Source organism: Drosophila biarmipes, unplaced genomic scaffold (genome assembly GCF_025231255.1).
Source record: "Drosophila biarmipes strain raj3 unplaced genomic scaffold, RU_DBia_V1.1 ptg000004l, whole genome shotgun sequence".
NCBI classification, from domain to species: Eukaryota; Metazoa; Arthropoda; class Insecta; order Diptera; family Drosophilidae; genus Drosophila; species Drosophila biarmipes.
Window position 1 is genome coordinate 2,478,090 of NW_026114526.1, and position 144,179 is coordinate 2,622,268.

The window sequence follows — 144,179 nt, forward strand, 5'->3', positions numbered from 1 at the left end:
GTCGATTACGGTTAGTCGAACACGATCACGAGGAGAAGAGTCGAAGAGTTTAGACAAGCAGTCGATCAACTACCAAGCTTACAGAAAACCAACCAAGCAAACTACGAGGGAGCCACAACAAGGCTAGTCGTCGAAAGCAGCGCCGTGGGAGCCTACAAGGAGCAAGAATGTCACGTCGAGACGTATGGGATTGGAATTACAAGGAATCTCCGAACTAAGACAGAGGTGGCTGGGGTCTAAAGGGGCACCACACGGCTAAGTCAAGGCGATCTGTTAATTCCTGCCAATGAAGTCTTGGCGTTACGCCTGGAGGGTCTGCCAGAATTTGAGCAGTGAAGGCCGGCGACAAGAAATCGTGAGCTCGGGGGTAAACCTGCCCAAAGCACTACTTTGGCGTTTCCCGGCGTGAGCCCCGTGCGCCAAGTGGAGTTGGGCAGGTCCTGGCGCGATCAGCCAGAAGGGAGAGCGGTCGACCGGTACGGTCTCGAGTGGAATTTTTCAGGAGAGCCTACGGGGCGACAGAACCCCGAGAGTAACGAAGGGATCCAGAAGGGATCGGCGTATGCCCACGAACCCAACACAGAGGTCACGCTACGTATCGCCACCCAGTCAGGAGCAGTTCGCAGGACACCGCCATCAATAAGAGGACACCACACCGCAACAGCCACGCAAGGAGAATCGAGACCGGAGGAACGGCACGGACAGTAAGCGCACTGCTGACCCCATAGAGAGTCTGAATCGTGGCCGAGCAGTCATCGAGCCAACGCGCCAGGAACAAGCAGCGGACAAGGATTCTCAGGGAGCTACAAAACTGAAACACCGTGTCAACGAGGCGATCGAACATCGAGACAACCCGTACCGTCGGAGACAGCGAGAAGAGCAAATTATAAAGCCAACTGTACTTATACCCGCAATAAACCCACTACAAGCCCGTGATCGCACAAAGACTTAATGTCGCCTTGGACGGTAGATTAGAGGACATGAGGAAGACATTGTAGAAGTATTACTCGGAGACAGAGAGCGACAAACAAATTGCCGACATCTGGACTGAGCTAGAAGCTATGTTTTACGACAGAGCCGGTCCGGGCATCACGCTAACGAACGCTGAAGGGGATAACCTACTAGCAAGCTTGGGGATAACCTACTGACAACTTGCAAAGGGAGGCCCACAGGAGAGAGTCAAGCCAGGACAGGAAGACAACAGCGCTAACCTCTAGACCCAGCCAGTCGTCATTCAGGTTCGACGGGGCGGAGAAACCGTTCGAGTTCCTGGAACAAGTAGAATGGTCCGCCAACACTTACGCTTTAGACCTAGACATGATCCCCCGAGCGATGCCGGAGTTGCTTAAAGGAAGGGCGTTGAACTGGTTTATCGCCAACAATAAGCAATGGAAAACCTGGGAGAGTTCATTGAGAGCTTCCATCTTAACTTTCTGCCGAGAGGTTTCTTCTGAAGGCTGTCGGTTCAGGTCAGGCAACGAAAGCAGGGTTTCAGTGAATCATTTAAAGACTACATGGTCGACATGCAGACGATGACAAGGCCAATAAATTATTCTGCGAGAGACACTTTAAAGATCATTCAGGAAAACTGCACCCCAAGCTTAAGGATCTTCCTAAGGGCGTACAAAGTGCCGGACCTGGACACGTCGATGCTAGCTGATGAGTACGAAGAACTGGAAAAGGATCGGGAAGCGTTCACACAAGAAAACAAGTTCTCGAAGACCAAGTCGTCACCACGAACGCAGGTGATCTTCCTAAGCTTAAGGATCTTCCTAAGGGCGTACAAAGTGCCGGACCTGGACACGTCGATGCTAGCCGATGAGTACGAAGAACTGGAAAAGGATCGGGAAGCGATCGCACAAGAAAACAAGTTCTCGAAGGCCAAGTCGTCACCACGAACGCAGGTCACGTGCAGAAGATGCGAGGAGACAGATAACCAGGAGACACGGAGAAATGACCAATGTTCACCGCCACAACGAGTCCCGCGACAGCAGGCACCAGGAGCACCACGAGAAGGCCAATGGAAGCAACCAAAGCAGCAACAGATGCAACCAGCGAACACTGTGTGGAGACCGCTTAGCACAACAAAGAGGCCGCGGGGAACGACACACATTGCAGATCCCCATGAGGCTTGCTAAAGGTGCGGCGGCCACGGACACTGGGCACGAGGATGTCGACTCCAACGCCTGTTATTCTGCTGGGTGTGCGGCAGGGTAGGGGTCAGGAGCGTCGAGTGCTGCCAGCAGAGGGGCGAGCGGGGGTCGCAAGATGCTACCTCTACAAACTAACGGGCGAGCTAATCGAGGAGGAGCAGCAGTTGTCCGCAGCGGTGACGATTGGGGGAGGCACATACAAGGCCACGATCGACACCGGGGCAAGAGCGAGCTTTCTAAGCAAGGAACTGGCGACAAGTTAGGTTGGCAGACGGAAGGTGCGGCGGGATCGATGAACAGCTGGAGGTGGAAATCGCATTCGGGAACAGTCGACTGACCATGAGCCTGCTGATACTACCAGGGGTAGTGGATTCATTGGTGTTAGGATGTAACTTTCTAACTCAAGTCGGAACCGAGATAAGGTGTGCTGGACACAAGATGATAATACCGGCCAGGAATCGACACAATGGGTGGCTCGAGGAGAGGCTATCCAGTTTAAAAACCATGACAGGAACGTCGAACATGGCAGAGCATCAAATAACGATGAAGGACGTCAAACCAATAAAGCTGCGATACTACCCCAAGAACCCGAAAGTTCAAGGGGAGATCAATGCGAAGGTGGACGAGCTACTCCAAATGGGATGCATAGAGCACTCAACCAGCCCATACAGCTCTCCCATCGTGATGGTTAGGAAGAAGACGGGCAAGTGGAGACTGTGCGTCGACGTCAGGCAGATCAACGCCAAATTGATAAAGGGTGCCTACCCGATGCCTCCAATAAATTATATCCTCGACCAGCTGAGAGACACGATAAATAAGCAGTTTGGACCTGAAGGACGGTTACTGGCAAATCCCGCTGAAAGAAAGCAACAGGCAGTACACGGAGTTTACAGTGCCGGGAAAGGGCTTATTCCAGTGGAGAGTAATGCCGTTTGGACTTCATTCGGCATCTACGACCTTCCAGTGTGTGTTGGACAGTGTGAATGGTCCCAAGATGTCGCCTCACGCATTTGCGTACCAAGACGATATTATAGCGATCGGACGCACGCTAGAAGAGCACAAGTAAAACTTGAAAGAGGTATTCCGGTGGCTGAAAGACGTTAATCTGAGGTTGAACCCGGAAAAATGACAGTTTTTCAAGAAGGAGCTGCTATGCCTGGATAGGCACGGATCCAGAAAAGGTAGCGGCCGTCGCCGAACTAGAACCACCGTCAACAGTTAGAGAGCTCCGACAGTACCTGGGTATAGCATCATGGTACCGGCGATTTGAACCTGACTGATCTCAGCAAAGTTGGCCCCAAGATACGACGGACCTTACCACGTCACGGAGTAATCTGCACAATACTGCACGTGAACACGAAAACAGAGAGGACCATTCACGTGAGCGAGCTGAAACAACGACAATCCCAGGACACAAGCGAGCAGCTAAAAGCAGATACGTTAGACAAAAAGCAACAGTAAAATTTCAAAGAGTCTCAAATGATACTACAAAAGAAGTCCGAGGACAACTTCAAAAATTTTCAAAGGACACGGGGGGAAATAATTCGAGGAGGACTGCAAGGATGCTCAAAAGGGACACCGAAGAAAGGGTCCAAGGATGCCTAAAGGACACGAGGAGAAGCATACGAGGAAAAGAGCCCGGGGATAATTCCAAGGATGCTCAGGGATACGAGGAAAAATGTCCAAGGATAGCTCCTAGGATGCCCGAAGGATACGAGGAAAAGAGCCTGAGGATAACTCCAAGGAGGCTCAAGGATACGAAGGAAGAAACTCGAGGATAGCTAAAAGGAGTCTCAAAGGCCACCGAGGAAAGGGCCCAAGGATAGCTCCTAGGATGCCCAAAGGCCACCGGGGAAAGGGCCCAAGGAGAACTCCAAGAACACTCAAAAGTTACTGAGAAAAGGAGCCCGAGGAGAACTCCAAGGAAACTCAAAAGATACTGAGAAAAGAACCCAAGGTTAACTCGAAGGATCCCAAAGGATAGAGGGCACGACCTTAATCGGTCGATTACGGTTAGTCGAACACGATCAGTCGATCACGAGGAGAAGAGTCGAAGAGTTTAGACAAGCAGTCGATCAACTACCAAGCTTACAGAAAACCAACCAAGCAAACTACGAGGGAGCCACAACAAGGCTAGTCGTCGAAAGCAGCGCCGTGGGAGCCTACAAGGAGCAAGAATGTCACGTCGAGACGTATGGGATTGGAATTACAAGGAATCTCCGAACTACGACAGAGGTGGCTGGGGTCTAAAGGGGCACCACACGGCTAAGTCAAGGCGATCTGTTAATTCCTGCCAATGAAGTCTTGGCGTTACGCCTGGAGGGTCTGCCAGAATTTGAGCAGTGAAGGCCGGCGACAAGAAATCGTGAGCTCGGGGGTAAACCTGCCCAAAGCACTACTTTGGCGTTTCCCGGCGTGAGCCCCGTGCGCCAAGTGGAGTTGGGCAGGTCCTGGCGCGATCAGCCAGAAGGGAGAGCGGTCGACCGGTACGGTCTCGAGTGGAATTTTTCAGGAGAGCCTACGGGGCGACAGAACCCCGAGAGTAACGAAGGGATCCAGAAGGGATCGGCGTATGCCCACGAACCCAACACAGAGGTCACGCTACGTATCGCCACCCAGTCAGGAGCAGTTCACAGGACACCGCCAAGAGGACACCACACCGCAACAGCCACGCAAGGAGAATCGAGACCGGAGGAACGGCACGGACAGTAAGCGCACTGCTGACCCCATAGAGAGTCTGAATCGTGGCCGAGCAGTCATCGAGCCAACGCGCCAGGAACAAGCAGCGGACAAGGATTCTCAGGGAGCTACAAAACTGAAACACCGTGTCAACGAGGCGATCGAACATCGAGACAACCCGTACCGTCGGAGACAGCGAGAAGAGCAAATTATAAAGCCAACTGTACTTATACCCGCAATAAACCCACTACAAGCCCGTGATCGCACAAAGACTTAATGTCGCCTTGGACGGTAGATTAGAGGACATGAGGAAGACATTGTAGAAGTATTACTCGGAGACAGAGAGCGACAAACAAATTGCCGACATCTGGACTGAGCTAGAAGCTATGTTTTACGACAGAGCCGGTCCGGGCATCACGCTAACGAACGCTGAAGGGGATAACCTACTAGCAAGCTTGGGGATAACCTACTGACAACTTGCAAAGGGAGGCCCACAGGAGAGAGTCAAGCCAGGACAGGAAGACAACAGCGCTAACCTCTAGACCCAGCCAGTCGTCATTCAGGTTCGACGGGGCGGAGAAACCGTTCGAGTTCCTGGAACAAGTAGAATGGTCCGCCAACACTTACGCTTTAGACCTAGACATGATCCCCCGAGCGATGCCGGAGTTGCTTAAAGGAAGGGCGTTGAACTGGTTTATCGCCAACAATAAGCAATGGAAAACCTGGGAGAGTTCATTGAGAGCTTCCATCTTAACTTTCTGCCGAGAGGTTTCTTCTGAAGGCTGTCGGTTCAGGTCAGGCAACGAAAGCAGGGTTTCAGTGAATCATTTAAAGACTACATGGTCGACATGCAGACGATGACAAGGCCAATAAATTATTCTGCGAGAGACACTTTAAAGATCATTCAGGAAAACTGCACCCCAAGCTTAAGGATCTTCCTAAGGGCGTACAAAGTGCCGGACCTGGACACGTCGATGCTAGCTGATGAGTACGAAGAACTGGAAAAGGATCGGGAAGCGTTCACACAAGAAAACAAGTTCTCGAAGACCAAGTCGTCACCACGAACGCAGGTGATCTTCCTAAGCTTAAGGATCTTCCTAAGGGCGTACAAAGTGCCGGACCTGGACACGTCGATGCTAGCCGATGAGTACGAAGAACTGGAAAAGGATCGGGAAGCGATCGCACAAGAAAACAAGTTCTCGAAGGCCAAGTCGTCACCACGAACGCAGGTCACGTGCAGAAGATGCGAGGAGACAGATAACCAGGAGACACGGAGAAATGACCAATGTTCACCGCCACAACGAGTCCCGCGACAGCAGGCACCAGGAGCACCACGAGAAGGCCAATGGAAGCAACCAAAGCAGCAACAGATGCAACCAGCGAACACTGTGTGGAGACCGCTTAGCACAACAAAGAGGCCGCGGGGAACGACACACATTGCAGATCCCCATGAGGCTTGCTAAAGGTGCGGCGGCCACGGACACTGGGCACGAGGATGTCGACTCCAACGCCTGTTATTCTGCTGGGTGTGCGGGAGGGTAGGGGTCAGGAGCGTCGAGTGCTGCCAGCAGAGAGGCGAGCGGGAGTCGCAAGATGCTACCTCTACAAACTAACGGGCGAGCTAATCGAGGAGGAGCAGCAGCTGTCCGCAGCGGTGACGATTGGGGGAGGCACATACAAGGCCACGATCGACACTGTTAGGTTGGCAGACGGAAGGTGCGGCGGGATCGATGAACAGCTGAAGGTGGAAATCGCATTCGGGAACAGTCGACTGACCATGAGCCTGCTGATACTACCAGAGGTAGTGGATTCATTGGTGTTAGGATGTAACTTTCTAACTCAAGTCGGAACCGAGATAAGGTGTGCTGGACACAAGATGATAATACCGGCCAGGAATCGACACAATGGGTGGCTCGAGGAGAGGCTATCCAGTTTTAAAACCATGACAGGAACGTCGAACATGGCAGAGCATCAAATAACGATGAAGGACGTCAAACCAATAAAGCTGCGATACTACCCCAAGAACCCGAAAGTTCAAGGGGAGATCAATGCGAAGGTGGACGAGCTACTCCAAATGGGATGCATAGAGAACTCAACCAGCCCATACAGCTCTTCCATCGTAATGGTTAGAAAGAAGACGGGCAAGTGGAGAATGTGCGTCGCCGTCAGGCAGGTCAACGCCAAATTGATAAAGGGTGCCTACCCGATGCCTCCAATAAATTATATCCTCGACCAGCTGAGAGACACGATAAATAAGCAGTTTGGACCTGAAGGACGGTTACTGGCAAATCCCGCTGAAAGAAAGCAACAGGCAGTACACGGAGTTTACAGTGCCGGGAAAGGGCTTATTCCAGTGGAGAGTAATGCCGTTTGGACTTCATTCGGCATCTACGACCTTCCAGTGTGTGTTGGACAGTGTGAATGGTCCCGAGATGTCGCCTCACGCATTTGCGTACCAAGACGATATTATAGCGATCGGACGCACGCTAGAAGAGCACAAGTAAAACTTGAAAGGGGTATTCCGGTGGCTGAAAGACGTTAATCTGAGGTTGAACCCGGAAAAATGACAGTTTTTCAAGAAGGAGCTGCTATACCTGGATAGGCACGGATCCAGAAAAGGTAGCGGCCGTCGCCGAACTAGAACCACCGTCAACAGTTAGAGAGCTCCGACAGTACCTGGGTATAGCATCATGGTACCGGCGATTTGAACCTGACTGATCTCAGCAAAGTTGGCCCCAAGATACGACGGACCTTACCACGTCACGGAGTAATCTGCACAACACTGCACGTGAACACGAAAACAGAGAGGACCATTCACGTGAGCGAGCTGAAACAACGACAATCCCAGGACACAAGCGAGCAGCTATAAGCAGATACGTTAGACAAAAAGCAACAGTAAAATTTCAAAGAGTCTCAAATGATACTACAAAAGGAGTCCGAGGACAACTTCAAAAATTTTCAAAGGACACGGGGGGAAATAATTCGAGGAGGACTGCAAGGATGCTCAAAAGGGACACCGAAGAAAGGGTCCAAGGATGCCTAAAGGACACGAGGAGAAGCATACGAGGAAAAGAGCCCGGGGATAATTCCAAGGATGCTCAGGGATACGAGGAAAAATGTCCAAGGATAGCTCCTAGGATGCCCGAAGGATACGAGGAAAAGAGCCTGAGGATAACTCCAAGGAGGCTCAAGGATACGAAGGAAGAAACTCGAGGATAGCTAAAAGGAGTCTCAAAGGCCACCGAGGAAAGGGCCCAAGGATAGCTCCTAGGATGCCCAAAGGCCACCGGGGAAAGGGCCCAAGGAGAACTCCAAGAACACTCAAAAGTTACTGAGAAAAGGAGCCCGAGGAGAACTCCAAGGAAACTCAAAAGATACTGAGAAAAGAACCCAAGGTTAACTCGAAGGATCCCAAAGGATAGAGGGCACGACCTTAATCGGTCGATTACGGTTAGTCGAACACGATCAGTCGATCACGACGAGAAGAGTCGAAGAGTTTAGACAAGCAGTCGATCAACTACCAAGCTTACAGAAAACCAACCAAGCAAACTACGAGGGAGCCACAACAAGGTTAGTCGTCGAAAGCAGCGCCGTGGGAGCCTACAAGGAGCAAGAATGTCACGTCGAGACGTATGGGATTGGAATTACAAGGAATCTCCGAACTAAGACAGAGGTGGCTGGGGTCTAAAGGGGCACCACACGGCTAAGTCAAGGCGATCTGTTAATTCCTGCCAATGAAGTCTTGGCGTTACGCCTGGAGGGTCTGCCAGAATTTGAGCAGTGAAGGCCGGCGACAAGAAATCGTGAGCTCGGGGGTAAACCTGCCCAAAGCACTACTTTGGCGTTTCCCGGCGTGAGCCCCGTGCGCCAAGTGGAGTTGGGCAGGTCCTGGCGCGATCAGCCAGAAGGGAGAGCGGTCGACCGGTACGGTCTCGAGTGGAATTTTTCAGGAGAGCCTACGGGGCGACAGAACCCCGAGAGTAACGAAGGGATCCAGAAGGGATCGGCGTATGCCCACGAACCCAACACAGAGGTCACGCTACGTATCGCCACCCAGTCAGGAGCAGTTCGCAGGACACCGCCATCAATAAGAGGACACCACACCGCAACAGCCACGCAAGGAGAATCGAGACCGGAGGAACGTCACGGACAGTAAGCGCACTGCTGACCCCATAGAGAGTCTGAATCGTGGCCGAGCAGTCATCGAGCCAACGCGCCAGGAACAAGCAGCGGACAAGGATTCTCAGGGAGCTACAAAACTGAAACACCGTGTCAACGAGGCGATCGAACATCGAGACAACCCGTACCGTCGGAGACAGCGAGAAGAGCAAATTATAAAGCCAACTGTACTTATACCCGCAATAAACCCACTACAAGCCCGTGATCGCACAAAGACTTAATGTCGCCTTGGACGGTAGATTAGAGGACATGAGGAAGACATTGTAGAAGTATTACTCGGAGACAGAGAGCGACAAACAAATTGCCGACATCTGGACTGAGCTAGAAGCTATGTTTTACGACAGAGCCGGTCCGGGCATCACGCTAACGAACGCTGAAGGGGATAACCTACTAGCAAGCTTGGGGATAACCTACTGACAACTTGCAAAGGGAGGCCCACAGGAGAGAGTCAAGCCAGGACAGGAAGACAACAGCGCTAACCTCTAGACCCAGCCAGTCGTCATTCAGGTTCGACGGGGCGGAGAAACCGTTCGAGTTCCTGGAACAAGTAGAATGGTCCGCCAACACTTACGCTTTAGACCTAGACATGATCCCCCGAGCGATGCCGGAGTTGCTTAAAGGAAGGGCGTTGAACTGGTTTATCGCCAACAATAAGCAATGGAAAACCTGGGAGAGTTCATTGAGAGCTTCCATCTTAACTTTCTGCCGAGAGGTTTCTTCTGAAGGCTGTCGGTTCAGGTCAGGCAACGAAAGCAGGGTTTCAGTGAATCATTTAAAGACTACATGGTCGACATGCAGACGATGACAAGGCCAATAAATTATTCTGCGAGAGACACTTTAAAGATCATTCAGGAAAACTGCACCCCAAGCTTAAGGATCTTCCTAAGGGCGTACAAAGTGCCGGACCTGGACACGTCGATGCTAGCTGATGAGTACGAAGAACTGGAAAAGGATCGGGAAGCGTTCACACAAGAAAACAAGTTCTCGAAGACCAAGTCGTCACCACGAACGCAGGTGATCTTCCTAAGCTTAAGGATCTTCCTAAGGGCGTACAAAGTGCCGGACCTGGACACGTCGATGCTAGCCGATGAGTACGAAGAACTGGAAAAGGATCGGGAAGCGATCGCACAAGAAAACAAGTTCTCGAAGGCCAAGTCGTCACCACGAACGCAGGTCACGTGCAGAAGATGCGAGGAGACAGATAACCAGGAGACACGGAGAAATGACCAATGTTCACCGCCACAACGAGTCCCGCGACAGCAGGCACCAGGAGCACCACGAGAAGGCCAATGGAAGCAACCAAAGCAGCAACAGATGCAACCAGCGAACACTGTGTGGAGACCGCTTAGCACAACAAAGAGGCCGCGGGGAACGACACACATTGCAGATCCCCATGAGGCTTGCTAAAGGTGCGGCGGCCACGGACACTGGGCACGAGGATGTCGACTCCAACGCCTGTTATTCTGCTGGGTGTGCGGGAGGGTAGGGGTCAGGAGCGTCGAGTGCTGCCAGCAGAGGGGCGAGCGGGGGTCGCAAGATGCTATCTCTACAAACTAACGGGCGAGCTAATCGAGGAGGAGCAGCAGTTGTCCGCAGCGGTGACGATTGGGGGAGGCACATACAAGGCCACGATCGACACCGGGGCAACAGCGAGCTTTCTAAGCAAGGAACTGGCGACAAGTTAGGTTGGCAGACGGAAGGTGCGGCGGGATCGATGAACAGCTGGAGGTGGAAATCGCATTCGGGAACAGTCGACTGACCATGAGCCTGCTGATACTACCAGGGGTAGTGGATTCATTGGTGTTAGGATGTAACTTTCTAACTCAAGTCGGAACCGAGATAAGGTGTGCTGGACACAAGATGATAATACCGGCCAGGAATCGACACAATGGGTGGCTCGAGGAGAGGCTATCCAGTTTAAAAACCATGACAGGAACGTCGAACATGGCAGAGCATCAAATAACGATGAAGGACGTCAAACCAATAAAGCTGCGATACTACCCCAAGAACCCGAAAGTTCAAGGGGAGATCAATGCGAAGGTGGACGAGCTACTCCAAATGGGATGCATAGAGAACTCAACCAGCCCATACAGCTCTTCCATCGTAATGGTTAGAAAGAAGACGGGCAAGTGGAGACTGTGCGTCGCCGTCAGGCAGGTCAACGCCAAATTGATAAAGGGTGCCTACCCGATGCCTCCAATAAATTATATCCTCGACCAGCTGAGAGACACGATAAATAAGCAGTTTGGACCTGAAGGACGGTTACTGGCAAATCCCGCTGAAAGAAAGCAACAGGCAGTACACGGAGTTTACAGTGCCGGGAAAGGGCTTATTCCAGTGGAGAGTAATGCCGTTTGGACTTCATTCGGCATCTACGACCTTCCAGTGTGTGTTGGACAGTGTGAATGGTCCCGAGATGTCGCCTCACGCATTTGCGTACCAAGACGATATTATAGCGATCGGACGCACGCTAGAAGAGCACAAGTAAAACTTGAAAGAGGTATTCCGGTGGCTGAAAGACGTTAATCTGAGGTTGAACCCGGAAAAATGACAGTTTTTCAAGAAGGAGCTGCTATACCTGGATAGGCACGGATCCAGAAAAGGTAGCGGCCGTCGCCGAACTAGAACCACCGTCAACAGTTAGAGAGCTCCGACAGTACCTGGGTATAGCATCATGGTACCGGCGATTTGAACCTGACTGATCTCAGCAAAGTTGGCCCCAAGATACGACGGACTTTACCACGTCACGGAGTAATCTGCACAATACTGCACGTGAACACGAAAACAGAGAGGACCATTCACGTGAGCGAGCTGAAACAACGACAATCCCAGGACACAAGCGAGCAGCTAAAAGCAGATACGTTAGACAAAAAGCAACAGTAAAATTTCAAAGAGTCTCAAATGATACTACAAAAGGAGTCCGAGGACAACTTCAAAAATTTTCAAAGGACACGGGGGGAAATAATTCGAGGAGGACTGCAAGGATGCTCAAAAGGGACACCGAAGAAAGGGTCCAAGGATGCCTAAAGGACACGAGGAGAAGCATACGAGGAAAAGAGCCCGGGGATAATTCCAAGGATGCTCAGGGATACGAGGAAAAATGTCCAAGGATAGCTCCTAGGATGCCCGAAGGATACGAGGAAAAGAGCCTGAGGATAACTCCAAGGAGGCTCAAGGATACGAAGGAAGAAACTCGAGGATAGCTCCAAGGAGTCTCAAAGGCCACCGAGGAAAGGGCCCAAGGATAGCTCCTAGGATGCCCAAAGGCCACCGGGGAAAGGGCCCAAGGAGAACTCCAAGAACACTCAAAAGTTACTGAGAAAAGGAGCCCGAGGAGAACTCCAAGGAAACTCAAAAGATACTGAGAAAAGAACCCAAGGTTAACTCGAAGGATCCCAAAGGATAGAGGGCACGACCTTAATCGGTCGATTACGGTTAGTCGAACACGATCAGTCGATCACGAGGAGAAGAGTCGAAGAGTTTAGACAAGCAGTCGATCAACTACCAAGCTTACAGAAAACCAACCAAGCAAACTACGAGGGAGCCACAACAAGGCTAGTCGTCGAAAGCAGCGCCGTGGGAGCCTACAAGGAGCAAGAATGTCACGTCGAGACGTATGGGATTGGAATTACAAGGAATCTCCGAACTACGACAGAGGTGGCTGGGGTCTAAAGGGGCACCACACGGCTAAGTCAAGGCGATCTGTTAATTCCTGCCAATGAAGTCTTGGCGTTACGCCTGGAGGGTCTGCCAGAATTTGAGCAGTGAAGGCCGGCGACAAGAAATCGTGAGCTCGGGGGTAAACCTGCCCAAAGCACTACTTTGGCGTTTCCCGGCGTGAGCCCCGTGCGCCAAGTGGAGTTGGGCAGGTCCTGGCGCGATCAGCCAGAAGGGAGAGCGGTCGACCGGTACGGTCTCGAGTGGAATTTTTCAGGAGAGCCTACGGGGCGACAGAACCCCGAGAGTAACGAAGGGATCCAGAAGGGATCGGCGTATGCCCACGAACCCAACACAGAGGTCACGCTACGTATCGCCACCCAGTCAGGAGCAGTTCGCAGGACACCGCCATCAATAAGAGGACACCACACCGCAACAGCCACGCAAGGAGAATCGAGACCGGAGGAACGGCACGGACAGTAAGCGCACTGCTGACCCCATAGAGAGTCTGAATCGTGGCCGAGCAGTCATCGAGCCAACGCGCCAGGAACAAGCAGCGGACAAGGATTCTCAGGGAGCTACAAAACTGAAACACCGTGTCAACGAGGCGATCGAACATCGAGACAACCCGTACCGTCGGAGACAGCGAGAAGAGCAAATTATAAAGCCAACTGTACTTATACCCGCAATAAACCCACTACAAGCCCGTGATCGCACAAAGACTTAATGTCGCCTTGGACGGTAGATTAGAGGACATGAGGAAGACATTGTAGAAGTATTACTCGGAGACAGAGAGCGACAAACAAATTGCCGACATCTGGACTGAGCTAGAAGCTATGTTTTACGACAGAGCCGGTCCGGGCATCACGCTAACGAACGCTGAAGGGGATAACCTACTAGCAAGCTTGGGGATAACCTACTGACAACTTGCAAAGGGAGGCCCACAGGAGAGAGTCAAGCCAGGACAGGAAGACAACAGCGCTAACCTCTAGACCCAGCCAGTCGTCATTCAGGTTCGACGGGGCGGAGAAACCGTTCGAGTTCCTGGAACAAGTAGAATGGTCCGCCAACACTTACGCTTTAGACCTAGACATGATCCCCCGAGCGATGCCGGAGTTGCTTAAAGGAAGGGCGTTGAACTGGTTTATCGCCAACAATAAGCAATGGAAAACCTGGGAGAGTTCATTGAGAGCTTCCATCTTAACTTTCTGCCGAGAGGTTTCTTCTGAAGGCTGTCGGTTCAGGTCAGGCAACGAAAGCAGGGTTTCAGTGAATCATTTAAAGACTACATGGTCGACATGCAGACGATGACAAGGCCAATAAATTATTCTACGAGAGACACTTTAAAGATCATTCAGGAAAACTGCACCCCAAGCTTAAGGATCTTCCTAAGGGCGTACAAAGTGCCGGACCTGGACACGTCGATGCTAGCTGATGAGTACTCAGAACTGGAAAAGGATCGGGAAGCGTTCACACAAGAAAACAAGTTCTCGAAGACCAAGTCGTCACCACGAACGCAGGTGATCTTCCTAAGCTTAAGGATCTTCCTAAGGGCGTACAAAGTGCCGGACCTGGACACGTCGATGCTAGCCGATGAGTACGAAGAACTGGAAAAGGATCGGGAAGCGATCGCACAAGAAAACAAGTTCTCGAAGGCCAAGTCGTCACCACGAACGCAGGTCACGTGCAGAAGATGCGAGGAGACAGATAACCAGGAGACACGGAGAAATGACCAATGTTCACCGCCACAACGAGTCCCGCGACAGCAGGCACCAGGAGCACCACGAGAAGGCCAATGGAAGCAACCAAAGCAGCAACAGATGCAACCAGCGAACACTGTGTGGAGACCGCTTAGCACAACAAAGAGGCCGCGGGGAACGACACACATTGCAGATCCCCATGAGGCTTGCTAAAGGTGCGGCGGCCACGGACACTGGGCACGAGGATGTCGACTCCAACGCCTGTTATTCTGCTGGGTGTGCGGGAGGGTAGGGGTCAGGAGCGTCGAGTGCTGCCAGCAGAGAGGCGAGCGGGAGTCGCAAGATGCTACCTCTACAAACTAACGGGCGAGCTAATCGAGGAGGAGCAGCAGTTGTCTGCAGCGGTGACGATTGGGAGAGGCACATACAAGGCCACGATGGACACCGTTAGGTTGGCAGACGGAAGGTGCGGCGGGATCGATGAACAGCTGGAGATGGAAATCGCATTCGGGAACAGTCGACTGACCATGAGCCTGCTGATACTACCAGGGGTAGTGGATTCATTGGTGTTAGGATGTAACTTTCTTACTCAAGTCGGAACCGAGATAAGGTGTGCTGGACACAAGATGATAATACCGGCCAGGAATCGACACAATGGGTGGCTCGAGGAGAGGCTATCCAGTTTTCAAACCATGACAGGAACGTCGAACATGGCAGAGCATCAAATAATGATGAAGGACGACAAACCAATAAAGCAGCGATACTACCCCAAGAACCCGAAAGTTCAAGGGGAGATCAATGCGAAGGTGGACGAGCTACTCCAAATGGGATGCATAGAGCACTCAACCAGCCCATACAGCTCTCCCATCGTGATAGTTAGAAAGAAGACGGGCAAGTGGAGACTGTGCGTCGCCGTCAGGCAGATCAACGCCAAATTGATAAAGGGTGCCTACCCGATGCCTCCAATAAATTATATCCTCGACCAGCTGAGAGAGACACGATAAATAAGCAGTTTGGACCTGAAGGACGGTTACTGGCAAATCCCGCTGAAAGAAAGCAACAGGCAGTACACGGAGTTTACAGTGCCGGGAAAGGGCTTATTCCAGTGGAGAGTAATGCCGTTTGGACTCCATTCGGCATCTGCGACCTTCCAGCGTGTGTTGGACCGTGTGATTGGTCCCGAGATGTCGCCGCACGCATTTGCGTACCAAGACGATATTATAGTGATCGGACGCACGCTAGAAGAGCACAAGGAAAACTTGAAAGGGGTATTTCGGCGGCTGAAAGACGCTAATCTGAGGTTGAACCCGGAAAAATGCCAGTTTTTCAAGAAGGAGCGGCAATATCTGGGTCATGGAGTGACTAGCGACGGGATAGGCACGGATCCAGAAAAGGTAGCGGCCGTCGCCGAACTAGAACCACCGTCAACATTTAGAGAGCTCCGACAGTACCTGGGCATAGCATCATGGTACCGGCGATTTGATCCTGACTGATCTCAGCAAAGATACGACGGACCTTACCACGTCACGGAGTAATCTGCACAATACTGCACGTGAACACAAAAAAAGAGAGGACCATTCACGTGAGAGAGCTGGATCAAGAACAAATCCAGGACACAAGCGAGCGGCTAAAAGCAGATACGTTAGACAAAAAGCAACAGCAAAATTTCAAAGAGTCTGAAAGGATACTACGAAAGCAGTCCCAGGACAACTTCAAGGATTTTCAAAGGACACGGCGGGAAATAATTCGAGGAGGACTCCAAGGATGCTCAAAAGGGACACTGAAGAAAGGGTCCAAGGATGCCCAAAGGACACGAGGAGAAGAGCCTGAGGATAACTCCAAGGAGGCTCAAGGATACGAAGGAAGAAACTCGAGGATAGTTCCAAGGAGTCTCAAAGGCCACCGAGGAAAGGGCCCAAGGATAGCTCCTAGGATGCCCAAAGGATACGAGGAAAAGAGCCCGAGGAGAACTCCAAGGAAACTCAAAAGATACTGAGAAAAGAGCACAAGGTTAACTCGAAGGATCCCAAAGGATAGAGGGTACGACCCTAATCGGTCGATTACGGTTAGTCGAACACGATCAGTCGATCACGAGGAGAAGAGTCGAAGAGTTAAGACAAGCAGTCGATCAAATACCAAGTTTACAGAAAACCAACCAATCAAAGCCTTGACTGTTCGCACGATCTGAGCGGAATCCCCAGTGGGACCATGCGGGACAGAGAAAGTTACAGGCGGTCGTGTGTCGAAGGGAGTGATCCTGGAGAACTCGTTAGTCTGTTTACCCTAGTCTGAGAACAGTGACGCTTCCCTGAGCCCGCACGGCTAACCCCATAGCGAGTTTGAATCGTGGCCGAGCAGTCACTGAGCCAACGCGCCAGGAACAAGTAGCGGACAAAGATCTTCAGGGAGCTACAAAACTGGAACACCGTGTCAACGAGGCGAGCGAACATCGATACAACCCGTACCGTCGGAGACAGCCAGAAAAGCAAATTATAAAGCCGACTGTACTTATACCCGCAATAAACCCACTACGAACCCGTGAATTCTGTGCTTTCTCACTGAACTACTGGGCGGTCACGTTTATATAAATTTGGTGGGACGAACACGCACAATCTACTGAGCTAGCCGCACAAATCTCGTAGCGAGCAGAACGCTCGCTTTATTACATCTGGCGCACAAAACGTGATTGTCCAAGCGGTGAAAGCAAAATAAACAGAATGGGAAAGAAATGGATCTAATGCCTTAAGAAGGAGGACTTCGCCCAGGTCGCACAAAGACTTAATGTCACCCTGGACGGCAGAGTAGAGGACATGAGGAAGACATTGTAGAAGTCTTACTCGGAGACAGAGAGCGACAAACAAATTGCCGACATCTGGGCTGAGCTGGAAGCTATGTTTTACGACAGAGCCGGTCCGGGCATCACGCTAACGAACGCTGAAGGGGATAACCTACTAGCAAGCTTGATCGTCGACAACTTGCAAAGGGAGGCCCACAAGAGAGAGTCAAGCCAGGACAGGAAGACAACAGTGCTGACCTCTAGACGCAGCCAGTCGGAATATGCAAGGGTCGCTATACAAGTCCGCCAGTGTCATTCAGGTTCGACGGGGCGGAGAAACCGTTCGAGTTCCTGGAACAAGTAGAATGGTCCACCAACACTTACGGTTTAGACCTAGACATGATCCCCCGAGCGATGCCGGAGTTGCTTAAAGGAAGGGCGTTGAAGTGGTTTATCGCCAACAATAAGCAATGGAAAACCTGGGAGAGTTCATTGAGAGCTTCCATCTTAACTTTCTGCCGAGAGGTTTCTTCAGAAGGCTGTCGGTTCAGGTCAGGCAACGAAAGCAGGGTTTCAGTGAATCATTTAAAGACTACATGGTCGACATGCAGACGATGACAAGGCCAATAAATTATTCTGCGAGAGACACTTTAAAGATCATCAAGGAAAACTGCACCCAAAGCTTAAGGATCTTCCTAAGGGCGTACAAAGTGCCGGACCTGGACACGTCGATACTAGCCGATGAGTACAAAGAACTGGAAAAGGATCGGGAAGCTTTTGCACAAGAAAACAAGTTCTCGAAGGCCAAGTCGTCACCACGAACGCAGGTCACGTGCAGAAGATGCGAGGAGACAGATAACCAGGAGACACGGAGAAATGACCAATGTCCACCGCCACAACGAGTCCCGCGACAGCAGGCACCAGGAGCACCACGAGAAGGCCAAAGCAGCAACAGATGCAACCAGCGAACACTGTGTGGAGACCGCTAAGCACAACAAAGAGGCGGCGGGGAACGACACACATTGCAGATCCCCATGAGGCTTGCTAAAGGTGCGGCGGCCACGGACACTGGGCACGAGGATGTCGACTCCAACGCCTGTTATTCTGCTGGGTGTGCGGGAGGGTAGGGGTCAGGAGCGTCGAGTGCTGCCAGCAGAGGGGCGAGCGGGGGTCGCAAGATGCTACCTCTACAAACTAACGGGCGAGCTAATCGAGGAGGAGCAGCAGTTGTCCGCAGCGGTGACGATTGGGGGAGGCACATACAAGGCCACGATCGACACCGGGGCAAGAGCGAGCTTTCTAAGCAAGGAACTGGCGACAAGTTAGGTTGGCAGACGGAAGGTGCGGCGGGATCGATGAACAGCTGGAGGTGGAAATCGCATTCGGGAACAGTCGACTGACCATGAGCCTGCTGATACTACCAGGGGTAGTGGATTCATTGGTGTTAGGATGTAACTTTCTAACTCAAGTCGGAACCGAGATAAGGTGTGCTGGACACAAGATGATAATACCGGCCAGGAATCGACACAATGGGTGGCTCGAGGAGAGGCTATCCAGTTTCAAAACCATGACAGGAACGTCGAACATGGCAGAGCATCAAATAACGATGAAGGCCGTCAAACCAATAAAGCTGCGATACTTCCCCAAGAACCCGAAAGTTCAAGGGGAGATCAATGCGAAGGTGGACGAGCTACTCCAAATGGGATGCATAGAGAACTCAACCAGCCCATACAGCTCTTCCATCGTAATGGTTAGAAAGAAGACGGGCAAGTGGAGACTGTGCGTCGCCGTCAGGCAGGTCAACGCCAAATTGATAAAGGGTGCCTACCCGATGCCTCCAATAAATTATATCCTCGACCAGCTGAGAGACACGATAAATAAGCAGTTTGGACCTGAAGGACGGTTACTGGCAAATCCCGCTGAAAGAAAGCAACAGGCAGTACACGGAGTTTACAGTGCCGGGAAAGGGCTTATTCCAGTGGAGAGTAATGCCGTTTGGACTTCATTCGGCATCTACGACCTTCCAGTGTGTGTTGGACAGTGTGAATGGTCCCGAGATGTCGCCTCACGCATTTGCGTACCAAGACGATATTATAGCGATCGGACGCACGCTAGCAGAGCACAAGTAAAACTTGAAAGAGGTATTCCGGTGGCTGAAAGACGTTAATCTGAGGTTGAACCCGGAAAAATGACAGTTTTTCAAGAAGGAGCTGCTATACCTGGAAAGGCACGGATCCAGAAAAGGTAGCGGCCGTCGCCGAACTAGAACCACCGTCAACAGTTAGAGAGCTCCGACAGTACCTGGGTATAGCATCATGGTACCGGCGATTTGAACCTGACTGATCTCAGCAAAGTTGGCCCCAAGATACGACGGACCTTACCACGTCACGGAGTAATCTGCACAATACTGCACGTGACCACGAAAACAGAGAGGACCATTCACGTGAGCGAGCTGAAACAACGACAAGCAACAGTAAAATTTCAAAGAGTCTCAAATGATACTACAAAAGGAGTCCGAGGACAACTTCAAAAATTTTCAAAGGACACGGGGGGAAATAATTCGAGGAGGACTGCAAGGATGCTCAAAAGGGACACCGAAGAAAGGGTCCAAGGATGCCTAAAGGACACGAGGAGAAGCATTCGAAAGGGCCCAAGGAGAACTCCAAGAACACTCAAAAGTTACTGAGAAAAGGAGCCCGAGGAGAACTCCAAGGAAACTCAAAAGATACTGAGAAAAGAACCCAAGGTTAACTCGAAGGATCCCAAAGGATAGAGGGTACGACCTTAATTGGTCGATTACAGTTAGTCGAACGCGATCACTCGATCACGAGGAGAAGAGTCGAAGAGTTTAGACAAGCAGTCGATCAACTACCAAGCTTACAGAAAACCAACCAAGCAAACTACGAGGGAGCCACAACAAGGCTAGTCGTCGAAAGCAGCGCCGTGGGAGCCTACAAGGAGCAAGAATGTCACGTCGAGACGTATGGGATTGGGATTACAAGGAATCTCCGAACTAAGACAGAGGTGGCTGGGGTCTAAAGGGGCACCACACGGCTAAGTCAAGGCGATCTGTTAATTCCTGCCAATGAAGTCTTGGCGTTACGCCTGGAGGGTCTGCCAGAATTTGAGCAGTGAAGGCCGGCGACAAGAAATCGTGAGCTCGGGGGTAAACCTGCCCAAAGCACTACTTTGGCGTTTCCCGGCGTGAGCCCCGTGCGCCAAGTGGAGTTGGGCAGGTCCTGGCGCGATCAGCCAGAAGGGAGAGCGGTCGACCGGTACGGTCTCGAGTGGAATTTTCTAGGAGAGCCTACGGTCTCGACTTGTGAAGTCCCGTGAGAAACAAGCCAGAAGGGAGAGAAGTCCCGGAGCGGAGCGACAGAACCCCGAGAGTAACGATCCAGAAGGGATCGGCGTATGCCCACGAACCCAACACAGAGGTCACGCTACGTACCGCCACCCAGTCAGGAGCAGTTCGTGGGACACCGCCATCAATAAAAGGACACCACACCGCAACAGCCACGCAAGGAGAATCGAGACCGGAGGAACGGCACGGACAGTAAGCGCACTGCTGACCCCATAGAGAGTCTGAATCGTGGCCGAGCAGTCATCGAGCCAACGCGCCAGGAACAAGCAGCGGACAAGGATTCTCAGGGAGCTACAAAACTGAAACACCGTGTCAACGAGGCGATCGAACATCGAGACAACCCGTACCGTCGGAGACAGCGAGAAGAGCAAATTATAAAGCCAACTGTACTTATACCCGCAATAAACCCATTACAAGCCCGTGATCGCACAAAGACTTAATGTCGCCTTGGACGGTAGATTAGAGGACATGAGGAAGACATTGTAGAAGTATTACTCGGAGACAGAGAGCGACAAACAAATTGCCGACATCTGGGCTGAGTTGGAAGCTATGTTTTACGACAGAGCCGGTCCGGGCATCACGCTAACGAACGCTGAAGGGGATAACCTACTAGCAAGCTTGGGGATAACCTACTGACAACTTGCAAAGGGAGGCCCACAGGAGAGAGTCAAGCCAGGACAGGAAGACAACAGCGCTAACCTCTAGACCCAGCCAGTCGTCATTCAGGTTCGACGGGGCGGAGAAACCGTTCGAGTTCCTGGAACAAGTAGAATGGTCCGCCAACACTTACGCTTTAGACCTAGACATGATCCCCCGAGCGATGCCGGAGTTGCTTAAAGGAAGGGCGTTGAACTGGTTTATCGCCAACAATAAGCAATGGAAAACCTGGGAGAGTTCATTGAGAGCTTCCATCTCAACTTTCCGCCGAGAAGTTTCTTCTGAAGGCTGTCGGTTCAGGTCAGGCAACGAAAGCAGGGTTTCAGTGAATCATTTAAAGACTACATGGTCGACATGCAGACGATGACAAGGCCAATAAATTATTCTGCGAGAGACACTTTAAAGATCATTCAGGAAAACTGCACCCCAAGCTTAAGGATCTTCCTAAGGGCGTACAAAGTGCCGGACCTAGACACGTCGATGCTAGCCGATGAGTACGAAGAACTGGAAAAGAATCGGGAAGCGTTCGCACAAGAAAACAAGTTCTCGAAGGCCAAGGAGACACGGGGATGTCGACTCCAACGCCTGTTATTCTGCTGGGTGTGCGGGAGGGTAGGGGTCAGGAGCGTCGAGCGCTGCCAGCAGAGAGGCGAGTGGTGGTCGCAAGATGCTACCTCTACAAACTAACGGGCGAGCTAATCGAGGAGGAGCAGCAGTTGTCCGCAGCGGTAACGATTGGGGGAGGCACATACAAGGCCACGATCGACACTATTAGGTTGGCAGACGGAAGGTGCGGCGGGATCGATGAACAGCTGGAGGTAGAAATCGCATTCGGGAACAGTCGACTGACCATGAGCCTGCTGATACTACCAGGGGTAGTGGATTCATTGGTGTTAGGATGTAACTTTCTTACTCAAGTCGTAACTGAGATAAGGTGTGCTGGACACGAGGTGATAATACCGGCTAGGAATCGACACAATGGGTGGCTCGAGGAGAGGCTATCCAGTTTCAAAACCATGACTGGAACGTCGAACATGGCAGAGCATCAAATAACGATAAAGAACGACAAGCCAATAAAACAGCGATACTACCCGAAGAATCCCACAGTTCAAGGGGAGATCAATGCGAAGGTGGACGAGCTACTCCGATTGGGATGCATAGAGCACTCAACCAGCCCATACAGATCTCCCATCGTGTTGGTTAGGAAGAAGACGGGCAAGTGGAGACTGTGCGTCGACGTCAGGCAGATCAACGCCAAATTGATAAAGGGTGTCTACCCGATGCGTCCAATAAATTATATCCTCGACCAGCTGAGAGAGGCACGGTACATAAGCAGTTTGGACCTAAAGGACGGTTACTGGCAAATCCCGCTGAAAGAAAGCAACAGGCAGTACACTGAGTTTACAGTGCCGGGAAAGTGCTTATTCCAGTGGAGAGTAATGCCGTTTGGACTCCATTCGGCAACTGCGACTATCCAGCGGGTGTTGGACCGTGTGATTGGTCCCGAGATGTCGCCGCACGCATTTGCGTACCAAGACGATATTATAGCGATCGGACGCACGCTAGACGAGCACAGAGAAAAATTGAAAGAGGTATTCCGGCGGCTGAACGGAGTAATCTGCACAATACTGCACGTGAACACGAAAAAAAAGATGACCATTCACGTGAGAGAGCTGGAACAAGAACAAACCCAGAACACAAGCGAGCAGCTAAAAGCAGATACGTTAGACAAAAAGCCACAGCAAAATTTGAAAGAGTCTCAAAGGAAACTACGAAAGGAGTCCGAGGACAACTTCAAGGATTTTCAAAGGACACGGCGGGAAATAATTCGAGGAGAACTCCAAGGATGCTCAAAAGGGACACTGAAGAAAGGGTCCAAGGATGCCTAAAGGACACGAGGAGAAGCATACGAGGAAAAGAGCCCGAGGATAATTTCAAGGATGCTCAGGGATACGAGGAAAAATGTCCAAGGATAGTTCCTAGGATGCCCAAAGGATACGAGGAAAAGAGCCTGAGGATAACTCCAAGGAGGCTCGAGGATACGAAGGAAGAAACTCGAGGATAGTTCCAAGGAGTCTCAAAGGCCACCGAGGAAAGGGCCCAAGGATAGCTCCTAGGATGCCCAAAGGATACGAGGAAAAAAACCCGAGGAGAACTCCAAGAAAACTCAAAAGATACTGAGAAAAGAGCCCAAGGTTAACTCGAAGCATCCCAAAGGATAGAGGGTACGACCCTAATCGGTCGATTACGGTTAGTCGAACACGATCAGTCGATCACGAGGAGAAGAGTCGAAGAGTTAAGACAAGCAGTCGATCAACTACCAAGCTTACAGAAAACCAAACAAGCAAACTACGAGGGAGCCACAACAAGGCTAGTCGTCGAAAGCAGCGCCGTGGGAGCCTACAAGGAGCAAGAATGTCACGTCGAGACGTATGGGATTGGGATTACAAGGAATCTCCGAACTAAGACAGAGGTGGCCGGGGTCTAAAGGGGCACCACACGGCTAAGTCAAGGCGATCTGTTAATTCCTGCCAATGAAGTCTTGGCGTTACGCCTGGAGGGTCTGCCAGAATTTGAGCAGTGAAGGCCGGCGACAAGAAATCGTGAGCTCGGGGGTAAACCTGCCCAAAGCACTACTTTGGCGTTTCCCGGCGTGAGCCCCGTGCGCCAAGTGGAGTTGGGCAGGTCCTGGCGCGATCAGCCAGAAGGGAGAGCGGTCGACCGGTACGGTCTCGAGTGGAATTTTCTAGGAGAGCCTACGGTCTCGACTTGTGAAGTCCCGTGAGAAACAAGCCAGAAGGGAGAGAAGTCCCGGAGCGGAGCGACAGAACCCCGAGAGTAACGATCCAGAAGGGATCGGCGTATGCCCACGAACCCAACACAGAGGTCACGCTACGTACCGCCACCCAGTCAGGAGCAGTTCGTGGGACACCGCCATCAATAAAAGGACACCACACCGCAACAGCCACGCAAGGAGAATCGAGACCGGAGGAACGGCACGGACAGTAAGCGCACTGCTGACCCCATAGAGAGTCTGAATCGTGGCCGAGCAGTCATCGAGCCAACGCGCCAGGAACAAGCAGCGGACAAGGATTCTCAGGGAGCTACAAAACTGAAACACCGTGTCAACGAGGCGATCGAACATCGAGACAACCCGTACCGTCGGAGACAGCGAGAAGAGCAAATTATAAAGCCAACTGTACTTATACCCGCAATAAACCCATTACAAGCCCGTGATCGCACAAAGACTTAATGTCGCCTTGGACGGTAGATTAGAGGACATGAGGAAGACATTGTAGAAGTATTACTCGGAGACAGAGAGCGACAAACAAATTGCCGACATCTGGGCTGAGTTGGAAGCTATGTTTTACGACAGAGCCGGTCCGGGCATCACGCTAACGAACGCTGAAGGGGATAACCTACTAGCAAGCTTGGGGATAACCTACTGACAACTTGCAAAGGGAGGCCCACAGGAGAGAGTCAAGCCAGGACAGGAAGACAACAGCGCTAACCTCTAGACCCAGCCAGTCGTCATTCAGGTTCGACGGGGCGGAGAAACCGTTCGAGTTCCTGGAACAAGTAGAATGGTCCGCCAACACTTACGCTTTAGACCTAGACATGATCCCCCGAGCGATGCCGGAGTTGCTTAAAGGAAGGGCGTTGAACTGGTTTATCGCCAACAATAAGCAATGGAAAACCTGGGAGAGTTCATTGAGAGCTTCCATCTCAACTTTCCGCCGAGAAGTTTCTTCTGAAGGCTGTCGGTTCAGGTCAGGCAACGAAAGCAGGGTTTCAGTGAATCATTTAAAGACTACATGGTCGACATGCAGACGATGACAAGGCCAATAAATTATTCTGCGAGAGACACTTTAAAGATCATTCAGGAAAACTGCACCCCAAGCTTAAGGATCTTCCTAAGGGCGTACAAAGTGCCGGACCTAGACACGTCGATGCTAGCCGATGAGTACGAAGAACTGGAAAAGAATCGGGAAGCGTTCGCACAAGAAAACAAGTTCTCGAAGGCCAAGGAGACACGGGGATGTCGACTCCAACGCCTGTTATTCTGCTGGGTGTGCGGGAGGGTAGGGGTCAGGAGCGTCGAGCGCTGCCAGCAGAGAGGCGAGTGGTGGTCGCAAGATGCTACCTCTACAAACTAACGGGCGAGCTAATCGAGGAGGAGCAGCAGTTGTCCGCAGCGGTAACGATTGGGGGAGGCACATACAAGGCCACGATCGACACTATTAGGTTGGCAGACGGAAGGTGCGGCGGGATCGATGAACAGCTGGAGGTAGAAATCGCATTCGGGAACAGTCGACTGACCATGAGCCTGCTGATACTACCAGGGGTAGTGGATTCATTGGTGTTAGGATGTAACTTTCTTACTCAAGTCGTAACTGAGATAAGGTGTGCTGGACACGAGGTGATAATACCGGCTAGGAATCGACACAATGGGTGGCTCGAGGAGAGGCTATCCAGTTTCAAAACCATGACTGGAACGTCGAACATGGCAGAGCATCAAATAACGATAAAGAACGACAAGCCAATAAAACAGCGATACTACCCGAAGAATCCCACAGTTCAAGGGGAGATCAATGCGAAGGTGGACGAGCTACTCCGATTGGGATGCATAGAGCACTCAACCAGCCCATACAGATCTCCCATCGTGTTGGTTAGGAAGAAGACGGGCAAGTGGAGACTGTGCGTCGACGTCAGGCAGATCAACGCCAAATTGATAAAGGGTGTCTACCCGATGCGTCCAATAAATTATATCCTCGACCAGCTGAGAGAGGCACGGTACATAAGCAGTTTGGACCTAAAGGACGGTTACTGGCAAATCCCGCTGAAAGAAAGCAACAGGCAGTACACTGAGTTTACAGTGCCGGGAAAGTGCTTATTCCAGTGGAGAGTAATGCCGTTTGGACTCCATTCGGCAACTGCGACTATCCAGCGGGTGTTGGACCGTGTGATTGGTCCCGAGATGTCGCCGCACGCATTTGCGTACCAAGACGATATTATAGCGATCGGACGCACGCTAGACGAGCACAGAGAAAAATTGAAAGAGGTATTCCGGCGGCTGAACGGAGTAATCTGCACAATACTGCACGTGAACACGAAAAAAAAGATGACCATTCACGTGAGAGAGCTGGAACAAGAACAAACCCAGAACACAAGCGAGCAGCTAAAAGCAGATACGTTAGACAAAAAGCCACAGCAAAATTTGAAAGAGTCTCAAAGGAAACTACGAAAGGAGTCCGAGGACAACTTCAAGGATTTTCAAAGGACACGGCGGGAAATAATTCGAGGAGAACTCCAAGGATGCTCAAAAGGGACACTGAAGAAAGGGTCCAAGGATGCCTAAAGGACACGAGGAGAAGCATACGAGGAAAAGAGCCCGAGGATAATTTCAAGGATGCTCAGGGATACGAGGAAAAATGTCCAAGGATAGTTCCTAGGATGCCCAAAGGATACGAGGAAAAGAGCCTGAGGATAACTCCAAGGAGGCTCGAGGATACGAAGGAAGAAACTCGAGGATAGTTCCAAGGAGTCTCAAAGGCCACCGAGGAAAGGGCCCAAGGATAGCTCCTAGGATGCCCAAAGGATACGAGGAAAAGAGCCCGAGGAGAACTCCAAGAAAACTCAAAAGATACTGAGAAAAGAGCCCAAGGTTAACTCGAAGCATCCCAAAGGATAGAGGGTACGACCCTAATCGGTCGATTACGGTTAGTCGAACACGATCAGTCGATCACGAGGAGAAGAGTCGAAGAGTTAAGACAAGCAGTCGATCAAATACCAAGTGAACAGAAAACCAAGCAAGCAAACTACGAGGGAGCCACAACAAGGCTTGTCGTCGAAAGCTGCGCCGTGGGAGCCTACAAGGAGCAAGATTGTCACGTCGAGACGTTCGGGGTTGGGATTACAAGGAATCTCGGAACTGAGACAGAGGTGTCTGAGGTCTTAAGGGGCACCACACGGCTAAGTCAAGGCGATCTGTTAATTCCTGCCAATGAAGTCCTGGCGTTACGCCTTGAGGGTCTGCCAGAATTTGAGCAGTGAAGGCCGGCGACAAGAAATCGTGAGCTCGGGGGTAAACCTGCCCCAAGCACTTCTTTGGCGTTTCCCGGCGTGAGCCCCGTGCGCCAAGTGAAGTTGGGCAGGTCCTGGCGCGATCAGCCAGAAGGGAGAGCGGTCGACCGGTTCGGTCTCGAATGGAATTTTCTTGGAGAGCCTACGGTCTCGACTTGTGAAGTCCCGTGAGAAACGAGCCAGAAGGGAGAGAAGTCCCAGAGCGGAGCGACAGAACCCCGAGAGTAACGATCCAGAAGGGATCGGCGTATGCCCACGAACCCAACACAGAGGTCACGCTACGTACCGCCACCCAGTCAGGAGCAGTTCGCGGGACACCGCCATCAATAAGCAGGACACCACACCGCAACAGCCACGCAAGGAGAATCGAGACCAGAGGAAAGGCACGGACAGTAAGCGCACGGCTGACCCCATAGCGAGTCTGAATCGTGGCCGAGCAGTCACCGAGCCAACGCGCCAGGAACAAGCAGCGGACAAGGATTCTCAGGGAGCTACAAAACTGGAACACCGTGTCAACGAGGCGAGCGAACATCGAGACAACCCGTACCGTCGGAGACAGCGGGAAAAGCAATTATAAAGCCGACTGTACTTATACCCGCAATAAACCCACTACGAACCCGTGAACTCTGTGCTTTCTCACTGAACTACTGGGTGGTCACGTTTATATCAATTTGGTGGGACGAACACGCACAATCTACTGAGCTAGCCGCAAAAATCTCGTAGCGAGCAGAAAGCAAACAAAACGTGATTGTCCCAGCGGTGAAAGCAAAATAAACAGAATGGGAAAGAAATGGATCTACCGCCCTAAGAAGAAGGACTTCGCCCAGGTCGCACAAAGACTTAATGTCGCCCTGGACGGCAGATTAGAGGACATGAGGAAGACATTGTAGAAGTATTACTCGGAGACAGAGAGCGACAAACAAATTGCCGACATGTGGGCTGAGCTGGAAGCTATGTTTTACGACAGAGCCGGTCCGGGCATCACGCTAACGAACGCTGAAGGGGATAACCTACTAGCAAGCTTGATCGTCGACAACTTGCAAAGGGAGGCCCACAGGAGAGAGTCAAGCCAGGACAGGAAGACAACAGTGCTGATCTCTAGACCCAGCCAGTCGGATTATGCAAGGGTCGCTATACAAGTCCGCCAGTGTCATTCAGGTTCGACGGGGCGGAGAAACCGTTCGAGTTCCTGGAACAAGTAGAATGGTCCGCCAACACTTACGCTTTAGACCTAGACATGATCCCACGAGCGATGCCGGAGTTGCTTAAAGAAAGTGCGTTGAACTGGTTTATCGCCAACAATAAGCAATGGAAAACCTGGGAGAGTTCATTGAGAGCTTCCATCTTAACTTTCTGCCGAGAGGTTTCTTCTGAAGGCTGTCGGTTCAGGTCAGGCAACGAAAGCAGGGTTTCAGTGAATCATTTAAAGACTACATGGTCGACATGCAGACGATGACAAGGCCAATAAATTATTCTGCGAGAGACACTTTAAAGATCATTAAGGAAAACTGCACCCCAAGCTTAAGGATCTTCCTAAGGGCGTACAAAGTGCCGGACCTGGACACGTCGATGCTAGCTGATGAGTACTCAGAACTGGAAAAGGATCGGGAAGCGTTCACACAAGAAAACAAGTTCTCGAAGACCAAGTCGTCACCACGAACGCAGGTGATCTTCCTAAGCTTATGGATCTTCCTAAGGACGTACAAAGTGCCGGACCTAGACACGTCGATGCTAGCCGATGAGTACGAAGAACTGGAAAAGGATCGGGAAGCGATCGCACAAGAAAACAAGTTCTCGAAGGCCAAGTCGTCACCACGAACGCAGGTCACGTGCAGAAGATGCGAGGAGACAGATAACCAGGAGACACGGAGAAATGACCAATGTTCACCGCCACAACGAGTCCCGCGACAGCAGGCACCAGGAGCACCACGAGAAGGCCAATGGAAGCAACCAAAGCAGCAACAGATGCAACCAGCGAACACTGTGTGGAGACCGCTTAGCACAACAAAGAGGCCGCGGGGAACGACACACATTGCAGATCCCCATGAGGCTTGCTAAAGGTGCGGCGGCCACGGACACTGGGCACGAGGATGTCGACTCCAACGCCTGTTATTCTGCTGGGTGTGCGGGAGGGTAGGGGTCAGGAGCGTCGAGTGCTGCCAGCAGAGAGGCGAGCGGGAGTCGCAAGATGCTACCTCTACAAACTAACGGGCGAGCTAATCGAGGAGGAGCAGCAGTTGTCTGCAGCGGTGACGATTGGGGGAGGCACATACAAGGCCACGATCAACACCGGGGCAACAGCGAGCTTTCTAGGCAAGGAACTGGCGACAAGTTAGGTTGGCAGACGGAAGGTGCGGCGGGATCGATGAACAGCTGGAGGTGGAAATCGCATTCGGGAACAGTCGACTGACCATGAGCCTGCTGATACTACCAGGGGTAGTGGATTCATTGGTATTAGGATGTAACTTTCTTACTCAAGTCGGAACCGAGATAAGGTGTGCTGGACACAAGATGATAATACCGGCCAGGAATCGACACAATGGGTGGCTCGAGGAGAGGCTATCCAGTTTTAAAACCATGACAGGAACGTCGAACATGGCAGAGCATCAAATAATGATGAAGGACGACAAACCAATAAAGCAGCGATACTACCCCAAGAACCCGAAAGTTCAAGGGGAGATCAATGCGAAGGTGGACGAGCTACTCCAAATGGGATGCATAGAGCACTCAACCAGCCCATACAGCTCTCCCATCGTGATAGTTAGAAAGAAGACGGGCAAGTGGAGACTGTGCGTCGACGTCAGACAGATCAACGCCAAATTGATAAAGGGTGCCTACCCGATGCCTCCAATAAATTATATCCTCGACCAGCTGAGAGAGACACGATAAATAAGCAGTTTGGACCTGAAGGACGGTTACTGGCAAATCCCGCTGAAAGAAAGCAACCTGAGTTTACAGTGCCGGGAAAGGGCTTATTCCAGTGGAGAGTAATGCCGTTTGGACTCCATTCGGCATCTGCGACCTTCCAGCGTGTGTTGGACCGTGTGATTGGTCCCGAGATGTCGCCGCACGCATTTGCGTACCAAGACGATATTATAGCGATCGGACGCACGCTAGAAGAGCACAAGTAAAACTTGAAAGAGGTATTCCGGCGGCTGAAAGACGCTGCCAGTCAACATTTAGAGAGCTCCGACAGTACCTGGGCATAGCATCATGGTACCGGCGATTTGAACCTGACTGATATCAGCAAAGTTGGCCCCAAGATACGACGGACCTTACCACGTCACGGAGTAATCTGCACAATACTGCACGTGAACACGAAGAAAGAGAGGACCATTCACGTGAGCGAGCTGAAACAACAACAAACCCAGGACACAAGCGAGCAGCTTAAACCAGATACGTTAGACAAAAAGCAACAGTAAAATTTCAAAGAGTCTCAAAGCATACTACAAAAGGAGACCGAGGACAACTTCAAGGATTTTCAAAGGACACGGGGGGAAATAATTCGAGGAGGACTCCAAGGATGCTCAAAAGGGACACTGAAGAAAGGGTCCAAGGATGCCCAAAGGACACGAGGAGAAGCATACGAGGAAAAGAGCCCGAGGATAATTCCAAGGATGCTCAGGGATACGAGGAAAAATGTCCTAGGTTAGCTCCTAGGATGCCCAAAGGATACGAGGAAAAGAGCCTGAGGATAACTCCAAGGAGGCTCAAGGATACGAAGGAAGAAACTCGAGGATAGTTCCAAGGAGTCTCAAAGGCCACCGAGGAAAGGGCCCAAGGATAGCTCCTAGGATGCCAAAGGATACGAGGAAAAGAGCCCGAGGAGAACTCCAAGGAAACTCAAAAGATACTGAGAAAAGAGCCCAAGGTTAACTCGAAGGATCCCAAAGGATAGAGGGTACGACCCTAATCGGTCGATTACGGTTGGTCGAACACGATCAGTCGATCACGAGGAGAAGAGTCGAAGAGTTAAGACAAGCAGTCGATCAAATACCAAGTTTACAGAAAACCAACCAAGCAAACTACGAGGGAGCCACAACAAGGCTAGTCGTCGAAAGCAGCGCCGTGGGAGCCTACAAGGAGCAAGATTGTCACGTCGAGACGTTCGGGAATCTCGGAACTGAGACAGAGGTGTCTGAGGTCTTAAGGGGCACCACACGGCTAAGTCAAGGCGATCTGTTAATTCCTGCCAATGAAGTCCTGGCGTTACACCTGGAGGGTCTGCCAGAATTTGAGCAGTGAAGGCCGGCGACAAGAAATCGTGAGCTCGGGGGTAAACCTGCCCCACGCACTACTTTGACGTTTCCCGGCGTGAGCCCCGTGCGCCAAGTGGAGTTGAGTAGGTCCTGGCGCGATCAGCCAGAAGGGAGAGCGGTCGACCGGTACGGTCTCGAGTGGAATTTTCCAGGAGAGCCTACGGTCTCGACTTATGGAGACCCGTGAGAAACGAGCCAGAAGGGAGAGAAGTCCCGGAGCGGGGCGACAGAACCCCGAGAGTAACGACCCAAAAGGGATCAGCGTATGCCCACGAACCCAACACAGAGGTCACGCTACGTACCGCCACCCAGTCAGGAGCAGTTCGCAGGACACCGCCATCAACAATCAGGACACCACAACAGCCACGCAAGGAGAATCGAGACCGGAGGAACGGAACGACCGGAGTGAAAAGCGAGGCAGCTTCCTGGCGTTTCGCCTTGACTGTCCGCACGATCTGAGCGGAATCCCCAGTGGGACCATCCGGGACACAGAAAGTTACAGGTGGTCGCCTGTCGAAAGGAGTGATCCTGGGGAACTCTTTAGTCTGTTCACCCTAGTCTGAGAACAGTGACGCTTCCCTGAGCCCGCACGGCTGACCCCATAGCGAGTCTGAATCGTGGCCGAGCAGTCACCGAGCCAACGCGCCAGGAACAAGCAGCGGACAAGGATCTTCAGGGAGCTACAAAACTGGAACACCGTGTCAACGAGGCGAGCGAACATCGATACAACCCGTACCGTCGGAGACAGCGAGAAAAGCAAATTATAAAGCCGACTGTACTTATACCCGCAATAAACCCACTACGAACCCGTGAATTCTGTGCTTTCTCACTGAACTACTGGGCGGTCACGTTTATATAAATTTGGTGGGACGAACACACATAATCTACTGAGCTAGCCGCACAAATCTCGTAGCGAGCAGAAAGCTCGCTTCATTACATCTGGCGCACAAAACGTGATTGTCCCAGCGGTGAAAGCAAAATAAACAGAATGGGAAAGAAATGGATCTACCGCCCTAAGAAGAAGGACTTCGCCCAGGTCGCACAAAGACTTAATGTCGCCCTGGACGGCAGATTAGAGGACATGAGGAAGACATTGTAGAAGTATTACTCGGAGACAGAGAGCGACAAACAAATTGCCGACATCTGGGCTGAGCTGGAAGCTATGTTTTACGACAGAGCCGGTCCGGGCATCACGCTAACGAACGCTAAAGGGGATAACCTACTAGCAAGCAGGAGGCCTACAGGAGAGAGTCAAGCCAGGACAGGAAGACAACAGTGCTGACCTCTAGACGCAGCCAGTCGGAATATGCAAGGGTCGCTATACAAGTCCGCGAGTATCATTCAGGTTCGACGGAGCGGAGAAACCGAGAAAGATGATTGGGGGAGGCACATACAAGGCCACGATCGACACCGGGGCAACAGCGGGGTTTCTAAGCAAGGAACTGGCGGATAACCTGGCTGCCTTCGGGAGGATTACGAGGATACGGCGACAAGTTAGGTTGGCAGACGGAAGGTGCGGCGGGATCGATGAACAGCTGAAGGTGGAAATCGCATTCGGGAACAGTCGACTGACCATGAGCCTGCTGATACTACCAGGGGTAGTGGATTCATTGGTGTTAGGATGTAACTTTCTAACTCAAGTCGGAACCGAGATAAGGTGTGCTGGACACAAGATGATAATACCGGCCAGGAATCGACACAATGGGTGGCTCGAGGAGAGGCTATCCAGTTTTAAAACCATGACAGGAACGTCGAACATGGCAGAGCATCAAATAACGATGAAGGACGACAAACCAATAAAGCAGCGATACTACCCCAAGAACCCAAAAGTTCAAGGGGAGATCAATGCGAAGGTGGACGAGCTACTCCAAATGGGATGCATAGAGCACTCAACCAGCCCATACAGCTCTCCCATCGTGATAGTTAGAAAGAAGACGGGCAAGTGGAGACTGTGCGTCGCCGTCAGGCAGATCAACGCCAAATTGATAAAGGGTGCCTACCCGATGCCACCAATAAATTATATCCTCGACCAGCTGAGAGAGGCACGGTACATAAGCAGTTTGGACCTGAAGGACGGTTACTGGCAAATCCCGCTGAAAGAAAACAACAGGCAGTACACCGAGTTTACAGTGCCGGGCTTATTCCAGTGGAGAGCAATGCCGTTTGGACTCCATTCGGCATCTGCGACCTTCCATCGTGTGTTGGACCGTGTGATTGGTCCCGAGATGTCGCCGCACGCATTTGCGTACCAAGACGATATTATAGCGATCGGACGCACGCTAGAAGAGCACAAGGAAAACTTGAAAGGGGTATTTCGGCGGCTGAATGACGCTAATCTGAGGTTGAACCTGGAAAAATGCCAGTTTTTCAAGAAGGAGCGGCAATATCTGGGTCATGGAGTGACTAGCGACGGGATAGGCACGGATCCAGAAAAGGTAGCGGCCATCGCCGAACTAGAACCGCCGTCAATAATTAGAGAGCTCCGACAGTACCTGGGCATAGCATCATGGTACCGGCGATTAGAACCTGACTGATCTCAGGAAAGATGGCCCCAAGATACGACGGACCTTACCACGTCACGGAGTAATCTGCACATACTGCACGTGAACACGAAAAAAGAGAGGACCATTCACGTGAGCGAGCTGAAACAACAACAAACCCAGGACACAAGAGAGCAGCTAAAACCAGATACGTTAGACAAAAAGCAACAGTAAAATTTCAAAGAGTCTCAAAGGATACTACGAAAGGAGTCCGAGGACAACTTCAAGGATTTTCAAAGGACACGGCGGGAAATAATTCGAGGAGGACTCCAAGGATGCTCAAAAGGGACACTGAAGAAAGGGTCCAAGGATGCCAAAAGGACGCGAGGAGAAGCATACGAGGATAAGAGCCCGAGGATAATTCCAAGGATGCTCAGGGATACGAGGAAAAATGTTCAAGGATAGCTCCTAGGATGCCAAAAGAATACGAGGAAAAGAGCCCGAGGAGAACTCCAAGGAGGCTCAAGGAAATGAAGGAAGAAACTCGAGGATAGCTCCAAGGAGTCTCAGAGGCCACCGAGGAAAGGGCCCAAGGATAGCTCCAAGGATTTCCAAAGGACACGGCGAAATCGAGCCCGAGGAGAACTCCAAGGAAACTCAAAAGATACTGAGGAAAGAGCCCAAGGCTAACTCGAACGATCCCAAAGGATAGAGGGTACGACCCTAATCGGTCGATTACAACAAGGCTAGTCGTCGAAAGCTGCGCCGTGGGAGCCTACAAGGAGCAAGATTGTCACGTCGAGACGTTCGGGATTGGGATTACAAGGAATCTCGGAACTGAGACAGAGGTGTCTGAGGTCTTAAGGGGCTAAGTCAAGGCGATCTGTTAATTCCTGCCAATGAAGTCCTGGCGTTACGCCTTGAGGGTCTGCCAGAATTTGAGCAGTGAAGGCCGGCGACAAGAAATCGTGAGCTCGGGGGTAAACCTGCCCCAAGCACTTCTTTGGCGTTTCCCGGCGTGAGCCCCGTGCGCCAAGTGAAGTTGGGCAGGTCCTGGCGCGATCAGCCAGAAGGGAGAGCGGTCGACCGGTACGGTCTCGAGTGGAATTTTCTAGGAGAGCCTACGGTCTCGACTTGTGAAGTCCCGTGAGAAACAAGCCAGAAGGGAGAGAAGTCCCGGAGCGGAGCGACAGAACCCCGAGAGTAACGATCCAGAAGGGATTGGCGTATGCCCACGAACCCAACACAGAGGTCACGCTACGTACCGCCACCCAGTCAGGAGCAGTTCGTGGGACACCGCCATCAATAAGCAGGACACCACTCCGCAACAGCCACGCAAGGAGAATCGAGACCAGAGGAAAGGCACGGACAGTAAGCGCACGGCTGACCCCATAGCGAGTCTGAATCGTGGCCGAGCAGTCACCGAGCCAACGCGCCAGGAACAAGCAGCGGACAAGGATTCTCAGGGAGCTACAAAACTGGAACACCGTGTCAACGAGGCGAGCGAACATCGAGACAACCCGTACCGTCGGAGACAGCGAGAAAAACAAATAATAAAGCCGACTGTACTTATACCCGCAATAAACCCACTACGAACCCGTGAACTCTGTGCTTTCTCACTGAACTACTGGGTGGTCAAGTTTATATAAATTTGGTGGGACGAACACGCACAATCTACTGAGCTAGCCGCACAAATCTCGTAGCGAGCAGAAAGCTCGCTTCATTACATCTGGCGCCCAAAACGTGATTGTCCCAGCGGTGAAAGCAAAATAAACAGAATGGGAAAGAAATGGATCTACCGCCTTAAGAAGGAGGACTTCGCCCAGGTCGCACAAAGACTTTATGTCGCCCTGGACGGCAGATTAGAGGACATGAGGAAGACATTGTAGAAGTATTACTCGGAGACAGAGAGCGACAAACAAATTGCCGACATCTGGGCTGAGTTGGAAGCTATGTTTTACGACAGAGCCGGTCCGGGCATCACGCTAACGAACGCTGAAGGGGATAACCTACTAGCAAGCTTGAGCGTCGACAACTTGCAAAGGGAGGCCCACAGGAGAGAGTCAAGCCAGGACACGAAGACAACAGTGCTGATCTCTTGACCCAGCCAGTCGGATTATGCAAGGGTCGCTATACAAGTCCGCGAGTGTCATTCAGGTTCGACGGGGCGGAGAAACCGTTCGAGTTCCTGGAACAAGTAGAATGGTCCACCAACACTTACGCTTTAGACCTAGACATGATCCCCCGAGCGATGCCGGAGTTGCTTAAAGGAAGGGCGTTGAAGTGGTTTATCGCCAACAATAAGCAATTTAAAACCTGGGAGAGGTCATTGAGAGGTTCCATCTTTACTTTCTGCCAAGAGGTTTCTTCAGAAGGCTGTCGGTTCAGGTCAGGCAACGAAAGTAGGGTTTTAGTGAATCATTTAAACACTACATGGTCGACATGCAGACGATGTCACTAAGGCTACTAAATTATTCTGCGAGAGACACTTTAAAGATCATTAAGGAAAACTGCACCCCAAGCTTAAGGATCTGCCCATGAGGCTTGCTAAAGGTGCGGCGGCTACGGACACTGGGCACGAGGATGTCGACTCCAACGCCTGTTATTCTGCTGGGTGTGCGGGAGGGTTGGGGTCAGGAGCGTCGAGTGCTGCCAGCAGAGGGGCGAGCGGGGGTCGCAAGATGCTACCTCTACAAACTAACAGGCGAGCTAATCGAGGAGGAGCAGCAGTTGTCCGCAGCGGTGACGATTGGGGGAGGCACATACAAGGCCACGATCAACACCGGGGCAACAGCGAGCTTTCTAAGCAAGAAACTGGCGACAAGTTAGGTTGGCAGACGGAAGGTGCGGCGGGATCGATGAACAGCTGGAGGTGGAAATCGCATTCGGGAAAAGTTGACTGACCATGAGCCTGCTGATACTACCAGGGGTAGTGGATTCATTGATGTTAGGATGTAACTTTCTTGCTCAAGTCTGAACCGAGATAAGGTGTACTGGACACGAGGTGATAATACCGGCCAGGAATCGACACAATAGGTGGCTCGAGGAGAGGCTATCCAGTTTTAAAACCATGACAGGAACGTCGAACATGGCAGAGCATCAAATAACGATGAAGGACGACAAACCAATAAAGCAGCGATACTAACCCAAGAACCCGAAAGTTCAAGGGGAGATCAATGCGAAGGTGGACGAGCTACTCCGATTGGGATGCATAGAGCTCTCAACCAGCCCATACAGCTCTCCCATCGTGACGGGCAAGTGGAGACTGTGCGTCGCCGTCAGGCAGATCAACGCCAAATTGATAAAGGGTGCCTACCCGATGCCTCCAATAAATTATATCCTCGACCAGCTGAGAGAGACACGATAAATAAGCAGTTTGGACCTGAAGGACGGTTACTGGCAAATCCCGCTGAAAGAAAACAACAGGCAGTACACCGAGTTTACAGTGCCGGGCTTATTCCAGTGGAGAGCAATGCCGTTTGGACTCCATTCGGCATCTGCGACCTTCCAGCGTGTGTTGGACCGTGTGATTGGTCCCGAGATGTCGCCGCACGCATTTGCGTACCAAGACGATATTATAGCGATCGGACGCACGCTAGAAGAGCACAAGGAAAACTTGAAAGGGGTATTTCGGCGGCTGAATGACGCTAATCTGAGGTTGAACCTGGAAAAATGCCAGTTTTTCAAGAAGGAGCGGCAATATCTGGGTCATGGAGTGACTAGCGACGGGATAGGCACTGATCCAGAAAAGGTAGCGGCCATCGCCGAACTAGAACCGCCGTCAATAATTAGAGAGCTCCGACAGTACCTGGGCATAGCATCATGGTACCGGCGATTAGAACCTGACTGATCTCAGGAAAGATGGCCCCAAGATACGACGGACCTTACCACGTCACGGAGTAATCTGCACATACTGCACGTGAACACGAAAAAAGAGAGGACCATTCACGTGAGCGAGCTGAAACAACAACAAACCCAGGACACAAGAGAGCAGCTAAAACCAGATACGTTAGACAAAAAGCAACAGTAAAATTTCAAAGAGTCTCAAAGGATACTACGAAAGGAGTCCGAGGACAACTTCAAGGATTTTCAAAGGACACGGCGGGAAATAATTCGAGGAGGACTCCAAGGATGCTCAAAAGGGACACTGAAGAAAGGGTCCAAGGATGCCAAAAGGACACGAGGAGAAGCATACGAGGATAAGAGCCCGAGGATAATTCCAAGGATGCTCAGGGATACGAGGAAAAATGTTCAAGGATAGCTCCTAGGATGCCCAAAGATACGAGGAAAAGAGCCCGAGGAGAACTCCAAGGAGGCTCAAGGAAACGAAGGAAGAAACTCGAGGATAGCTCCAAGGAGTCTCAGAGGCCACCGAGGAAAGGGCCCAAGGATAGCTCCAAGGATTTCCAAAGGACACGGCGAAATCGAGCCCGAGGAGAACTCCAAGGAAACTCAAAAGATACTGAGGAAAGAGCCCAAGGCTAACTCGAACGATCCCAAAGGATAGAGGGTACGACCCTAATCGGTCGATTACAACAAGGCTAGTCGTCGAAAGCTGCGCCGTGGGAGCCTACAAGGAGCAAGATTGTCATGTCGAGACGTTCGGGATTGGGATTACAAGGAATCTCGGAACTGAGACAGAGGTGTCTGAGGTCTTAAGGGGCTAAGTCAAGGCGATCTGTTAATTCCTGCCAATGAAGTCCTGGCGTTACGCCTTGAGGGTCTGCCAGAATTTGAGCAGTGAAGGCCGGCGACAAGAAATCGTGAGCTCGGGGGTAAACCTGCCCCAAGCACTACTTTGGCGTTTCCCGGCATGAGCCCCGTGCGCCAAGTGAAGTTGGGCAGGTCCTGGCGCGATCAGCCAGAAGGGAGAGCGGTCGACCGGTACGGTCTCGAGTGGAATTTTCTAGGAGAGCCTACGGTCTCGACTTGTGAAGTCCCGTGAGAAACAAGCCAGAAGGGAGAGAAGTCCCGGAGCGGAGCGACAGAACCCCGAGAGTAACGATCCAGAAGGGATTGGCGTATGCCCACGAACCCAACACAGAGGTCACGCTACGTACCGCCACCCAGTCAGGAGCAGTTCGTGGGACACCGCCATCAATAAGCAGGACACCACTCCGCAACAGCCACGCAAGGAGAATCGAGACCAGAGGAAAGGCACGGACAGTAAGCGCACGGCTGACCCCATAGCGAGTCTGAATCGTGGCCGAGCAGTCACCGAGCCAACGCGCCAGGAACAAGCAGCGGACAAGGATTCTCAGGGAGCTACAAAACTGGAACACCGTGTCAACGAGGCGAGCGAACATCGAGACAACCCGTACCGTCGGAGACAGCGGGAAAAGCATTTATAAAGCCGACTGTACTTATACCCGCAATAAACCCACTACGAACCCGTGAACTCTGTGCTTTCTCACTGAACTACTGGGTGGTCACGTTTATATCAATTTGGTGGGACGAACACACATAATCTACTGAGCTAGCCGCACAAATCTCGTAGCGAGCAGAAAGCTCGCTTCATTACATCTGGCGCACAAAACGTGATTGTCCCAGCGGTGAAAGCAAAATAAACAGAATGGGAAAGAAATGGATCTACCGCCCTAAGAAGAAGGACTTCGCCCAGGTCGCACAAAGACTTAATGTCGCCCTGGACGGCAGATTAGAGGACATGAGGAAGACATTGTAGAAGTATTACTCGGAGACAGAGAGCGACAAACAAATTGCCGACATCTGGGCTGAGCTGGAAGCTATGTTTTACGACAGAGCCGGTCCGGGCATCACGCTAACGAACGCTGAAGGGGATAACCTACTAGCAAGCTTGAGCGTCGACAACTTGCAAAGGGAGGCCCACAGGAGAGAGTCAAGCCAGGACACGAAGACAACAGTGCTGATCTCTTGACCCAGCCAGTCGGATTATGCAAGGGTCGCTATACAAGTCCGCGAGTGTCATTCAGGTTCGACGGGGCGGAGAAACCGTTCGAGTTCCTGGAACAAGTAGAATGGTCCACCAACACTTACGCTTTAGACCTAGACATGATCCCCCGAGCGATGCCGGAGTTGCTTAAAGGAAGGGCGTTGAAGTGGCTTATCGCCAACAATAAGCAATGGAAAACATGGGAGAGGTCATTGAGAGTTTCCATCTTTACTTTCTGCCGAGAGGTTTCTTCAGAAGGCTGTCGGTTCCGGTCAGGCAACAAAAGTAGGGTTTTAGTGAACACTACATGGTCGACATGCAGACGATGTCACTACGGCTACTAAATTATTCTGCGAGAGACACTTTAAAGATCATTAAGGAAAACTGCACCACAAGCTTAAGGATATGCCTAAGGGCGTACAAAGTGCCGGACCTGGACACGTCGATGCTAGCCGATAAGTATGAAGAACTGGAAAAGAATCGGGATGCGTTCGCACAACAAAACAAGTTCTCGAAGGCCAAGTCGTTACCACGAACGCAGGTCACGTGCAGAAGATGCGAGGAGACAGATAACCAGGAGACACGGAGAAATGACCAATGTTCACCGCCACAACGAGTTCCGCGACAGCAGGCACCAGGAGCACCACGAGAGGACCAATGGAAGCCACCAAAGCAGCAGATGCAACCAGCGAACACTGTGTGGGGACCGCCAAGAACAACAAAGAGGCCGCGGGGAACGACACACATTGCAGATCCCAATGAGGCTTGCTAAAGGTGCGGCGGCTACGGACACTGGGCACGAGGATGTCGACTCCTATGCCTGTTATTCTGCTGGGTGTGCGTGAGGGTAGGGGTCAGGAGCGTCGAGTGCTGCCAGCAGAGGGGCGAGCGGGAGTCGCAAGATGCTACCTCTACAAACTAACGGGCGAGCTAATCGAGGAGGAGCAGCAGTTGTCTGCAGCGGTGACGATTGGGGGAGGCACATACAAGGCCACGATCAACACCGGGGCAACAGCGAGCTTTCTAAGCAAGAAACTGGCGACAAGTTAGGTTGGCAGACGGAAGGTGCGGCGGGATCGATGAACAGCTGGAGGTGGAAATCGCATTCGGGAAAAGTTGACTGACCATGAGCCTGCTGATACTACCAGGGGTAGTGGATTCATTGATGTTAGGATGTAACTTTCTTGCTCAAGTCTGAACCGAGATAAGGTGTACTGTACACGAGGTGATAATACCGGCCAGGAATCGACACAATAGGTGGCTCGAGGAGAGGCTATCCAGTTTTAAAACCATGACAGGAACGTCGAACATGGCAGAGCATCAAATAACGATGAAGGACGACAAACCAATAAAGCAGCGATACTAACCCAAGAACCCGAAAGTTCAAGGGGAGATCAATGCGAAGGTGGACGAGCTACTCCGATTGGGATGCATAGAGCTCTCAACCAGCCCATACAGCTCTCCCATCGTGACGGGCAAGTGGAGACTGTGCGTCGCCGTCAGGCAGATCAACGCCAAATTGATAAAGGGTGCCTACCCGATGCCTCCAATAAATTATATCCTCGACCAGCTGAGAGAGACACGATAAATAAGCAGTTTGGACCTGAAGGACGGTTACTGGCAAATCCCGCTGAAAGAAAGCAACAGGCAGTACACGGAGTTTACAGTGCCGGGAAAGGGCTTATTCCAGTGGAGAGTAATGCCGTTTGGACTCCATTCGGCATCTGCGACCTTCCAGCGTGTGTTGGACCGTGTGATTGGTCCCGAGATGTCGCCGCACGCATTTGCGTACCAAGACGATTTTATAGCGATCGGACGCACGCTAGAAGAGCACAAGGAAAACTTGAAAGGGGTATTTCGGCGGCTGAAAGACGCTAATCTGAGGTTGAACACGGAAAAATGCCAGTTTTTCAAGAAGGAGCGGCAATATCTGGGTCATGGAGTGACTAGCGACGGGATAGGCACGGATCCAGAAAAGGTAGCGGCCGTCGCCGAACTAGAACCACCGTCAACATTTAGAGAGCTCCGACAGTACCTGGGCATAGCATCATGGTACCGGCGATTTGATCCTGACTGATCTCAGCAAAGTTGGCTCCAAGTTGGCACCACACGGCTAAGTCAAGGCGATCTGTTAGTTCCTGCCAATGAAGTCTTGGCGTTACGTCTGGAGGGTCTGCCAGAATTTGAGCAGTGAAGGCCGGCGACTCGGGGGTAAACCTGCCCCACGCACTACTTTGACCTTTCCCGGCGTGAGCCCCGTTCGCCAAGTGGAGTTGAGCAGGTCCTGGCGCGATCAGCCAGAAGGGAGAGCGGTCGACCGGTACGGTCTCGAGTGGAATTTTCCAGGAGAGCCTACGGTCTCGACTTGTGAAGTCCCGTGAGAAACGAGCCAGAAGGGACAGAAGTCCCGGAGCGGGGCGACTGAACCCCGAGAGTAACGAACCAAAAGGGATCGGCGTATGCCCACGAACCCAACACAGAGGTCACGCTACGTACCGCCACCCAGTCAGGAACAGTTCGCAGGACACCGCCATCAACAATCAGGACACCACACCGCAACAGCCACGCAAGGAGAATCGAGACCGGAGGAACGGAACGACCGGAGTGAAAAGCGAGGCAGCTTCCTGGCGTTTCGCCTTGACTGTCCGCACGATCTGAGCGGAATCCCCAGTGGGACCATGCGGGACAGAGAAAGTTACAGGCGGTCGTGTGTCGAAGGGAGTGATCCTGGAGAACTCGTTAGTCTGTTTACCCTAGTCTGAGAACAGTGACGCTTCCCTGAGCCCGCACGGCTGACCCCATAGCGAGTCTGAATCGTGGCCGAGCAGTCACCGAGCCAACGCGCCAGGAACAAGCAGCGGACAAGGATCTTCAGGGAGCTACAAAACTGGAACACCGTGTCAACGAGGCGAGCGAACATCGATACAACCCGTACCGTCGGAGACAGCGAGAAAATCAAATTATAAAGCCGACTGTACTTATACCCGCAATAAACCCACTACGAACCCGTGAATTCTGTGCTTTCTCACTGAACTACTGGGCGGTCACGTTTATATAAATTTGGTGGGACGAAAACGCACAATCTACTGACCTAGCCGCACAAATCTCGTAGCGAGCAGAACGCTCGCTTTATTACATCTGGCGCACAAAACGTGATTGTCCCAGCGGTGAAAGCAAAATAAACAGAATGGGAAAGAAATGGATCTACCGCCTTAAGAAGGAGGACTTCGCCCAGGTCGCACAAAGACTTAATGTCACCCTAGACGGCAGATTAGAGGACATGAGGAAGACATTGTAGAAGTATTACTCGGAGACAGAGAGCGACAAACAAATTGCCGACATGTGGGCTGAGCTGGAAGCTATGTTTTACGACAGAGCCGGTCGGGGCATCACGCTAACGAACGCTGAAGGGGATAACCTACTAGCAAGCTTGATCGTCGACAACTTGCAAAGGGAGGCCCACAGGAGAGAGTCAAGCCAGGACAGGAAGACAACAGTGCTGATCTCTAGACCCAGCCAGTCGGATTATGCAAGGGTCGCTATACAAGTCCGCCAGTGTCATTCAGGTTCGACGGGGCGGAGAAACCGTTCGAGTTCCTGGAACAAGTAGAATGGTCCACCAACACTTACGGTTTAGACCTAGACATGATCCCCCGAGCGATGCCGGAGTTGCTTAAAGGAAGGGCTTTGAAGTGGCTTATCGCCAACAATAAGCAATGGAAAACATGGGAGAGGTCATTGAGAGTTTCCATCTTTACTTTCTGCCGAGAGGTTTCTTCAGAAGGCTGTCGGTTCAGGTCAGGCAACAAAAGTAGGGTTTTAGTGAATCATTTGAACACTACATGGTCGACATGCAGACGATGTCACTACGGCTACTAAATTATTCTGCGAGAGACACTTTAAAGATCATTAAGGAAAACTGCACCACAAGCTTAAGGATATGCCTAAAGGCGTACAAAGTGCCGGACCTGGACACGTCGATGCTAGCCGATAAGTATGAAGAACTGGAAAAGAATCGGGATGCGTTCGCACAACAAAACAAGTTCTCGAAGGCCAAGTCGTTACCACGAACGCAGGTCACGTGCAGAAGATGCGAGGAGACAGATAACCAGGAGACACGGAGAAATGACCAATGTTCACCGCCACAACGAGTTCCGCGACAGCAGGCACCAGGAGCACCACGAGAGGACCAATGGAAGCCACCAAAGCAGCAGATGCAACCAGCGAACACTGTGTGGGGACCGCCAAGAACAACAAAGAGGCCGCGGGGAACGACACACATTGCAGATCCCAATGAGGCTTGCTAAAGGTGCGGCGGCTACGGACACTGGGCACGAGGATGTCGACTCCTATGCCTGTTATTCTGCTGGGTGTGCGTGAGGGTAGGGGTCAGGAGCGTCGAGTGCTGCCAGCAGAGGGGCGAGCGGGAGTCGCAAGATGCTACCTCTACAAACTAACGGGCGAGCTAATCGAGGACGAGCAGCAGTTGTCTGCAGCGGTGACGATTGGGGGAGGCACATACAAGGCCACGATCAACACCGGGGCAACAGCGAGCTTTCTAAGCAAGAAACTGGCGACAAGTTAGGTTGGCAGACGGAAGGTGCGGCGGGATCGATGAACAGCTGGAGGTGGAAATCGCATTCGGGAAAAGTTGACTGACCATGAGCCTGCTGATACTACCAGGGGTAGTGGATTCATTGGTGTTAGGATGTAACTTTCTTACTCAAGTAGTAAGTTCAAGGGGAGATCAATGCGAAGGTGGACGAGCTACTCCGATTGGGATCCATAGAGCTCTCAACCAGCCCATACAGCTCTCCCATCGTGACGGGCAAGTGGAGACTGTGCGTCGCCGTCAGGCAGATCAACGCCAAATTGATAAAGGGTGCCTACCCGATGCCTCCAATAAATTATATCCTCGACCAGCTGAGAGAGGCACGGTACATAAGCAGTTTGGACCTGAAGGACGGTTACTGGCAAATCCCGCTGAAAGAAAACAACAGGCAGTACACCGAGTTTACAGTGCCGGGCTTATTCCAGTGGAGAGCAATGCCGTTTGGACTCCATTCGGCATCTGCGACCTTCCAGCGTGTGTTGGAACGTGTGATTGGTCCCGAGATGTCGCCGCACGCATTTGCGTACCAAGACGATTTTATAGCGATCGGACGCACGCTAGAAGAGCACAAGGAAAACTTGAAAGGGGTATTTCGGCGGCTGAAAGACGCCAATCTGAGGTTGAACCTGGAAAAATGCCAGTTTTTCAAGAAGGAGCGGCAATATCTGGGTCATGGAGTGACTAGCGACGGGATAGGCACGGATCCAGAAAAGGTAGCGGCCATCGCCGAACTAGAACCGCCGTCAACAATTAGAGAGCTCCGACAGTACCTGGGCATAGCATCATGGTACCGGCGATTAGAACCTGACTGATCTCAGGAAAGATGGCCCCAAGATACGACGGACCTTACCACGTCACGGAGTAATCTGCACAATACTGCACGTGAACACGAATAAAGAGAGGACCATTCACGTGAGCGAGCTAAAACAACAACAAACCCAGGACATAAGCGAGCAGCTAAAAGCAGATACGTTAGACAAAAAGCAACAGCAAAATTTCAAAGAGTCTCAAAGTATACTACGAAAGGAGTCCGAGGACAACTTCAAAAATTTTCAAAGGACACGGCGGGAAATAATTCGAGGACGACTCCAAGGATGCTCAAAAGGGACACTGAAGAAAGGGTCCAAGGATGCCCAAAGGACACGAGGAGAAGCATACGAGGAAAAGAGCCCGAGGATAATTCCAAGGATGCTCAGGGATACAAGGAAAAATGTCCAAGGATAGCTCCTAGGATGGCCGAAGGATACGAGGAAAAGAGCCTGAGGATAACACCAAGGAGGCTCAAGGATACGAAGGAAGAAACTCGAGGATAGCTCCAAGGAGTCTCAAAGGCCACCGAGGAAAGGGCCCAAGGATAGCTCCAAGGATGCCCAAAGGATACGAGGAAAAGAGCCCGAGGAGAACTCCAAGAACACTCAAAAGATACTGAGAAAAGGAGCCCGAGGAGAACTCCAAGGAAACTCAGAAGATACTGAGAAAAGAACCCAAGGTTAACTCTAAGGATCCCAAAGGATAGAGGGTACGACCCTAATCGGTCGATTACGGTTAGTCGAACACGATCAGTCGATCACGAGGAGAAGAGGGAGCCACAACAAGGCTAGTCGTCGAAAGCAGCGCCGTGGGAGCCTACAAGGAGCAAGATTGTCACGTCGAGACGTTCGGGATTGGGATTACAAGGAATCTCGGAACTGAGACAGAGGTGTCTAAGGTCTTAAGGGGCACCACACGGCTAAGTCAAGGCGATATGTTAATTCCTGCCAATGAAGTCCTGGCGTTTCGCCTGGAGGGTCTGCCAGAATTTGACACCAGGTCTGCCAGAACAGGACACCACACCGCAACATCCACGCAAGGAGAATCGAGACCGGAGGAACGGAACGACCGGAGTGAAAAGCGAGGCAGCTTCCTGGCGTTTCGCCTTGACTGTCCGCACGATCTGAGCGGAATCCCCAGTGGGACCATGCGGGACAGAGAAAGTTACAGGCGGTCGTGTGTCGAAGGGAGTGATCCTGGAGAACTCGTTAGTCTGTTTACCCTAGTCTGAGAACAGTGACGCTTCCCTGAGCCCGCACGGCTGACCCCATAGCGAGTCTGAATCGTGGCCGAGCAGTCACCGAGCCAACGCGCCAGGAACAAGCAGCGGACAAGGATCTTCAGGGAGCTACAAAACTGGAACACCGTGTCAACGAGGCGAGCGAACATCGATACAACCCGTACCGTCGGAGACAGCGAGAAAAGCAAATTATAAAGCCGACTGTACTTATACCCGCAATAAACCCACTACGAACCCGTGAATTCTGTGCTTTCTCACTGAACTACTGGGCGGTCACGTTTATATAAATTTGGTGGGACAAACACACATAATCTACTGAGCTAGCCGCACAAATCTCGTAGCGAGCAGAAAGCTCGCTTCATTACATCTGGCGCACAAAACGTGATTGTCCCAGCGGTGAAAGCAAAATAAACAGAATGGGAAAGAAATGGATCTAATGCCTTAAGAAGGAGGACTTCGCCCAGGTCGCACAAAGACTTAATGTCACCCTGGACGGCAGATTAGAGGACATGAGGAAGACATTGTAGAAGTATTACTCGGAGACAGAGAGCGACAAACAAATTGCCGACATGTGGGCTGAGCTGGAAGCTATGTTTTACGACAGAGCCGGTCCGGGCATCACGCTAACGAACGCTGAAGGGGATAACCTACTAGCAAGCTTGATCGTCGACAACTTGCAAAGGGAGGCCCACAGGAGAGAGTCAAGCCAGGACAGGAAGACAACAGTGCTGATCTCTAGACCCAGCCAGTCGGATTATGCAAGGGTCGCTATACAAGTCCGCCAGTGTCATTCAGGTTCGACGGGGCGGAGAAACCGTTCGAGTTCCTGGAACAAGTAGAATGGTCCACCAACACTTACGGTTTAGACCTAGACATGATCCCCCGAGCGATGCCGGAGTTGCTTAAAGGAAGGGCGTTCAAGTGGCTTATCGCCAACAATAAGCAATGGAAAACATGGGAGAGGTCATTGAGAGTTTCCATCTTTACTTTCTGCCGAGAGGTTTCTTCAGAAGGCTGTCGGTTCCGGTCAGGCAACAAAATTAGGGTTTTAGTGAATCATTTGAACACTACATGGTCGACATGCAGACGATGTCACTACGGCTACTAAATTATTCTGCGAGAGACACTTTAAAGATCATTAAGGAAAACTGCACCACAAGCTTAAGGATATGCCTAAGGGCGTACAAAGTGCCGGACCTGGACACGTCGATGCTAGCCGATAAGTATGAAGAACTGGAAAAGAATCGGGATGCGTTCGCACAACAAAACAAGTTCTCGAAGGCCAAGTCGTTACCACGAACGCAGGTCACGTGCAGAAGATGCGAGGAGACAGATAACCAAGAGACACGGAGAAATGACCAATGTTCACCGCCACAACGAGTTCCGCGACAGCAGGCACCAGGAGCACCACGAGAGGACCAATGGAAGCCACCAAAGCAGCAGATGCAACCAGCGAACACTGTGTGGGGACCGCCAAGAACAACAAAGAGGCCGCGGGGAACGACACACATTGCAGATCCCAATGAGGCTTGCTAAAGGTGCGGCGGCTACGGACACTGGGCACGAGGATGTCGACTCCTATGCCTGTTATTCTGCTGGGTGTGCGTGAGGGTAGGGGTCAGGAGCGTCGAGTGCTGCCAGCAGAGGGGCGAGCGGGAGTCGCAAGATGCTACCTCTACAAACTAACGGGTGAGCTAATCGAGGAGGAGCAGCAGTTGTCTGCAGCGGTGACGATTGGGGGAGGCACATACAAGGCCACGATCAACACCGGGGCAACAGCGAGCTTTCTAAGCAAGAAACTGGCGACAAGTTAGGTTGGCAGACGGAAGGTGCGGCGGGATCGATGAACAGCTGGAGGTGGAAATCGCATTCGGAAAAGTTGACTGACCATGAGCCTGCTGATACTACCAGGGGTAGTGGATTCATTGATGTTAGGATGTAACTTTCTTACTCAAGTCTGAACCGAGATAAGGTGTACTGGACACGAGGTGATAATACCGGCCAGGAATCGACACAATGGGTGGCTCGAGGAGAGGCTATCCAGTTTTAAAACCATGACAGGAACGTCGAACATGGCAGAGCATCAAATAACGATGAAGGACGACAAACCAATAAAGCAGCGATACTAACCCAAGAACCCGAAAGTTCAAGGGGAGATCAATGCGAAGGTGGACGAGCTACTCCGATTGGGATGCATAGCTGAGAAAAGGAGCCCGAGGAGAACTCCAAGGAAACTCAAAAGATACTGAGAAAAGAACCCAAGGTTAACTCTAAGGATCCCAAAGGATAGAGGGTACGACCCTAATCGGTCGATTACGGTTAGTCGAACACGATCAGTCGATCACGAGGAGAAGAGGGAGCCACAACAAGGCTAGTCGTCGAAAGCAGCGCCGTGGGAGCCTACAAGGAGCAAGATTGTCACGTCGAGACGTTCGGGATTGGGATTACAAGGAATCTCGGAACTGAGACAGAGGTGTCTAAGGTCTTAAGGGGCACCACACGGCTAAGTCAAGGCGATATGTTAATTCCTGCCAATGAAGTCCTGGCGTTTCGCCTGGAGGGTCTGCCAGAATTTGACACCAGGTCTGCCAGAACAGGACACCACACCGCAACATCCACGCAAGGAGAATCGAGACCGGAGGAACGGAACGACCGGAGTGAAAAGCGAGGCAGCTTCCTGGCGTTTCGCCTTGACTGTCCGCACGATCTGAGCGGAATCCCCAGTGGGACCATGCGGGACAGAGAAAGTTACAGGCGGTCGTGTGTCGAAGGGAGTGATCCTGGAGAACTCGTTAGTCTGTTTACCCTAGTCTGAGAACAGTGACGCTTCCCTGAGCCCGCACGGCTGACCCCATAGCGAGTCTGAATCGTGGCCGAGCAGTCACCGAGCCAACGCGCCAGGAACAAGCAGCGGACAAGGATCTTCAGGGAGCTACAAAACTGGAACACCGTGTCAACGAGGCGAGCGAACATCGATACAACCCGTACCGTCGGAGACAGCGAGAAAAGCAAATTATAAAGCCGACTGTACTTATACCCGCAATAAACCCACTACGAACCCGTGAATTCTGTGCTTTCTCACTGAACTACTGGGCGGTCACGTTTATATAAATTTGGTGGGACAAACACACATAATCTACTGAGCTAGCCGCACAAATCTCGTAGCGAGCAGAAAGCTCGCTTCATTACATCTGGCGCACAAAACGTGATTGTCCCAGCGGTGAAAGCAAAATAAACAGAATGGGAAAGAAATGGATCTAATGCCTTAAGAAGGAGGACTTCGCCCAGGTCGCACAAAGACTTAATGTCACCCTGGACGGCAGATTAGAGGACATGAGGAAGACATTGTAGAAGTATTACTCGGAGACAGAGAGCGACAAACAAATTGCCGACATGTGGGCTGAGCTGGAAGCTATGTTTTACGACAGAGCCGGTCCGGGCATCACGCTAACGAACGCTGAAGGGGATAACCTACTAGCAAGCTTGATCGTCGACAACTTGCAAAGGGAGGCCCACAGGAGAGAGTCAAGCCAGGACAGGAAGACAACAGTGCTGATCTCTAGACCCAGCCAGTCGGATTATGCAAGGGTCGCTATACAAGTCCGCCAGTGTCATTCAGGTTCGACGGGGCGGAGAAACCGTTCGAGTTCCTGGAACAAGTAGAATGGTCCACCAACACTTACGGTTTAGACCTAGACATGATCCCCCGAGCGATGCCGGAGTTGCTTAAAGGAAGGGCGTTCAAGTGGCTTATCGCCAACAATAAGCAATGGAAAACATGGGAGAGGTCATTGAGAGTTTCCATCTTTACTTTCTGCCGAGAGGTTTCTTCAGAAGGCTGTCGGTTCCGGTCAGGCAACAAAATTAGGGTTTTAGTGAATCATTTGAACACTACATGGTCGACATGCAGACGATGTCACTACGGCTACTAAATTATTCTGCGAGAGACACTTTAAAGATCATTAAGGAAAACTGCACCACAAGCTTAAGGATATGCCTAAGGGCGTACAAAGTGCCGGACCTGGACACGTCGATGCTAGCCGATAAGTATGAAGAACTGGAAAAGAATCGGGATGCGTTCGCACAACAAAACAAGTTCTCGAAGGCCAAGTCGTTACCACGAACGCAGGTCACGTGCAGAAGATGCGAGGAGACAGATAACCAAGAGACACGGAGAAATGACCAATGTTCACCGCCACAACGAGTTCCGCGACAGCAGGCACCAGGAGCACCACGAGAGGACCAATGGAAGCCACCAAAGCAGCAGATGCAACCAGCGAACACTGTGTGGGGACCGCCAAGAACAACAAAGAGGCCGCGGGGAACGACACACATTGCAGATCCCAATGAGGCTTGCTAAAGGTGCGGCGGCTACGGACACTGGGCACGAGGATGTCGACTCCTATGCCTGTTATTCTGCTGGGTGTGCGTGAGGGTAGGGGTCAGGAGCGTCGAGTGCTGCCAGCAGAGGGGCGAGCGGGAGTCGCAAGATGCTACCTCTACAAACTAACGGGTGAGCTAATCGAGGAGGAGCAGCAGTTGTCTGCAGCGGTGACGATTGGGGGAGGCACATACAAGGCCACGATCAACACCGGGGCAACAGCGAGCTTTCTAAGCAAGAAACTGGCGACAAGTTAGGTTGGCAGACGGAAGGTGCGGCGGGATCGATGAACAGCTGGAGGTGGAAATCGCATTCGGAAAAGTTGACTGACCATGAGCCTGCTGATACTACCAGGGGTAGTGGATTCATTGATGTTAGGATGTAACTTTCTTACTCAAGTCTGAACCGAGATAAGGTGTACTGGACACGAGGTGATAATACCGGCCAGGAATCGACACAATGGGTGGCTCGAGGAGAGGCTATCCAGTTTTAAAACCATGACAGGAACGTCGAACATGGCAGAGCATCAAATAACGATGAAGGACGACAAACCAATAAAGCAGCGATACTAACCCAAGAACCCGAAAGTTCAAGGGGAGATCAATGCGAAGGTGGACGAGCTACTCCGATTGGGATGCATAGAGCTCTCAACCAGCCCATACAGCTCTCCCATCGTGACGGGCAAGTGGAGACTGTGCGTCGCCGTCAGGCAGATCAACGCCAAATTGATAAAGGGTGCCTACCCGATGCCTCCAATAAATTATATCCTCGACCAGCTGAGAGAGACACGATAAATAAGCAGTTTGGACCTGAAGGACGGTTACTGGCAAATCCCGCTGAAAGAAAGCAACAGGCAGTACACGGAGTTTACAGTGCCGGGAAAGGGCTTATTCCAGTGGAGAGTAATGCCGTTTGGACTCCATTCGGCATCTGCGACCTTCCAGCGTGTGTTGGACCGTGTGATTGGTCCCGAGATGTCGCCGCACGCATTTGCGTACCAAGACGATTTTATAGCGATCGGACGCACGCTAGAAGAGCACAAGGAAAGCTTGAAAGGGGTATTTCGGCGGCTGAAAGACGCTAATCTGAGGTTGAACCCGGAAAAATGCCAGTTTTTCAAGAAGGAGCGGCAATATCTGGGTCATGGAGTGACTAGCGACGGGATAGGCACGGATCCAGAAAAGGTAGCGGCCGTCGCCGAACTAGAACCACCGTCAACATTTAGAGAGCTCCGACAGTACCTGGGCATAGCATCATGGTACCGGCGATTTGATCCTGACTGATCTCAGCAAAGTTGGCTCCAAGTTGGCACCACACGGCTAAGTCAAGGCGATCTGTTCGTTCCTGCCAATGAAGTCTTGGCGTTACGTCTGGAGGGTCTGCCAGAATTTGAGCAGTGAAGGCCGGCGACTCGGGGGTAAACCTGCCCCACGCACTACTTTGACCTTTCCCGGCGTGAGCCCCGTTCGCCAAGTGGAGTTGAGCAGGTCCTGGCGCGATCAGCCAGAAGGGAGAGCGGTCGACCGGTACGGTCTCGAGTGGAATTTTCCAGGAGAGCCTACGGTCTCGACTTGTGAAGTCCCGTGAGAAACGAGCCAGAAGGGAGAGAAGTCCCGGAGCGGGGCGACAGAACCCCGAGAGTAACGAACCAAAAGGAATCGGCGTATGCCCACGAACCCAACACAGAGGTCACGCTACGTACCGCCACCCAGTCAGGAACAGTTCGCAGGACACCGCCATAAACAATCAGGACACCACACCGCAACAGCCACGCAAGGAGAATCGAGACCGGAGGAACGGAACGACCGGAGTGAAAAGCGAGGCAGCTTCCTGGCGTTTCGCCTTGACTGTCCGCACGATCTGAGCGGAATCCCCAGTGGGACTATGCGGGACAGAGAAAGTTACAGGCGGTCGTGTGTCGAAGGGAGTGATCCTGGAGAACTCGTTAGTCTGTTTACCCTAGTCTGAGAACAGTGACGCTTCCCTGAGCCCGCACGGCTGACCCCATAGCGAGTCTGAATCGTGGCCGAGCAGTCACCGAGCCAACGCGCCAGGAACAAGCAGCGGACAAGGATCTTCAGGGAGCTACAAAACTGGAACACCGTGTCAACGAGGCGAGCGAACATCGATACAACCCGTACCGTCGGAGACAGCGAGAAAAGCAAATTATAAAGCCGACTGTACTTATACCCGCAATAAACCCACTACGAACCCGTGAATTCTGTGCTTTCTCACTGAACTACTGGGCGGTCACGTTTATATAAATTTGGTGGGACGAAAACGCACAATCTACTGACCTAGCCGCACAAATCTCGTAGCGAGCAGAAAGCTCGCTTTATTACATCTGGCGCACAAAACGTGATTGTCCCAGCGGTGAAAGCAAAATAAACAGAATGGGAAAGAAATGGATCTACCGCCTTAAGAAGGAGGACTTCGCCCAGGTCGCACAAAGACTTAATGTCACCCTGGACGTCAGATTAGAGGACATGAGGAAGACATTGTAGAAGTATTACTCGGAGACAGAGAGCGACAAACAAATTGCCGACATGTGGGCTGAGCTGGAAGCTATGTTTTACGACAGAGCCGGTCCGGGCATCACGCTAACGAACGCTGAAGGGGATAACCTACTAGCAAGCTTGATCGTCGACAACTTGCAAAGGGAGGCCCACAGGAGAGAGTCAAGCCAGGACAGGAAGACAACAATGCTGATCTCTAGACCCAGCCAGTCGGATTATGCAAGGGTCGCTATACAAGTCCGCCAGTGTCATTCAGGTTCGACGGGGCGGAGAAACCGTTCGAGTTCCTGGAACAAGTAGAATGGTCCACCAACACTTACGGTTTAGACCTAGACATGATCCCCCGAGCGATGCCGGAGTTGCTTAAAGGAAGGGCGTTGAAGTGGCTTATCGCCAACAATAAGCAATGGAAAACATGGGAGAGGTCATTGAGAGTTTCCATCTTTACTTTCTGCCGAGAGGTTTCTTCAGAAGGCTGTCGGTTCAGGTCAGGCAACAAAAGTAGGGTTTTAGTGAATCATTTGAACACTACATGGTCGACATGCAGACGATGTCACTACGGCTACTAAATTATTCTGCGAGAGACACTTTAAAGATCATTAAGGAAAACTGCACCACAAGCTTAAGGATATGCCTAAGGGCGTACAAAGTGCCGGACCTGGACACGTCGATGCTAGCCGATAAGTATGAAGAACTGGAAAAGAATCGGGATGCGTTCGCACAACAAAACAAGTTCTCGAAGGCCAAGTCGTTACCACGAACGCAGGTCACGTGCAGAAGATGCGAGGAGACAGATAACCAGGAGACACGGAGAAATGACCAATGTTCACCGCCACAACGAGTTCCGCGACAGCAGGCACCAGGAGCACCACGAGAGGACCAATGGAAGCCACCAAAGCAGCAGATGCAACCAGCGAACACTGTGTGGGGACCGCCAAGAACAACAAAGAGGCCGCGGGGAACGACACACATTGCAGATCCCAATGAGGCTTGCTAAAGGTGCGGCGGCTACGGACACTGGGCACGAGGATGTCGACTCCTATGCCTGTTATTCTGCTGGGTGTGCGTGAGGGTAGGGGTCAGGAGCGTCGAGTGCTGCCAGCAGAGGGGCGAGCGGGAGTCGCAAGATGCTACCTCTACAAACTAACGGGCGAGCTAATCGAGGAGGAGCAGCAGTTGTCTGCAGCGGTGACGATTGGGGGAGGCACATACAAGGCCACGATCAACACCGGGGCAACAGCGAGCTTTCTAAGCAAGAAACTGGCGACAAGTTAGGTTGGCAGACGGAAGGTGCGGCGGGATCGATGAACAGCTGGAGGTGGAAATCGCATTCGGGAAAAGTTGACTGACCATGAGCCTGCTGATACTACCAGGGGTAGTGGATTCATTGATGTTAGGATGTAACTTTCTTGCTCAAGTCTGAACCGAGATAAGGAATCGACACAATGGGTGGCTCGAGGAGAGGCTATCCAGTTTTAAAACCATGACAGGAACGTCGAACATGGCAGAGCATCAAATAACGATGAAGGACGACAAACCAATAAAGCAGCGATACTAACCCAAGAACCCGAAAGTTCAAGGGGAGATCAATGCGAAGGTGGACGAGCTACTCCGATTGAGATGCATAGAGCTCTCAACCAGCCCATACAGCTCTCCCATCGTGACGGGCAAGTGGAGACTGTGCGTCGCCGTCAGGCAGATCAACGCCAAATTGATAAAGGGTGCCTACCCGATGCCTCCAATAAATTATATCCTCGACCAGCTGAGAGGGGCACGATAAATAAGCAGTTTGGACCTGAAGGACGGTTACTGGCAAATACCGCTGAAAGAAAACAACAGGCAGTACACCGAGTTTACAGTGCCGGGCTTATTCCAGTGGAGAGCAATGCCGTTTGGACTCCATTCGGCATCTGCGACCTTCCAGCGTGTCGCCGCACGCATTTGCGTACCAAGACGATATTATAGCGATCGGACGCCCGCTAGAAGAGCACAAGGAAAACTTGAAAGGGGTATTTCGGCGGCTGAAAGACGCTAATCTGAGGTTGAACCCGGAAAAATGCCAGTTTTTTAAGAAGGAGCGGCAATATCTGGGTCATGGAGTGACAAGCGACGGGATAGGCACGGATCCAGAAAAGGTAGCGGCCGTCGCCGAACTAGAACCACCGTCAACAGTTAGAGAGCTCCGACAGTACCTGGGTATAGCATCATGGTACCGGCGATTTGAACCTGACTGATCTCAGCAAAGTTGGCCCCAAGATACGACGGACCTTACCACGTCACGGAGTAATCTGCACAATACTGCACGTGAACACAAAAAAAGAGAGGACCATTCACGTGAGAGAGGTGAAACAAGAACAAACCCAGGACACAAGCGAGCAGCTAAAAGCAGATACGTTAGACAAAAAGCAACAGCAAAATTTCGAAGAGTCTCAAAGGATACTACGAAAGGAGTCCGAGGACAACTTCAAGGATTTTCAAAGGACACGGCGGAAAATAATTCGAGGAGGACTCCAAGGATGCTCAAAAGGGACACTGAAGAAAGGGTCCAATGATGCCCAAAGGACACGAGGAGAAGCATACGAGGAAAAGAGCCCGAGGATAATTCCAAGGATGCTCAGGAAAACGAAAAAAAATGTCCAAGGTTAGCTCCTAGGATAACTCCAAGGAGGCTCAAGGATACGAAGGAAGAAACTCGAGGATAGTTCCAAGGAGTCTCAAAGGCCACCGAGGAAAGGGCCCAAGGATAGCTCCTAGGATGCCCAATGGATACGAGGAGAACTCCAAGAACACTCAAAAGATACTGAGAAAAGGAGCCCGAGGAGAACTCCAAGGAAAGATACTGAGGAAAGAGCACAAGGTTAACTCGAAGGATCCCAAAGGATAGAGGGTACGACCCTAATCGGTCGATTACGGTTAGTCGAACACGATCAGTCGATCACGAGGAGAAGAGTCGAAGAGTTTACCAAGCAAACTACGAGGGAGCCACAACAAGGCTAGTCGTCGAATGCAGCGCCGTGGGAGCCTACAAGGAGCAAGATTGTCACGTCGAGACGTTCGGGATTGGGATTACAAGGAATCTCGGAACTGAGACAGAGGTGTCTAAGGTCTTAAGGGGCACCACACGGCTAAGTCAAGGCGATATGTTAATTCCTGCCAATGAAGTCCTGGCGTTTCGCCTGGAGGGTCTGCCAGAATTTGACACCAGGTCTGCCAGAACAGGACACCACACCGCAACATCCACGCAAGGAGAATCGAGAACGGAGGAACGGAACGACCGGAGTGAAAAGCGAGGCAGCTTCCTGGCGTTTCGCCTTGACTGTCCGCACGATCTGAGCGGAATCCCCAGTGGGACCATGCGGGACAGAGAAAGTTACAGGCGGTCGTGTGTCGAAGGGAGTGATCCTGGAGAACTCGTTAGTCTGTTTACCCTAGTCTGAGAACAGTGACGCTTCCCTGAGCCCGCACGGCTGACCCCATAGCGAGTCTGAATCGTGGCCAAGCAGTCACCGAGCCAACGCGCCAGGAACAAGCAGCGGACAAGGATCTTCAGGGAGCTACAAAACTGGAACACCGTGTCAACGAGGCGAGCGAACATCGATACAACCCGTACCGTCGGAGACAGCGAGAAAAGCAAATTATAAAGCCGACTGTACTTATACCCGCAATAAACCCACTACGAACCCGTGAATTCTGTGCTTTCTCACTGAACTACTGGGCGGTCACGTTTATATAAATTTGGTGGGACGAACACACATAATCTACTGAGCTTGCCGCACAAATCTCGTAGCGAGCAGAAAGCTCGCTTCATTACATCTGGCGCACAAAACGTGATTGTCCCAGCGGTGAAAGCAAAATAAACAGAATGGGAAAGAAATGGATCTAATGCCTTAAGAAGGAGGACTTCGCCCAGGTCGCACCAAGACTTAAAGTCACCCTGGACGGCAGATTAGAGGACATGAGGAAGACATTGTAGAAGTCTTACTCGGAGACAGAGAGCGACAAACAAATTGCCGACATCTGGGCTGAGCTGGAAGCTATGTTTTACGACAGAGCCGGTGTGGGCATCACGCTAACGAACGCTGAAGGGGAAAACCTACTAGAAAGCTTGATCGTCGACAACTTGCAAAGGGAGGCCCACAGGAGAGAGTCAAGCCAGGACAGGAAAACAACAGTGCTGATCTCTAGACCCAGCCAGTCGGAATATGCAAGGGTCGCAATACAAGTCCGCGAGTGTCATTCAGGTTCGACGGGGCGGAGAAACCGTTCGATTTCCTGGAACAAGTAGAATGGTCCGCCAACAATTACGCTTTAGACCTAGACATGATCCCCCGAGCGATGCCGGAGTTGCTTAAAGGAAGGGCGTTGAAGTGGTTTATCGCCAACAATAAGCAATGGAAAACCTGGGAGAGTTCATTGAGAGCTTCCATCTTAACTTTCTGCCGAGAGGTTTCTTCTGAAGGCTGTCGGTTCAGGTCAGGCAACGAAAGCAGGGTTTCAGTGAATCATTTAAAGACTACATGGTCGACATGCAGACGATGACAAGGCCAATAAATTATTCTGCGAGAGATACTTTAAAGATCATTCAGGAAAACTGCACCCCAAGCTTAAGGATCTTCCTAAGGGCGTACAAAGTGCCGGCCCCGGACACGTCGATGCTAGCCGATGAGAACGAAGAACTGGAAAAGGATCGGGAAGCGTTCACACAAGAAAACAAGTTCTCGAAGACCAAGTCGTCACCACGAACGCAGGTGATCCTCCTAAGCCTAAGGATCTTCATAAGGGCGTACAAAGTGCTGGACCTGGACACGTCGATGCTAGCCGATGAGTACGAAGAACTGGAAAAGGATCGGGAAGCGATCGCACAAGAAAACAAGTTCTCGAAGGCCAAGTCGTCACCACGATCGCAGGTCACGTGCAGAAGATGCGACGAGACAGATAACCAGGAGACACGGAGAAATGACCAATGTCCACCGCCACAACGAGTCCCGCGACAGCAGGCACCAGGAGCACCACGAGAAGGCCAATGGAAGCCACCAAAGCAGCAACAGATGCAACCAGCGAACACTGTGTTGAGACCGCTAAGCACAACAAAGTGGCCGCGGGGAACGACACACATTGCAGATCCCCATGAGGCTTGCTAATGGTGCGGCGGCCACGGACACTGGGCACGAGGATGTCGACTCCAACGCCTGTTATTCTGCTGGGTGTGCGGGAGGGTAGGGGTCAGGAGCGTCGAGTGCTGCCAGCAGAGGGGCGAGCGGGGGTCGCAAGATGCTACCTCTACAAACTAACGGGCGAGCTAATCGAGGAGGAGCAGCAGTTGTCCGCAGCGGTGACGATTGGGGGAGGCACATACAAGGCCACGATCGACACCGGGGCAACAGCGAGCTTTCTAAGCAAGGAACTGGCGACAAGTTAGGTTGGCAGACGGAAGGTGCGGCGGGATCGATGAACAGCTGGAGGTGGAAATCGCATTCGGGAACAGTCGACTGACCATGAGCCTGCTGATACTACCAGGGGTAGTGGATTCATTGGTGTTAGGATGTAACTTTCTTACTCAAGTCGGAACCGAGATAAGGTGTGCTGGACACGAGGTGATAATACCTGCCAGGAATCGACACAATGGGTGGCTCGAGGAGAGGCTATCCAGTTTTAAAACCATGACAGGAACGTCGAACATGGCAGAGCATCAAATAACGATGAAGGACGACAAACCAATAAAGCTGCGATACTACCCCAAGAACCCGAAAGTTCAAGGGGAGATCAATGCGAAGGTGGACGAGCTACTCCAAATGGGATGCATAGAGCACTCAACCAGCCCATACAGCTCTTCCATCGTGATGGTTAGAAAGAAGACGGGCAAGTGGAGACTGTGCGTCGCCTTCAGGCAGGTCAACGCCAAATTGATAAAAGGTGCCTACCCGATGCCTCCAATATATTATATCCTCGACCAGCTGAGAGAGACACGATAAATAAGCAGCTTGGACCTGAAGGACGGTTACTGGCAAATCCCGCTGAAAGAAAGCAACAGGCAGTACACTGAGTTTACAGTGCCGAAAAGGGCTTATTCCAGTGGAGAGTAATGCCGTTTGGACTCCATTCAGCATCTGCGACCTTCCAGTGTGTGTTGGACCGTGTGATTGGTCCCGAGATGTCGCCGCACGCATTTGCGTACCAAGACGATATTATAGCGATCGGACGCACGCTAGAAGAGCACAAGTAAAACTTGAAAGAGGTATTCCGGTGGCTGAAAGACGCTAATCTGAGGTTGAATCCGGAAAAATGACAGTTTTTCAAGGAGGAGCTGCTATACCTGAATAGGCACGGATCCAGAAAAGGTAGCGGCCATCGCCGAACTATAACCGCCGTCAACAGTTAGAGAGCTCCGACAGTACCTGGGCATAGTTCATGGTACCGGCGATTTGAACCTGACTGATCTCAGCAAAGTTGGCCCCAAGATACGACGGACCTTACCACGTCACGGAGTAATCTGCACAATACTGCACGTGAACACGAATAAAGAGAGGACCATTCACGTGAGCGAGCTACAACAACAAACCCAGGACATAAGCGAGCAGCTAAAAGCAGATACGTTAGACAAAAAGCAACAGCAAAATTTCAAAGAGTCTCAAAGTATACTACGAAAGGAGTCCGAGGACAACTTCAAAAATTTTCAAAGAACACGGCGGAAAATTATTCGAGGAGGACTCTAAGGATGCCCCAAAGGGGACACTGAAGAAAGGGTCCAAGGATGCCCAAAGGACACGAGGAGAAGCATACGAGGAAAAGAGCCCGAGGATAAATCCAAGGATGCTCAGGGATACGAGGAAAAATGTCCAAGGATAGCGCCTAGGATGCCCAAAGATACGAGGAAAAGAGCCTTAGGATAACTCCAAGGAGGCACAGGATACGAAGGAAGAAACTCGAGGATAGCTCCAAGGAGTCTCAAAGGCCACCGAGGAAAGGGCCCAAGGATAGCTCCAAGGATTTCCAAAGGACACGGCGAAATCGAGCCCAAGGAGAACTCCAAGAACACTCAAAATATACTGAGAAAAGGAGCCCGAGGAGAACTCCAAGGAATCTCAAAAGATACTGAGGAAAGAGCCCAAGAGTTCAAAGGATCCCAAAGGATAAAGGGTACGACCCTAATCGGTCGATTACGGTTAGTCGAACACGATCAGTTGATCACGAGGAGAAGAGTCGAAGAGTTAAGACAAGCAGTCGATCAACTACCAAGTTTACAGAAAACCAACCAAGCAAACTACGAGGGAGCCACAACAAGGCTAGTCGTCGAAAGCAGCGCCGTGGGAGCCTACAAGGAGCAAGATTGTCACGTCGAGACGTTCGGGATTGGGATTACAAGGAATCTCGGAACTGAGGCAGACGTGGCTGAGGTGTAAAGGGGCACCACACGGCTAAGTCAAGGCGATCTGTTAATTCCTGCCAATGAAGTCCTGGCGTTTCGCCTGGAGGGTCTGCCAGAATTTGAGCAGTGAAGGCCGGCGACAAGAAATCGTGAGCTCGGGGGTAAACCTGCCCCAAGCACTACTTTGGCGTTTCCCGGCATGAGGCCCGTTCGCCAAGTGGAGTTGAGCAGGTCCTGGCGCGATCAGCCGACCGGTACGGTCTCGAGTGAAATTTTCCAGGAGAGCCTGCGGTCTCGACTTGTGAAGTCCCGTGAGAAACGAGCCAGAAGGTAGAGAAGTCCCGAAGCGGCGCGACAGAACCCCGAGAGTAAAGATCCAAAAGGGATCGGCGTATGCCCACGAGCCCAACACAGAGGTCACGCTACGTACCGCCACCCAGTCAGGAGCAGTTTGACGGACACCGCCATCAACAATCAGGACACCACACCGCAACAGCCACGCAAGGAGAATCGAGACCGGAGGAACGGAACGGCCGGAGTGAAAAGCGAGGCAGCTTCCTGGCGTTTCGCCTTGACTGGTGCACGATCTGAGCGGAATCCCCAGTGGAACCATTCGGGACAGAGAAAGTTACAGGCAGTCGTGTGTCGAAAGGAGTGATCCTGGAGAACTCTTTAGTCTGTTCACCGTAGTCTGAGAACAGTGACGCTTCCCTGAGCCCGCATGGCTGACCCCATAGCGAGTCTGAGTCTCCAACGCCCACAATCCGCGAATCTGTAGCTCCTACAGTTTTTATGCTAAAAAAAAAATGTTGACTGATATTTATTTGTCTGATCAATATCTATCGATTGCTTCAAAAAATTTGCCACGCCCACTCTAACGCTCACAAACCGTCCAAAACGGTGGTGGTCACAGTTGTCATTGGAGACATTTTTTGTTGTTTGCTAAAATATATTTGTTTTATAAAAACCTTTCGATTGGCCTAAAAATATGTTTGTCACTCCCACTCTAACGCCCCCAAAGGGCTTAAACGCTTAAAACTGTCTGCCACCCCCATAGTAAATACCAAAATAGCCGGTAGGTGGCGCAAATGCATATATTTCCATTTTTATTTTCTTCCCCAAGCTGAGTAACGGGTATCTGATAGTCGAGTGAGTCGCGTTTTTCCTTTTTCTTAATGTTTTTTAACATTTTACCATGAACAGGTTTTCTTAAGTGTGATTTACCGAGTTCTGTTATGAGGGTATAATGATTTCAGTCAGAAGTATATATATTCTTGATCAGCGTCACAAGACGAGCCGATCTAGTCCGTCTGTCCGTCCGTTTCTACGCAAACTAGTCTCTCAATTTTAAAACTATCAGGTTGTATATAAGTCGGAACCAGCCGGATCGGACAAATATATCCTACAGCTCCCACAGGAACTATCGGTAAAAAAAAATTATATATTTGGTGTTTTTTAAAATATAACTCCTACGCTTGATAAATAACATTTTGTATTAATTAAATTTTATTAAAATTGGACGACTTTATCATATGGCTGTCATAGGAATATGAAATAAATTATAGCTTTGGGGCTTTTTGACATATTATATTATAATATTGGGAATCTAATTTTTTATATTTTTAGCAATTTCCAATTTAATTTGATAAAAATCGGATTACTCTAACATAGAGATGTCAAAAAAATGATCTGAAAAATATAATGAAATAATTTTTTTAAAAATCACTGAAGTCAGCAACAATACTTAAAAAGTTCGCATGGTGTTACTATAGTTGTTTATTTCTTATATCTGCAAGGGTATAAAAACTTTGGCTTGCCGAAGTTAACTTCCATTCTTGTTATTGGTGACAATTATGTAACTTTTGAGTGGCTATCAGAATTGTGCTTTGGGTGAGTGAGCATGTGCGCTATATGGGTAAATATAATATGTTAACGAATACACGCACAAAGGAGAACTCCAAGAAGACTCAAAAGATACTGAGAAAAGGAGCCCGAGGAGAACTCCAAGGAAACTCAAAAGATACTGAGGAAAAAGCCCAAGGTTAACTCGAAGGATCGCAAAGGATAAAGAATACGACCCTAATCGGTCGATTACGGTTAGTCGAACACGATTAGGCGATCACGAAGAGAAGAGTCGAAGAGTTAAGACAAGCAGTCGAAACCAAGCAAGCAAACTACGAGGGAGCCATAACAAGGCTAGTCGTCGAAAGCAGTGCCGTGGGAGCCTACAAGGAGCAAGATTGTCACGTCGAGACGTTCGGGATTGGGATTACAAGGAATCTCGGAACTGAGACAGAGGTGTCTGAGGTCTAAAGGGGCACCACACGGCTAAGTCAAGGCGATCTGTTAATTCCTGCCAATGAAGTCCTGGCGTTACGCCTTGAGGGTCTGCCAGAATTTGAGCAGTGAAGGCCGGCGACAAGAAATCGTGAGCTCGGGGGTAAACCTGCCCCAAGCACTACTTTGGCGTTTCCCGGCATGAGCCCCGTTCGCCAAGTGAAGTTGAGCAGGTCCTGGCGCGATCAGCCAGAAGGGAGAGCGGTCGACCGGTACGGTCTCGAGTGGAATTTTCTAGGAGAGGCTACGGTCTCGACTTGTGAAGTCCCGTGAGAAACGAGCCAGAAGGGAGAGAAGTCCCGGAGCGGAGCGACAGAACCCCGAGAGTAACGATCCAGAAGGGATCGGCGTATGCCCACGAACCCAACACAGAGGTCACGCTACGTACCGCCACCCAGTCAGGAGCAGTTCGCAGGACACCGCCATCAACAAGCAGGACACCACACCGTAACATCCACGCAAGGAGAATCGAGACCAGAGGAACGGCACGGACAGTAAGCGCACGGCTGACCCCATAGCGAGTCTGAATCGTGGCCGAGCAGTCACCGAGCCAACGCGCCAGGAACAAGCAGCGGACAAGGATTCTCAGGGATCTACAAAACTGGAACACCGTGTCAACGAGGCGAGCGAGCATCGAGACAACCCGTACCGTCGGAGACAGCGAGAAAAGCAAATTATAAAGCCGACTCTACTTATACCCGCAATAAACCAACTACGAACCCATGAATTCTGTGCTTTCTGTCAAAAAATAAATTTAGTGGGACGAACACGCACAATCTACTGAGCTATCCGCACAAATCTCGTAGCGAGCAGAAAGCAAACAAATCAGTTCATTATATCTGGCGCACAAAACGTGATTGTCCAAGCGGTGAAAGCAAAATAAACAGAATGGGAAAGAAATGGATCTACCGCCTTAAGAAGGAGGACTTCGCCCAAGTCGCACCAAGACTTAATGTCGCCCTGGACGGCAGATTAGAGGACATGAGGAAGACATTGTAGAAGTATTACTCGGAGACAGAGAGCGACAAACAAATTGCCGACATCTGGGCTGAGCTGGAAGCTATGTTGTACGACAGAGCCGGTCCGAGCATCACGCTAACGAACGCTGAAGGGGATAACCTACTAGCAAGCAGGAGGCCTACTGGAGAGAGTCAAGCCAGGACAGGAAGACAGCAGTGCTGTCCTCTAGACCCAGCCAGTCGGATTATGCAAGGGTCGCTATACAAGTCCGCGAGTGTCATTCAGGTTCGACGGGGCGGAGAAACCGTTCGAGTTCCTGGAACACGTAGAATGGTCCACCAACACTTACGGTTTAGACCTAGACATGATCCCCCGAGCGATGCCGGAGTTGCTTAAAGGAAGGGCGTTGAAGTGGTCTATCGCCAACAATAAGCAATGGAAAACATTTGAGAGTTCATTGAGAGCTTCCATCTTAACTTTCTGCCGAGAGGTTTCTTCTGAAGGCTGTCGGTTCAGGTCAGGCAACGAAAGCAGGGTTTCAGTGAATCATTTAAAGACTACATGGTCGACATGCAGACGATGACAAGGCCAATAAATTATTCTGCGAGAGACACTTTAAAGATCATCAAGGAAAACTGCACCCCAAGCTTAAGGATCTTCCTAAGGATCTACAAAGTGCCGGACCTGGACACGTCGATACTAGCCGATGAGTACAAAGAACTGGAAAAGGATCGGGAAGCTTTCGCACAAGAAAACAAGTTCTCGAAGGCCAAGTCGTCAGCACGAACGCAGGTCACGTGCAGAAGATGCGAGGAGACAGATAACCAGGAGACACGGAGAAATGACCAATGTCCACCGCCACAACGAGTCCCGCGACAGCAGGCGCCAGGAGCACCACGAGAAGGCCAATGGAAGCCACCAAAGCAGCAACAGATGCAACCAGCGAACACTGGGTGGAGACCGCTAAGCACAACAAAGAGGCCGCGGGGAACGACACACATTGCAGATCCCCATGAGGCTTGCTAAAGGTGCGGCGGCCACGGACACTGGGCACGAGGATGTCGACTCCAACGCCTGTTATTCTGCTGGGTGTGCGGGAGGGTAGGGGTCAGGAGCGTCGAGTGCTGCCAGCAGAGAGGCGAGCGGGAGTCGCAAGATGCTACCTCTACAAACTAACGGGCGAGCTAATCGAGGAGGAGCAGCAGTTGTCTGCAGCGGTGACGATTGGGAGAGGCACATACAAGGCCACGATGGGCACCGTTAGGTTGGCAGACGGAAGGTGCGGCGGGATCGATGAACAGCTGGAGATGGAAATCGCATTCGGGAACAGTCGACTGACCATGAGCCTGCTGATACTACCAGGGGTAGTGGATTCATTGGTGTTAGGATGTAACTTTCTTACTCAAGTCGGAACCGAGATAAGGTGTGCTGGACACGAGGTGATAATACCGGCCAGGAATCGACACAATGGGTGGCTCGAGGAGAGGCTATCCAGTTTTAAAACCATGACAGGAACGTCGAACATGGCAGAGCATCAAATAACGATGAAGGACGACAAACCAATAAAGCTGCGATACTACCCCAAGAACCCGAAAGTTCAAGGGGAGATCAATGCGAGGGTGGACGAGCTACTCCAAATGGGATGCATAGAGCACTCAACCAGCCCATACAGCTCTCCCATCGTGATGGTTAGGAAGAAGACGGGCAAGTGGAGACTGTGCGTCGACGTCAGGCAGATCAACGCCAAATTGATAAGGGGTGCCTACCCGACGCCTCCAATAAATTATATCCTTGACCATCTGAGAGACACGATAAATAAGCAGTTTGGACCTGAAGGACGGTTACTGGCAAATCCCGCTGAAAGAAAGCAGTACACGGAGTTTACAGTGCCGGGAAAGGACTTATTCCAGTGGAGAGTAATGCCGTTGGGACTCCATTCGGCATTTACGACCTTCCAGTGTGTGTTGGACAGTGTGAATGGTCCCGAGATGTCGCCGCACGCATTTGCGTACCAAGACGATATTATAGCGATCGAACGCACACTAGAAGGGCACAAGGAGAGCACAAGAACTTGAAAGAGGTATTCCGGCGGCTGAAAGACGCCAATCTGAGGTTGAACCCGGAAAAATGCCAGTTTTTCAAAAAGGAGTCACGGAGTAATCTGCACAATACTGCACGTGAACACGAATAAAGAGAGGACCATTCACGTGAGCGAGCTGAAACAACGACAATCCCAGGACACAAGCGAGCAGCTAAAAGCACATACGTAAGACAAAAAGCAACAGTAAAATTTCAAAGAGTCTCAAAGGATACTACGAAAGGAGTCCGAGGACCACTTCAAGGATTTTCAAAGGACACGGCGGGAAATAATTCGAGGAGGACTCCAAGGATGCTCAAAAGGGACACTGAAGAAAGGGTCCAAGGATGCCCAAAGGACACGAGGAGAAGCATACGAGGAAAAGAGCCCGAGGATAATTCCAAGGATGCTCAGGGATACGAGGAAAAATGTCCAAGAATAGCTCCTAGGATGCCCGAAGGATACGAGGAAAAGAGCCCGAGGATAACTCAAAGGAGGCTCAAGGATACGAAGGAAGAAACTCGAGGATAGCTCCAAGGAGTCTCAAAGGCCACCGAGGAAAGGGCCCAAGGATAGCTCCTAGGATGCCCAAAGGATACGAAGAAAAGAGCCCGAGGAGAACTCCAAGAACACTCAAAAGATACTGAGAAAAGGAGCCCGAGGAGAACTCCAAGGAAACTCAAAAGATACTGAGAAAAGAACCCAAGGTTAACTCGAAGGATCCCAAAGGATAGAGGGTACGACCCTAATCGGTCGATTACGGTTAGTCGAACACGATCAGTCGATCACGAGGAGAAGAGTCGAAGAGTTAAGACAAGCAGTCGATCAACTACCAAGTTTACAGAAAACCAACCAAGCAAACTACGAGGGAGCCACAACAAGGCTAGTCGTCGAAAGCAGCGCCGTGGGAGCCTACAAGGAGCAAGATTGTCACGTCGAGACGTTCGGGATTGGGATTACAAGGAATCTCGGAACTGAGACAGACGTGGCTAAGGTGTAAAGGGGCACCACACGGCTAAGTCAAGGCGATCTGTTAATTCCTGCCAATGAAGTCCTGGCGTTTCGCCTGGAGGGTCTGCCAGAATTTGAGCAGTGAAGGCCGGCGACAAGAAATCGTAAGCTCGGGGGTAAACCTGCCCCAAGCACTACTTTGGCGTTTCCCGGCGTGAGCCCCGTGCGCCAAGTGGAGTTGGGCAGGTCCTGGCGTGATCAGCCAGAAGGGAGAGCGGTCGACCGGTACGGTCTCCAGTGGAATTTTTCAGGAGAGCCTACGGGGCGACAGAACCCCGATAGGAACGATCCAGAAGGGATCGGCGTATGCCCACAAACCCAACTCAGAGGTCACGCTACGTATCGCCACCCAGTCAGGAGCAGTTCGCAGGACACCGCCATCAATAAGAGGACACCACACCGCAACAGCCACGAAAGGAGAATCGAGACCGGAGGAACGGCACGGACAGTAAGCGCACTGCTGACCCCATAGCGAGTCTGAATCGTGGCCGAGCAGTCACCGAGCCAACGCGCCAGGAACAAGCAGCGGACAAGGATTCTCAGGGATCTACAAAACTGAAACACCGTGTCAACGAGGCGATCGAACTGTACTTATACCGCAATAAACCCACTACAAGCCCGTGATCGCACAAAGACTTAATGTCGCCTTGGACGGTAGATTAGAGGACATGAGGAAGACATTGTAGAAGTATTACTCGGAGACAGAGAGCGACAAACAAATTGCCGACATCTGGGCTGAGCTAGAAGCTATGTTTTACGACAGAGCCGGTCCGGGCATCACGCTAACGAACGCTGAAGGGGATAACCTACTAGCAAGCTTGGGGATAACCTACTGACAACTTGCAAAGGGAGGCCCACAGGAGAGAGTCAAGCCAGGATAGGAAGACAACAGCGCTAACCTCTAGACCCAGCCAGTCGTCATTCAGGTTCGACGGGGCGGAGAAACCGTTCGAGTTCCTGGAACAAGTAGAATGGTCCGCCAACACTTACGCTTTAGACCTAGACATGATCCCCCGAGCGATGCCGGAGTTGCTTAAAGGAAGGGCGTTGAAGTGGTTTATCGGCAACAATAAGCAATGGAAAACCTGGGAGAGTTCATTGAGAGCTTCCATCTTAACTTTCTGCCGAGAGGTTTCTTCAGAAGGCTGTCGGTTCAGGTCAGGCAACGAAAGCAGGGTTTCAGTGAATCATTTAAAGACTACATGGTCGACATGCAGACGATGACAAGGCCAATAAATTATTCTGCGAGAGACACTTTAAAGATCATTCAGGAAAACTGCACCCCAAGCTTAAGGATCTTCCTAAGGGCGTACAAAGTGCCGGACCTGGACACGTCGATGCTAGCCGATGAGTACGAAGAACTGGAAAAGGATCGGGAAGCGATCGCACAAGAAAACAAGTTCTCGAAGGCCAAGTCGTCACCACGAACGCAGGTCACGTGCAGAAGATGCGAGGAGACAGATAACCAGGAGACACGGAGAAATGACCAATGTTCACCGCCACAACGAGTCCCGCGACAGCAGGCACCAGGTGCACCACGAGAAGGCCAATGGAAGCAACCAAAGCAGCAACAGATGCAACCAGCGAACACTGTGTGGAGACCGCTTAGCACAACAAAGAGGCCGCGGGGAACGACACACATTGCAGATCCCCATGAGGCTTGCTAAAGGTGCGGCGGCCACGGACACTGGGCACGAGGATGTCGACTCCAACGCCTGTTATTCTGCTGGGTGTGCGGGAGGGTAGGGGTCAGGAGCGTCGAGTGCTGCCAGCAGAGAGGCGAGCGGGAGTCGCAAGATGCTACCTCTACAAACTAACGGGCGAGCTAATCGAGGAGGAGCAGCAGTTGTCTGCAGCGGTGACGATTGGGAGAGGCACATACAAGGCCACGATGGGCACCGTTAGGTTGGCAGACGGAAGGTGCGGCGGGATCGATGAACAGCTGGAGATGGAAATCGCATTCGGGAACAGTCGACTGACCATGAGCCTGCTGATACTACCAGGGGTAGTGGATTCATTGGTGTTAGGATGTAACTTTCTTACTCAACGCCTCACGCATTTGCGTACCAAGACGATATTATAGCGATCGGACGCACACTAGAAGAGCACAAGGAAAACTTGAAAGAGGTATTCCGGCGGCTGAAAGACGCTAATCTGAGGTTGAACCCGGAAAAATGCCAGTTTTTCAAAAAGGAGCTGCTATATCTGGGTCATGGAGTGACTAGCGACGGGATAGGCACGGATCCAGAAAAGGTAGCGGCCATCGCCGAACTATAACCGCCGTCAACAGTTAGAGAGCTCCGACAGTACCTGGGCATAGTTCATGGTACCGGCGATTTGAACCTGACTGATCTCAGCAAAGTTGGCCCCAAGATACGACGGACCTTACCACGTCACGGAGTAATCTGCACAATACTGCACGTGAACACGAATAAAGAGAGGACCATTCACGTGAGCGAGCTGAAACAACGACAATCCCAGGACACAAGCGAGCAGCTAAAAGCAAATACGTTAGACAAAAAGCAACAGTAAAATTTCAAAGAGTCTCAAAGGATACTACGAAAGGAGTCCGAGGACAACTTTAAGGATTTTCAAAGGACACGGCGGGAAATAATTCGAGGAGGACTCCAAGGATGCTCAAAAGGGACACTGAAGAAAGGGTCCAAGGATGCCCAAAGGACACGAGGAGAAGCATACGAGGAAAAGAGCCCGAGGATAATTCCAAGGATGCTCAGGGATACGAGGAAAAATGTCCAAGAATAGCTCCTAGGATGCCCGAAGGATACGAGGAAAAGAGCCTGAGGATAACTCCAAGGAGGCTCAAGGATACGAAGGAAGAAACTCGAGGATAGCTCCAAGGAGTCTCAAAGGCCACCGAGGAAAGGGCCCAAGGATAGCTCCTAGGATGCCCAAAGGATACGAGGAAAAGAGCCCGAGGAGAACTCCAAGAACACTCAAAAGATACTGAGAAAAGGAGCCCGAGGAGAACTCCAAGGAAACTCAAAAGATACTGAGAAAAGAACCCAAGGTTAACTCGAAGGATCCCAAAGGATAGAGGGTACGACCCTAATCGGTCGATTACGGTTAGTCGAACACGATCAGTCGATCACGAGGAGAAGAGTTAAGACAAGCAGTCGATCAACTACCAAGTTTACAGAAAACCAACCAAGCAAACTACGAGGGAGCCACAACAAGGCTAGTCGTCGAAAGCAGCGCCGTGGGAGCCTACAAGGAGCAAGATTGTCACGTCGAGACGTTCGGGATTGGGATTACAAGGAATCTCGGAACTGAGACAGACGTGGCTGAGGTGTAAAGGGGCACCACACGGCTAAGTCAAGGCGATCTGTTAATTCCTGCCAATGAAGTCCTGGCGTTTCGCCTGGAGGGTCTGCCAGAAGCTCGCGGGTAAGCTCGGGGGTAAACCTGCCCCAAGCACTACTTTGGCGTTTCCCGGCGTGAGCCCCGTGCGCCAAGTGGAGTTGGGCAGGTCCTGGCGTGATCAGCCAGAAGGGAGAGCGGTCGACCGGTACGGTCTCCAGTGGAATTTTTCAGGAGAGCCTACGGGGCGACAGAACCCCGATAGGAACGATCCAGAAGGGATCGGCGTATGCCCACAAACCCAACACAGAGGTCACGCTACGTATCGCCACCCAGTCAGGAGCAGTTCGCAGGACACCGCCATCAATAAGAGGACACCACACCGCAACAGCCACGCAAGGAGAATCGAGACCGGAGGAACGGCACGGACAGTAAGCGCACTGCTGACCCCATAGCGAGTCTGAATCGTGGCCGAGCAGTCACCGAGCCAACGCGCCAGGAACAAGCAGCGGACAAGGATTCTCAGGGATCTACAAAACTGAAACACCGTGTCAACGAGGCGATCGAACTGTACTTATACCGCAATAAACCCACTACAAGCCCGTGATCGCACAAAGACTTAATGTCGCCTTGGACGGTAGATTAGAGGACATGAGGAAGACATTGTAGAAGTATTACTCGGAGACAGAGAGCGACAAACAAATTGCCGACATCTGGGCTGAGCTAGAAGCTATGTTTTACGACAGAGCCGGTCCGGGCATCACGCTAACGAACGCTGAAGGGGATAACCTACTAGCAAGCTTGGGGATAACCTACTGACAACTTGCAAAGGGAGGCCCACAGGAGAGAGTCAAGCCAGGACAGGAAGACAACAGCGCTAACCTCTAGACCCAGCCAGTCGTCATTCAGGTTCGACGGGGCGGAGAAACCGTTCGAGTTCCTGGAACAAGTAGAATGGTCCGCCAACACTTACGCTTTAGACCTAGACATGATCCCCCGAGCGATGCCGGAGTTGCTTAAAGGAAGGGCGTTGAAGTGGTTTATCGGCAACAATAAGCAATGGAAAACCTGGGAGAGTTCATTGAGAGCTTCCATCTTAACTTTCTGCCGAGAGGTTTCTTCAGAAGGCTGTCGGTTCAGGTCAGGCAACGAAAGCAGGGTTTCAGTGAATCATTTAAAGACTACATGGTCGACATGCAGACGATGACAAGGCCAATAAATTATTCTGCGAGAGACACTTTAAAGATCATTCAGGAAAACTGCACCCCAAGCTTAAGGATCTTCCTAAGGGCGTACAAAGTGCCGGACCTGGACACGTCGATGCTAGCCGATGAGTACGAAGAACTGGAAAAGGATCGGGAAGCGATCGCACAAGAAAACAAGTTCTCGAAGGCCAAGTCGTCAGCACGAACGCAGGTCACGTGCAGAAGATGCGAGGAGACAGATAACCAGGAGACACGGAGAAATGACCAATGTCCACCGCCACAACGAGTCCCGCGACAGCAGGCTCGTGGTGCTCCTGCCACGAGAAGGCCAATGGAAGCCACCAAAGCAGCAACATATGCAACCAGCGAACACTGTGTGGAGACCGCTTAGCACAACAAAGAGGCCGCGGGGAACGACACACATTGCAGATCCCCATGAGGCTTGCTAAAGGTGCGGCGGCCACGGACACTGGGCACGAGGATGTCGACTCCAACGCCTGTTATTCTGCTGGGTGTGCGGGAGGGTAGGGGTCAGGAGCGTCGAGTGCTGCCAGCAGAGAGGCGAGCGGGAGTCGCAAGATGCTACCTCTACAAACTAACGGGCGAGCTAATCGAGGAGGAGCAGCAGCTGTCCGCAGCGGTGACGATTGGGGGAGGCACATACAAGGCCACGATCGACACTGTTAGGTTGGCAGACGGAAGGTGCGGCGGGATCGATGAAAAGCTGGAGGTAGAAATCGCATTCGGGAACAGTCGACTGACCATGAGCCTGCTGATACTACCAGGGGTAGTGGATTCATTGGTGTTAGGATGTAACTTTCTTACTCAAGTCGTAACTGAGATAAGGTGTGCTGGACACGAGGTGATAATACCGGCCAGGAATCGACACAATGGGTGGCTCGAGGAGAGGCTATCCAGTTTTAAAACCATGACAGGAACGTCGAACATGGCAGAGCATCAAATAACGGTGAAGGACGTCAAACCAATAAAGCTGCGATACTACCCCAAGAACCCGAAAGTTCAAGGGGAGATCAATGCGAAGGTGGACGAGCTACTCCAAATGGGATGCATAGAGAACTCAACCAGCCCATACAGCTCTTCCATCGTAATGGTTAGAAAGAAGACGGGCAAGTGGAGACTGTGCGTCGCCGTCAGGCAGGTCAACGCCAAATTGATAAAGGGTGCCTACCCGATGCCTCCAATAAATTATATCCTCGAACAGCTGAGAGACACGATAAATAAGCAGTTTGGACCTAAAGGACGGTTACGGTAGTTTACAGTGCCGGGAAAGGGCTTATTCCAGTGGAGAGTAATGCCGTTTGGACTTCATTCGGCATCTATGACCTTCCAGTGTGTGTTGGACAGTGTGAATGGTCCCGAGATGTCGCCTCACGCATTTGCGTACCAAGACGATATTATAGCGATCGGACGCACACTAGAAGAGCACAAGAAAAACTTGAAAGAGGTATTCCGGCGGCTGAAAGACGCTAATCTGAGGTTGAAGCCGGAAAAATGCCAGTTTTTCAAAAAGGAGCTGCTATATCTGGGTCATGGAGTGACTAGCGACGGGATAGGCACGGATCCAGAAAAGGTAGCGGCCATCGCCGAACTAGAACCGCCGTCAAAAGTTAGAGAGCTTCGATAGTACTTGGGCACAGCATCATGGTAACGGCGATTTTAGCCTGACTGATCTCAGCAAAGTTGGCCCCAATATACTAGCGACGGGATAGGTATGGATCCAGAAAAGGTAGCCGCCATCGCCGAACTAGAACCGCACAATACTGCACGTGAACACGAAAAGAGAGAGGACCATTCACGTGAGCGAGCTGAAACAACAACAAACCCAGCACATAAGCGATACGTTATACGTTATACGATAAAGCAGATACGTTAGACAAAAAGCAACAGCAAAATTTCAAAGAGTCTCAAAGTATACTACGAAAGGAGTCCGAGGACAACTTCAAAAATTTTCAAAGGACACGGCGGAAAAATATCCGAGGAGGACTCTAAGGATGCTCAAAAGGGACACTGAAGAAAGGGTCCAAGGATGCTCAAAGGACACGAGGAGAAGCATACGAGGAAAAGAGCCCGAGGATAATTCCAAGGATGCTCAGGGATACGAGGAAAAATGTCCAAGGATAGCTCCTAGGATGCCCGAAGGATGCGAGGAAAAGAGCCCGAGGAGAACTCCAAGAACACTCAAAAGATACTGAGAAAAGGAGCCCGAGGAGAACTCCAAGGAAACTCAAAAGATACTGAGAAAAGAACCCAAGGTTAACTCGAAGGATCCCAAAGGATAGAGGGTACGACCTAATCGGTCGATTACGGTTAGTCGAACACGATCAGTCGATCACGAGGAGAAGAGTCGAAGAGTTAAGACAAGCAGTCGATCAAATACCAAGTTTACAGAAAACCAACCAAGCAAACTACGAGGGACCCACAACAAGGCTAGTCGTCGAAAGCAGCGCCGTGGGAGCCTACAAGGACCAAGATTGTCACGTCGAGACGTATGGGATTGGGATTACAAGGAATCTCCGAACTAAGACAGAGGTGGCTGGGGTATAAAGGGGCACCACACGGCTAAGTCAAGGCGATCTGTTAATTCCTGCCAATGAAGTCTTGGCGTTACGCCTGGAGGGTCTGCCAGAATTTGAGCAGTGAAGGCCGGCGACAAGAAATCGTGAGCTCGGGGGTAAACCTGCCCCAAGCACTACTTTGGCGTTTCCCGGCGTGAGCCCCGTGCGCCAAGTGGAGTTGGGCAGGTCCTGGCGCGATCAGCCAGAAGGGAGAGCGGTCGACCGGTACGGTCTCCAGTGGAATTTTTCAGGAGAGCCTACGGGGCGACAGAACCCCGAGAGTAACGATTCAGAAGGGATCGGCGTATGCCCACGAACCCAACACAGAGGTCACGCTACGTATCACCACCCAGTCAGGAGCAGTTCGCAGGACCCCGCCATCAATAAGAGGACACCACACCGCAACAGCCACGCAAGGAGAATCGAGACCGGAGGAACGGCACGGACAGTAAGCGCACTGCTGACCCCATAGCGAGTCTGAATCGTGGCCGAGCAGTCACCGAGCCAACGCGCCAGGAACAAGCAGCGGACAAGGATTCTCAGGGAGCTACAAAACTGAAACACCGTGTCAACGAGGCGATCGAACATCGAGACAACCCGTACCGTGGGAGACAGCGAGATGAGCAAATTATAAAGCCAACTGTAGTTATACCCGCAATAAACCCACTACAAGACCGTGACCGCACAAAGACTTAATGTCGCCTTGGACGGTAGATTAGAGGACATGAGGAAGACATTGTAGAAGTATTACTCGGAGACAGAGAGCGACAAACAAATTGCCGACATCTGCACTGAGCTAGAAGCTATGTTTTACGACAGAGCCGGTCCGGGCATCACGCTAACGAACGCTGAAGGGGATAACCTACTAGCAAGCTTGATCGTCGACAACTTGCAAAGGGAGGCCCACAGGAGAGAGTCAAGCCAGGACAGGAAGACAACAGCGCTAACCTCTAGACCCAGCCAGTCGTCATTCAGGTTCGACGGGGCGGAGAAACCGTTCGAGTTCCTGGAACAAGTAGAATGGTCCGCCAACACTTACGCTTTAGACCTAGACATGATCCCCCGAGCGATGCCGGAGTTGCTTAAAGGAAGGGCGTTGAAGTGGTTTATCGCCAACAAAAAGCAATGGAAAACCTGGGAGAGTTCATTGAGAGCTTCCATCTTAACTTTCTGCCGAGAGGTTTCTTCTGAAGGCTGTCGGTTCAGGTCAGGCAACGAAAGCAGGGTTTCAGTGAATCATTTAAAGACTACATGGTCGACATGCAGACGATGACAAGGCCAATAAATTATTCTGCGAGAGACACTTTAAAGATCATTCAGGAAAACTGCACCCCAAGCTTAAGGATCTTCCTAAGGGCGTACAAAGTGCCGGACCTGGACACGTCGATGCCAGCCGATGAGTACGAAGAACTGGAAAAGGATCGGGAAGCGATCGCACAAGAAAACAAGTTCTCGAAGGCCAAGTCGTCACCACGAACGCAGGTCACGTGCAGAAGATGCGAGGAGACAGATAACCAGGAGACACGGAGAAATGACCAATGTCCACCGCCACAACGAGTCCCGCGACAGCAGGCACCAGGAGCACCACGAGAACCAGCGAACACTGTGTGGAGACCGCTAAGCACAACAAAGAGGCCGCGGGGAACGACACACATTGCAGATCCCCATGAGGCTTGCTAAAGGTGCGGCGGCCACGGACACTGGGCACGAGGATGTCGACTCCAACGCCTGTTATTCTGCTGGGTGTGCGGGAGGGTAGGGGTCAGGAGCGTCGAGTGCTGCCAGCAGAGAGGCGAGCGGGAGTCGCAAGATGCTACCTCTACAAACTAACGGGCGAGCTAATCGAGGAGGAGCAGCAGTTGTCTGCAGCGGTGACGATTGGGAGAGGCACATACAAGGCCACGATGGGCACCGTTAGGTTGGCAGACGGAAGGTGCGGCGGGATCGATGAACAGCTGGAGATGGAAATCGCATTCGGGAACAGTCGACTGACCATGAGCCTGCTGATACTACCAGGGGTAGTGAATTCATTGGTGTTAGGATGTAACTTTCTTACTCAAGTCGGAAGCGAGATAAGGTGTGCTGGACACGAGGTGATAATACCGGCCAGGAATCGACACAATGGGTGGCTCGAGGAGAGGCTATCCAGTTTTGAAACCATGACAGGAACGTCGAACATGGCAGAGCATCAAATAACGATGAAGGACGACAAACCAATAAAGCTGCGATACTACCCCAAGAACCCGAAAGTTCAAGGGGAGATCAATGCGAAGGTGGACGAGCTACTCCAAATGGGATGCATAGAAAACTCAACCAGCCTGACTGATCTCAGCAAAGTTGGCCCCAAGATACGACGGACCTTACCACGTCCCGGAGTAATCTGCACAATACTGCACGTGAACACGAAGAAAGAGAGGACCATTCACGTGAGCGAGCTGAAACAACTACAATCCCAGGACACAAGCGAGCAGCTAAAAGCAGATACGTTAGACAAAAAGCAACAGTAAAATTTCAAAGAGTCTCAAAGGATACTACGAAAGGAGTCCGAGGACCACTTCAAGGATTTTCAAAGGACACGGCGGGAAATAATTCGAGGAGGACTCCAAGGATGCTCAAAAGGGACACTGAAGAAAGGGTCCAAGGATGCCCAAAGGACACGAGGAGAAGCATACAAGGAAAAGAGCCCGAGGATAATTCCAAGGATGCTCAGGGATACGAGGAAAAATGTCCAAGGATAGCTCCTAGGATGCCCGAAGGATGCGAGGAAAAGATCCTGAGGATAACTCCAAGGAGGCTCAAGGATACGAAGGAAGAAACTCGAGGATAGCTCCAAGGAGTCTCAAAGGCCACAGAGGAAAGGGCGCAAGGATAGCTCCTAGGATGCCCAAAGGATACGAGGAAAAGAGCCCGAGGAGAACTCCAAGAACCCTCAAAAGATACTGAGAAAAGGAGCCCGAGGAGAACTCCAAGGAAACTCAAAAGATACTGAGAAAAGAACCTAAGGTTAACTTGAAGGATCCCAAAGGATAGAGGGTACGACCCTAAACGGTCGATTACGGTTAGTCGAACACGATCAGTCGATCACGAGGAGAAGAGTCGAAGAGTTAAGACAAGCAGTCGATCAACAGCCAAGTTTACAGAAAACCAACCAAGCAAACTAAGAGGGAGCCACAACAAGGCTAGTCGTCGAATGCAGCGCCGTGGGAGCCTACAAGGAGCAAGATTGTCACGTCGAGACGTATGGGATTGGGATTACAAGGAATCTCCGAACTAAGACAGAGGTGGCTGGGGTCTAAAGGGGCACCACACGGCTAAGTCAAGGCGACCTGTTAATTCCTGCCAATGAAGTCCTGGCGTTACGCCTGGAGGGTCTGCCAGAATTTGAGCAGTGAAGGCCGGCGACAAGAAATCGTGAGCTCGGGGGTAAACCTGCCCCAAGCACTACTTTGGCGTTTCCCGGCGTGAGCCCCGTGCGCCAAGTGGAGTTGGGCAGGTCCTGGCGCGATCAGCCAGAAGGGAGAGCGGTCGACCGGTACGGTCTCGAGTGGAATTTTTCAGGAGAGCCTACGGGGCGACAGAACCCCGAGAGTAACGATCCAGAAGGGATCGGCGTATACCCACGAACCCAACACAGAGGTCACGCTACGTATCGCCACCCAGTCAGGAGCAGTTCGCAGGACACCGCCATCAATAAGAGGACACCACACCGCAACAGCCACGCAAGGAGAATCGAGACCAGAGGAACGGCACGGACAGTAAGCGCACTGCTGACCCCATAGCGAGTCTGAATCGTGGCCGAGCAGTCATCGAGCCAACGCGCCAGGAACAAGCAGCGGACAAGGATTCTCAGGGAGCTACAAAACTGAAACACCGTGTCAACTAGGCGATCGAACATCGAGACAACCCGTACCGTCGGAGACAGCGAGAAGAGCAAATTATAAAGCCAACTGTAGTTATACCCGCAATAAACCCACTACAAGCCCATGATCGCACAAAGACTTAATGTCGCCTTGGACGGTAGATTAGAGGACATGAGGAAGACATTGTAGAAGTGTTACTCGGAGACAGAGAGCGACAAACAAATTGCCGACATCTGGGCTGAGCTAGAAGCTATGTTTTACGACAGAGCCGGTCCGGGCATCACGCTAACGAACGCTGAAGGGGATAACCTACTAGCAAGCTTGGGGATAACCTACTGACAACTTGCAAAGGGAGGCCCACAGGAGAGAGTCAAGCCAGGACAGGAAGACAACAGTGCTGATCTCTAGACCCAGCCAGTCGGATTATGCAAGGGTCGCTATACAAGTCCGCCAGTGTCATTCAGGTTCGACGGGGCGGAGAAACCGTTCGAGTTCCTGGAACAAGTAGAATGGTCCGCCAACACTTACGCTTTAGACCTAGACATGATCCCCCGAGCGATGCCGGAGTTGCTTAAAGGAAGGGCGTTGAAGTGGTTTATCGCCAACAATAAGCAATGGAAAACCTGGGAGAGTTCATTGAGAGCTTCCATCTTAACTTTCTGCCGAGAGGTTTCTTCTGAAGGCTGTCGGTTCAGGTCAGGCAACGAAAGCAGGGTTTCAGGGAATCATTTAAAGACTACATGGTCGACATGCAGACGATGACAAGGCCAATAAATTATTCTGCGAGAGACACTTTAAAGATCATTCAGGAAAACTGCACCCCAAGCTTAAGGATCTTCCTAAGGGCGTACAAAGTGCCGGACCTGGACACGTCGATGCTAGCCGATGAGTACGAAGAACTGGAAAAGGATCGGGAAGCGATCGCACAAGAAAACAAGTTCTCGAAGGCCAAGTCGTCACCACGAACGCAGGTCACGTGCAGAAGATGCGAGGAGACAGATAACCAGGAGACACGGAGAAATGACCAATGTCCACCGCCACAACGAGTCCCGCGACAGCAGGCACCAGGAGCACCACGAGAAGGCCAATTTAAGCAACCAAAGCAGCAACAGATGCAACCAGCGAACAATGTGTGGAGACCGCTTAGCACAACAAAGAGGCCGCGGGGAACGACACACATTGCAGATCCCCATGAGGCTTGCTAAAGGTGCGGCGGCCACGGACACTGGGCACGAGGATGTCGACTCCAACGCCTGTTATTCTGCTGGGTGTGCGGGAGGGTAGGGGTCAGGAGCGTCGAGTGCTGCCAGCAGAGAGGCGAGCGGGAGTCGCAAAATGCTACCTCTACAAACTAACGGGCGAGCTAATCGAGGAGGAGCAGCAGTTGTCCGCAGCGGTGACGATTGGGGGAGGCACATACAAGGCCACGATGGACACTGGGTCAACAGCGAGCTTTTTAATCAAGGAACTGGCGACAAGTTAGGTTGGCAGACGGAAGGTGCGGCGGGATCGATGAAAAGCTGGAGCTGGGGTAGTGGATTCATTGGTGCTAAGATGTAACTTTCTAACTCAAGTCGGAACCGAGATAAGGTGTGCTGGACACAAGGTGATAATACCGGCCAGGAATCGACACAATGGGTGGCTCGAGGAGAGGCTATCCAGTTTCAAAACCATGACTGGAACGTCGAACAGGGCAGAGCATCAAATAACGATGAAGGACGACAAGCCAATAAAACAGCGATACTACCCGAAGAATCTGACAGTTCAAGGGGAGATCAATGCGAAGGTGGACGAGCCCATACAGCTCTTCCATCGTAATGGTTAGAAAGAAGACGGGCAAGTGGAGACTGTGCGTCGCCGTCAGGCAGGTCAACGCCAAATTGATAAAGGGTGCCTACCCGATGCCTCCAATAAATTATATCCTCGACCAGCTGAGAGACACGATAAATAAGCAGTTTGGACCTGAAGGACGGTTACTGGCAAATCCCGCTGAAAGAAAGCAACTGGCAGTACACGGAGTTTACAGTGCCGGGAAAGGGCTTATTCCAGTGGAGAGTAATGCCGTTGGGACTCCATTCGGCATCTACGACCTTCCAGTGTGTGTTGGACAGTGTGAATGGTCCCGAGATGTCGCCGCACGCATTTGCGTACCAAGACGATATTATAGCGATCGGACGCACGCTAGAAGAGCACAAGTAAAACTTGAAAGAGGTATTCCGGTGGCTGAAAGACGCTAATCTGAGGTTGAACCCGGAAAAATGACAGTTTTTCAAGAAGGAGCTGCTATATCTGGATCATGGAGTGACTAGCGACGGGATAGGCACGGATCCAGAAAAGGTAGCGGCCATCGCCGAATTAGAACCGCCGTCAAAAGTTAGAGAGCTTCGACAGTACTTGGGCACAGCATCATGGTAACGGCGATTTTAACCTGACTGATCTCAGCAAAGTTGGCCCCAATATACTAGCGACGGGATAGGTATGGATCCAGAAAAGGTAGCCGCCATCGCCGAACTAGAACCGCACAATACTGCACGTGAACACGAAAAGAGAGAGGACCATTCACGTGAGCGAGCTGAAACAACAACAAAGCCAGGACATAAGCGAGCAGCTAAAAGCAGATACGTTAGACAAAAAGCAACAGCAAAATTTCGAAGAGTCTCAAAGTATACTACGAAAGGAGTCCGAGGACAACTTCAAAAATTTTCAAAGGACACGGCGGAAAAATATCCGAGGAGGACTCTAAGGATGCTCAAAAGGGACACTGAAGAAAGGGTCCAAGGATGCTCAAAGGACACGAGGAGAAGCATACGAGGAAAAGAGCCCGAGGATAATTCCAAGGATGCTCAGGAATACGAGGAAAAATGTCCAAGGATAGCTCCTAGGATGCCCGAAGGATGCGAGGAAAAGAGCCTGAGGATAACTCCAAGGAGGCTCAAGGATACGAAGGAAGAAACTCGAGGATAGCTCCAAGGAGTCTCAAAGGCCACCGAGGAAAGGGCCCAAGGATAGCTCCAAGGATGCCCAAAGGATACGAGGAAAAGAGCCCGAGGAGAACTCCAAGAACACTCAAAAGATACTGAGAAAAGGAGCCCGAGGAGAACTCCAAGGAAACTCAAAAGATACTGAGGAAAGAGCCCAAGAGCTCGAAGGATCCCAAAGGATAAAGGGTACGACCCTAATCGGTCGATTACGGTTAGTCGAACACGATCAGTCGATCACGAGGAGAAGAGTCGAAGAGTTAAGACAAGCAGTCGATCAAATACCAAGTTTACAGAAAACCAACCAAGCAAACTAAGAGGGAGCCACAACAAGGCTAGTCGTCGAAAGCAGCGCCGTGGGAGCCTACAAGCAACAAGATTGTCACGTCGACGGGATTGGGATTACAAGGAATCTCCGAACTGAGACAGAGGTGGCTGAGTTCTAAAGGGGCACCACACGGCTAAGTCGAGGCGATCTGTTAATTCCTGCCAATGAAGTCCTGGCGTTACGTCTGGAGGGTCTGCCAGAATTTGAGCAGTGAAGGCCGGCGACAAGAAATCGTGAGCTCGGGGGTAAACCTGCCCCAAGCACTACTTTGGCGTTTCCCGGCGTGAGCCCCGTGCGCCAAGTGGAGTTGGGCAGGTCCTGGCGCGATCAGCCAGAAGGGAGAGCGGTCGACCGGTACGGTCTCCAGTGGAATTTTTCAGGAGAGCCTACGGGGCGACAGAACCCCGAGAGTAACGATCCAGAAGGGATCGGCGTATACCCACGAACCCAACACAGAGGTCACGCTACGTATCGCCACCCAGTCAGGAGCAGTTCGCAGGACACCGCCATCAATAAGAGGACACCACACCGCAACAGCCACGCAAGGAGAATCGAGACCGGAGGAACGGTACGGACAGTAAGCGCACTGCTGACCCCATAGCGAGTCTGAATCGTGGCCGAGCAGTCACCGAGCCAACGCGCCAGGAACAAGCAGCGGACAAGGATTCTCAGGGAGATACAAAACTGAAACACCGTGTCAACGAGGCGAGCGAACATCGATACAACCCGTACCGTCGGAGACAGCGAGAAAAGCAAATTATAAATCCGACTGTACTTATACCCGCAATATACCCACTACGAACCCGTGAATTCTGTGCTTTCTGACAAAAAATAAATTTGGTGGGACGAACACGCACAATCTACTGAGCTAGCCGCACAAATCTTGTAGCGAGCAGAAAGCAAACAAATCAGTTCATTACATCTACGAAACGTAATTGTCCCAGCGGTGAAAGCAAAATAAACAGAATGGGAAAGAAATGGATCTACCGCCTTAAGAAGGGGGACTTCGCCCAGGTCGCACAAAGACTTAATGTCGCCCTGGACGGCAGATTAAAGGACATGACAGCAGGCACCAGGAGCACCACGAGAAGGCCAATTTAAGCAACCAAAGCAGCAACAGATGCAACCAGCGAACACTGTGTGAAGACCGCCAAGCACAACAAAGAGGCCGCGGGGAACGACACACATTGCAGATCCCCATGAGGCTTGCTAAAGGTGCGGCGGCCACGGACACTGGGCACGAGGATGTCGACTCCAACGCCTGTTATTCTGCTGGGTGTGCGGGAGGGTAGGGGTCAGGAGCGTCGAGTGCTGCCAGCAGAGAGGCGAGCGGGAGTCGCAAAATGCTACCTCTACAAACTAACGGGCGAGCTAATCGAGGAGGAGCAGCAGTTGTCCGCAGCGGTGACGATTGGGGGAGGCACATACAAGGCCACGATGGACACTGGGTCAACAGCGAGCTTTTTAATCAAGGAACTGGCGACAAGTTAGGTTGGCAGACGGAAGGTGCGGCGGGATCGATGAAAAGCTGGAGCTGGGGTAGTGGATTCATTGGTGCTAAGATGTAACTTTCACCGAGATAAGGTGTGCTGGACACAAGGTGATAATACCGGCCAGGAATCGACACAATGGGTGGCTCGAGGAGAGGCTATCCAGTTTCAAAACCGTGACTGGAACGTCGAACAGGGCAGAGCATCAAATAACGATGAAGGACGACAAGCCAATAAAACAGCGATACTACCCGAAGAATCCGACAGTTCAAGGGGAGATCAATGCGAAGGTGGACGAGCCCATACAGCTCTTCCATCGTAATGGTTAGAAAGAAGACGGGCAAGTGGAGACTGTGCGTCGCCGTCAGGCAGGTCAACGCCAAATTGATAAAGGGTGCCTACCCGATGCCTCCAATAAATTATATCCTCGACCAGCTGAGAGACACGATAAATAAGCAGTTTGGACCTGAAGGACGGTTACTGGCAAATCCCGCTGAAAGAAAGCAACTGGCAGTACACTGAGTTTACAGTGCCGGGAAAGGACTTATTCCAGTGGAGAGTAATGCCGTTTGGACTCCATTCGGCATCTGCGACTATCCAGCGGGTGTTGGACCGTGTGATTGGTCCCGAGATGTCGCCGCACGCATTTGCGTACCAAGACGATTTTAAAGCGATCGGACGCACGCTAGAAGAGCACAAGCAGAACTTGAAAGAGGTATTGCGGCATCTGAAAGACGCTAATCTGAGGTTGAACCCGGAAAATGCCAGTTTTTCAAGAAGGAGCTGCTATATCTGGGTCATGGAGTGACTAGCGACGGGATAGGCACGGATCCAGAAAAGGTAGCGGCCATCGCCGAACTAGAACCACCGTCAACAGTTAGAGAGCTCCGACAGTACCTGGGCATAGCATCATGGTACCGGCGATTTGAACCTGACTGATCTCAGCAAAGTTGGCCCCAATATACTAGCGACGGGATAGGTATGGATCCAGAAAAGGTAGCCGCCATCGCCGAACTAGAACCGCACAATACTGCACGTGAACACGAAAAGAGAGAGAAACATTCACGTGAGCGAGCTGAAACAACAACAAACCCAGCACATAAGCGAGCAGCTAAAAGCAGATACGTTAGACAAAAAGCAACAGCAAAATTTCAAAGAGTCTCAAAGTATACTACGAAAAGAGTCCGAGGACAACTTCAAAAATTTTCAAAAGACACGGCGGAAAATTATCCGAGGAGGACTCTAAGGATGCTCAAAAGGGACACTGAAGAAAGGGTCCAAGGATGCTCAAAGGACACGAGGAGAAGCATACGAGGAAAAGAGCCCGAGGATAATTCCAAGGATGCTGAGGGATACGAGGAAAAATGTCCAAGGAAAGCTCCTAGGAAGCCCGAAGGATGCGAGGAAAAGAGCCTGAGGATAACTCCAAGGAGGCTCAAGGATACGAAGGAAGAAACTCGAGGATAGCTCCAAGGAGTCTCAAAAGCCACCGAGGAAAGGGCCCAAGGATAGCTCCAAGGATGCCCAAAGGGTACGAGGAAAAGAGCCCGAGGAGAACTCCAAGAACACTCAAAAGATACTGAGAAAAGGAGCCCGAGGAGAACTCCAAGGAAACTCAAAAGATACTGAGGAAAGAGCCCAAGAGCTCGAAGGATCCTAAAGGATAAAGGGTACGACCCTAATCGGTCGATTACGGTTAGTCGAACACGATCAGTCGATCACGAGGAGAAGAGTCGAAGAGTTAAGACAAGCAGTCGATCAAATACCAAGTTTACAGAAAACCAACCAAGCAAACTACGAGGGACCCACTACAAGGCTAGTCGTCGAAAGCAGCGCCGTGGGAGCCTACAAGGAGCAAGATTGTCACGTCGAGACGTATGGGATTGGGATTACAAGGAATCTCCGAACTAAGACAGAGGTGGCTGGGGTCTAAAGGGGCACCACACGGCTAAGTCAAGGCGATCTGTTAATTCCTGCCAATGAAGTCCTGGCGTTACGCCTGGAGGATCTGCCAGAATTTGAGCAGTGAAGTCCGGCGACAAGAATTCGTGAGCTTGGGGGTAAACCTGCCCCAAGCACTACTTTGACGTTTCCCGGCGTGAGCCCCGTGCGCCAAGTGGAGTTGAGCAGGTCTCGACTTGTGAAGTCCCGTGAGAAACGAGCCAGAAGGGAGAGAAGTCCCGGAGCGGCGCGTCAGAACCCCGAGAGTAACGATCCAGAAGGGATCGGGGTATGCCCACGAACCCAACACAGAGGTCACGCTACGTATCGCCACCCAGTCAGGAGCAGTTCGCAGGACACCGCCATCAACAATCAGGACACCACACCGCAACAGCCACGCAAGAAGAATCGAGACCGGAGGAACGGCACGGACAGTAAGCGCACCCCATAGCGAGTCTGAATCGTGGCCGAGCAGTCACCGAGCCAACGCGCCAGGGACAAAACTGGAATACCGTGTCAACGAGGCGAGCGAACATCGATACAACCCGTACCGTCGGAGACAGCGAGAAGAGCAAATTATAAAGCCAACTGTACTTATACCCGCAATAAACCCACTACAAGCCCGTGATCGCACAAAGACTTAATGTCGCCTTGGACGGTAGATTAGAGGACATGAGGAAGACATTGTAGAAGTATTACTCGGAGACAGAGAGCGACAAACAAATTGCCGACATCTGGGCTGAGCTGGAAGCTATGTTTTACGACAGAGCCGGTGTGGGCATCACGCTAACGAACGCTGAAGGGGATAACCTACTAGCAAGCTTGAGCGTCGACAATTTGCAAAGGGAGGCCCACAGGAGAGAATCAAGCCAGGACAGGAAGACAACAGCGCTAACCTCTAGACCCAGCCAGTCGTCATTTAGGTTTGACGGGGCGGAGAAACCGTTCGAGTTCCTGGAACAAGTAGAATGGTCCGCCAACACTTACGCTTTAGACCTAGACATGATCCCCCGAGCGATGCCGGAGTTGCTTAAAGGAAGGGCGTTGAAGTGGTTTATCGGCAACAATAAGCAATGGAAAACCTGGGAGAGTTCATTGAGAGCTTCCATCTTAACTTTCTGCCGAGAGGTTTCTTCAGAAGGCTGTCGGTTCAGGTCAGGCAACGAAAGCAGGGTTTCAGTGAATCATTTAAAGACTACATGGTCGACATGCAGACGATGACAAGGCCAATAAATTATTCTGCGAGAGACACTTTAAAGATAATTCAGGAAAACTGCAACCCAAGCCTAAGGATCTTCCTAAGAGCGTACAAAGTGCCGGACCTGGACACGTCGATGCTAGCCGATGAGTACGAAGAACTGGAAAAGGATCGGGAAGCGATCGCACAAGAAAACAAGTTCTCGAAGGCCAAGTCGTCACCACGAACGCAGGTCACGTGCAGAAGATGCGAGGAGACAGATAACCAGGAGACACGGAGAAATGACCAATGCTCACCGCCACAACGAGTCCCGCGACAGCAGGCACCAGGAGCACCACGAGAAGGCCAATGGAAGCAACCAAAGCAGCAACAGATGCAACCAGCGAACACTGTGTGGAGACCGCTAAGCACAACAAAGAGGCCGCGGGGAACGACACACATTGCAGATCCCCATGAGGCTTGCTAAAGGTGCGGCGGCCACGGACACTGGGCACGAGGATGTCGACTCCAACGCCTGTTATTCTGCTGGGTGTGCGGGAGAGTAGGGGTCGGGAGCGTCGAGTGCTGCCAGCAAGAGGTGAGCGGGGGTCGCAAGATGCTACCTCTACAAACTAACGGGCGAGCTAATCGAGGAGGAGCAGCAGTTGTCCGCAGCGGTGACGATTGGGGGAGGCACATATAAGGCCACGATCAACACTGGGTCAACAGCGAGCTTTTTAAGCAAGGAACTGGCGACAAGTTAGGTTGGCAGACGGAAGGTGCGGCGGGATCGATGAAAAGCTGGAGCTGGGGTAGTGGATTCATTGGTGCTAAGATGTAACTTTCTAACTCAAGTCGGAACCGAGATAAGGTGTGCTGGACACAAGGTGATAATACCGGCCAGGAATCGACACAATGGGTGGCTCGAGGAGAGGCTATCCAGTTTCAAAACCATGACTGGAACGTCGAACAGGGCAGAGCATCAAATAACGATGAAGGACGACAAGCCAATAAAACAGCGATACTACCCGAAGAATCTGACAGTTCAAGGGGAGATCAATGCGAAGGTGGACGAGCCCATACAGCTCTTCCATCGTAATGGTTAGAAAGAAGACGGGCAAGTGGAGACTGTGCGTCGCCGTCAGGCAGGTCAACGCCAAATTGATAAAGGGTGCCTACCCGATGCCTCCAATAAATTATATCCTCGACCAGCTGAGAGACACGATAAATAAGCAGTTTGGACCTGAAGGACGGTTACTGGCAAATCCCGCTGAAAGAAAGCAACTGGCAGTACACGGAGTTTACAGTGCCGGGAAAGGGCTTATTCCAGTGGAGAGTAATGCCGTTGGGACTCCATTCGGCATCTACGACCTTCCAGTGTGTGTTGGACAGTGTGAATGGTCCCGAGATGTCGCCGCACGCATTTGCGTACCAAGACGATATTATAGCGATCGGACGCACGCTAGAAGAGCACAAGTAAAACTTGAAAGAGGTATTCCGGTGGCTGAAAGACGCTAATCTGAGGTTGAACCCGGAAAAATGACAGTTTTTCAAGAAGGAGCTGCTATATCTGGATCATGGAGTGACTAGCGACGGGATAGGCACGGATCCAGAAAAGGTAGCGGCCATCGCCGAACTAGAACCGCCGTCAAAAGTTAGAGAGCTTCGACAGTACTTGGGCACAGCATCATGGTAACGGCGATTTTAACCTGACTGATCTCAGCAAAGTTGGCCCCAATATACTAGCGACGGGATAGGTATGGATCCAGAAAAGGTAGCCGCCATCGCCGAACTAGAACCGCACAATACTGCACGTGAACACGAAAAGAGAGAGGACCATTCACGTGAGCGAGCTGAAACAACAACAAACCCAGCACATAAGCGAGCAGCTAAAAGCAGATACGTTAGACAAAAAGCAACAGCAAAATTTCAAAGAGTCTCAAAGTATACTACGAAAGGAGTCCGAGGACAACTTCAAAAATTTTCAAAAGACACGGCGGAAAATTATCCGAGGAGGACTCTAAGGATGCTCAAAAGGGACACTGAAGAAAGGGTCCAAGGATGCTCAAAGGACACGAGGAGAAGCATACGAGGAAAAGAGCCCGAGGATAATTCCAAGGATGCTCAGGGATACGAGGAAAAATGTCCAAGGATAGCTCCTAGGATGCCCGAAGGATGCGAGGAAAAGAGCCTGAGGATAACTCCAAGGAGGCTCAAGGATACGAAGGAAGAAACTCGAGGATAGCTCCAAGGAGTCTCAAAGGGCACCGAGGAAAGGGCCCAAGGCTACCTCCAAAGATTTCCAAAGGACACGGCAATATCGAGCTCGAGGAGAACTCCAAGGAAACTCAAAAGATACTGAGGAAAGAGCCCAAAGCTAACTCGAAGGATCCCAAAGGATAGAGGCTAGGAACCTAATCGGTCGATTACGGTTAGTCGAACACGATCAGTCGATCACGAGGAGCAGAGTCGAAGAGTTAAGTCAAGCAGTCGATCAAATACCAAGTTTACAGAAAACCAACCAAGCAAACTACGAGGGAGCCACAACAAGGCTAGTCGTCGAAAGCAGCGCCGTGGGAGCCTACAAGGAGCAAGATTGTCACGTCGAGTCGTTCGGGATTGGGATTACAAGGAATCTCCGAACTGAGACAGAGGTGGCTGAGTTCTAAAGGGGCACCACACGGCTAAGTCAAGGCGACCTGTTAATTCCTGCCAATGAAGTCCTGGCGTTGTGTCTGGAGGGTCTGCCAGAATTTGAGCAGTGAAGGCCGGTTTACTCTAGGCGTAGAAGAGAAGTGAAGCGCGAGGCTGCCTGCGGGCGTTTCGTCTTGACTGTCCGCGCGATCTGAGCGGAAACCCCAGTGGGACCATCCGGGTCAGAGCAAGGGACACGCGGTCGTGTGTCGAAAGGAGTGATCCTGGAGAAATTGTTAGTCTGTTCACCCTAGTCTGAAAACGGTGACGCTTCCCTGAGCCCGCACGGCTGACCCCATAACGAGTCTGAATAAAGCAGCGAACGCGTCAGGAAAAAGCAGCGGACAAGGATCTTCAGTGAGCTACAAAACTGGAACACCGTGTCAACGAGGCGAGCTAACATCGAGACAACCCGTACCGTCGGAGACAGCGAGAAAAGCAAATTATAAAGCTGACTGCACTTATACCCGCAATAAAACCACTGAACTACTGGGCGGTGGGACGAACACACACAATCTACTAAACTAGCCGCACGAATCTCGTAGCGAGCAGAAAGCAAACAAATCAGTTCGTTACAAAGTATATACGAGTATAGTCTTGATCATGATCACCAGCCGAGTCGATCTAGCCATGTCCTTCTGCCTGTCTGTCCGTATGAACGCTGAGATCTTGAAACTTTAAAATCTAGAACAGCCAAACTTGGCATGCAGATTCCTGGGCTTCCTGCGTAGAGCAAGTTTGGTTCAGCATGGTGCCATGCCCACTCCAACCCCCACAATCCGCGAATATGTAGATCCTACAGTTATTATGCTAGAAAAAAAATGTTAACTGATATTTATTTGTCTGATCAATATATATCGATTTCTTCAAAAAATTTGTCACGCCCACTTTAACGCTCACAAACCGTCCAAAAACAGTTTTGGTGGTCACAGTTGTCATTCGAGACATTTTTTGTTGTTTGCTAAAATTTATTTGTTTTATTAAAACCTTTCGATTGTCCTAAAAATATGTTTGTCACTCCCACTCTAACGCCCCCAAAGGGCTTAACCGCTTAAAACTGTCTGCCGCCCCCATAGCAAATACCAAAATAGCCGGTAGGTGGCGCAAATGTATATATTTCCATTTTTATTTTCTTCCCCAAGCTGAGTAACGGGTATCTGATAGTCGAGTGAGTCGCGTTCTTCCTTGTTTTTAATGTTTTTTAACATTATACCATGAACAAATTTTCTAAAGTGTGATTTACCGAGTTCTGTTTTTGCATTGCTTACGCCCGACTATTCGCACACAATGTTTTTTTTACATATTTCAATAGTGTTATTAAACGATTTCTTTTTTTTAATAGCCAGGATATACTAGTTGTGTGTTTAGTTTTTTTTTATGCCTACGTTAACTATTTATTTGAAATGTTTTGACAGTAAGTTTATTTGAAATACCCAATAACAACAAGGCAAACACCAATCTTTGGTTCTGATCTTTAGATCTTTTTATACCCTTGCAGAGGGTATAATGATTTCAGTCAGAAGTATATATATTCTAGATCAGCGTCACGAGACGAGCCGATCTAGTCCGCCTGTTCGCCTGTTTCTACGCAAACTAGTCTCTAAGTTTTAAAGCTATCGGGCTATAACTTTTCCAAAAGTCTTCTTTCTATTACAGGTTGTATATAAGTCGGAACCAGCCGGATCGGACAACCCACAGGAACTATCGGTAAAAAAAATTATATATTTGGTGTTTTTTAATATATAACTCCTGCGCTTGATAAATAACATTTTTTAATTGGTTTTGAATTTCGAATTAAAGCTTATTAAAATTGGACGACTTTATCATGTGGCTGCCATAGGAATATGAAATAAATGATAGCTTTGGGGCTTTTTGACATTTATATTATAATATTGGGAATCTAATTTGTTATATTTTTAGGAATTTCAAATTTAATTTGATAAAAACCGGATTACTCTAACATAGAGATGTCAAAAAAATGATCTGAAAAATATAATGAAATAATTTTTTAAAAATCACTGAAGTCAGCAACAATACTTAAAAAGTTCCCATGGTGTTACTATAGTTGATTATTTCTTAAATCTGCAGGGGTATAAAAACTTTTGCTTGCCGAAGTTAATTTCCTTTCTTGTTATTGGTGACAATTGTGTAACTTTTGAGTGGCTATCAGAATTGTGCTTTGGGTGAGTGGGCATGTGCGCTATATAGGTATATATAATATGTTAACGAATACACACACAAAGGAGAACTCCAAGAAGACTCAAAAGATACTGAGAAAAGGAGCCCGAGGAGAACTCCAAGGAAACTCAAAAGATACTGAGAAAAGAGCACAAGGTTAACTCGAAGCATCCCAAAGGATAGAGGGTACGACCCTAATCGGTCGATTACGGTTAGTCGAACACGATCAGTCGATCACGAGGAGAAGAGTCGAAGAGTTAAGACAAGCAGTCGATCAAATACCAAGTGAACAGAAAACCAAGCAAGCAAACTACGAGGGAGCCACAACAAGGCTAGTCGTCGAAAGCTGCGCCGTGGGAGCCTACAAGGAGCAAGATTGTCACGTCGAGGAAACGTTTTTATAATCGCTTCAGTCGTATTTTTAATTGTAAGCACGGTGGTGGTCTTGTCGATAAGCTAATCAATACATTACCGTTTGAAGACCATATTCCTAGATATCATTTTTGTAGACCGGGTAAAAAGTTACAGAAACGTTTGGAACGCGGTGATCAAGAAATAAACCCATTGGATGAAGCCTGCAAAGAGCAGGATATTGTATATTCTAAAAGCAAGGCACTGAGTGAACGACATAGAGCCGACGCCATATTGAACTCTTAGTGAAAAAGCAGCAGCATACTTTGTAAAGTATGTAAAAAAATAAAATGAAAGCCAAGAACAAATTTGAGATGGGATTGAATAAGACGGAAAAGAAGGGGAGGAAAACGATAAAGAAGAATACAATGAAGAAAACCAACCTTTCGACTGCTATTATTGCTGCTACTAAGACATTAAAAGACAAAAACCATTAGACATTATGAGTGCAATTAAAGTTGCACGTAATTAAATTCACTAATCAATGGGTTCTAAGAAAAATGTAAAAATACCTCGTGTAATTAATGTACCCAAAATTGGAGGTTTTCTACCAATCGTGCCCATCTTGACGGCACTCAGCGCTTTTGGTAGTATAGCAAGTGGTAGTGCAGTAATTGCAAAGACCGTTAATAAAGACCGTTAATAAAGAAAGAAAGTATGGAGGAGAAGAAACGTCACAGGAAAATTGAAGGTGTTGCTGTAGGAGAAGGATTTTATCTCAAACCCTATAGAAGGGCTATGGTTTCTTTCTATAAGGTTGCATATAATAAAAAAAAAATAAAAATAATATAAACTTTTTAGATAGCTTTGGAAATCTTCAGTCACCTAGGGCAGTTGTGAAATACTTGGTCTATAGAATACAATACAATTACGATAGAGTTCAAGACTTTGATACGTATATCTGTGGACAGCTGCGCCTCGATTTATATTATATATATATATATATTATAAATCTTTCGTAGAAAATTTGAAATCATAACCGGTATATTTGGTTGGTTAATTTACATTTTGGGGTTGAAAATCAATGTGTGGGTACGTGTATGTGTGTATGCGCTCTGTATGATATAAAATTTGGACCCGCACGCGTTGACATTCACAGTCTAAGACTTCACTTCTCATCGATCGTCGTCTAGTGAACAAGAACTTTGATTATTCTTTACAATAGACTAGAACAGCTGATAAAAGTTTCCAACTAAATAGTACAGAAACAGTGCAGAAATAGTACAGAAACAGTACAGCCCTGTACAACTAATTAGCGTCCAAAACCAAGTTATCAAAAAGTACATTAAATTTAATAAAAAATGTCTAACAATTTATTATTAGAAATATGCCAATAATCAATAAAAATGTGATATTTTAAGATTAAAACAATAAATGCCCTTTTTTTTAAATATAATGAAAAATATATATCGAATCTTTTTTATTGGGAAATGGTAAATAAATATTACAGATAATGGCGTTCCCTAAACAGTATTATTTAGGAACTGCGGAGTGACTACATGAATTTCGAAAAATGTATATTCTTTCCTCATAAAGTTTGTAAAATGCAACAACTTCACCAATGTATACAGAAGAGGTCGATATGGGTCTGGACGCAGATCTAGAAGATAAAGCACTAGTTATAATTATGATTTTAATATCAGTAATTTGACCAGAGGAAATGTTTTGGATAAAGGTTATGAATCTAAAAAAACTGCAAAAAATTCATTAATATTGGGGAATAAAGAACTAAAAATTAAAGATAATAAAATAACATTTTCTAATGGAATGAGTTGTGATCTTACTCCTGGTCTGTACTCTCTAATTTTTCTTAGTAAACCTGGAAACTATGATGATCAAGATTTAAAGATGTATAAATAAATTATATTGGAAACGAATATACAAGAGTAGGCTGTAATCCTAATAACCGAATACAAGGTACACGAGCATACAAATAAAGCCATATTATTAAGAAGTTGATAGCCAATACTTTCAATCCTTTAACGTCTACTACACTTCGCAAAAGTCTTCTTTCTAGGTTATATATAAGACAAGACAACTATATCTTACAGCTCCCATAGGAACAATAGGGGAAAAAATTTAAAAAAAAATATATCTTTCGTGTTTTTTAACATATACTTTTCTAAGCTTGGAAATAACATTTTTAAATTAGTTGTAAATTTCGAATTAAATATTATAAAATCGGGCGACTATATCATATAGCTCCCATAGGAACAATCGGAAAATTAATGGTAAAATAATATTAAAAAATTATATCTTCGGTGTTTTTTAACTTTTAACCTCCTTCGCTTGGAAATAACATTTTTTATTTAATTTTGAATTTCGAATTAAATTTTATCAAAATCGGACGACTATATCATATAGCTCCCATAGAAACGATCGGAAAATTAGTAGGAAAATATGAAATAAAAATTATATCTTTGGTGTTTTTTAACATATAACCTTATAAGCTTGAAAATAACATTTTTTAATTAGTTCTGAATTTCGAGCACTGAAGGCCGGCGACATGAAATCGTGAGCTCGGGGGTAAACCTGCCCCAAGCACTTCTTTGTCGTTTCCCGCCGTGAGCCCCGTGCGCCAAGTGGAGTTGCGCGATCAGACAGAAGGGAGAGCGGTCGACCGGTACGGTCTCGAGTGGAATTTTCTAGGAGAGCCACGGTCTCGACTTGTGAAGTCCCGTGAGAAACGAGCCAGAAGGGAGAGAAGTCCCGGAGCGGCGCGTCAGAACCCTGAGAGTAACGATCCAGAAGGGATCGGCGTATGCCCACGAACCCAACACAGAGGTCACGCTACGTACCGCCAGCCAGTCAGGAGCAGTTCGCAGGACACCGCCATCAACAAGCAGGACACCACACCGCAACAGCCACGCAAGGAGAATCGAGACCGGAGGAACGGCACGGACAGTAAGCGCACGGCTGACCCTATAGCGAGTCTGAATCGTGGTCGAGCAGTCACCGAGCCAACGCGCCAGGAACAAGCGAACATCGAGACAACCCGTACCGTCGGAGACAGCGAGAAGAGCAAATTATAAAGCCAACTGTTCTTATACCCGCAATAAATCCACTACAAACCCGTGAATTCTGTGCTTTCTGACAAAAAATAAATTTGGTGGGACGAACATGCACAATCTACTGAGCTAGCCGCACAAATCTCGTAGCGAGCAGAAAGCAAACAAATCAGTTCATTATATCTGGCGCACAAAACGTGATTGTCCCAGCGGTGAAAGCAAAATAAACAGAATGGGAAAGAAATGGATCTACCGCCTTAAGAAGGAGGACTTCGCCCAGGTCGCACAAAGACTTAATGTCGCCTTGGACGGCAGATTAGAGGACATGAGGAAGACATTGTAGAAGTATTACTCGGAGACAGAGAGCGACAAACAAATTGCCGACATCTGGGCTGAGCTGGAAGCTATGTTTTACGACAGAGCCGGTCTGGGCATCACGCTAACGAACGCTGAAGGGGATAACCTACTAGCAAGCTTGAGCGTCGACAATTTGCAAAGGGAGGCCCACAGGAGAGAATCAAGCCAGGACAGGAAGACAACAGCGCTTACCTCTAGACCCAGCCAGTCGCCATTCAGGTTCGACGGGGCGGAGAAACCGTTCGAGTTCCTGGAACAAGTAGAATGGTCCGCCAACACTTACGCTTTAGACCTAGACATGATCCCCCGAGCGATGCCGGAGTTGCTTAAAGGAAGGGCGTTGAAGTGGTTTATCGCCAACAATAAGCAATGGAAAACCTGGGAGAGTTCATTGAGAGCTTCCATCTTAACTTTCTGCCGAGAGGTTTCTTCAGAAGGCTGTCGGTTCAGGTCAGGCAACGAAAGCAGGGTTTCAGTGAATCATTTAAAGACTACATGGTCGACATGCAGACGATGACAAGGCCAATAAATTATTCTGCGAGAGACACTTTAAAGATCATTCAGGAAAACTGCAACCCAAGCTTAAGGATCTTCCTAAGGGCGTACAAAGTGCCGGACCTGGACACGTCGATGCTAGCCGATGAGTACGAAGAACTGGAAAAGAATCGGGAAGCGATCGCACAAGAAAACAAGTTCTCGAAGGCCAAGTCGTCACCACGAACGCAGGTCACGTGCAGAAGATGCGAGGAGACAGATAACCAGGAGACACGGAGAAATGACCAATGTCCACCGCCACAACGAGTCCCGCGACAGCAGGCACCAGGAGCACCACGAGAAGGCCAATGGAAGCCACCAAAGCAGCAACAGATGCAACCAGCGAACACTGTGTGGAGACCGCTAAGCACAACAAAGAGGCCGCGGGGAACGACACACATTGCAGATCCCCATGAGGCTTGCTAAAGGTGCGGCGGCCACGGACACTGGGCACGAGGATGTCGACTCCAACGCCTGTTATTCTGCTGGGTGTGCGGGAGAGTAGGGGTCGGGAGCGTCGAGTGCTGCCAGCAAGAGGTGAGCGGGGGTCGCAAGATGCTACCTCTACAAACTAACGGGCGAGCTAATCGAGGAGGAGCAGCAGTTGTCCGCAGCGGTGACGATTGGGGGAGGCACATAGAAGGCCACGATCAACACTGGGTCAACAGCGAGCTTTTTAAGCAAGGAACTGGCGACAAGTTAGGTTGGCAGACGGAAGGTGCGGCGGGATCGATGAAAAGCTGGAGCTGGGGTAGTGGATTCATTGGTGCTAAGATGTAACTTTCTAACTCAAGTCGGAACCGAGATAAGGTGTGCTGGACACAAGGTGATAATACCGGCCAGGAATCGACACAATGGGTGGCTCGAGGAGAGGCTATCCAGTTTCAAAACCATGACTGGAACGTCGAACAGGGCAGAGCATCAAATAACGATGAAGGACGACAAGCCAATAAAACAGCGATACTACCCGAAGAATACGACAGTTCAAGGGGAGATCAATGCGAAGGTGGACGATCTAATCCAAATGGGATGCATAGAGAACTTAACCAGCCCATACAGCTCTTCCATCGTAATGGTTAGAAAGAAGACGGGCAAGTGGAGACTGTGCTTCGCCGTCAGGCAGGTCAACGCCAAATTGATAAAGGGTGCCTACCCGATGCCTCCAATAAATTATATCCTCGACCAGCTGAGAGAGGCACGGTAAATAGGCAGTTTGGACCTGAAGGACGGTTACTGGCAAATCCCGCTGAAAGAAAGCAACAGGCAGTACACTGAGTTTACAGTGCCGGAAAGGGCTTATTCCAGTGGAGAGTAATGCCGTTTGGACTCCATTCAGCATCTGCGACCTTCCAGTGTGTGTTGGACCGTGTGATTGGTCCCGTAATGTCGCCGCACGCATTTGCGTACCAAGACGATATTATAGCGATCGGACGCACGCTAGAAGAGCACAAGTAAAACTTGAAAGAGGTATTCCGGTGGCTGAAAGACGCTAATCTGAGGTTGAACCCGGAAAAATGACAGTTTTTCAAGAAGGAGCTGCTATATCTGGATCATGGAGTGACTAGCGACGGGATAGGCACGGATCCAGAAAAGGTAGCGGCCATCGCCGAACTAGAACCGCCGTCAAAAGTTAGAGAGCTTCGACAGTACTTGGGCACAGCATCATGGTAACGGCGATTTTAACCTGACTGATCTCAGCAAAGTTGGCCCCAATATACTAGCGACGGGATAGGTATGGATCCAGAAAAGGTAGCCGCCATCGCCGAACTAGAACCGTACAATACTGCACGTGAACACGAAAAGAGAGAGGACCATTCACGTGAGCGAGCTGAAACAAGAACAAACCCAGCACATAAGCGAGCAGCTAAAAGCAGATACGTTAGACAAAAAGCAACAGCAAAATTTCAAAGAGTCTCAAAGTATACTACGAAAGGAGTCCGAGGACAACTTTAAAAATTTTCAAAGGACACGGCGGAAAATTATCCGAGGAGGACTCTAAGGATGCCCCAAAGGGGACACTGAAGAAAGGGTCCAAGGATGCCCAAAGGACACGAGGAGAAGCATACGAGGACAAGAGCCCGAGGATAATTCCAAGGATGCTCAGGGATACGAGGAAAAATGTTCAAGGATAGCTCCTAGGATGCCCAAAGATACGAGGAAAAGAGCCTTAGGATAACTCCAAGGAGGCGCAAGGATACGAAGGAAGAAACTCGAGGATAGCTCCAAGGAGTCTCAAAGGCCACCGAGGAAAGGGCCCAAGGATAGCTCCAAGGATGCCCAAAGGATACGAGGAAAAGAGCCCGAGGAGAACTCCAAGAACACTCAAAAGATACTGAGAAGGATCCCAAAGGATAGAGGGTACGACCCTAATCGGTCGATTACGGTTAGTCGAACACGATCAGTCGATCACGAGGAGAAGAGTCGAAGAGTTAAGACAAGCAGTCGATCAACTACCAAGTTTACAGAAAACCAAGCAAGCAAAGGGAGCCACAACAAGGCTGGTCGTCGAAAGCAGCGCCGTGGGAGCCTACAAGGAACAAGATCGTCACATCGAGACGTTTGGGATTGGGATTACAAGGAATCTCCGAACTGAGACAGAGGTGGCTGAGTTCTTAAGGGGCACCACACGGCTAAGTCGAGGCGATCTGTTAATTCCTTCCAATGACGTCCTGGCGTTGTGTCTGGAGGGTCTGCCAGAATTTGAGCAGTGAAGGACGGTTTACTCTAGGCGTAGAAGCGAAGTGAAGCGCGAGGCTGCCTGCGGGCGTTTCGTCTTGACTGTCCGCGCGATCTGAGCGGAAACCCCAGTGGGACCATCCGGGTCAGAGCAAGGGACAGGCGGTCGTGTGTCGAAAGGAGTGATCCTGGAGAACTCGTCAGTCTGTTCACCCTAGTCTGAGAACGGTGACGCTTCCCTGAGCCCGCACGGCTGACCCCATAGCGAGTCTGAATATAGAAGCGAACGCGTCAGGAAAAAGCAGCGGACAAGGATCTTCAGTGAGCTACAAAACTGGAACACCGTGTCAACGAGGCGAGCTAACATCGAGACAACCCGTACCGTCGGAGACAGCGAGAAGAGCAAATTATAAAGCCAATTGTACTTATACCCGCAATAAACCCACTACAAACCCGTGAATTCTGTGCTTTCTCACTGAACTACTGGGCGGTGGGACGAACACACACAATCTACTAAACTAGCCGCACGAATCTCGTAGCGAGCAGAAAGCAAACAAATCAGTTCGTTACAAAGTATATACGAGTATAGTCTTGATCAGGATCACTAGCCGAGTCGATCTAGCCATGTCCGTCTGCCTGTCTGTCCGTATGAACGCTGAGATCTTGAAACTTTAAAAGCTAGAACAGCCAAACTTGGCATGCAGATTCCTGGGCTTCCTGCGTAGCGCAAGTTTGTTTCAGCACGGTGCCATGCCCACTCCAACGCCCACAATCCGCGAATCTGTAGCTCCGACTGTTTTTATGCTAGAAAAAAATGTTGACTGATATTTATTTGTCTGATCAATATCTATCGATTGCTTCAAAAAATTTGTCACGCCCACTCTAACGCTCACAAACCGTCCAAAACGGTGGTGGTCACAGTTGTCATTCGAGACATTTTTTGTTGTTTGCTAAAATTTATTTGTTTTATTAAAACCTTTCGATTGTCCTAAAAATATGTTTGTCACTCCCACTCTAACGCCCCCAAAGGGCTTAACCGCTTAAAACTGTCTGCCGCCCCCATAGCAAATACCAAAATAGCCGGTAGGTGGCGCAAATGTATATATTTCCATTTTTATTTTCTTCCCCAAGCTGAGTAACGGGTATCTGATAGTCGAGTGAGTCGCGTTCTTCCTTGTTTTTAATGTTTTTTAACATTATACCATGAACAAATTTTCTAAAGTGTGATTTACCGAGTTCTGTTTTTGCATTGCTTACGCACGACTATTCGCACATAATGTTTTTTTTACATATTTCAATAGTGTTATTAAACGATTTCTTTTTTTTAATAGCCAGGATATACTAGTTGTGTGTTTAGTTTTTTTTTATGCCTACGTTAACTATTTATTTTAAATGTTTTGACCGTAAGTTTATTTGAAATACCCAATAACAACAAGGCAAACACCAATCTTTGGTTCTGATCTTTAGATCTTTTTATACCCTTGCAGAGGGTATAATGATTTCAGTCAGAAGTATATATATTCTAGATCAGCGTCACGAGACGAGCCGATCTAGTCCGCCTGTTCGCCTGTTTCTACGCAAACTAGTCTCTAAGTTTTAAAGCTATCGGGCTATAACTTTTCCAAAAGTCTTCTTTCTATTACAGGTTGTATATAAGTCGGAACCAGCCGGATCGGACAACTATATCCTACAGCTCCCACAGGAACTATCGGTAAAAAAAATTATATATTTGGTGTTTTTTAATATATAACTCCTGCGCTTGATAAATAACATTTTTTAATTGGTTTTGAATTTCGAATTAAAGCTTATTAAAATTGGACGACTTTATCATGTGGCTGTCATAGGAACGATCGGAAAATTGATGGAAAATAATATGAAACAAATTATAGCTTTGGTGCTTTTCGACGGTTATGTACCTTCTAAGCTTGGAAATAACATTTTCTTAAAAGTTCTGAATTTCGATTTAAATTTTATTAAAATCGGACGACTATATCATGTAGCAATTTAATTTGATAAAAACCGGATTACTCTAACATAGAGATGTCAAAAAAATGATCTGAAAAATATAATGAAATAATTTTTTAAAAATCACTGAAGTCAGCAACAATACTTAAAAAGTTCCCATGGTGTTACTATAGTTGATTATTTCTTAAATCTGCAGGGGTATAAAAACTTTGGCTTGCCGAAGTTAACTTCCTTTCTTGTTATTGGTGACAATTGTGTAACTTTTGAGTGGCTATCAGAATTGTGCTTTGGGTGAGTGGGCATGTGCGCTATATAGGTATATATAATACGTTAACGAATACACACACAAAGGAGAACTCCAAGAAGACTCAAAAGATACTGAGAAAAGGAGCCCGAGGAGAACTCCAAGGAAACTCAAAAGATACTGAGAAAAGAGCCCAAGGTTAACTCGAAGCATCCCAAAGGATAGAGGGTACGACCCTAATCGGTCGATTACGGTTAGTCAAACACGATCAGTCGATCACGAGGAGAAGAGTCGAAGAGTTAAGACAAGCAGTCGATCAAATACCAAGTGAACAGAAAACCAAGCAAGCAAACTACGAGGGAGCCACAACAAGGCTAGTCGTCGAAAGCTGCGCCGTGGGAGCATACAAGGAGCAAGATTGTCACGTCGAGACAGAGGTGTCTTAGGTCTAAAGGGGCACCACACGGCTAAGTCAAGGCGATCTGTTAATTCCTGCCAATGAAGTCCTGGCGTAATTTTGACTTATTAAACGCAATCAAATGTACTTCATTCAATGAGAAATCTTTGATGGCTAAACATCAAAAAAACGGGAAACGTTTTTATAATCGCTTCAGTCGTATTTTTAATTGTAAGCACGGTGGTGGTCTTGTCGATAAGCTAATCAATATATCACCGTTTGAAGCCCATATTCCTAGATATAATTTTTGTAGACCGGGTAAAAAGTTACAGAAACGTTTGGAACGCGGTGATCAAGAAATAAACCCATTGGATGAAGCCTGCAAAGAGCAGGATATTGTATATTCTAAAAGCAAGGCACTGAGTGAACGACATAGAGCCGACGCCATATTGAACTCTTAGTGAAAAAGCAGCAGCATACTTTGTTACAAATAAAATGAAAGCCAAGAACAAATTTGAGATGGGATTGAATAAGACGGAAAAGAAGGGGAGGAAAACGATAAAGAAGAATACAATGAAGAAAACCAACCTTTCGACTGCTAATATTGCTGCTACTAAGACATTGAAAGACAAAAACCATTAGACATTATGAGTGCAATTAAAGTTGCACGTAATTAAATTCACTAATCAATGGGTTCTAAAAAAAATGTAAAAATACCTCGTGTAATAAATGTACCCAAAATTGGAGGTTTTCTACCAATCGTGCCCATCTTGACGGCACTCAGCGCTTTTGGTAGTATAGCAAGTGGTAGTGCAGTAATTGCAAAGACCGTTAATAATGCAAGAAAGTCTAAAGAAGATATGGAGGAGAAGAAACGTCACAGGAAAATTGAAGGTGTTGCTGTAGGAGAAGGATTTTATCTCAAACCCTATAGAAGGGCTATGGTTTCTTTCTATAAGGTTGCATATAATAAAAAAAAAATAAAAATAATATAAACTTTTTAGATAGCTTTGGAAATCTTCAGTCACCTAGGGCAGTTGTGAAATACTTGGTCTATAGAATACAATACAATTACGATAGAGTTCAAGACTTTGATACGTATATCTGTGGACAGCTGCGCCTCGATTTATATTATATATATATATATATATATATTATAAATCTTTCGTAGAAAATTTGAAATCATAACCGGTATATTTGGTTGGTTAATTTACATTTTGGGGTTGAAAATCAATGTGTGGGTACGTGTATGTGTGTATGCGCTCTGTATGATATAAAATTTGGACCCGCACGCGTTGACATTCACAGTCTAAGACTTCACTTCTCATCGATCGTCGTCTAGTGAACAAGAACTTTGATTATTCTTTACAATAGACTAGAACAGCTGATAAAAGTTTCCAACTAAATAGTACAGAAACAGTGCAGAAATAGTACAGAAACAGTACAGCCCTGTACAACTAATTAGCGTCCAAAACCAAGTTATCAAAAAGTACATTAAATTTAATAAAAAATGTCTAACAATTTATTATTAGAAATATGCCAATAATCAATAAAAATGTGATATTTTAAGATTAAAACAATAAATGCCCTTTTTTTTAAATATAATGAAAAATATATATCGAATCTTTTTTATTGGGAAATGGTAAATAAATATTACAGATAATGGCGTTCCCTAAACAGTATTATTTAGGAACTGCGGAGTGACTACATGAATTTCGAAAAATGTATATTCTTTCCTCATAAAGTTTGTAAAATGCAACAACTTCACCAATGTATACAGAAGAGGTCGATATGGGTCTGGACGCAGATCTAGAAGATAAAGCACTAGTTATAATTATGATTTTAATATCAGTAATTTGACCAGAGGAAATGTTTTGGATAAAGGTTATGAATCTAAAAAAACTGCAAAAAATTCATTAATATTGGGGAATAAAGAACTAAAAATTAAAGATAATAAAATAACATTTTCTAATGGAATGAGTTGTGATCTTACTCCTGGTCTGTACTCTCTAATTTTTCTTAGTAAACCTGGAAACTATGATGATCAAGATTTAAAGATGTATAAATAAATTATATTGGAAACGAATATACAAGAGTAGGCTGTAATCCTAATAACCGAATACAAGGTACACGAGCATACAAATAAAGCCATATTATTAAGAAGTTGATAGCCAATACTTTCAATCCTTTAACGTCTACTACACTTCGCAAAAGTCTTCTTTCTAGGTTATATATAAGACAAGACAACTATATCTTACAGCTCCCATAGGAACAATAGGGGAAAAAATTTAAAAAAAAATATATCTTTCGTGTTTTTTAACATATACTTTTCTAAGCTTGGAAATAACATTTTTAAATTAGTTGTAAATTTCGAATTAAATATTATAAAATCGGGCGACTATATCATATAGCTCCCATAGGAACAATCGGAAAATTAATGGTAAAATAATATTAAAAAATTATATCTTCGGTGTTTTTTAACTTTTAACCTCCTTCGCTTGGAAATAAAATTTTTTATTTAATTTTGAATTTCGAATTAAATTTTATCAAAATCGGACGACTATATCATATAGCTCCCATAGAAACGATCGGAAAATTAGTAGGAAAATATGAAATAAAAATTATATCTTTGGTGTTTTTTAACATATAACCTTATAAGCTTGAAAATAACATTTTTTAATTAGTTCTGAATTTCGAGCACTGAAGGCCGGCGACATGAAATCGTGAGCTCGGGGGTAAACCTGCCCCAAGCACTTCTTTGTCGTTTCCCGCCGTGAGCCCCGTGCGCCAAGTGGAGTTGCGCGATCAGACAGAAGGGAGAGCAGTCGACCGGTACGGTCTCGAGTGGAATTTTCTAGGAGAGCCTACGGTCTCGACTTGTGAAGTCCCGTGAGAAACGAGCCAGAAGGGAGAGAAGTCCCGGAGCGGCGCGTCAGAACCCCGAGAGTAACGATCCAGAAGGGATCGGCGTATGCCCACGAATCCAACACAGAGGTCACGCTACGTACCGCCACCCAGTCAGGAGCAGTTCGCAAGACACCGCCATCAACAAGCAGGACACCACACCGCAACAGCCACGCAAGGAGAATCGAGACCGGAGGAACGGCACGGACAGTAAGCGCACGGCTGACCCTATAGCGAGTCTGAATCGTGGTCGAGCAGTCACCGAGCCAACGCGCCAGGAACAAGCGAACATCGAGACAACCCGTACCGTCGGAGACAGCGAGAAGAGCAAATTATAAAGCCAACTGTTCTTATACCCGCAATAAATCCACTACAAACCCGTGAATTCTGTGCTTTCTGACAAAAAATAAATTTGGTGGGACGAACACGCACAATCTACTGAGCTAGCCGCACAAATCTCGTAGCGAGCAGAAAGCAAACAAATCAGTTCATTATATCTGGCGCACAAAACGTGATTGTCCCAGCGGTGAAAGCAAAATAAACAGAATGGGAAAGAAATGGATCTACCGCCTTAAGAAGGAGGACTTCGCCCAGGTCGCACAAAGACTTAATGTCGCCTTGGACGGCAGATTAGAGGACATGAGGAAGACATTGTAGAAGTATTACTCGGAGACAGAGAGCGACAAACAAATTGCCGACATCTGGGCTGAGCTGGAAGCTATGTTTTACGACAGAGCCGGTCTGGGCATCACGCTAACGAACGCTGAAGGGGATAACCTACTAGCAAGCTTGAGCGTCGACAATTTGCAAAGGGAGGCCCACAGGAGAGAATCAAGCCAGGACAGGAAGACAACAGCGCTTACCTCTAGACCCAGCCAGTCGCCATTCAGGTTCGACGGGGCGGAGAAACCGTTCGAGTTCCTGGAACAAGTAGAATGGTCCGCCAACACTTACGCTTTAGACCTAGACATGATCCCCCGAGCGATGCCGGAGTTGCTTAAAGGAAGGGCGTTGAAGTGGTTTATCGCCAACAATAAGCAATGGAAAACCTGGGAGAGTTCATTGAGAGCTTCCATCTTAACTTTCTGCCGAGAGGTTTCTTCAGAAGGCTGTCGGTTCAGGTCAGGCAACGAAAGCAGGGTTTCAGTGAATCATTTAAAGACTACATGGTCGACATGCAGACGATGACAAGGCCAATAAATTATTCTGCGAGAGACACTTTAAAGATCATTCAGGAAAACTGCAACCCAAGCTTAAGGATCTTCCTAAGGGCGTACAAAGTGCCGGACCTGGACACGTCGATGCTAGCCGATGAGTACGAAGAACTGGAAAAGGATCGGGAAGCGATCGCACAAGAAAACAAGTTCTCGAAGGCCAAGTCGTCACCACGAACGCAGGTCACGTGCAGAAGATGCGAGGAGACAGATAACCAGGAGACACGGAGATATGACCAATGTTCACCGCCACAACGAGCCTGCTGTCGCGCAGGCACCAGGAGCACCACGAGAAGGCCAATGGAAGCCACCAAAGCAGCAACAGATGCAACCAGCGAACACTGTGTGGAGACCGCTTAGCACAACAAAGAGGCCGCGGGGAACGACACACATTGCAGATCCCCATGAGGCTTGCTAAAGGTGCGGCGGCCACGGACACTGGGCACGAGGATGTCGACTCCAACGCATGTTATTCTGCTGGGTGTGCGGGAGAGTAGGGGTCAGGAGCGTCGAGTGCCGCCAGCAGAGTGGCGAGCGGGGGTCGCAAGATGCTACCTCTACAAACTAACGGGCGAGCTAATCGAGGAGGAGCAGAAGTTGTCCGCAGCGGTGACGATTGGGAGAGGCACATACGAGGCCACGATCAACACTGGGTCAACAGCGAGCTTTTTAAGCAAGGAACTGGCGAGAAGTTAGGTTGGCAGACGGAAGGTGCGGCGGGATCGATGAAAAGCTGGAGCTGGGGTAGTGGATTCATTGGTGCTAAGATGTAACTTTCTAACTCAAGTCGGAACCGAGATAAGGTGTGCTGGACACAAGGTGATAATACCGGCCAGGAATCGACACAATGGGTGGCTCGAGGAGAGGCTATCCAGTTTCAAAACCATGACTGGAACGTCGAACAGGGCAGAGCATCAAATAACGATGAAGGACGACAAGCCAATAAAACAGCGATACTACCCCAAGAACCCGAAAGTTCAAGGGGAGATCAATGCGAAGGTGGACGAGCTACTCCAAATGGGATGCATAGAAAACTCAACCAGCCTGACTGATCTCAGCAAAGTTGGCCCCAAGATACGACGGACCTTACCACGCCACGGAGTAATCTGCACAATAGTGCACGTGTACACGAAAAAAGAGAGGACCATTCACGTGAGCGAGCTGAAACAACAACAAACCCAGCACATAAGCGAGCAGCTAAAAGCAGATACGTTAGACAAAAAGCAACAGCAAAATTTCAAAGAGTCTCAAAGTATACTACGAAAGGAGTCCGAGGACAACTTCAAAAATTTTCAAAGGACACGGCGGAAAATAATCCGAGGAGGACTCCAAGGATGCTCAAAAGGGACACTAAAGAAAGGGTTCAAGGGTGCCCAAAGGACACGAGGAGAAGCATACGAGGAAAGGAGCCCGAGGATAATTCCAAGGATGTCCAGGGATACGAGGAAAAATGTTCAAGGATAGCTCCTAGGATGCCAAAAGGATACGAGGAAAAGAGCCTGAGGATAACTCCAAGGAGGCTCAAGGATACGAAGGAAGAAACTCGAGGATAGCTCCAAGGAGTCTCAAAGGCCACCGAGGAAAGGGCTCAAGGATAGCTCCAAGGATTTCCGAAGGACACGGCGAAATCGAGCCCGAGGAGAACTCCAAGAAAACTCAAAAAATACTGAGAAAAGGAGCCCGAGGAGAGCTTCAAGGAAACTCAAAAGATACTGAGGAAAGAGCCCAAGAGCTCGAAGGATCCCAAAGGATAAAGGGTACGACCCTAATCGGTCGATTACGGTTAGTCGAACACGATCAGTCGATCACTAGGAGAAGAGTCGAAGAGTTAAGACAAGCAGTCGATCAAATACCAAGTGAACAGAAAACCAAGCAAGCAAACTACGAGGGAGCCACAACAAGGCTAGTCGTCGAAAGCAGCGCCGTGGGAGCCTACAAGCAACAAGATTGTCACGTCTACGGGATTGGGATTACAAGGAATCTCCGAACTGAGACAGAGGTGGCTGAGTTCTAAAGGGGCACCACACGGCTAAGTCGAGGCGATCTGTTAATTCCTGCCAATGAAGTCCTGGCGTTACGTCTGGAGGGTCTGCCAGAATTTGAGCAGTGAAGGCCGGTTTACTCTAGGCGTAGAATCGAAGTGAAGCGCGAGGCAGCCTTTTCGGCGTTTCGTCTTGATTGTCCGCGCGATCTGAGCGGAAGCCCGTGGGACCATCCGGGACAGAGCAATGGACAGGCGGTCGGGTATCGAGAGGAGTGATCCCGGAGAGCTCGTCAGTCTGTTCACCCTAGTCTGAAAACGGTGACGCTTCCCTAAGCCCGCACGGCTGACCCCATAACGAGTCTGAATAAAGCAGCGAACGCGTCAGGAAAAAGCAGCGGACAAGGATCTTCAGTGAGCTACAAAACTCGAACACCGTGTCAACGAGGCGAGCGAACATCAAGACAACCCGTACCGTCGGAGACAGCGAGAAAAGCAAATTATAAAGCTGACTGCACTTATACCCGCAATAAAACCACTGGACTACTGGGCGTTGGGACGAACACACACAATCTACTAAACTAGCCGCACGAATCTCGTAGCGAGCAGAAAGCAAACAAATCAGTTCGTTACAAAGTATATACGAGTATAGTCTTGATCAGGATCACCAGCCGAGTCGATCTAGCCATGTCCGTCTGCCTGTCTGTCCGTATAAATGCTGAGATCTTGAAACTTTAAAAGCTAGAACAGCCAAACTTGGCATGCAGATTCCTGGGCTTCCTGCGTAGCGCAAGTTTATTTCAGCATGGTGCCATACCCACTCCAACGCCCACAATCCGCGAATCTTTAGCTCCTACAGTTTTTATGCTAGAAAAAAAATGTTAACTGATATTTATTTGTCTGATCAATATCTATCGATTGCTTCAAAAAATTTGCCACGCCCACTCTAACGCTCACAAACCGTCCAAAACTATGGTGGTCACAGTTGTCATTCGAGACATTTTTTGTTGTTTGCTAAAATATATTTGTTTTATTAAAACCTTTCGATTGGCCTAAAAATATGTTTGTCACTCCCACTCCAACGCCCCCAAAGGTCTTAAACGCTTAAAACTGTCTGCCGCCCCCATAGCAAATACCAAAATAGCCGGTAGGTTGTGAGGAGTTGAATAACTCCACACAAATCCCAGCAGAGGGCTGGCCGCTCACCAGGTACGCGGCGAATTTGCGTAGTGGCGGCGCGGCGGAGAGCGATAGAAGAACGAGAGGGTTTGGAGATCGGGGACGGAGACGAGAGAGTTTGGAGATCGAGGACGGAGAACGAGAGAGTTTGGAGATCGAGGATGGAGAACGAGAGAGTTTGGAGATCGAGGACGGAGAACGTGAGAGTTTGGGGAACGTGAGAGTTTGGACAGGAGGAGAGTTTGGAGACAAGGAATTTGGAGAGCGAGAGAGTTTGGAGAGCAAGAGGGTTCGGAGACCAAGAGAGTGTGGCGACTTGGCGGGCGAGAGTGCCGTGTGCAAAAAGGAGTAACGGGACGCCGCCGGACTTTGGACGCGGCCGTGAACTTTGGACCGAGAAAGAAGGTGCCACATCCCGGCTGCGGTGCGGCACACACACATGCCACATGCGTCTCTGGGATCAGTGGGACGGCAGCATCAGGCTGGACGGCGGAGGGAAGCAGTGCGTCAAGGACAAGAGGGTCAAACAGGAACCATGGACTTTGGACCCGATGTGGAGAGTTTTGGCGGGCCGTGTGCAAAAGGGAAATAACGGTTCTCAGAGGCCCTATATAAACCCGCAGGGCGCAGGCAGCAAAAATCATTCAGTCATTCAGTGGAGATCAGTCAGTCAAGAGCGAGCAGTCAGTCGAGAGCATCAGTCGAGTACGATCATCAAGGGTTAAGACTACGAGGGAGCCACACCAGGGCGAGTCGTCGGAAACAGTGCCGTGGGAGCCAACGAGGAGCAAGATTGTCACGTCGAGACGTTTGGGATTGGGATTACTAGGACTCTCCGAACTCAGAGGTCTAAGGAGGCACCACACGGCTAAGTTAAGTTAAGCGGCGCGAATGAACCCCTAGAGTAGCGAGCCAGAAGGGAGAGAAGTCCCGGAGCGGCGTAACAGAACCCCTAGAGTAGCGAGCCAGAAGGGAGAGAAGTCCCGGAGCGGCGCAACGGAACCCCTAGAGTAGCGAGCCAGAAGGGACAGAAGTCCCGGAGCGGCGCAACAGAACCCCTAGAGTAGCGAGGCAGAAGGGAGAGAAGTCCCGGAGCGGCGCAACAGAACCCCGAGAGTCACGAGCCAGAAGGGAGAGAAGTCCCGGATCGGCGTATGCCCTCGAACCCAGCACAGAAGTCAAGACCTACAGCCACCCTGTCAGGAGCAGTTTGCAGGACAACGCCACCAGCAAGCAGGACACCACACCGCAACGGCCACGCAAGGAGAATGGAGCCCGCAGGAACGGCACGGACAGTACGCGAAAGGGTGAGGCTAGGGTGGAACGTTCGTTTACACGAGGCACAGAAGCGAAGTGAAAAGCGAGGCAGCTTCCTGGCGTTCCGCCTTGACTGTCCGCACGATCTGAGCGGAAGCCCGTGGGACCATCCGGGACAGAGCAAGGGACAGGCGGTCGGGTATCGAGAGGAGTGATCCCGGAGAGCTCGTCAGTCTGTTCACCCTAGTCTGAAAACGGTGACGCTTCCCTAAGCCCGCACGGCTGACCCCATAACGAGTCTGAATAAAGCAGCGAACGCGTCAGGAAAAAGCAGCGGACAAGGATCTTCAGTGAGCTACAAAACTCGAACACCGTGTCAACGAGGCGAGCGAACATCAAGACAACCCGTACCGTCGGAGACAGCGAGAAAATCAAATTATAAAGCTGACTGCACTTATACCCGCAATAAAACCACTGGACTACTGGGCGTTGGGACGAACACACACAATCTACTAAACTAGCCGCACGAATCTCGTAGCGAGCAGAAAGCAAACAAATCAGTTCGTTACAAAGTATATACGAGTATAGTCTTGATCAGGATCACCAGCCGAGTCGATCTAGCCATGTCCGTCTGCCTGTCTGTCCGTATAAATGCTGAGATCTTGAAACTTTAAAAGCTAGAACAGCCAAACTTGGCATGCAGATTCCTGGGCTTCCTGCGTAGCGCAAGTTTATTTCAGCATGGTGCCATACCCACTCCAACGCCCACAATCCGCGAATCTTTAGCTCCTACAGTTTTTATGCTAGAAAAAAAATGTTAACTGATATTTATTTGTCTGATCAATATCTATCGATTGCTTCAAAAAATTTGTCACGCCCACTCTAACGCTCACAAACCGTCCAAAACGGTGGTGGTCACAGTTGTCATTCGAGACATTTTTTGTTGTTTGCTAAAATTTATTTGTTTTATTAAAACCTTTCGATTGTCCTAAAAATATGTTTGTCACTCCCACTCTAACGCCCCCAAAGGGCTTAACCGCTTAAAACTGTCTGCCGCCCCCATAGCAAATACCAAAATAGCCGGTAGGTGGCGCAAATGTATATATTTCCATTTTTATTTTCTTCCCCAAGCTGAGTAACAGGTATCTGATAATCGAGTAAGTCGCGTTCTTACTTGTTTTTAATGTTTTTTAACATTTTACCATGAACAGATTTTCTAAAGTGTGATTTACCGAGTTCTGTTTTTGCATTGCTTACGCACGACTATTCGCACATAAGTTATTTTTTACATATTTTCCTTGTGTTATTAAACGATTTCTTTTTCTTAATAGCCAGGATATACTAGTTGTGTTTTTTGTTTTTTTTTAGGCCTGCGTTAACTTTTTATTTGAAATGTTTTGACCGTAAGTTTATTTGAAATACCCAATAACAACAAGGCAAACACCAACTTTGGTTCTGATCTTTAGATCTTTTTATACCCTTGCAGAGGGTATAATGATTTCAGTCAGAAGTATATATATTCTTGATCAGCGTCACAAGACGAGCCGATCTAGTCCGTCTGTCCGTCCGTTTCTACGCAAACTAGTCTCTCAGTTTTAAAGCTATCGGGCTATACATTTTCCAAAAGTCTTATTTCTACTACAGGTTGTGTATAAGTCGGAACCAGCCGGATCGGACAAATATATCCTACAGCTCCCACAGGAACCATCGGTAAAAAAAATTATATATTTGGTGTTTTTTAATATATAACTCCTACGCTTGATAAATAATAATTGGTTTTGAATTTCGAATTAAATTTTATTAAAATTGGAAGACTTTATCATGTGGCTGTCATAGGTACGATCGGAAAATTGGTGGGAAATAATATGAAACAAATTGTAGCTTTGGTGCCTTTCGACATATATTCTTCTAAGCTTGGAAATAACATTTTTTAATATGTTCTGAATTTCGATTTAAATTTTATTAAAATCGTACGACTATATCATGTAGCTGTCATAAGAATATGAAATAAATGATAGCTTTGGGGCTTTTTGACATATTATATTATAATATTGGGATCCTAATTTTTTATATTTTTTGGAATTTCCAATTTAATTTGATACAAATCGGATTACTCTAACATAGAGATGTCAAAAAAATAATCTGAAAAATATAATGAAATACTTTTTTTTAAAATCACTGAAGTCAGCAACAATACTTAAAAAGTTCGCATGGTGTTACTAAAGTTGATTATTTCTTATATCTGCAAGGGTATAAAAACTTTGGCTTGCCGAAGTTAACTTCCTTTCTTGTTATTGGTGACAATTGTGTAGCTTTTGAGTGGCTATCAGAATTGTGCTTTGGGTTCGAACACGATCAGTCGATCACTAGGAGAAGAGTCGAAGAGTTAAGACAAGCAGTCGATCAAATACCAAGTGAACAGAAAACCAAGCAAGCAAACTACGAGGGAGCCACAACAAGGCTAGTCGTCGAAAGCAATTCCGTGGGAGCCTACAAGCAACAAGATTGTCACGTCGACGGGATTGGGATTACAAGGAATCTCCGAACTGAGACAGAGGTGGCTGAGTTCTAAAGGGGCACCACACGGCTAAGTCGAGGCGATCTGTTAATTCCTGCCAATGAAGTCCTGGCGTTACGTCTGGAGGGTCTGCCAGAATTTGAGCAGTGAAGGCCGGTTTACTCTAGGCGTAGAAGCGAAGTGAAGCGCGAGGCAGCGGGCGTTTCGTCTTGACCGTCCGCGCGACCTGAGCGGAAACCCCAGTGGGACCATCCGGGTCAGAGCAAGGGACAGGCGGTCATGTGTCGAATGGAGTGATCCTGGAGAACTCGTTAGTCTGTTCACCCTATTCTGAGAATGGTTACGCTTCCCTGAGCCCGCACGGCTGACCCCATAGCGAGTCTGAATAAAGCAGCGAACGCGTTAAGAAAAAGCAGCGGACAAGTATCTTCAGTGAGCTACAAAACTGGAACACCGTGTCAACGAGGCGAGCGAACATCAAGGCAACCCGTACCGTCGGAAACAGCGAGAAAAGCAAATAATAAAGCTGACTGCACTTATACCCGCAATAAACCCACTACGAGCCCGTGAAATCTGTGCTTTCCCACTGAACTACTGGGCGGTGGGACGAACACACACAATCTACTAAACTAGCCGCACGAATCTCGTAGCGAGCAGAAAGCAAACAAATCAAGAGGCCGCGGGGAACGACACACATTGCAGATCCCCATGAGGCCTGCTAAAGGTGCGGCGGCCACGGACACTGGGCACGAGGATGTCGACTCCAACGCCTGTTATTCTGCTGGGTGTGCGGGAGAGTAGGGGTCGGGAGCGTCGAGTGCTGCCAGCAAGAGGTGAGCGGGGGTCGCAAGATGCTACCTCTACAAACTAACGGGCGAGCTAATCGAGGAGGAGCAGCAGTTGTCCGCAGCGGTGACGTTTGGGGGAGGCACATACAAGGCCACGATCAACACCGGGGCAACAGCGAGCTTTCTAAGCAAGGAACTGCCGACAAGTTAGGTTGGCAGACGGAAGGTGCGGCGGGATCTATGAACAGCTGGAGGTGGAAATCGCATTCGGGAACAGTCGACTGACCATGAGCCTGCTGATACTACCAGGGGTAGTGGATTCATTGGTGTTAGGATGTAACTTTCTTACTCAAGTCGGAACCGAGATAAGGTGTGCTGGACACGAGGTGATAATACCGGCCAGGAATCGACACAATGGGTGGCTCGAGGAGAGGCTATCCAGTTTCAAAACCATGACTGGCACGTCGAACAGGGCAGAGCATCAAATAACGATGAAGGACGACAAACCAATAAAGCTGGGATACTACCCCAAGAACCCGAAAGTGCAAGGGGAGATCAATGCGAATGTGGACGAGCCAAATTGATAAAGGGTGCCTACCCGATGCCTCCAATAAATTATATCCTCGACCAGCTGAGAGAGGCACGGTACATAAGCAGTTTGGACCTGAAGGACGGTTACTGGCAAATCCCGCTGAAAGAAAGCAACAGGCAGGACACTGAGCTTACAGTGCCGGGAAAGGGCTTATTCCAGTGGAGAGTAATGCCGTTTGGACTTCATTCGGCATCTGCGACCTTCCAGTTTGTGTTGGACCGTGTGATTGGTCCCGAGATGTCGCCGCACGCATTTGCGTACCAAGACGATATTATAGCGATCGGACGCACGCTAGAAGAGCACAAGGAAAACTTGAAAGAGGTATTCCGGCGGCTGAAAGACGCTAATCTGAGGTTGAACCCGGAAAAATGCCAGTTTTTCAAGAAGGAGCTGCTTTATCTGGATCATGGGGTGACTAGCGACGGGATAGGTACGGATCCAGAAAAGGTATCGGCCATCGCCGAACTAGAACCGCCGTCAACAGTTAGAGAGCTTCGACAGTACTTGGGCATAGCATCATGGTACCGGCGATTTTAACCTGACTGATCTCAGCAAAGTTGGCACCAATATACTAGCGACGGGATAGGTACGGATCCAGAAAAGGAAGCGGCCATCGCCGAACTAGAACCGCCGTCAACAGTTAGACAGTACCTGGGCACAGCATCATGGTACCGGCGACTTTTACCTGACTGATCTCAGCAAAGTTGGCCCCAATATACGACGGACCTTACCACGTCAAGGAATAATCTGCACAATACTGCACGTGAACACGAAGAAAGAGAGGTCCATTCACGTGAGCGAGCTGAAACAACAACAAACCCAGGACACAAGCGAGCAGCTAAAAGCAGATACGTTAGACAAAAAGCCACAGCAAAATTTCAAAGAGTCTCAAAGGATACTACGAAAGGAGGCCGAGAAAAACTTCAAAAATTTTCAAAGGACACGGCGGAATATAATCCGAGGAGGACTCAAAGGATGCCCCAAAAGGGACACTGAAGAAAGGGTCCAAGGATGCCCAAAGGACACGAGGAGAAGCATACGAGAAAAAGAGCCCGAGGATAATTCCAAGGATGTCCAGGGATACGAAGAAAAATGTTCAAGGATAGCTCCTAGGATGCCAAAAGGATACGAGGAAAAGAGCCTGAGGATAACTCCAAGGAGGCTCAAGGATACGAAGGAAGAAACTCGAGGATAGCTCCAAGGAGTCTCAAAGGCCACCGAGGAACTGAGACAGAGGTGGCTGAGTTCTAAAGGGGCACCACACGGCTAAGTCGAGGCGATCTGTTAATTCCTGCCAATGAAGTCCTGGCGTTACGTCTGGAGGGTCTGCCAGAATTTGAGCAGTGAAGGCCGGTTTACTCTAGGCGTAGAAGCGAAGTGAAGCGCGAGGCAGCGGGCGTTTCGTCTTGACCGTCCGCGCGACCTGAGCGGAATCCCCAGTGGGACCATCCGGGTCAGAGCAAGGGACAGGCGGTCGTGTGTCGAAAGGAGTGATCCTGGAGAACTCGTTAGTCTGTTCACCCTATTCTGAGAATGGTTACGCTTCCCTGAGCCCGCACGGCTGACCCCATAGCGAGTCTGAATAAAGCAGTGAACGCGTTAAGAAAAAGCAGCGGACAAGTATCTTCAGTGAGCTACAAAACTGGAACACCGTGTCAACGAGGCGAGCTAACATCGAGACAACCCGTACCGTCGGAGACAGCGAGAAAAGCAAATTATAAAGCTGACTGCACTTATACCCGCAATAAAACCACTGAACTACTGGGCGGTGGGACGAACACACACAATCTACTAAACTAGCCGCACGAATCTCGTAGCGAGCAGAAAGCAAACAAATCAGTTCGTTACAAAGTATATACGAGTATAGTCTTGATCAGGATCACTAGCCGAGTCGATCTAGCCATGTCCGTCTGCCTGTCTGTCCGCATGAACGCTGAGGTCTTGAAACTTTAAAAGCTAGAACAGCCAAACTTGGCATGCAGATTCCTGGGCTTCCTGCGTAGCGCAAGTTTATTTCAGCATGGTGCCATGCCCACTCCAACGCCCACAATCCGCGAATCTGTAGCTCCTACAGTTTTTATGCTAGAAAAAAAATGTTAACTGATATTTATTTGTCTGATCAATATCTATCGATTGCTTCAAAAAATTTGCCACGCCCACTCTAACGCTCACAAACCGTCCAAAACTGTGGTGGTCACAGTTGTCATTCGAGACATTTTTTGTTGTTTGCTAAAATCTATTTGTTTTATTAAAACCTTTCGATTGGCCTAAAAATATGTTTGTCACTCCCATCCAACGCCCCCAAAGGTCTTAAACGCTTAAAACTGTCTGCCGACCCCATAGCAAATACCAAAATAGCAATAGGTAGGTGGCGTAAATGCATATATTTCCATTTTTATTTTCTTCCCCAAGCTGAGTAACAGGTATCTGATGGTCGAGTAAGTCGCGTTCTTCCTTGTTTTTAATGTTTTTTAACATTTTACCATGAACAGATTTTCTAAAGTGTGATTTACCGAGTTCTGTTTTTGCATTGCTTACGCACGACTAGTCGCACATAAGTTTTTTTTACATATTTCACTTGTGTTATTAAACGATTTCTTTTTTTTTTAATAGCCAGGATATACTAGTTGTGTTTTTTGTTTTTTTTTAGGCCTGCGTTAACTTTTTATTTGAAATGTTTTGACCGTAAGTTTATTTGAAATACCCAATAGCAACAAGGCAAACACCAATCTTTGGTTCTGATCTTTAGATCTTTTTATACCCTTGCAGAGGGTATAATGATTTCAGTCAGAAGTATATATATTCTTGATCAGCGTCACAAGACGAGCCGATCTAGTCCGTCTGTCCGTCCGTTTCTACGCAAACTAGTCTCTCAGTTTTAAAGCTATCGGGCTATACATTTTCCAAAAGTCTTATTTCTACTACAGGTTGTGTATAAGTCGGAACCAGCCGGATCGGACAAATATATCCTACAGCTCCCACAGGAACCATCGGTAAAAAAAAATTATATATTTGGTGTTTTTTAATATATAACTCCTACGCTTGATAAATAATAATTGGTTTTGAATTTCGAATTAAATTTTATTAAAATTGGAAGACTTTATCATGTGGCTGTCATAGGTACGATCGGAAAATTGGTGGGAAATAATATGAAACAAATTGTAGCTTTGGTGCCTTTCGACATATATTCTTCTAAGCTTGGAAATAACATTTTTTAATAAGTTCTGAATTTCGATTTAAATTTTATTAAAATCGTACGACTATATCATGTAGGTGTCATAGGAATATGAAATAAATGATAGCTTTGGGGCTCTTTGACATATTATAATATAATATTGGGATCCTAATTTTTTATATATTTTGGAATTTCCAATTTAATTTGATACAAATCGGATTACTCTAACATAGAGATGTCAAAAAAATAATCTGAAAAATATAATGAAATACTTTTTTTTTAAATCACTGAAGTCAGCAACAATACTTAAAAAGTTCGCATGGTGTTACTAAAGTTGATTATTTCTTATATCTGCAAGGGTATAAAAACTTTGGCTTGCCGAAGTTAACTTCCTTTCTTGTTATTGGTGACAATTGTGTAGCTTTTGAGTGGCTATCAGAATTGTGCTTTGGGTTCGAACACGATCAGTCGATCACGAGGAGAAGAGTCGAAGAGTTAAGACAAGCAGTCGATCAAATACCAAGTGAACAGAAAACCAAGCAAGCAAACTACGAGGGAGCCACAAAAAGGCTAGTCGTCGAAAGCAGCGCCGTGGGAGCCTACAAGCAACAAGATTGTCACGTCGACGGGATTGGGATTACAAGGAATCTCCGAACTGAGACAGAGGTGGCTGAGTTCTAAAGGGGCACCACACGGCTAAGTCAAGGCGATCTGTTAATTCCTGCCAATGAAGTCCTGGCGTTACGCCTGGAGGATCTGCCAGAATTTGAGCAGTGAAGTCCGGCAACAAGAAATCGTGAGCTTGGGGGTAAACCTGCCCCAAGCACTACTTTGACGTTTCCCGGCGTGAGCCCCGTGCGCCAAGTGGAGTTGAGCAGGTCTCGACTTGTGAAGTCCCGTGAGAAACGAGCCAGAAGGGAGAGAAGTCCCGGAGCGGCGCGTCAGAACCCCGAGAGTAACGATCCAGAAGGGATCGGCGTATGCCCACGAACCCAACACAGAGGTCACGCTACGTACCGCCACCCAGTCAGGAGCAGTTCGCAGGACACCGCCATCAACAATCAGGACACCACACCGCAACAGCCACGCAAGAAGAATCGAGACCGGAGGAACGGCACGGACAGTAAGCGCACCCCATAGCGAGTCTGAATCGTGGCCGAGCAGTCACCGAGCCAACGCGCCTGGGACAAAACTGGAATACCGTGTCAACGAGGCGAGCGAACATCGATACAACCCGTACCGTCGGAGACAGCGAGAAAAGCAAATTATAAAACCGACTGTACTTATACCCGCAATAAACCCACTACGAACCCGTGAATTCTGTGCTTTCTGACAAAAAATAAATTTGGTGGGACGAACACGCACAATCTACTGAGCTAGCCGCACAAATCTCGTAGCGAGCAGAAAGCAAACAAATCAGTTCATTACATCTACGAAACGTAATTGTCCCAGCGGTGAAAGCAAAATAAACAGAATGGGAAAGAAATGGATCTACCGCCTTATAAAGGAAGACTTCGCCCAGGTCGCACAAAGACTTAATGTCGCCCTGGACGGCAGATTAAAGGACATGACAGCAGGCACCAGGAGCACCAATTAAGCAACCAAAGCAGCAACAGATGCAACCAGCGAACACTGTGTGAAGACCGCCAAGCACAACAAAGAGGCCGCGGGGAACGACACACATTGCAGATCCCCATGAGGCCTGCTAAAGGTGCGGCGGCCACGGACACTGGGCACGAGGATGTCGACTCCAACGCCTGTTATTCTGCTGGGTGTGCGGGAGAGTAGGGGTCGGGAGCGTCGGGTGCTGCCAGCAAGAGGTGAGCGGGGGTCGCAAAATGCTACCTCTACAAACTAACGGGCGAGCTAATCGAGGAGGAGCAGCAGTTGTCCGCAGCGGTGACGATTGGGGGAGGCACATACAAGGCCACGATCAACACCGGGGCAACAGCGAGCTTTCTAAGCAAGGAACTGGCGACAAGTTAGGTTGGCAGACGGAAGGTGCGGCGGGATCTATGAACAGCTGGAGGTGGAAATCGCATTCGGGAACAGTCGACTGACCATGAGCCTGCTGATACTACCAGGGGTAGTGGATTCATTGGTGTTAGGATGTAACTTTCTTACTCAAGTCGGAACCGAGATAAGGTGTGCTGGACACGAGGTGATAATACCGGCCAGGAATCGACACAATGGGTGGCTCGAGGAGAGGCTATCCAGTTTTAAAACCATGTCAGGAACGTCGAACATGGTAGAGCATCAAATAACGATGAAGGACGACAAACCAATAAAGCTGCGATACTACCCCAAGAACCCGAAAGTGCAAGGGGAGATCAATGCGAAGGTGGACGAGCCAAATTGATAAAGGGTGCCTACCCGATGCCTCCAATAAATTATATCCTCGACCAGCTGAGAGAGGCACGGTACATAAGCAGTTTGGACCTGAAGGACGGTTACTGGCAAATCGCGCTGAAAGAAAGCAACAGGCAGTACACTGAGCTTACAGTGCCGGGAAAGGGCTTATTCCAGTGGAGAGTAATGCCGTTTGGACTTCATTCGGCATCTGCGACCTTCCAGTGTGTGTTGGATTGTGTGATTGGTCCCGAGATGTCGCCGCACGCATTTGCGTACCAAGACGATATTATAGCGATCGGACGCACGCTAGAAGAGCACAAGGAAAACTTGAAAGAGGTATTCCGGCGGCTGAAAGACGCTAATCTGAGGTTGAACCCGGAAAAATGCCAGTTTTTCAAGAAGGAGCTGCTATATCTGGATCATGGAGTGACTAGCGACGGGATAGGTACGGATCCAGAAAAGGTATCGGCCATCGCCGAACTAGAAGCGCCGTCAACAGTTAGAGAGCTCCGACAGTACCTGGGAACAGCATCATGGTACCGGCGATTTTAACCTGACTGATCTCAGCAAAGTTGGCCCCAATATACTAACGACGGGATAGGTACGGATCCAGAAAAGGTAGCGGCCATCGCCGAACTAGAACCGCCGTCAACAGATAGAGAGCTCCGGCAGTACCTGGGCACAGCATCATGGTACCGGCGACTTTAACCTGACTGATCTCAACAAAGTTGGCCCCAATATACGACGGACCTTACCACGTCAAGGAATAATCTGCACAATACTGCACGTGAACACGAAGAAAGAGAGGACCATTCACGTGAGCGAGCTGAAACAACAACAAACCCAGGACACAAGCGAGCAGCTAAAAGCAGATACGGAAAATAATCCGAGGAGGACTCCAAGGATGCCCCAAAAGGGACACTGAAGAAAGGGTCCAAGGATGCCCAAAGGACACGAGGAGAAGCATACGAGGAAAAGAGCCCGAGGATAATTCCAATGATGCCCAGGGATACGAGGAAAAATGTTCAAGGATAGCTCCTAGGATGCCCAAAGGATACGAGGAAAAGAGCCTGAGGATAACTCCAAGGAGGCTCAAGGATACGAAGGAAGAAACTCGAGGATAGCTCCAAGGAGTCTCAAAGGCCCTCGAGGAAAGGGCCCAAGGATAGCTCCAAGGATTTCCAAAGGACACGGCGAAATCGAGCCCGAGGAGAACTCCAAGAACACTCAAAAAATACTGAGAAAAGGAGCCCGAGGAGAGCTCCAAGGAAACTCAAAAGATACTGAGGAAAGAGCCCAAGAGCTCGAAGGATCCCAAAGGATAAAGGGTACGACCCTAATCGGTCGATTACGGTTAGTCGAACACGATCAGTCGATCACGAGGAGAAGAGTCGAAGAGTTAAGACAAGCAGTCGATCAAATACCAAGTGAACAGAAAACCAAGCAAGCAAACTACGAGGGAGCCACAACAAGGCTAGTCGTCGAAAGCAGCGTCGTGTGAGCCTACAAGCAACAAGATTGTCACGTCGACGGGATTGGGATTACAAGGAATCTCCGAACTGAGACAGAGGTGGCTGAGTTCTAAAGGGGCACCACACGGCTATGTCAAGGCGATCTGTTAATTCCTGCCAATGAAGTCCTGGCGTTACGTCTGGAGGGTCTGCCAGAATTTGAGCAGTGAAGGCCGGTTTACTCTAGGCGTAGAAGCGAAGAGAAGCGCGAGGCAGCCAGCGGGCGTTTCGTCTTGACCGTCCGCGCGACCTGAGCGGAAGCCCCAGTGGGACCATCCGGGTCAGAGCAAGGGACAGGCGGTCGTGTGTCGAAAGGAGTGATCCTGGAGAACTCGTTAGTCTATTCACCCTATTCTGAGATCGGTTACGCTTGCCTGAGCCCGCACGGCTGACCCCATAGCGAGTCTGAATAAAGCAGCGAACGCGTTAGGAAAAAGCAGCGGACAAGGATCTTCAGTGAGTTACAAAACTGGAACACCGTGTCAACGAGGCGAGCGAACATCAAGGCAACCCGTACCGTCGGAAACAGCGAGAAAAGCAAATAATAAAGCTGACTGCACTTATACCCGCAATAAACCCACTAGGAACCCGTGAATTCTGTGCTTTCCCACTGAACTACTGGGCGGTGGGACGAACACACACAATCTACTAAACTAGCCGCACGAATCTCGTAGCGAGCAGAAAGCAAACAAATCAGTTCGTTACAAAGTATATACGAGTATAGTCTTGATCAGGATCACTAGCCGAGTCGATCTAGCCATGTCCGTCTGCCTGTCTGTCCGTATGAACGCTGAGATCTTGAAACTTTAAAAGCTAGAACAGCTAAACTTAGCATGCAGATTCCTGGGCTTCCTGCGTAGCGTAAGTTTATTTCAGCATGGTGCCATGCCCACTCCAACGCCCACAATCTGCGAATCTGTAGCTCTTACAGTTCTTATGCTAGAAAAAAAATGTTAACTGATATTTATTTGTCTGATCAATATCTATCGATTGCTTCAAAAAATTTGCCACTCCCACTCTAACGCTGACAAACCGTCAAAACTGTGGTGGTCACAGTTGTCATTCGAGACATTTTTTGTTATTTGGTAAAATTTATTTGTTTTATTAAAACCTTTCGATTGGCCTAAAAATATGTTTGTCACTCCCACTCTAACGCCCCCAAAGGGCTTAAACGCTTAAAACTGTCTGCCGACCCCATAGCAAATACCAAAATAGCCGGTAGGTGGCGTAAATGCATATATTTCCATTTTTATTTTCTTCCCCAAGCTGAGTAACAGGTATCTGATAATCGAGTAAGTCGCGTTCTTACTTGTTTTTAATGTTTTTTAACATTTTACCATGAACAGATTTTCTAAAGTGTGATTTACCGAGTTCTGTTTTTGCATTGCTTACGCACGACTATTCGCACATAAGTTATTTTTTACATATTTTCCTTGTGTTATTAAACGATTTCTTTTTCTTAATAGCCAGGATATACTAGTTGTGTTTTTTGTTTTTTTTTAGGCCTGCGTTAACTTTTTATTTGAAATGTTTTGACCGTAAGTTTATTTGCAATACCCAATAACAACAAGGCAAACACCAATCTTTGGTTCTGATCTTTAGATCTTTTTATACCCTTGCAGAGGGTATAATGATTTCAGTCAGAAGTATATATATTCTTGATCAGCGTCACAAGACGAGCCGATCTAGTCCGTCTGTCCGTCCGTTTCTACGCAAACTAGTCTCTCAGTTTTAAAGCTATCGGGCTATACATTTTCCAAAAGTCTTCTTTCTACTACAGGTTGTGTATAAGTCGGAACCAGCCGGATCGGACAAATATATCCTACAGCTCCCACAGGAACCATCGGTAAAAAAAAATTATATATTTGGTGTTTTTTAATATATAACTCCTACGCTTGATAAATAACATTTTTTAATTGGTTTTGAATTTCGAATTAAATTTTATTAAAATTGGATGACTATCATGTGGCTGTCATAGGAACGATCGGAAAATTGATGGGAAATAATATGAAACAAATTGTAGCTTTGGTGCCTTTCGACATATATTCTTCTAAGCTTGGAAATAACATTTTTTAATAAGTTCTGAATTTCGATTTAAATTTTATTAAAATCGTACGACTATATCATGTAGGTGTCATAGGAATATGAAATAAATGATAGCTTTGGGGCTCTTTGACATATTATAATATAATATTGGGATCCTAATTTTTTATATATTTTGGAATTTCCAATTTAATTTGATACAAATCGGATTACTCTAACATAGAGATGTCAAAAAAATAATCTGAAAAATATAATGAAATACTTTTTTTTTAAATCACTGAAGTCAGCAACAATACTTAAAAAGTTCGCATGGTGTTACTAAAGTTGATTATTTCTTATATCTGCAAGGGTATAAAAACTTTGGCTTGCCGAAGTTAACTTCCTTTCTTGTTATTGGTGACAATTGTGTAGCTTTTGAGTGGCTATCAGAATTGTGCTTTGGGTTCGAACACGATCAGTCGATCACGAGGAGAAGAGTCGAAGAGTTAAGACAAGCAGTCGATCAAATACCAAGTGAACAGAAAACCAAGCAAGCAAACTACGAGGGAGCCACAAAAAGGCTAGTCGTCGAAAGCAGCGCCATGGGAGCCTACAAGCAACAAGATTGTCACGTCGACGGGATTGGGATTACAAGGAATCTCCGAACTGAGACAGAGGTGGCTGAGTTCTAAAGGGGCACCACACGGCTAAGTCAAGGCGATCTGTTAATTCCTGCCAATGAAGTCCTGGCGTTACGCCTGGAGGGTCTGCCAGAATTTGAGCAGTGAAGTCCGGCAACAAGAAATCGTGAGCTTGGGGGTAAACCTGCCCCAAGCACTACTTTGACGTTTCCCGGCGTGAGCCCCGTGCGCCAAGTGGAGTTGAGCAGGTCTCGACTTGTGAAGTCCCGTGAGAAACGAGCCAGAAGGGAGAGAAGTCCCGGAGCGGCGCGTCAGAACCCCGAGAGTAACGATCCAGAAGGGATCGGCGTATGCCCACGAACCCAACACAGAGGTCACGCTACGTACCGCCACCCAGTCAGGAGCAGTTCGCAGGACACCGCCATCAACAATCAGGACACCACACCGCAACAGCCACGCAAGAAGAATCGAGACCGGAGGAACGGCACGGACAGTAAGCGCACCCCATAGCGAGTCTGAATCGTGGCCGAGCAGTCACCGAGCCAACGCGCCTGGGACAAAACTGGAATACCGTGTCAACGAGGCGAGCGAACATCGATACAACCCGTACCGTCGGAGACAGCGAGAAAAGCAAATTATAAAACCGACTGTACTTATACCCGCAATAAACCCACTACGAACCCGTGAATTCTGTGCTTTCTGACAAAAAATAAATTTGGTGGGACGAACACGCACAATCTACTGAGCTAGCCGCACAAATCTCGTAGCGAGCAGAAAGCAAACAAATCAGTTCATTACATCTACGAAACGTAATTGTCCCAGCGGTGAAAGCAAAATAAACAGAATGGGAAAGAAATGGATCTACCGCCTTATAAAGGAAGACTTCGCCCAGGTCGCACAAAGACTTAATGTCGCCCTGGACGGCAGATTAAAGGACATGACAGCAGGCACCAGGAGCACCAATTAAGCAACCAAAGCAGCAACAGATGCAACCAGCGAACACTGTGTGAAGACCGCCAAGCACAACAAAGAGGCCGCGGGGAACGACACACATTGCAGATCCCCATGAGGCCTGCTAAAGGTGCGGCGGCCACGGACACTGGGCACGAGGATGTCGACTCCAACGCCTGTTATTCTGCTGGGTGTGCGGGAGAGTAGGGGTCGGGAGCGTCGGGTGCTGCCAGCAAGAGGTGAGCGGGGGTCGCAAAATGCTACCTCTACAAACTAACGGGCGAGCTAATCGAGGAGGAGCAGCAGTTGTCCGCAGCGGTGACGTTCGGGGGAGGCACATACAAGGCCACGATCAACACCGGGGCAACAGCGAGCTTTCTAAGCAAGGAACTGGCGACAAGTTAGGTTGGCAGACGGAAGGTGCGGCGGGATCTATGAACAGCTGGAGGTGGAAATCGCATTCGGGAACAGTCGACTGACCATGAGCCTGCTGATACTACCAGGGGTAGTGGATTCATTGGTGTTAGGATGTAACTTTCTTACTCAAGTCGCAACCGAGATAAGGTGTGCTGGACACGAGGTGATAATACCGGCCAGGAATCGACACAATGGGTGGCTCGAGGAGAGGCTATCCAGTTTCAAAACCATGACTGGAACGTCGAACAGGGCAGAGCATCAAATAACGATGAAGGACGACAAACCAATAAAGCTGGGATACTACCCCAAGAACCCGAAAGTGCAAGGGGAGATCAATGCGAATGTGGACGGGCCAAATTGATAAAGGGTGCCTACCCGATGCCTCCAATAAATTATATCCTCGACCAGCTGAGAGAGGCACGGTACATAAGCAGTTTGGACCTGAAGGACGGTTACTGGCAAATCCCGCTGAAAGAAAGCAACAGGCAGGACACTGAGCTTACAGTGCCGGGAAAGGGCTTATTCCAGTGGAGAGTAATGCCGTTTGGACTTCATTCGGCATCTGCGACCTTCCAGTGTGTGTTGGACCGTGTGATTGGTCCCGAGATGTCGCCGCACGCATTTGCGTACCAAGACGATATTATAGCGATCGGACGCACGCTAGAAGAGCACAAGGAAAACTTGAAAGAGGTATTCCGGCGGCTGAAAGACGCTAATCTGAGGTTGAACCCGGAAAAATGCCAGTTTTTCAAGAAGGAGCTGCTATATCTGGATCATGGGGTGACTAGCGACGGGATAGGTACGGATCCAGAAAAGGTATCGGCCATCGCCGAACTAGAACCGCCGTCAACAGTTAGAGAGCTTCGACAGTACTTGGGCACAGCATCATGGTACCGGCGATTTTAACCTGACTGATCTCAGCAAAGTTGGCACCAATATACTAGCGACGGGATAGGTACGGATCCAGAAAAGGAAGCGGCCATCGCCGAACTAGAACCGCCGTCAACAGTTAGACAGTACCTGGGCACAGCATCATGGTACCGGCGACTTTAACCTGACTGATCTCAGCAAAGTTGGCCCCAATATACGACGGACCTTACCACGTCAAGGAATAATCTGCACAATACTGCACGTGAACACGAAGAAAGAGAGGTCCATTCACGTGAGCGAGCTGAAACAACAACAAACCCAGGACACAAGCGAGCAGCTAAAAGCAGATACGTTAGACAAAAAGCCACAGCAAAATTTCAAAGAGTCTCAAAGGATACTACGAAAGGAGGCCGAGAAAAACTTCAAAAATTTTCAAAGGACACGGCGGAAAATAATCCGAGGAGGACTCAAAGGATGCCCCAAAAGGGACACTGAAGAAAGGGTCCAAGGATGCCCAAAGGACACGAGGAGAAGCATACGAAGAAAAGAGCCCGAGGATAATTCCAAGGATGTCCAGGGATACGAAGAAAAATGTTCAAGGATAGCTCCTAGGATGCCAAAAGGATACGAGGAAAAGAGCCTGAACTCCAAGGAGGCTCAAGGATACGAAGGAAGAAACTCGAGGATAGCTCCAAGGAGTCTCAAAGGCCACCGAGGAAAGGGGTCAAGGATAGCTCCAAGGATTTCCGAAGGACACGGCGAAATCGAGCCCGAGGAGAACTCCAAGAAAACTCAAAAAATACTGAGAAAAGGAGCCCGAGGAGAGCTTCAAGGAAACTCAAAAGATACTGAGGAAAGAGCCCAAGAGCTCGAAGGATCCCAAAGGATAGAGGGTACGACCCTAATCGGTCGATTACGGTTAGTCGAACACGATCAGTCGATCACTAGGAGAAGAGTCGAAGAGTTAAGACAAGCAGTCGATCAAATACCAAGTGAACAGAAAACCAAGCAAGCAAACTACGAGGGAGCCACAACAAGGCTAGTCGTCGAAAGCAGCGCCGTGGGAGCCTACAAGCAACAAGATTATCACGTCGACGGGATTGGGATTACAAGGAATCTCCGAACTGAGACAGAGGTGGCTGAGTTCTAAAGGGGCACCACACGGCTAAGTCGAGGCGATCTGTTAATTCCTGCCAATGAAGTCCTGGCGTTACGTCTGGAGGGTCTGCCAGAATTTGAGCAGTGAAGGCCGGTTTACTCTAGGCGTAGAAGCGAAGTGAAGCGCGAGGCAGCGGGCGTTTCGTCTTGACCGTCCGCGCGACCTGAGCGGAAACCCCAGTGGGACCATCCGGGTCAGAGCAAGGGACAGGCGGTCGTGTGTCGAAAGGAGTGATCCTGGAGAACTCGTTAGTCTGTTCACCCTATTCTGAGAATGGTTACGCTTCCCTGAGCCCGCACGGCTGACCCCATAGCGAGTCTGAATAAAGCAGTGAACGCGTTAAGAAAAAGCAGCGGACAAGTATCTTCAGTGAGCTACAAAACTGGAACACCGTGTCAACGAGGCGAGCGAACATCAAGGCAACCCGTACCGTCGGAAACAGCAAGAAAAGCAAATAATAAAGCTGACTGCACTTATACCCGCAATAAACCCACTACGAGCCCGTGAAATCTGTGCTTTCCCACTGAACTACTGGGCGGTGGGACGAACACACACAATCTACTAAACTAGCCGCACGAATCTCGTAGCGGGCGGAAAGCAAACAAATCAGTTCGTTACAAAGTATATACGAGTATAGTCTTGATCAGGATCACTAGCCGAGTCGATCTAGCCATGTCCGTCTGCCTGTCTGTCCGCATGAACGCTGAGGTCTTGAAACTTTAAAAGCTAGAACAGCCAAACTTGGCATGCAGCGCAAGTTTATTTCAGCATGGTGCCATGCCCACTCCAACGCCCACAATCCGCGAATCTGTAGCTCCTACAGTTTTTATACTAGAAAAAAAATGTTAACTGATATTTATTTGTCTGATCAATATCTATCGATTGCTTCAAAAAATTTGCCACGCCCACTCTAACGCTCACAAACCGTCCAAAACTGTGGTGGTCACAGTTGTCATTCGAGACATTTTTTGTTGTTTGCTAAAATCTATTTGTTTTATTAAAACCTTTCGATTGGCCTAAAAATATGTTTGTCACTCCCATCCAACGCCCCCAAAGGTCTTAAACGCTTAAAACTGTCTGCCGACCCCATAGCAAATACCAAAATAGCAATAGGTAGGTGGCGTAAATGCATATATTTCCATTTTTATTTTCTTCCCCAAGCTGAGTAACAGGTATCTGATGGTCGAGTAAGTCGCGTTCTTCCTTGTTTTTAATGTTTTTTAACATTTTACCATGAACAGATTTTCTAAAGTGTGATTTACCGAGTTCTGTTTTTGCATTGCTTACGCACGACTAGTCGCACATAAGTTTTTTTTACATATTTCACTTGTGTTATTAAACGATTTCTTTTTTTTTAATAGACAGGATATACTAGTTGTGTTTTTTGTTTTTTTTTAGGCCTGCGTTAACTTTTTATTTGAAATGTTTTGACCGTAAGTTTATTTGCAATACCCAATAACAACAAGGCAAACACCAATCTTTGGTTCTGATCTTTAGATCTTTTTATACCCTTGCAGAGGGTATAATGAATTCAGTCAGAATTATATATATTCTTGATCAGCGTCACAAGACGAGCCGATCTAGTCCGTCTGTCCGTCCGTTTCTACGCAAACTAGTCTCTCAGTTTTAAAGCTATCGGGCTATACATTTTCCAAAAGTCTTATTTCTACTACAGGTTGTGTATAAGTCGGAACCAGCCGGATCGGACAAATATATCCTACAGCTCCCACAGGAACCATCGGTAAAAAAAAATTATATATTTGGTGTTTTTTAATATATAACTCCTACGCTTGATAAATAATAATTGGTTTTGAATTTCGAATTAAATTTTATTAAAATTGGAAGACTTTATCATGTGGCTGTCATAGGTACGATCGGAAAATTGGTGGGAAATAATATGAAACAAATTGTAGCTTTGGTGCCTTTCGACATATATTCTTCTAAGCTTGGAAATAACATTTTTTAATATGTTCTGAATTTCGATTTAAATTTTATTAAAATCGTACGACTATATCATGTAGCTGTCATAAGAATATTAAATAAATGATAGCTTTGGGGCTTTTTGACATATTATATTATAATATTGGGATCCTAATTTTTTATATTTTTTGGAATTTCCAATTTAATTTGATACAAATCGGATTACTCTAACATAGAGATGTCAAAAAAATAATCTGAAAAATATAATGAAATACTTTTTTTTAAAATCACTGAAGTCAGCAACAATACTTAAAAAGTTCGCATGGTGTTACTAAAGTTGATTATTTCTTATATCTGCAAGGGTATAAAAACTTTGGCTTGCCGAAGTTAACTTCCTTTCTTGTTATTGGTGACAATTGTGTAGCTTTTGAGTGGCTATCAGAATTGTGCTTTGGGTTCGAACACGATCAGTCGATCACGAGGAGAAGAGTCGAAGAGTTAAGACAAGCAGTCGATCAAATACCAAGTGAACAGAAAACCAAGCAAGCAAACTACGAGGGAGCCACAAAAAGGCTAGTCGTCGAAAGCAGCGCCGTGGGAGCCTACAAGCAACAAGATTGTCACGTCGACGGGATTGGGATTACAAGGAATCTCCGAACTGAGACAGAGGTGGCTGAGTTCTAAAGGGGCACCACACGGCTAAGTCAAGGCGATCTGTTAATTCCTGCCAATGAAGTCCTGGCGTTACGCCTGGAGGGTCTGCCAGAATTTGAGCAGTGAAGTCCGGCAACAAGAAATCGTGAGCTTGGGGGTAAACCTGCCCCAAGCACTACTTTGACGTTTCCCGGCGTGAGCCCCGTGCGCCAAGTGGAGTTGAGCAGGTCTCGACTTGTGAAGTCCCGTGAGAAACGAGCCAGAAGGGAGAGAAGTCCCGGAGCGGCGCGTCAGAACCCCGAGAGTAACGATCCAGAAGGGATCGGCGTATGCCCACGAACCCAACACAGAGGTCACGCTACGTACCGCCACCCAGTCAGGAGCAGTTCGCAGGACACCGCCATCAACAATCAGGACACCACACCGCAAGAAGAATCGAAACCGGAGGAAAGGCACGGACAGTAAGCGCACCCCATAGCGAGTCTGAATCGTGGCCGAGCAGTCACCGAGCCAACGCGCCTGGGACAAAACTGGAATACCGTGTCAACGAGGCGAGCGAACATCGATACAACCCGTACCGTCGGAGACAGCGAGAAAAGCAAATTATAAAACCGACTGTACTTATACCCGCAATAAACCCGCTACGAACCCGTGAATTCTGTGCTTTCTGACAAAAAATAAATTTGGTGGGACGAACACGCACAATCTACTGAGCTAGCCGCACAAATCTCGTAGCGAGCAGAAAGCAAACAAATCAGTTCATTATATCTGGCGCACAAAACGTGATTGTCCCAGCGGTGAAAGCAAAATAAACAGAATGGGAAAGAAATGGATCTACCGCCTTAAGAAGGAGGACTTCGCCCAGGTCGCACAAAGACTTAATGTCGCCTTGGACGGCAGATTAGAGGACATGAGGAAGACATTGTAGAAGTATTACTCGGAGACAGAGAGCGACAAACAAATTGCCGACATCTGGGCTGAGCTGGAAGCTATGTTTTACGACAGAGCCGGTCTGGGCATCACGCTAACGAACGCTGAAGGGGATAACCTACTAGCAAGCTTGAGCGTCGACAATTTGCAAAGGGAGGCCCACAGGAGAGAATCAAGCCAGGACAGGAAGACAACAGCGCTTACCTCTAGACCCAGCCAGTCGCTATTCAGGTTCGACGGGGCGGAGAAACCGTTCGAGTTCCTGGAACAAGTAGAATGGTCCGCCAACACTTACGCTTTAGACCTAGACATGATCCCCCGAGAGAAATGCCGGAGTTGCTTAAAGGAAGGGAGTTGAAGTGGTCTGTCGCCAACAATAAGCAACGGAAAACATGGGAGAGTTCACTGAGGGCTTCCATCTTAACTTTCTGCCGAGAGGTTTCTTCTGAAGGCTGTCGGTTCAGGTCAGGCAACGAAAGCAGGGTTTCAGTGAATCATTTAAAGACTACATGGTCGACATGCAGACGATGACAAGGCCAATAAATTATTCTGCGAGAGACACTTTAAAGATCATTCAGGAAAACTGCACCCCAAGCTTAAGGATCTTCCTAAGGGCGTACAAAGTGCCGGACCTGGACACGTCGATGCTAGCCGATGAGTACGAAGAACTGGAAAAGGATCGGGAAGCCTTCGCACAAGAAAACAAGTTCTCGAAGGCCAAGTCGTCACCACGAACGCAGGTCACGTGCAGAAGATGCGAGGAGACAGATAACCAGGAGACACGGAGATATGACCAATGTTCACCGCCACAACGAGCCTGCTGTCGCGCAGGCACCAGGAGCACCACGAGAAGGCCAATGGAAGCCACCAAAGCAGCAACAGATGCAACCAGCGAACACTGTGTGGAGACCGCTTAGCACAACAAAGAGGCCGCGGGGAACGACACACATTGCAGATCCCCATGAGGCTTGCTAAAGGTGCGGCGGCCACGGACACTGGGCACGAGGATGTCGACTCCAACGCCTGTTATTCTGCTGGGTGTGCGGGAGAGTAGGGGTCAGGAGCGTCGAGTGCCGCCAGCAGAGTGGCGAGCGGGGGTCGCAAGATGCTACCTCTACAAACTAACGGGCGAGCTAATCGAGGAGGAGCAGCAGTTGTCCGCAGCGGTGACGATTGGGAGAGGCACATACGAGGCCACGATCAACACTGGGTCAACAGCGAGCTTTTTAAGCAAGGAACTGGCGACAAGTTAGGTTGGCAGACGGAAGGTGCGGCGGGATCGATGAAAAGCTGGAGCTGGGGTAGTGGATTCATTGGTGCTAAGATGTAACTTTCTAACTCAAGTCGGAAACGAGATAAGGTGTGCTGGACACAAGGTGATAATACCGGCCAGGAATCGATACAATGGGTGGCTCGAGGAGAGGCTATCCAGTTTCAAAACCATGACTGGAACGTCGAACAGGGCAGAGCATCATATAACGATGAAGGACGACAAGCCAATAAAACAGCGATACTACCCGAAGAATACGACAGTTCAAGGGGAGATCAATGCGAAGGTGGACGAGCTAATCCAAATGGGATGCATAGAGAACTCAACCAGCCCATACAGCTCTTCCATCGTAATGGTTAGAAAGAAGACGGGCAAGTGGAGACTGTGCTTCGCCGTCAGGCAGGTCAACGCCAAATTGATAAAGGGTGCCTACCCGATGCCTCCAATAAATTATATCCTCGACCAGCTGAGAGAGGCACGGTAAATAAGCAGTTTGGACCTGAAGGACGGTTACTGGCAAATCCCGCTGAAAGAAAGCAACACTGAGTTTACAGTGCCGGAAAGGGCTTATTCCAGTGGAGAGTTATGCCGTTTGGACTCCATTCGGCATCTGCGACCTTCCAGTGTGTGTTGGACCGTGTGATTGGTCCCGAAATGTCGCCGCACGCATTTGCGTACCAAGACGATATTATAGCGATCGGACGCACGCTAGAAGAGCACAAGTAAAACTTGAAAGAGGCTTATCTGAGGTTGAACCCGGAAAAATGCCAGTTTTTCAAGAAGAAGCTGCTATATCTGGGTCATGGAGTGACTAGCGACGGGATAGGCACGGATCCAGAAAAGGTAGCGGCCATCGCCGAACTAGAACCACCGTCAACAGTTAGAGAGCTCCGACAGTACCTGGGCATAGCATCATGGTACCGGCGATTTGAACCTGACTGATCTCAGCAAAGTTGGCCCCAATATACTAGCGACGGGATAGGTATGGATCCAGAAAAGGTAGCCGCCATCGCCGAACTAGAACCGCACAATACTGCACGTGAACACGAAAAGAGAGAGAAACATTCACGTGAGCGAGCTGAAACAACAACAAACCCAGCACATAAGCGAGCAGCTAAAAGCAGATACGTTAGACAAAAAGCAACAGCAAAATTTCAAAGAGTCTCAAAGTATACTACGAAAGGAGTCCGAGAAAAACTTCAAAAATTTTCAAAGGACACGGCGGAAAATAATCCGAGGAAGACTCAAAGGATGCCCCAAAAGGGACACTGAAGAAAGGGTCCAAGGATGCCCAAAGGACACGAGGAGAAGCATACGAGGAAAAGAGCCCGAGGATAATTCCAAGGATGTCCAGGGATACGAGGAAAAATGTTCAAGGATAGCTCCTAGGATGCCAAAAGGATACGAGGAAAAGAGCCTGAGGATAACTCCAAGGAGGCTCAAGGATACGAAGGAAGAAACTCGAGGATAGCTCCAAGGAGTCTCAAAGGCCACCGAGGAAAGGGGTCAAGGATAGCTCCAAGGATTTCCGAAGGACACGGCGAAATCGAGCCCGAGGAGAACTCCAAGAAAACTCAAAAAATACTGAGAAAAGGAGCCCGAGGAGAGCTTCAAGGAAACTCAAAAGATACTGAGGAAAGAGCCCAAGAGCTCGAAGGATCCCAAAGGATAAAGGGTACGACCCTAATCGGTCGATTACGGTTAGTCGAACACGATCAGTCGATCACTAGGAGAAGAGTCGAAAAGTTAAGACAAGCAGTCGATCAAATACCAAGTGAACAGAAAACCAAGCAAGCAAACTACGAGGGAGCCACAACAAGGCTAGTCGTCGAAAGCAGCGCCGTGGGAGCCTACAAGCAACAAGATTGTCACGTCGACGGGATTGGGATTACAAGGAATCTCCGAACTGAGACAGAGGTGGCTGAGTTCTAAAGGGGCACCACACGGCTAAGTCGAGGCGATCTGTTAATTCCTGCCAATGAAGTCCTGGCGTTACGTCTGGAGGGTCTGCCAGAATTTGAGCAGTGAAGGCCGGTTTACTCTAGGCGTAGAAGCGAAGTGAAGCGCGAGGCAGCGGGCGTTTCGTCTTGACCGTCCGCGCGACCTGAGCGGAAACCCCAGTGGGACCATCCGGGTCAGAGCAAGGGACAGGCGGTCGTGTGTCGAAAGGAGTGATCCTGGAGAACTCGTTAGTCTGTTCACCCTATTCTGAGAATGGTTACGCTTCCCTGAGCCCGCACGGCTGACCCCATAGCGAGTCTGAATAAAGCAGTGAACGCGTTAAGAAAAAGCAGCGGACAAGTATCTTCAGTGAGCTACAAAACTGGAACACCGTGTCAACGAGGCGAGCGAACATCAAGGCAACCCGTACCGTCGGAAACAGCGAGAAAAGCAAATAATAAAGCTGACTGCACTTATACCCGCAATAAACCCACTACGAGCCCGTGAAATCTGTGCTTTCCCACTGAACTACTGGGCGGTGGGACGAACACACACAATCTACTAAACTAGCCGCACGAATCTCGTAGCGGGCAGAAAGCAAACAAATCAGTTCGTTACAAAGTATATACGAGTATAGTCTTGATCAGGATCACTAGCCGAGTCGATCTAGCCATGTCCGTCTGCCTGTCTGTCCGCATGAACGCTGAGGTCTTGAAACTTTAAAAGCTAGAACAGCCAAACTTGGCATGCAGATTCCTGGGCTTCCTGCGTAGCGCAAGTTTATTTCAGCATGGTGCCATGCCCACTCCAACGCCCACAATCCGCGAATCTGTAGCTCCTACAGTTTTTATACTAGAAAAAAAATGTTAACTGATATTTATTTGTCTGATCAATATCTATCGATTGCTTCAAAAAATTTGCCACGCCCACTCTAACGCTCACAAACCGTCCAAAACTGTGGTGGTCACAGTTGTCATTCGAGACATTTTTTGTTGTTTGCTAAAATCTATTTGTTTTATTAAAACCTTTCGATTGGCCTAAAAATATGTTTGTCACTCCCATCCAACGCCCCCAAAGGTCTTAAACGCTTAAAACTGTCTGCCGACCCCATAGCAAATACCAAAATAGCAATAGGTAGGTGGCGTAAATGCATATATTTCCATTTTTATTTTCTTCCCCAAGCTGAGTAACAGGTATCTGATGGTCGAGTAAGTCGCGTTCTTCCTTGTTTTTAATGTTTTTTAACATTTTACCATGAACAGATTTTCTAAAGTGTGATTTACCGAGTTCTGTTTTTGCATTGCTTACGCACGACTAGTCGCACATAAGTTTTTTTTACATATTTCACTTGTGTTATTAAACGATTTCTTTTTTTTTAATAGACAGGATATACTAGTTGTGTTTTTTGTTTTTTTTTAGGCCTGCGTTAACTTTTTATTTGAAATGTTTTGACCGTAAGTTTATTTGCAATACCCAATAACAACAAGGCAAACACCAATCTTTGGTTCTGATCTTTAGATCTTTTTATACCCTTGCAGAGGGTATAATGATTTCAGTCAGAAGTATATATATTCTTGATCAGCGTCACAAGACGAGCCGATCTAGTCCGTCTGTCCGTCCGTTTCTACGCAAACTAGTCTCTCAGTTTTAAAGCTATCGGGCTATACATTTTCCAAAAGTCTTATTTCTACTACAGGTTGTGTATAAGTCGGAACCAGCCGGATCGGACAAATATATCCTACAGCTCCCACAGGAACCATCGGTAAAAAAAAATTATATATTTGGTGTTTTTTAATATATAACTCCTACGCTTGATAAATAATAATTGGTTTTGAATTTCGAATTAAATTTTATTAAAATTGGAAGACTTTATCATGTGGCTGTCATAGGTACGATCGGAAAATTGGTGGGAAATAATATGAAACAAATTGTAGCTTTGGTGCCTTTCGACATATATTCTTCTAAGCTTGGAAATAACATTAAGGGGAGATCAATGCGAAGGTGGACGAGCTAATCCAAATGGGATGCATAGAGAACTCAACCAGCCCATACAGCTCTTCCATCGTAATGGTTAGAAAGAAGACGGGCAAGTGGAGACTGTGCTTCGCCGTCAGGCAGGTCAACGCCAAATTGATAAAGGGTGCCTACCCGATGCCTCCAATAAATTATATCCTCGACCAGCTGAGAGAGGCACGGTAAATAAGCAGTTTGGACCTGAAGGACGGTTACTGGCAAATCCCGCTGAAAGAAAGCAACACTGAGTTTACAGTGCCGGAAAGGGCTTATTCCAGTGGAGAGTAATGCCGTTTGGACTCCATTCGGCATCTGCGACCTTCCAGTGTGTGTTGGACCGTGTGATTGGTCCCGAAATGTCGCCGCACGCATTTGCGTACCAAGACGATATTATAGCGATCGGACGCACGCTAGAAGAGCACAAGTAAAACTTGAAAGAGGCTTATCTGAGGTTGAACCCGGAAAAATGCCAGTTTTTCAAGAAGAAGCTGCTATATCTGGGTCATGGAGTGACTAGCGACGGGATAGGCACGGATCCAGAAAAGGTAGCGGCCATCGCCGAACTAGAACCACCGTCAACAGTTAGAGAGCTCCGACAGTACCTGGGCATAGCATCATGGTACCGGCGATTTGAACCTGACTGATCTCAGCAAAGTTGGCCCCAATATACTAGCGACGGGATAGGTATGGATCCAGAAAAGGTAGCCGCCATCGCCGAACTAGAACCGCACAATACTGCACGTGAACACGAAAAGAGAGAGAAACATTCACGTGAGCGAGCTGAAACAACAACAAACCCAGCACATAAGCGAGCAGCTAAAAGCAGATACGTTAGACAAAAAGCAACAGCAAAATTTCAAAGAGTCTCAAAGTATACTACGAAAGGAGTCCGAGAAAAACTTCAAAAATTTTCAAAGGACACGGCGGAAAATAATCCGAGGAAGACTCAAAGGATGCCCCAAAAGGGACACTGAAGAAAGGGTCCAAGGATGCCCAAAGGACACGAGGAGAAGCATACGAGGAAAAGAGCCCGAGGATAATTCCAAGGATGTCCAGGGATACGAGGAAAAATGTTCAAGGATAGCTCCTAGGATGCCAAAAGGATACGAGGAAAAGAGCCTGAGGATAACTCCAAGGAGGCTCAAGGATACGAAGGAAGAAACTCGAGGATAGCTCCAAGGAGTCTCAAAGGCCACCGAGGAAAGGGGTCAAGGATAGCTCCAAGGATTTCCGAAGGACACGGCGAAATCGAGCCCGAGGAGAACTCCAAGAAAACTCAAAAAATACTGAGAAAAGGAGCCCGAGGAGAGCTTCAAGGAAACTCAAAAGATACTGAGGAAAGAGCCCAAGAGCTCGAAGGATCCCAAAGGATAAAGGGTACGACCCTAATCGGTCGATTACGGTTAGTCGAACACGATCAGTCGATCACTAGGAGAAGAGTCGAAAAGTTAAGACAAGCAGTCGATCAAATACCAAGTGAACAGAAAACCAAGCAAGCAAACTACGAGGGAGCCACAACAAGGCTAGTCGTCGAAAGCAGCGCCGTGGGAGCCTACAAGCAACAAGATTGTCACGTCGACGGGATTGGGATTACAAGGAATCTCCGAACTGAGACAGAGGTGGCTGAGTTCTAAAGGGGCACCACACGGCTAAGTCGAGGCGATCTGTTAATTCCTGCCAATGAAGTCCTGGCGTTACGTCTGGAGGGTCTGCCAGAATTTGAGCAGTGAAGGCCGGTTTACTCTAGGCGTAGAAGCGAAGTGAAGCGCGAGGCAGCGGGCGTTTCGTCTTGACCGTCCGCGCGACCTGAGCGGAAACCCCAGTGGGACCATCCGGGTCAGAGCAAGGGACAGGCGGTCGTGTGTCGAAAGGAGTGATCCTGGAGAACTCGTTAGTCTGTTCACCCTATTCTGAGAATGGTTACGCTTCCCTGAGCCCGCACGGCTGACCCCATAGCGAGTCTGAATAAAGCAGTGAACGCGTTAAGAAAAAGCAGCGGACAAGTATCTTCAGTGAGCTACAAAACTGGAACACCGTGTCAACGAGGCGAGCGAACATCAAGGCAACCCGTACCGTCGGAAACAGCGAGAAAAGCAAATAATAAAGCTGACTGCACTTATACCCGCAATAAACCCACTACGAGCCCGTGAAATCTGTGCTTTCCCACTGAACTACTGGGCGGTGGGACGAACACACACAATCTACTAAACTAGCCGCACGAATCTCGTAGCGGGCAGAAAGCAAACAAATCAGTTCGTTACAAAGTATATACGAGTATAGTCTTGATCAGGATCACTAGCCGAGTCGATCTAGCCATGTCCGTCTGCCTGTCTGTCCGCATGAACGCTGAGGTCTTGAAACTTTAAAAGCTAGAACAGCCAAACTTGGCATGCAGATTCCTGGGCTTCCTGCGTAGCGCAAGTTTATTTCAGCATGGTGCCATGCCCACTCCAACGCCCACAATCCGCGAATCTGTAGCTCCTACAGTTTTTATACTAGAAAAAAAATGTTAACTGATATTTATTTGTCTGATCAATATCTATCGATTGCTTCAAAAAATTTGCCACGCCCACTCTAACGCTCACAAACCGTCCAAAACTGTGGTGGTCACAGTTGTCATTCGAGACATTTTTTGTTGTTTGCTAAAATCTATTTGTTTTATTAAAACCTTTCGATTGGCCTAAAAATATGTTTGTCACTCCCATCCAACGCCCCCAAAGGTCTTAAACGCTTAAAACTGTCTGCCGACCCCATAGCAAATACCAAAATAGCAATAGGTAGGTGGCGTAAATGCATATATTTCCATTTTTATTTTCTTCCCCAAGCTGAGTAACAGGTATCTGATGGTCGAGTAAGTCGCGTTCTTCCTTGTTTTTAATGTTTTTTAACATTTTACCATGAACAGATTTTCTAAAGTGTGATTTACCGAGTTCTGTTTTTGCATTGCTTACGCACGACTAGTCGCACATAAGTTTTTTTTACATATTTCACTTGTGTTATTAAACGATTTCTTTTTTTTTAATAGACAGGATATACTAGTTGTGTTTTTTGTTTTTTTTTAGGCCTGCGTTAACTTTTTATTTGAAATGTTTTGACCGTAAGTTTATTTGCAATACCCAATAACAACAAGGCAAACACCAATCTTTGGTTCTGATCTTTAGATCTTTTTATACCCTTGCAGAGGGTATAATGATTTCAGTCAGAAGTATATATATTCTTGATCAGCGTCACAAGACGAGCCGATCTAGTCCGTCTGTCCGTCCGTTTCTACGCAAACTAGTCTCTCAGTTTTAAAGCTATCGGGCTATACATTTTCCAAAAGTCTTATTTCTACTACAGGTTGTGTATAAGTCGGAACCAGCCGGATCGGACAAATATATCCTACAGCTCCCACAGGAACCATCGGTAAAAAAAAATTATATATTTGGTGTTTTTTAATATATAACTCCTACGCTTGATAAATAATAATTGGTTTTGAATTTCGAATTAAATTTTATTAAAATTGGAAGACTTTATCATGTGGCTGTCATAGGTACGATCGGAAAATTGGTGGGAAATAATATGAAACAAATTGTAGCTTTGGTGCCTTTCGACATATATTCTTCTAAGCTTGGAAATAACATTAAGGGGAGATCAATGCGAAGGTGGACGAGCTAATCCAAATGGGATGCATAGAGAACTCAACCAGCCCATACAGCTCTTCCATCGTAATGGTTAGAAAGAAGACGGGCAAGTGGAGACTGTGCTTCGCCGTCAGGCAGGTCAACGCCAAATTGATAAAGGGTGCCTACCCGATGCCTCCAATAAATTATATCCTCGACCAGCTGAGAGAGGCACGGTAAATAAGCAGTTTGGACCTGAAGGACGGTTACTGGCAAATCCCGCTGAAAGAAAGCAACACTGAGTTTACAGTGCCGGAAAGGGCTTATTCCAGTGGAGAGTAATGCCGTTTGGACTCCATTCGGCATCTGCGACCTTCCAGTGTGTGTTGGACCGTGTGATTGGTCCCGAAATGTCGCCGCACGCATTTGCGTACCAAGACGATATTATAGCGATCGGACGCACGCTAGAAGAGCACAAGTAAAACTTGAAAGAGGCTTATCTGAGGTTGAACCCGGAAAAATGCCAGTTTTTCAAGAAGAAGCTGCTATATCTGGGTCATGGAGTGACTAGCGACGGGATAGGCACGGATCCAGAAAAGGTAGCGGCCATCGCCGAACTAGAACCACCGTCAACAGTTAGAGAGCTCCGACAGTACCTGGGCATAGCATCATGGTACCGGCGATTTGAACCTGACTGATCTCAGCAAAGTTGGCCCCAATATACTAGCGACGGGATAGGTATGGATCCAGAAAAGGTAGCCGCCATCGCCGAACTAGAACCGCACAATACTGCACGTGAACACGAAAAGAGAGAGAAACATTCACGTGAGCGAGCTGAAACAACAACAAACCCAGCACATAAGCGAGCAGCTAAAAGCAGATACGTTAGACAAAAAGCAACAGCAAAATTTCAAAGAGTCTCAAAGTATACTACGAAAGGAGTCCGAGAAAAACTTCAAAAATTTTCAAAGGACACGGCGGAAAATAATCCGAGGAAGACTCAAAGGATGCCCCAAAAGGGACACTGAAGAAAGGGTCCAAGGATGCCCAAAGGACACGAGGAGAAGCATACGAGGAAAAGAGCCCGAGGATAATTCCAAGGATGTCCAGGGATACGAGGAAAAATGTTCAAGGATAGCTCCTAGGATGCCAAAAGGATACGAGGAAAAGAGCCTGAGGATAACTCCAAGGAGGCTCAAGGATACGAAGGAAGAAACTCGAGGATAGCTCCAAGGAGTCTCAAAGGCCACCGAGGAAAGGGGTCAAGGATAGCTCCAAGGATTTCCGAAGGACACGGCGAAATCGAGCCCGAGGAGAACTCCAAGAAAACTCAAAAAATACTGAGAAAAGGAGCCCGAGGAGAGCTTCAAGGAAACTCAAAAGATACTGAGGAAAGAGCCCAAGAGCTCGAAGGATCCCAAAGGATAAAGGGTACGACCCTAATCGGTCGATTACGGTTAGTCGAACACGATCAGTCGATCACTAGGAGAAGAGTCGAAAAGTTAAGACAAGCAGTCGATCAAATACCAAGTGAACAGAAAACCAAGCAAGCAAACTACGAGGGAGCCACAACAAGGCTAGTCGTCGAAAGCAGCGCCGTGGGAGCCTACAAGCAACAAGATTGTCACGTCGACGGGATTGGGATTACAAGGAATCTCCGAACTGAGACAGAGGTGGCTGAGTTCTAAAGGGGCACCACACGGCTAAGTCGAGGCGATCTGTTAATTCCTGCCAATGAAGTCCTGGCGTTACGTCTGGAGGGTCTGCCAGAATTTGAGCAGTGAAGGCCGGTTTACTCTAGGCGTAGAAGCGAAGTGAAGCGCGAGGCAGCGGGCGTTTCGTCTTGACCGTCCGCGCGACCTGAGCGGAAACCCCAGTGGGACCATCCGGGTCAGAGCAAGGGACAGGCGGTCGTGTGTCGAAAGGAGTGATCCTGGAGAACTCGTTAGTCTGTTCACCCTATTCTGAGAATGGTTACGCTTCCCTGAGCCCGCACGGCTGACCCCATAGCGAGTCTGAATAAAGCAGTGAACGCGTTAAGAAAAAGCAGCGGACAAGTATCTTCAGTGAGCTACAAAACTGGAACACCGTGTCAACGAGGCGAGCGAACATCAAGGCAACCCGTACCGTCGGAAACAGCGAGAAAAGCAAATAATAAAGCTGACTGCACTTATACCCGCAATAAACCCACTACGAGCCCGTGAAATCTGTGCTTTCCCACTGAACTACTGGGCGGTGGGACGAACACACACAATCTACTAAACTAGCCGCACGAATCTCGTAGCGGGCAGAAAGCAAACAAATCAGTTCGTTACAAAGTATATACGAGTATAGTCTTGATCAGGATCACTAGCCGAGTCGATCTAGCCATGTCCGTCTGCCTGTCTGTCCGCATGAACGCTGAGGTCTTGAAACTTTAAAAGCTAGAACAGCCAAACTTGGCATGCAGATTCCTGGGCTTCCTGCGTAGCGCAAGTTTATTTCAGCATGGTGCCATGCCCACTCCAACGCCCACAATCCGCGAATCTGTAGCTCCTACAGTTTTTATACTAGAAAAAAAATGTTAACTGATATTTATTTGTCTGATCAATATCTATCGATTGCTTCAAAAAATTTGCCACGCCCACTCTAACGCTCACAAACCGTCCAAAACTGTGGTGGTCACAGTTGTCATTCGAGACATTTTTTGTTGTTTGCTAAAATCTATTTGTTTTATTAAAACCTTTCGATTGGCCTAAAAATATGTTTGTCACTCCCATCCAACGCCCCCAAAGGTCTTAAACGCTTAAAACTGTCTGCCGACCCCATAGCAAATACCAAAATAGCAATAGGTAGGTGGCGTAAATGCATATATTTCCATTTTTATTTTCTTCCCCAAGCTGAGTAACAGGTATCTGATGGTCGAGTAAGTCGCGTTCTTCCTTGTTTTTAATGTTTTTTAACATTTTACCATGAACAGATTTTCTAAAGTGTGATTTACCGAGTTCTGTTTTTGCATTGCTTACGCACGACTAGTCGCACATAAGTTTTTTTTACATATTTCACTTGTGTTATTAAACGATTTCTTTTTTTTTTAATAGCCAGGATATACTAGTTGTGTTTTTTGTTTTTTTTTTAGGCCTGCGTTAACTTTTTATTTGAAATGTTTTGACCGTAAGTTTATTTGCAATACCCAATAACAACAAGGCAAACACCAATCTTTGGTTCTGATCTTTAGATCTTTTTATACCCTTGCAGAGGGTATAATGATTTCAGTCAGAAGTATATATATTCTTGATCAGCGTCACAAGACGAGCCGATCTAGTCCGTCTGTCCGTCCGTTTCTACGCAAACTAGTCTCTCAGTTTTAAAGCTATCGGGCTATACATTTTCCAAAAGTCTTATTTCTACTACAGGTTGTGTATAAGTCGGAACCAGCCGGATCGGACAAATATATCCTACAGCTCCCACAGGAACCATCGGTAAAAAAAAATTATATATTTGGTGTTTTTTAATATATAACTCCTACGCTTGATAAATAATAATTGGTTTTGAATTTCGAATTAAATTTTATTAAAATTGGAAGACTTTATCATGTGGCTGTCATAGGTACGATCGGAAAATTGGTGGGAAATAATATGAAACAAATTGTAGCTTTGGTGCCTTTCGACATATATTCTTCTAAGCTTGGAAATAACATTTTTTAATATGTTCTGAATTTCGATTTAAATTTTATTAAAATCGTACGACTATATCATGTAGCTGTCATAAGAATATTAAATAAATGATAGCTTTGGGGCTTTTTGACATATTATATTATAATATTGGGATCCTAATTTTTTATATTTTTTGGAATTTCCAATTTAATTTGATACAAATCGGATTACTCTAACATAGAGATGTCAAAAAAATAATCTGAAAAATATAATGAAATACTTTTTTTTAAAATCACTGAAGTCAGCAACAATACTTAAAAAGTTCGCATGGTGTTACTAAAGTTGATTATTTCTTATATCTGCAAGGGTATAAAAACTTTGGCTTGCCGAAGTTAACTTCCTTTCTTGTTATTGGTGACAATTGTGTAGCTTTTGAGTGGCTATCAGAATTGTGCTTTGGGTTCGAACACGATCAGTCGATCACGAGGAGAAGAGTCGAAGAGTTAAGACAAGCAGTCGATCAAATACCAAGTGAACAGAAAACCAAGCAAGCAAACTACGAGGGAGCCACAAAAAGGCTAGTCGTCGAAAGCAGCGCCGTGGGAGCCTACAAGCAACAAGATTGTCACGTCGACGGGATTGGGATTACAAGGAATCTCCGAACTGAGACAGAGGTGGCTGAGTTCTAAAGGGGCACCACACGGCTAAGTCAAGGCGATCTGTTAATTCCTGCCAATGAAGTCCTGGCGTTACGCCTGGAGGGTCTGCCAGAATTTGAGCAGTGAAGTCCGGCAACAAGAAATCGTGAGCTTGGGGGTAAACCTGCCCCAAGCACTACTTTGACGTTTCCCGGCGTGAGCCCCGTGCGCCAAGTGGAGTTGAGCAGGTCTCGACTTGTGAAGTCCCGTGAGAAACGAGCCAGAAGGGAGAGAAGTCCCGGAGCGGCGCGTCAGAACCCCGAGAGTAACGATCCAGAAGGGATCGGCGTATGCCCACGAACCCAACACAGAGGTCACGCTACGTACCGCCACCCAGTCAGGAGCAGTTCGCAGGACACCGCCATCAACAATCAGGACACCACACCGCAAGAAGAATCGAAACCGGAGGAAAGGCACGGACAGTAAGCGCACCCCATAGCGAGTCTGAATCGTGGCCGAGCAGTCACCGAGCCAACGCGCCTGGGACAAAACTGGAATACCGTGTCAACGAGGCGAGCGAACATCGATACAACCCGTACCGTCGGAGACAGCGAGAAAAGCAAATTATAAAACCGACTGTACTTATACCCGCAATAAACCCACTACGAACCCGTGAATTCTGTGCTTTCTGACAAAAAATAAATTTGGTGGGACGAACACGCACAATCTACTGAGCTAGCCGCACAAATCTCGTAGCGAGCAGAAAGCAAACAAATCAGTTCATTATATCTGGCGCACAAAACGTGATTGTCCCAGCGGTGAAAGCAAAATAAACAGAATGGGAAAGAAATGGATCTACCGCCTTAAGAAGGAGGACTTCGCCCAGGTCGCACAAAGACTTAATGTCGCCTTGGACGGCAGATTAGAGGACATGAGGAAGACATTGTAGAAGTATTACTCGGAGACAGAGAGCGACAAACAAATTGCCGACATCTGGGCTGAGCTGGAAGCTATGTTTTACGACAGAGCCGGTCTGGGCATCACGCTAACGAACGCTGAAGGGGATAACCTACTAGCAAGCTTGAGCGTCGACAATTTGCAAAGGGAGGCCCACAGGAGAGAATCAAGCCAGGACAGGAAGACAACAGCGCTTACCTCTAGACCCAGCCAGTCGCTATTCAGGTTCGACGGGGCGGAGAAACCGTTCGAGTTCCTGGAACAAGTAGAATGGTCCGCCAACACTTACGCTTTAGACCTAGACATGATCCCCCGAGAGAAATGCCGGAGTTGCTTAAAGGAAGGGAGTTGAAGTGGTCTGTCGCCAACAATAAGCAACGGAAAACATGGGAGAGTTCACTGAGGGCTTCCATCTTAACTTTCTGCCGAGAGGTTTCTTCTGAAGGCTGTCGGTTCAGGTCAGGCAACGAAAGCAGGGTTTCAGTGAATCATTTAAAGACTACATGGTCGACATGCAGACGATGACAAGGCCAATAAATTAT

The 144,179-nt window shown here is 49.0% G+C and overlaps 2 protein-coding genes across 7 annotated transcripts; both read left to right on the plus strand.

Annotated features, from left to right (window-relative positions):
- Nucleotides 1–14,082: 14,082 nt before the first annotated feature.
- On the plus strand, nucleotides 14,083–54,479 carry LOC127011646 (uncharacterized). 6 transcript variants are annotated; one of them, XM_050889586.1, is made up of 2 exons: nucleotides 14,083–14,583; nucleotides 54,458–54,479. In XM_050889586.1, exon 1 carries the CDS (start codon nucleotides 14,093–14,095, stop codon nucleotides 14,579–14,581), a length of 489 nt encoding a protein of 162 aa, XP_050745543.1. In that variant the 5' UTR covers nucleotides 14,083–14,092; the 3' UTR covers nucleotides 14,582–14,583; nucleotides 54,458–54,479. The 6 variants fall into 6 exon arrangements, with proteins under 6 accessions (XP_050745543.1, XP_050745542.1, XP_050745541.1 ...); XM_050889585.1 differs by lacking the exon at nucleotides 54,458–54,479 and adding an exon at nucleotides 50,924–50,945; XM_050889584.1 differs by lacking the exon at nucleotides 54,458–54,479 and adding an exon at nucleotides 48,100–48,121.
- Nucleotides 54,480–58,738: 4,259 nt separating this feature from the next.
- On the plus strand, nucleotides 58,739–66,391 carry LOC127011659 (uncharacterized). The gene is made up of 3 exons (XM_050889667.1): nucleotides 58,739–58,881; nucleotides 65,401–65,879; nucleotides 66,315–66,391. Exons 2-3 carry the CDS (start codon nucleotides 65,429–65,431, stop codon nucleotides 66,389–66,391), a joined length of 528 nt encoding a protein of 175 aa, XP_050745624.1. The 5' UTR covers nucleotides 58,739–58,881; nucleotides 65,401–65,428.
- The last annotated feature ends 77,788 nt before the right edge of the window (nucleotides 66,392–144,179 follow it).

What these genes read in the sequence shown, in the direction of transcription:
- LOC127011646 (XM_050889586.1), top strand. Translation starts at nt 14,093, where the DNA reads ATGCTAGCTGATGAGTACTCAGAACTGGAAAAGGATCGGGAAGCGTTC.
- LOC127011659 (XM_050889667.1), top strand. Translation starts at nt 65,429, where the DNA reads ATGGAAATCGCATTCGGGAACAGTCGACTGACCATGAGCCTGCTGATA. An exon ending in CAACGCCAAATTGATAAGGG is followed by an intron (nt 65,880 to 66,314) that starts GTGCCTACCCGA and finishes ACACGAATAAAG; the next exon opens with AGAGGACCATTCACGTGAGC.